The 125,634-nt window shown below is 42.5% G+C and overlaps 4 protein-coding genes across 5 annotated transcripts in view; 1 reads left to right on the top strand and 3 right to left on the bottom strand.

Moving 5' to 3' along the window:
- The window catches only part of LOC139556210 (monocarboxylate transporter 10-like), an 82,185-nt gene extending 61,739 nt beyond the window's left edge, over window positions 1-20,446 (bottom strand). Inside the window, exon 1 of the mRNA XM_071369849.1 lies at window positions 19,814-20,446. Coding sequence (XP_071225950.1) covers window positions 19,814-20,159 — 346 coding nt within the window. The 5' untranslated portion in view covers window positions 20,160-20,446. The remainder of the gene's footprint in view (window positions 1-19,813) is intronic.
- A 2,865-nt stretch (window positions 20,447-23,311) lies between these two features.
- Window positions 23,312-32,830, bottom strand: LOC139556216 (ribosome production factor 2 homolog). Its single transcript, XM_071369855.1, has 10 exons — window positions 32,719-32,830; window positions 32,354-32,486; window positions 32,211-32,248; window positions 28,170-28,209; window positions 27,737-27,818; window positions 27,550-27,626; window positions 25,313-25,412; window positions 24,656-24,758; window positions 24,376-24,520; window positions 23,312-23,807 (listed from the first exon to the last, which is right to left on the bottom strand). Exons 1-10 carry the CDS (start codon window positions 32,739-32,741, stop codon window positions 23,622-23,624), a joined length of 927 nt encoding a protein of 308 aa, XP_071225956.1. The 5' UTR covers window positions 32,742-32,830; the 3' UTR covers window positions 23,312-23,621.
- Window positions 32,831-35,125: 2,295 nt separating this feature from the next.
- LOC139556217 (S-adenosylmethionine decarboxylase proenzyme-like) lies at window positions 35,126-52,440 on the bottom strand. Its single transcript, XM_071369856.1, has 9 exons — window positions 52,117-52,440; window positions 47,156-47,242; window positions 45,381-45,507; window positions 40,925-41,027; window positions 40,696-40,738; window positions 40,152-40,296; window positions 38,781-38,873; window positions 38,420-38,575; window positions 35,126-38,277 (listed from the first exon to the last, which is right to left on the bottom strand). The coding sequence occupies exons 1-9, from the start codon at window positions 52,224-52,226 to the stop codon at window positions 38,143-38,145; spliced, it is 999 nt and encodes a 332-aa protein (XP_071225957.1). The 5' UTR covers window positions 52,227-52,440; the 3' UTR covers window positions 35,126-38,142.
- Window positions 52,441-53,678: 1,238 nt separating this feature from the next.
- LOC139556223 (cyclin-dependent kinase 19-like) lies at window positions 53,679-121,554 on the top strand. Of its 2 annotated transcripts, XR_011671085.1 has the most exons (14): window positions 53,679-53,936; window positions 62,762-62,837; window positions 89,113-89,223; window positions 89,435-89,575; window positions 96,213-96,270; window positions 106,300-106,431; window positions 108,191-108,334; window positions 108,614-108,683; window positions 108,863-108,935; window positions 109,410-109,507; window positions 111,448-111,526; window positions 114,728-114,955; window positions 116,961-118,511; window positions 119,531-121,554. XR_011671085.1 is itself a non-coding variant. In XM_071369871.1 (13 exons), the coding sequence occupies exons 1-13, from the start codon at window positions 53,809-53,811 to the stop codon at window positions 117,075-117,077; spliced, it is 1,455 nt and encodes a 484-aa protein (XP_071225972.1). In that variant the 5' UTR covers window positions 53,679-53,808; the 3' UTR covers window positions 117,078-118,701. The 2 variants fall into 2 exon arrangements, 1 of the variants encoding a protein (XP_071225972.1); XM_071369871.1 differs by lacking the exon at window positions 119,531-121,554 and having other exon boundaries at window positions 116,961-118,701.
- The last annotated feature ends 4,080 nt before the right edge of the window (window positions 121,555-125,634 follow it).

Here is a 125,634-nt window from a genome sequence, read left to right on the forward strand (position 1 = left end):
AACCTGTTCGATCACCATGCACTGCAAAAATCATTCTGGCTATGGGTACTGAGAACATCAACACACCAGAGGATATACTGTACAAAGGTGACTTGGGGCTCTGCTGGGAGTTTACCTCATATTTAGATTTTTTAAATTCTGCGTCGCCACTAAAATCATAAACACTGACAACAAAAATATTGTGTTATTGTTATGGGTATTATTTAAAAAAAAGATTTATACATATATTATATATATTTTTTTAAATATATATATATAATAATAAATAATAAAGGGGGAAGTTCAAAAATTAACCCCAAAAGGTTATTAGAGGATCCATTAAAAGGGGTTCTTTGAAAAACTTATAGGGGTTCCCACACAGTTTCAATTTGATGAACTCCTAAAGGATACTCCAGGAACCTTTTCTTTTTATAGTTTAGCCTAGCTGCCCAAACTGCCCTCTCTTCTCCTCACCACAGCACAGTGGAGAGAGACCCCTCACCATGAATATACAAGTCCTCCTCATGACAACTGGACATGATAGGATCATTTACTGTCAGGGATGCACGCTTCACACACACGCCATGAGTTTAGGCCACCTGATCTTTGATCCCTCCTCTCTCGCAGTCCTCTCACAGCTTTTACCACTACATTAGCTAGTAATCATTTGTTTATCCTTCTCAGCGGGCAAGCTGAATTGGCATCAAGTGGCTTTCATTCTGTTTTCACCAGGAGGGCTAAGCCTAGGGCCAAAGGAAAGGGGTTTACCACTGCCCCCCCCATTTGTGGCGGTACACAGGACCATATTAATTGGATTAAATTATTTTCATATAGATTTTGACAGCTGTGTGGAAATGCCATGACATCTGCCACTGTGTGGCAATTGTTGTCTATGACCCACATTGATGACCAACTAACCTGGCCAAGGGTCAGGCTGATATTGTTAAGCCTTACGACAAATGAGTCACAGTGGCCAAGAGAGGCTGGCATTGTTTTCACAGTCCCTACATCCAGACAAAAAAAGTTTTGAACAAAACTGCTGGTCAATATTTAGGCCAATAGTCAGGTTGAAGTTGAATGCTGAGGTTAAATGATTAGCTGATTTCTCTGGGTTTAAATGCATTTATTCAAGAAGTCACTCATTTGATTCCGCTGACATAGCAGTTGAAGCTCTTTTATATGAGGTGTGCCATAAATAGAAAAGTGAAAGGACAAATCTAGTGCCATCTAGGGCTAAATCTAGACACCCGTCCTTCAACATCAGCATTGCTAGTTGTATTTGCTGCCAAGGCAGCAGCTACTCTTCCTGGGGTACAGCAAAATGAATGCATTGCTACTCAATAGGAGAATAAAAATGCTTGGACATGTGCTTTGGAATTTTCTTTATCCACTTTCAAAGAATTGCATTGGCAATTTCAGGATGAAGCCAGATTTCAACATCAAACCAGTCTGATTCCAACAGGTCCAATTGAAATTAAACAGGCCCCGGTATGCATGCCATAAATTCCTATTTCCCTAATGAACTACATATCATCACTGAGGACTAAGATCATCTAATGACCAAATTCATCACTACTACCACCAAGCCAAATATGCTTTTAGAGAACATGTTCTGCTATGCCCTGGTAGGAGCAGTGGTCAATGTACTCTAAGCTAATATTTGCGTCATTCACACTGGCTTTCCTAATACGGTTCCTAATCCTTTGAGTACACTTGGTTCCAATCCAAACCTCCTTAATTTCAACTGAACAGACTATGATAATTTGAAGAACATGTCATGCATTTTCCACCTCCAAAACTCTTCAGTCGATATGAAAGATTACAGGCTGGCAACTGAAAAATACAGGTCTGCTAGTTTAAACATCAAGGAGGCCTGAATACCAGCAATCATTTATTTTATACTGAATTTCTTGGAGGCCCATAGCTACCTAACTAAGCAGGGCCAGTCCACCAAACGTTATAACCCGATCTGTGGCTCAATATAAAGTTTTAGTCATGCACAGTGCTGTGGAATTAGAGCACATCTTATAATGGCAAGCATCCCAGATATGATCAATACAACATACATGCATGCTGAATCTTCATTCATCCAGAATAAGCCTAGACCTGCTATCGGTATCTACCATATTTTTCATAAAAGGGAGGAGATTTAACTGGGGAGCACTGAGCAGGACAGTTTGAGGCTGCATCGTCGAGCCTTGGAGATGTATGCCAGCATGTCTTGAGTACGATAAACCCCATGTCTGTGGTCTCCAGATACATAGGGTCATGTCCTCATGAAGGGTGGTAGTTACTCAGTTAGTGACGCACTCAGTGCACTCTCACCCTCCCTGCCAGTACCTTCACTACTGCTTCCTGGGCGATGCATCAGATGAGAAATAGACAGGTGAATAAACACTATCAATAGGTTCATTCAGCATGCTTACATGTAGGCTAGCCTTCTGCATTTCTGAAAATTAACTCATAGAAAAATAAATAATAATGTTATTCAATACTATATAACAGCCCAATCAAGATGTGCATATAGGCCTAAGTTGGGTCTGACTGGGAGTGTATTCATACCCCTTGACTTATTTCACATTTAATTGATACAGCCTGAATTAAATCTAAATAAATTCTCACCCATTTTTTTTCATACATACATACAGTGGGGAGAACAAGTATTTGATACACTGCCAATTTTGCAGGTTTTCCTACTTACAAAGCATGTAGATGTCTGTAATTTTTATCATAGGTACACTTCAACTGTGAGAGACGGAATCTAAAACAAAAATCCAGAAAATCACATTGTATGATTTTTAAATAATTAATTTGCATTTTATTGCATGACATAAGTATTTGATCACCTACCAACCAGTAAGAATTCCAGCTCTCACAGACCTGTTAGTTTTTCTTTAAGAAGCCCTCCTGTTCTCCACTCATTACCTGTATTAACTGCACCTGTTTGAACTCGTTACCTGTATAAAAGACACCTGTCCACACACTCAATCAAACAGATTCCAACCTCTCCACAATGGCCAAGACCAGAGAGCTGTGTAAGGACATCAGGGATAAAATTGTAGACCTGCACAAGGCTGGGATGGGCTACAGGACAATAGGCAAGCAGCTTGGTGAGAAGGAAACAACTGTTGGCGCAATTATTAGAAAATGGAAGAAGTTCAAGATGACGGTCAATCACCCTCGGTCTGGGGCTCCATGCAAGATTTCACCTCGTGGGGCATCAATGATCATGAGGAAGGTGAGGGATCAGCCCAGAACTACACGGCAGGACCTGGTCAATGACCTGAAGAGAGCTGGGACCACAGTCTCAAAGAAAACCATTAGTAACACACTACGCCGTCATGGATTAAAATCCTGCAGCGCACGCAAGGTCCCCCTGCTTAAGCCAGTGCATGTCCAGGCCTGTCTGAAGTTTGCCAATGACCATCTGGATGATCCAGAGGAGGAATGGGAGAAGGTCATGTGGTCTGATGAGACAAAAATAGAGCTTTTTGGTCTAACTCCACTCGCCGTGTTTGGAGGAAGAAGAAGTATGAGTACAACCCCAAGAACACCATCCCAACCGTGAAGCATGGAGGTGGAAACATCATTCTTTGGGGATGCTTTTCTGCAAAGGGGACAGGACGACTGCACCGTATTGAGGGGAGGATGGATGGGGCCATGTATCGCGAGATCTTGGCCAACAACCTCCTTCCCTCAGTAAGAGCATTGAAGATGGGTCGTGGCTGGGTCTTCCAGCATGACAACGACACGAAGCACACAGCCATGGCAACTAAGGAGTGGCTCCGTAAGAAGCATCTCAAGGTCCTGGAGTGGCCTAGCCAGTCTCCAGACCTGAACCCAATAGAAAATCTTTGGAGGGAGCTGAAAGTCCGTATTGCCCAGCGACAGCCCCGAAACCTGAAGGATCTGGAGAAGATCTGTAGGGAGGAGTGGGCCAAAATCCCTGCTGCAGTGTGTGCAAACCTAGTCAAGAACTACAGGAAACGTATGATCTCTGTAATTGCAAACAAAGGTTTCTGTACCAAATATTAAGTTCTGCTTTTCTGATGTATCAAATACTTATGTCATGCAATAAAATGCAAATTAATTACTTAAAAATCATACAATGTGATTTTCTGGATTTTTGTTTTAGATTCCGTCTCTCATAGTTGAAGTGTACCTATGATAAAAATTACAGACCTCTACATGCTTTGTAAGTAGGAAAACCTGCAAAATCGGCAGTGTATCAAATACTTGTTCTCCCCACTGTACATACATACATACCAGTGGGGAGAACAAGTATTTGATACACTGCCGATTTTGCAGGTTTTCCTACTTCCAAAGCATGTAAAGGTCTGTAATTTTTATCATAGGTACACTTCAACTGTGAGAGACGGAATCTAAAACAAAAATCCAGAAAATCACATTGTATGATTTTTAAGTAATTAATTTGCATTTTATTGCATGCAAACACATTCGTGGGGAAACAGTTGTTAACTCATTTATTATTGTGTTAAACACACAGAAAGCTAAAAAAAAATATTTCACCTTTATTTAAGCATGTAGGCCAGTTGAGAACAAGTTCTCATTTACAACTGTGACCTGGCCAAGATAAAGCAAAGCAGTGTGACTATCCCATGTGTAACTCTGTGTTTAACAAACTTACAGTCAATAACACAATAAAAAAAATCTATATACAGTGTTTGCAAATGTAGTAAGATTAGGGAGGTAAGGCAATAAATAGGCCATAGTGGCAAAATAATTACAATTTAGCAATTAAACACTGGAGTGATAGATGTGCAGAAGATGAATGTGCAAGTACAGATACTGGGGTGCAAAGGAGCAAAAAAATAAATAACAATATGAGGATGAGGTAGTTGGGTGGGCTATTTACAGAATGGCTGTGTACAGGTGCAATGATCGGTAAGCTGCTCTGACAGCTGATGCTTAAAGGGTCTGAATACTTATGTAAATGTGATATTTCAGTTAAATTTTTTGCCAAAATGTATAAAAACCTGTTTTTGCTTTGTTATTGTGTGTAGACTGAAGAGGAAGAAAAACGATTTAATCAATTTTAGAATAAGGCTGCAACGTAAGTTATTTTGTGGAATTTCTTTCCTTCTTAATGCATTTGAGTCAATCAGTTGTGACAAGGTAGGGCTGGTATACTGAAGATAGCCCTATTTGGTAAAAGACCAAGTCCATATTATGGCAAGAACAGCTCAAATAAGCAAAGAGAAATGACAGTCCATCATTACTTTAAGACATGAAGGTCAGTCAATCCAGAACATTAAGAACTTTGAAGGTTTCTTCAAGTGCAGTTGCAAAAACCATCAAGTGCTATGATGAAACTGGCTCTCATGAGGACCGCCACAGGAAAGGAAGACCCAGAGTTACCTCTGCTGCAGAGGATAAGTTAGAGTTAACTGCACCTCAAATTGCAGCCCAGATATATGCTTCACAGAGTTCAAGTAACAGACACATCTCAACGTCAACTGTTCAGAGGAGACTGCATGAATCAGGCCTTCATGGTTGAATTGCTGCAAAGAAACCACCACTAAAGAACACCAATAAGAGACGTACTTGGGCGAAGAAACATGAGCAATTGACATTAGACCAGTGGAAATCTGTCCTTTGGTCTGATGAGTCCAAATTTGAAATTTTTGGTTCCAACCTACGTGTCTTTGTGAGGCACAGAGTAGGTGAACGGATGATCTCTGCATGTGTGGTTTCCACCATGAAGTATGGAGGAGGAGGTGTGATGGTGTGGGGGTGCTTTGCTGGTGACACTGTTTCAAGGCACACTTATCCAGCATGGCTACAACAGAATTCTGCAGCCATCCCATCTGGCTTGCGCTTAGTGGGTCTAGAATTTGTTTTTCAACATGATACTGAACCAAAACACACCTCCAGGCTGTGTAAGGGTTATTTGACCAAGAAAGAGAGTGATGAATGCTGTATCAGATGACCTGGCCTCCACAATCACCTGACCTCAACCCAATTGTGATGGTTTGGGATGAGTTGGACCGCAGAGTGAAGGAAAAGCAGTCAACAAGTGCTTAGCATATGTGGGAACTCCTTCAAGACTATTTGAAAAGCATTACTCATGAAGCTGGTTGAGAGAATGCCAAGACTGCACAAAGCTGTCATCAAGGCAAAGTAGAGATGGGCGATATGGCCTAAAAGGTTTGGACGATTCACGATATAGATATCTCCATCTCTTGTTTTTGTCTAAACAAATTAAAAAAGGCCAAGACAAAATTCTTAAATTAATTTTCTTTTTTTAAATATATAAAATATACAAGGCCTATTTGTGCAAAACAAATTTACAACACACACCCACACGTCTATTCTATTGTTTCGGAATGTTTGACCACTAGCTGTTTGAATATATAATTTATATAACCATTTTGATTGAAAATGTATTAATTTAGTTAATTTGTTGTTATAATTAAAACAGCTTGTGGTTATTTGCTATTGGATTGGCAGAATGACACAACTACTAACACATTAGCCTACACCTGGCCTGAACATACATTTTTTGAATGCACTTTAAGCCTGTGCTCAAAGCACTGCAGGCGGGTCCAGTTGTTTAAATCGCAATGCTTTTATCATGTTGCTCCTGCTGTCAGTTGTCATGCACACCTGTCGGTCTTCACTCATCTTCCACGATGCCAAAGAGTCTGAGATCCTGGGCTATTACTTCACCCGTATGATCATCGGGGAAGTAAGACGTCTGGATGCAGACATTTTGCAATTTCTAGTCTTCATTTATGTAGTGGACTGTCAAACTTAGGTATGGCTCTGACGTTCTGCTCAACCATAGATCGGCTGTGGTGTAAAAATAAGAAACACTATCCAGCTTCTCTGCGACTCTTTCGCGGGTAGCAGTGTATAATCGCGGCAGGGCTTCTTCCGTGAAATACTTGCGGCTTGGCAGCTGATATTTGTGGTCAACTGTACCTAGCAGCTTTTTAAAACCTGGCTTTTCTACTGTAAAGATTGGAACCATATGTAATAGGTTACTGCATCTGTTATCTCCTTCACCTCAAACTTTTCTTGTCATAAGGGATTACGTTTGAAAAGGATGGTAGTTTGTCTTTTAGCAGACGTTTTTGGAATCGGACGACTGGAATCGGCATTGCGTAGTCTCACGCATGCCTCCCATTCCACCGCATGTTCAAGTTGCAGGTGATGGAAGGGCTCGGTTGTACTGCTGCTTTTCGTAGCAATTGTCTTTCGACACATTTTGCACAGGACATTCGTTTGCTCATCAGACTTCTTAAACCCGAACCACTTCCATATTACTGAAAAAACATTGCTGCCCTTTTTGGGGATGATTTCATCCTCGCGAGAGGCTGAGCTGGATTCCTCACTTTCCATTTTGGTGGAACTCTTACCGCCGGTACACTTCTCCGGCGTGGTAACAATTTGAGAAAGGCTGTCTAGGGTTGCGATTGGTGGATAACCTCTCTGCACATGTTGTCACGCAATTGGGACATGATTCGACATTGGGCTGACAGAAGAGACAGTGAGACGCTGCATTTGTAAAACGTTACAACATTATAACAGCACTTTGATTCTTACGATAAAGGCATTTTCCATATCGCGCTAAAACTCGAATATATCGAAAAAAAACTTGATATATCGCCAAGCCCTAAGGCAAAGGGGGGCTACTTTGAAGAATATAAAATTGATTTTCATTTAACACTTTTTTGGTTACTAAATGATTCCATATGTGTTATTTCATAGTTTTGATGTCTTCACTATTATTCAACAATTTAGAAAATATTAAAAAGAAAAGAAAAACCCTTGAATGAGTAGGGGTTCAAACTTGACTGGTACTACAGTTGAAGTTGGAAGTTTACATACACTTAGGTTGGAGTCATTAAAACTCGTTTTTCAACCTCTACACTTCTTAGAAGTTAAAACTTCTTATGGCTGCAGGGGCAGTATTGAGTAGCTTGGATAAAAAGGTGCCCAGAGGTGCCCAGAGTAAACTGCCTGCTCCTCAGTCCCAGCTGCTAATATATGCATATTATTATTAGTATTGGATAGAAAACACTCTGAAGTTTCTAAAACTGTTGAATGATGTCTATGAGTATAACAGAACTCATATGGCAGGCAAAAACCTGAGAAAAAAATCCAACCAGGAAGTGGGAAATCTGAGGTTTGTAGGTTTTCAACTCATTGCCTATCGAATACACAGTGGGATATGAGTCATTTTGCACTTCCTACGGCTTCCACTAGATGTCAATAGTCTTTAGAACCTTGTCTGATGCTTCTACTGTGAAGTGGGGCCGAAGGTGAGGGGATTGAGTAAGGTCTATCATGAGCTGAACATGCGCTGACCATGCGCGTTCATGTGAGAGCGAGCTCTGTTCTATCGCATTTCTGAAGACAAAGGAATTCTCCGGTTGGAATATTATTGAAGATTTACGTTAAAAACATCCTAAAGATTGATTCAATACATCGTTTGACATGTTTCTACTGACTGTTACGGAACTTTTTGACATTTTGTCTGCTTTTAGTGAACGCGCTTCGTGTCTTTGGATTTATTTACCAAACACGCTAACAAAAGTAGCTATTTGGACATAAATGATGGACATTACCGAACAAAACAAACATTTCTTGTGGGAGTCCTGGGAGTGCATTCCGACGAAGATCAGCAAAGGTAAGTGAAGATTTATAATGCTATTTATGACTTTTGTTTACGGCACAATTTAGCGGGTAACTGTATATATGGCTTGCTTTTGTGGCTGAACGCTGTTCTCAGATTATTGAATATTGTGCTTTTGCCGTAAAGCTTTTTTGAAATCTGACACAGCGGTTGCATTAAGAACAAGTTTATCTTTAATTCTATTTAAAACATGTATCTTTCATCAAAGTTTATGATGAGTATTTCTGTTATTTGATGTGGCTCTCTGCAATTTCTCCGGATATTTTGGAGTCATTTCTGAACATGGCGCCAATGTAAACTGAGGTTTTTGGATATAAATATGAACTTTATCGAACAAAACATATATGTATTGTGTAACATGAAGTCCTATGAGTGTCATCTGATGAAGATCAAAGGTTAGTGATTAATTTTATCTCTATTTCTGTTTTTTTGTGACTCCTGTCTTTGGCTGGGAAAATGGCTGTGTTTTTCTGTGATTTGTCGGTGACCTAACAATCGTTTGTGGTGCTTTCGCTGAAAAGCCTTTTTGAAATCGGACACTGTGGTGGGATTAACAAGAAGTGTATCTTTAAAATGGTGTGAAATACTTGTATGCTTGAGGAATTTTAATTATGAGATTTCTGTTGTTTGAATTTGGCGCCCTGCACTTTCACTGGCTGTTGTCATATCGATCCCGTTGACGGGATTGCAGCCCTAAGAAGTTTTAACAAACTATAGTTTTGGCAAGTCAGTTAGGACATCTACTTTGTGCATGACACAAGTAATTTTTCCAAAAATTGTTTAGACAGATTACTTCACTTATCACAATACTTCACTTGTCACTGTATCACAATTCCAATGAGTCAGAAGTTTACATACACTAAGTTGACTGTGCCTTTAAACAGCTTGGAAAATTCCAGAAAATGATGTCATGGCTTTAGAAGCTTCTGATAGGCTAATTGACATCATTTGAGTCAATTGGAGGTGTACCTGGGGAAGTATTTCAAGGCCTACCTCAAACCTCAAACCTCGTCAAGTCTGATTCATCCTTGGGAGCAATTTCCAAACGCCTGAAGGTACCACGTTCATCTGTACAAACAATAGTACGCAAGTATAAACACCATGGGACCACGCAGCAGACACGTTCTGTCGCCTAGAGATTAACGTACTTTGGTGCGAAAAGTGTGAATCAATCCCAGAACAACAGCAAAGGACCTTGTGAAGATGCTGGAGGAAACAGGTACAAAAGTATCTCTATCCACAGTAAATCGAGTCCTATATCAACAACCTGAAAGGCAGCTCAGCAAGGAAGAAGCCACTGCTCTGCTGCAGGAGGGACTGGTGCACTTCACAAAATAGATGGCATCATGAGGCAAGAAAATTATGTGGATATATTGAAGAAACATCTCAAGACATGTCAGGAAGTTAAAGCTTGGTCGCAAATGTGTCTTCCAAATGGACAATGACCCCAAGCATACTTCCAAAGCCCTGACCTCAATCCTATAGAACATTTGTGGGCAGAACTGAAAAAGTGTGTGCAAGCAAGGAGGCATACAAACCTGACTCAGTTACAGCAGCTCTGTCAGGAGGAATGTGCCAAAATTCACCCAACTTATTGTGGGAAACTTGTGGAAGGCTACCCGAAACGTTTGACCCAAGTTAAACAATTTAAAGGAAATGCTACCAAATACTAATTGAGTGTATGTAAACTTCTGACCCACTGGGAATGTGATGAAAGAAATAAAAGCTTAAATAAATCATTCTCTACTATTATTCTGACATTTCACATTCTTAAAATAAAGTGGTGATCCTAACTGATCTAAAACAGGGAATTTTAACTAGGATTAAATGTCAGGAATTGTGAAAAACTGAGTTTAAATGTATTTGGCTAAGCTGTAGTGCGTTCGGAAAGTATTCAGACCCCTTGACTTTTTCCAAATTTGGTACCTTACCGCCTTATTCTAAAATGTGTAATTAATAAAATTTCAATATTTCTCAGTGTTTTAGAATTTGTTTCTTATTAGGATATATATAAGTGTGCTAGATGCCGCCCCTCATCTCCGATTCTCAGCTGGGCGCACAATATCAAGTGCACCTATAGGCAAAAAAAGATATATATTTTTTTAACCTTTATTTAACTTGGCAAGTCAGTTAAGAACAATTTTTTATGCCTACCGTCATTGTGTGGTCTCAATGAAATGATCCATAGCCTACGAATTGCATGCTCAGAGAAGCACAGAACAAAGTTACATTTCTAAAAAAGCTGCTGGGATTGTGTAAATAAAATTGGCTGCATTACACACCGCAATTAATATTCCAGTGCGGACTAACCTATATGCTGCTCAGTTTGAGAAGGAGAATGCAAAGATGAGAAGGAGAACCGGAGGTAAACTTCGATAGCTTGCTACTACTATAATTCATTTTTATTAAAAACAATATATATCTTATATATTTATCAGAGTTATTGACCAATAAGCCAGATTCGAGTAACTTCCATTGTGGTGCTGAAACTTGAAGCAGCAGCCGGGCACAATCAATCAGAAATTGATAGTTCATGGTAGAGGTCGACTGATATATCGGAATGGCAGATTAATTAGGGCCGATTTCAAGTTTTCATAACAATCGGATACCGGTATTTTTGGACACCGATTTGGACGTTTTTGTTTTGTTTGTTTTTTTACACCTTTATTTAATCTTTATTTAACTAGGCAAGTCAGTTAAGAACACATTCTTATTTTCAATGACGGCCTAGGAACGGTGGGTTAACTGCCTCGTTCAGGGGCAGAACAACAGATTTTTACCTTGTCAGCTCGGGTGATTCAATCTTGCAACCATACAGTTAACTAGTCCAACGCTCTAACCACCTGATTACATTGCACTCCAAGAGGAGCCTGCCTGTTACGCGAATGCAGTAGAAGCCAAGGTAAGTTGCTAGCTAGCATTAAACTTATCTTATAAAAAACAATCAATCAATCATAATCACTAGTTAACTACACATGGTAGATGATATTACTAGTTTATCTAGCGTGTCCTGCGTTGCATATAATCGATGCGGTGCGTATCGTTGCTGCAATGTGTACCTAACCATAAACATCAATGCCTTTCTTAAAATCAATACACATAAGTATATATTTTTAAAACTGCATATTTAGCTAAAAGAAATCCAGGTTAGCAGGCAATATTAACCAGGTGAAATTGTGTCACTTCTCTTGCGTTCATTTGACGCAGAGTCAGTGTATATGCAACAGTTTGTGCAGCCTAATTTGCCAGAATTTGACGTAATTATGACATAACATTGAAGGTTGTGCAATGTAACAGGAATATTTAGACTTATGGATGCCACCCATTAGATAAAATACGGAACGGTTCCGTATTTCACTGAAAGAATAAACGACTTGTTTTCGAGATGATAGTTTCCGGATTCGACCATATTAATGACCTAAGGCTCGTACTTATGTGTGTTATTATGTTATAACTAAGTCTATGATTTGATAGAGCAGTCTGACTGAGCGGTGGTAGGCAGCAGCAGGCTCGTAAGCATTCATTCAAACAGCACTTTCCTGCGTTTTGCCAGAAGCTCTTCGCTGTGCTTCAAGCCTATCAACTCCCGAGATTAGGCTGGTGTAACCGATGTGAAATGGCTAGCTAGTTAGCGGGGTGCGCGCTAATAGCGTTTCAAACGTCACTCGCTCTGAGACTTGTAGTAGTTATTCCCCTTGCTCTGCATGGGTAACGCTGCTTCGAGGTTTGCTGTTGTCGTTGTGTTCCTGGTTCGAGCCCAGGTAGGAGCGAGGAGAGGGATGGAAGCGATACTGTTACACTGGCAATACTAAAGTGCCTATAAGAACATCCAATAGTCAAAGGTTAATGAAATACAAATGGTATAGAGAAATAGTCCTATAATTCCTATAATAACTACAACCTAAAACTTCTTACCTGGGAATATTGAAGACTCATGTTAAAAGGAACCACAAGCTTTCATATGTTCTCATGTTCTGAGCAAGGAACTTAAACGTCAGCTTTCTTACATGGCACATATTGCACTTATACTTTCTTGTCCAACACTTTGTTTTTGCATTATTTAAACCAAATTGAACATGTTTCATTATTTATTTGTGGCTAAATTGATTTTATTGATGTATTATATTAAGTTAAAATAAGTGTTCATTCAGTATTGTTGTAATTGTCATTATTACAAATAAAAAATAAAATTGGCCGATTAATCGGAATTTGTTTTTTTTTGGTACTCCAATAAATCGGTATCGGCGTTGAAAAATCATAAATCGGTCGACCTCTAACTATAACTGATACAATTTCCTGCCCATATGAACAAATGTATTTTAGGTCATAACCTAAAAAACAGCCACAATTGATTTAATGAAAAGCAGCAAACATACACAACATTGTTTCACATTCTTTAACAACAGACTTATAGACACAACCATGCAATAAACTACAGCTAGCTTCACAGCCGTTTCCCGCCCAAAACACAGGGGAACTCGATTTATTGTAGCTTATAGTGTGCGGAGGGCTCTGTAGTCTGTATACAGTGTTGTACCGTCACTGTCGCATCTTGCACGACCAAAAGACACTTAAGCGCATAGAACTATAGAAGACTTCCTGACAGAACAGAGGCAGGTAGCATTTGTGCAAGACAATAATCTCCCCCCTTTGAGCCCCCTCTACCCTGCTTTACTTCACCCTCACTGCAGGAAGCTCAGAGCTTGAGGCTGTAGCTGGAAGAAAGGCCTTTGCTCTCTGCCAATGGGCTACATCCATGTTTCGGAGGGAAAGGACATAAATGAATGTTGAATGACATTAGTCCAACTGTTGAGACAAACTAAATCTAATAGGAAATGTGCTGTTACTATCCAACTGGTGACTGGAGAGCCAACACCTTTAGAATCTGACTGGATAGGAAGGGGTCAAGGGGTGCGTGCGGGTGTATCATGCTTTACAGATAGGCTTAAGATGGGTGTTGACAGTCTAAATTTAAATGTCAACTTTGCTTGAGTGACAGCTAATTTTAGGTCCCAGTTCATCTCGACACCATTGGGACAGGGCTGATCTGTAGCTGTGCTATTCTATAAAAAATAAAATAAAATGTGTTCATGATCCATCTAGCTAGCCCATATTCCAAATTAATCAAACCGATCCAGAAACCCCCCTAGAAGTTAATTATAGGATCTCTGTAGAAACCCCTTATGTGTTCCCCATTATTTCTGCAGCCATACCAAGCCCATGATGTCATGCATAGTAGAGAAATGATCATGTGGCAGGGTCTACAGACAATCACGGATTACAAAGGGAAAACCAGCCACGGCGACGTCTTGCTCCCGGACAAGCTAAACACCTTCTTCGCCCACTTCGAAGATAACACAGTGCCACCGACGTGGCCTGCTCCCAAGGACTGTGGGCTCTCGTGTTCCGTGGCCGATGTGAGTAAGACATTTAAACGTGTTAACCCTCGCAAGGCTGCCGGCCCAGATGGCATCCCTAGCCGAGTCGTCAGAGCATGCGCAGACCAGCTGGCTGGAGTGTTTACGGACATATTCAATCTCTCCCTATCTCTGTTGTCCCCACTTGCTTCAAGATGTCCACCATTGTTTCTGTACCCAAGAAAGTGAAGGTAACTGAACTAAATGACTATCGCCCCGTAGTATTCATTCTGTCATAGCGAAGTGTTTTGAGAGGCTAGTTAAGGATCATATCACCTCCACCTTACACCCTAGACCCACTTCAATTTGCATACCGCCCCAATAGATCCACAGATGATGCAATCGCCTTTGCAGTACACACTGATCTATCCCATCTGGACAAGAGGAATACCTATGTAAGAACGCTGTTCATTGACTACAGGTCAGCCTTCAACAGCATAGTGCCCTCCAAGCTCATCACTAAGCTTGGGGCCCTGGGTCTGAACCCCACCTTGTGCAACTGGGTCCTGGACTTCCTGATGAGCTTGCCCCCAGGTGGTGAAGGTAGGAAACAACACCTCCACTTCACTGATCCTCAACACAGGGGCCACACAAGGGTGCGTGCTCAGCCCCCTCCTGTACTTCCTGTTCACCCATGACTGCGTAGCCACGCATGCCTCCAACTAAATCATCAAGTTTGCAGACGACACAACAGTTGTAGGCCTGATTACCAAAAATGACGAGACAGCCTACAGGGAGGAGGTGAGGGCCCTGGCGGAGTGGTGCCGGGAAAATAACCTCTCCCTCAACAAAATGAAGGAGCTGATCGTGGACTTCAGGACAGCAGAGAAGCACACCCCCATCCACATCGCCGGGACCGCAGTGGAGAAGGTGAAAAGCTTCAAGATCCTTGGCGTACACATCACTGACGATCTGAAATAGTGGTGAAGAAGGCGCAACAAATTCTTTTCAACCTCAGGGCTTGGCCCCTAAGCCCCTAACAAACATTTATAGATGCACAATTGAGAGCATCTTGTTGGGCTGTAATCACTGCCTGGTACGGCAACTGCACTGCCCGCAACCGCAGGGCTCTCCAGAGGGTGGTGAGGTCAGCCCAACGCATCACCGGGGGCTCACTGCCTGCCATCCAGGACACCTACAGCACCCAATGTCACAGGAAGGCCAAAAAGAACATCAAGGACATCAACCACCCGAGCCACTGCCTGTTCACCCCACTACCATCCAGAAGGCGAGGTCAGTACAGGTGCATCAAAGCTGGGACCGAGAGACTGAAAAAAAAGCTACTATCTCAAGGCCAGACGACTGTTAAACAGCCATCACAAGTCTGCTACCGCCCGGTTCCTCAACCCTGCACCATAGAGGCTGCTGCCCTATATACATAGACATGGAATCACTTGTCACTTTAATAATGTTTACATACTGCTTTACTAATTTCATATGTATATACTGCATTCTATTCTACTGTATTTTAGTCAATGCCACTCCGACGTTGGTCGTCCTAATATTGATACATTTCTTAACTCCAATCTTTACCTTTAGATTTTTTATTTTTGTGAATTGTTAGATATAACTGCACTGTTGGAGCTAGGAACACAACATTTTACTACACCGGCAATAACATCTAGTAGTGTAACAGTGACATGAGTATACATCAGTATACTGAGTATACTGTAGGTAAAATATACATGATATGGGTTGCCAAAGGCTCCATGAACTCCCCTCTGTCTGGGACCTTTAGCTACTGGCAGTGTGCCTAGCTAGATAATGTTCCTCTCAGGATATCCCTAGAGGAGACGTCTGACAACTGGAGAGGGACTACGACTGGGTAAAGTGGAAGGCAGGGCAACAGCTGGACATGAAGCATGCTGATGCAATCCTGGCTACTCATTTCAGACTGAGGAAGAAGAAATGGTACTGCAGAAAAACAAGGAAATCCATGGCCAATGAGTGACTACTTTGAGTGATAATTACATTGTAATTACAATGTGCCAATGCTGTGATTAGTAGCTATCAGTTAACAAGATCTGATACATCTATCTATGTAGTGATTCACCTATATCTGGATCATTGTGACGAGAATTTTCAATTCCAATGATAATAACAATCAATCAATAACTCTGACCAATCCCCGAGATCTGTAAGACCACGGGTTTAATAAGAATTAGAAAAAGACTCAGTTTATGCAAAAAGATAGTACCGTTTATTCAGAGAACGTTCTAAAGTCAAGAATACAAAGACATCCATTTTACAGCTGCGCACATACTTCCACACAAACAGTATATATCCTACGCACATACATACACACAAACAGTATGTGAGTTTTATTCTTCTTCATGGTTCTCACCACTGTGTATCCTTACCCAGCCGACAATTCCATTCCCCCCGATATTAGAGAAACCTTGAGAAGTCCTCCCTGTCCTCATAAATTCTCAGTCCCCCCCCCCCCCCCCCCATACAAGTTCTAATTGTGAGCTAAGCCTTGCTCAGACAGTCTGTGTTTTTCCACTATACAGATACAGTGTTTAACCTAATTCTGACTAAAACTACACACTTGATCAGATTATCATTTTTATGATTCTAATCAATTTCATACAGTTATAAGGTTTCAGAGTGGAATTATTTAATCATTATCTTTCACCCATATAAATTATTTTATCAATCCTCTATATCTGCTAATCTTCCTAAGAATCACAGCAACGTCAATATTAGGAAATGGGTGATTCCTGATTGTTTGGTAATCAAATCTATGATGATTAACACTGCATCTTCCCAGCTTTGATCCTATATTTGATGCAGGACCTTCCGTTTGAAAAGGTTATAGGCTACACAAAAGAGTCTCCTTAACACGTAACCTAATCAAAGAGTGGAAAATAGCCTACTCACACTTCTCACCCATTACTGTGGCCAGATGTAAATCACACGTCAACAGAAACCAATTCTCAAAACCCAATAACATCAGCAACAGGTGGCTAAAGACAGTTGAATAACGTGGGATCATTATCCATGTGGTGGAGGTGAACCTTTAGCCATGGAGAGGAAATACACACACTGGGCATGCTCACTCACTGTCTGAACATTTTCCAGAAACGTTTGAACCTTTTAATGGCCCTGAAACTGACAGGGCTGTGGTCATCTGTTTCAAGGCTACCCCGCAAAATGTTATGCCTGTGTTGTACAAAGGAGGTTCTTCTTATCTAATACTGTGGGATGAAATGGCAGTGCAATTTATAGCCAATAACTATGAACAGCCAAATGTATTGAGATATTCTTTCATGGGCTTCTTTTCAAGAGCAGCTGCCAAAGAATACACAATGCACATGGAGACTGGCCAGAGAATCAGTGGGAGTGGAAATAATCCCCTTCCCCTATAGTAGGCTGCATACAGTGCATTCGGAAAGTATTCAGGCCCCTTGACTTTTCCATATTTTGTTACGTTACAGCCTTATTCTAAAATTGATTAAATATTGTTTCTCATCAATCTACACACAATACTCTTTAATGACAAAGCGAAAACGCATAAATTTTTTAAAAACATACCTTATTTACATAAGTATTCAGACCCATTGCTATGAGACTCGAAATTGAGCTCAAGTGCATCCTGTTTCCATTGATCGTCCTTGAGATGTTTTTACAACTTGATTGGAGTACACCTGTGGTAAATTCAATTGATTCGACATGATTTGGAAAGGCACATAGCGGCCTATATAAAAGGTCCCACAGTTGACAGTGCATGTTAGAGCAAAAACCAACCATGAGGTCGAAGGAATTGTCTGTAGCGCTCTGAGACAGGATTGTGTCGAAGCACAGATCTGGGAACGGGTACCAAAACATTTCTGCAGCATTGAAGGTCCCCAAGAACACAGTGGCCTCCATCATTCTTAAATGGAAAACATTTGTAACCACCTAAACTTTTCCTAGAGCTGGCCTTTTCCTATAGCGGGAGAAGGGTCTTGGTCAGGGAGGTGACCAAGAACCCGATGGTCACTCTGACAGAGCTCAAGAGTTCCTCTGTGGAGATGGGAGAACCTTCCAGAAGGACAACCATCTCTGCAGTACGCCACCAATCAGGCCTTTATGGTAAAGTGGCTAGACGGAAGCCACTCCTCAGTAAAAGGCACAGCCCACTTGGAGTTTGCCAAAAGGCACCTAAAGGACTCTAAGACCATGAGAAACAAGATTCGGCCTCAATGCCAAGCGTCACATCTGGAAGAAGCCTGGCACCATCCCTACGGTGAAGCATGGTGGTGGCAGCATCATGCTGTGGGGATGTTCTTCAGCGGCAGGGACTGGGAGACTAGTCATGATCGAGGGAAAGATGAACGGAGCAAAGTACAGAGCGATCCTTGATAAAAACCTGCTCCAGAGTGCTCAGAACCTCAGATTGGGGCAAAGGTTCACCTTCCAACAGGACAACGACCCTAAGCACACAGCCAAGACAACGCAGGAGTGGCTTCGGGACAAGTGTCTGAATGTCCTTGAGTGGCCCAGCCAGAGCCCGGACTTGAACATCTCTGGAGAAACCTGAAAATATCAGTACAGCGACGCTCCCCATCCAACCTGATGGAGCTTGAGAGGATCTGCAGAGAAGAATGGGAGAAACTCCCCAAATACAGGTGTGCCAAGCTTGTAGTGTTATACTGAAAACTTGAGGCTGTAATCACTACCAAATGTTCTTCAACAAAGTACCGAGTAAAGGATCTGAATACTTATGTAAATATGATATCAGTTTTTTTTATTTGATATATTTGCAAAAATGGGTACCCCATATTACATTATGGGGTATTGTGTGTAGATTGATGAGAGAAAAAAATTATTATAGAATAAGGCTGTAACGTAACAAAATGTGGAAAAAGTCAAGGGGTCTGAATACTTTCCAAATGCATTGTAATAGTAGTAGCCATAATTCATAAATGGCACCATGCAGGGTTCTATGTGGATCCAATTACCCTATGAAAAAGGTTCCATCTATGAAGCAAGAGAGAACCCTTTTTGTTTTTTCTAATAGTGTAAACGTCATCTGCACAACAGAAACTTGATAAGCAGGGTTGGATCAAAAGCCTGCACACCCAGTAGCTCTCCAGACGGAGGGTTGACCACATGTGTTTTATACAGTAGCCTAACAGTGCAGTTATTCTACTTTGTGGGGGGTTGAGTGCCTTGATCAAGGGCACAACGACAGGAGATAGTAGGCCTACATGGGATCAGAGACCAGCAGCCTTCTAGTGTCAACACCACATAAATGCTGACTTTTTCATGTAGGCTACATAGAGACGAACCAATTATTGGTCATGGAAAAATCATGAAATTCCATCTGTTAAGATGTGTATGAACCCTTAACAGTGAATAAACAGAGGTCTCTATGTCATAGCGTAATTTGTGAATTTCTGTGAACCGACTTGAAAAAAGACATTTCCTCCACCTCAAGCACTGTCGAGCCATGTGGCACGCTCGACTCGCCGACTGACACCAGATAACGTTAGCAATCTAGACCGTGCTAGCTGGAAAGGTGATTAGATCGGAAACTTAGTTTGATGGTAAATTAATGACATTCTCAAAACGTTGTTGCATTAGTGTGATTTGTATTCCGTTCACTAGTCCCAGTCAACGATAGCATACCAGAAAGAACGAAAATGAATGTCACATGTTGATATGCAGCCAGAAAGTAATACAAATATTTTATGATGCATGCTGACGCTAGCTAATTCGCTAATACAGTATTTAGCTAGATTACTAGCGTTATGCCGACTTTTCTCACCTGTTTTGAACCGGAGGGCCTCATCATCTGCTGAGCCGAATTCTTTCAGAAGGGACATGAACAGGATACCAAAGGCGTTCTGGATTCCGAACACCGCTCCATTGCACCACATGGCAGCCAGCATAACCACCCACCCCCATCCTCCTTCTGGGTGCTCGAACTCAGGCTCCTCCGCAGTGACGGAGACGTGCTCTTGGATGGTTCCTTCGCTACCCACGTTCTCATTCTCCTCAGCTTCGTCCGGGCGCTCAAATGACTTTATTGGTGTCTCTTCCGCAGGTTCCGCAGCAACCATTTCTTTAGTTGTCTCAGACTCATTGTCTGTCATGTTGGTACCTTCTGTCATTTCTTCGCACGACTATGCAAATTTTTAACACTGTCAAATATGATGACAGCAATAATGTGACTATGCCGCTAACTAGTCTAAATGATGTACTCTCAAGCTGCAGTCAAACTCAACTGAAGAGATTCAGATGATGGTATGCCGCAAAATGTCTATCTACAAATATGAAGACTTTGCATCTTCTTTCAGCGAATTGTTATCGAGAAGTTGCATATATTCAGAAGCAGTAGCCGTAATGAACGGTTCTATCAACCGCCCGCACTGTCTTTATTGCGTGTCAAACGCCAGTGTTGCAATATTGTATAAATAGATACCTCAGAGGGGCGGGGCGTGCGTACATTATCCCGGGATTTTGTCGCTGATGGGATTTACCGCCGTACTTTTCAAGTATGACGTAAGAACATTGAAGAATTACTGTAGTGTTTGAAAAAGTGAAGATTTATTTTTTTCAAGAAAGATAAGATCCAGAACACGTTTATTTTTCTCTCTTATCCAGAGGTTCCTCTTGCAAGGAAAAAGTAAACATAGGAGTCTATAATTGGTGCTGTAATGAGTAAGGGATAATCAACTAGGGGCTATGCGTTCTATGGAAAATAATGAACGACGTGGAAGGTGTGTTCCCAACGTTTTCTAAATTATCTGCGTGATAGGCCTGTACATTGTTAAAAACTAAATCAATAACTTTTAAATATGACTTCATTTAAATAAGACTTAATTTGACAATTTTTGCTATTGATTTCAGTATAACACCAGAGCCCAGAGTTTTCAAATGAATAAAGTCCAACAGCTACCTCTTGTGTACAAAGTAAACTATCCACAGAAACATCCAGCGATTTAATACCAATACTTCTGATTTCATATCTGCCAGCAACCTTGTCATACCTGAAAGCTGACTGATATATACCAATGTATCTAACGTCAGGAGATTACAATTGTGATTTGTTCATATGAAGGTAAGTCTATATACCTAAGGGTTTTGTGGCAGCAGAGTGAAAAGTAGAATACTTACAGTCCCTTCTCCACAGTTACATGGTTTAATTGTCCCACCCATATGAAGTTTTCCCTCTACTCTCACTAAACTCTCTACCACCTAGATAAGAGGAATACCTATGTGAGAATGCTGTTCATTGACTATAGCTCAGCGTTCAACACCATAGTCCCTTCCAAGGTCGTCACCGAGCTTTGGACCCTAGGACTCGTTCTGCAACTGGTTCCTGGACCTCCTGATGGTCCGACCCCAGGTAGTGAGGGTAGGCAACATCACCTCAGCCACGCTGACCCTCTATACGGGGGCATGCTTTGTACTTTGCTGTATTCCCCGTTCACCCACGACTGCGTGGCCACGCACGACTGAAGTTTGCTGATGACACGATAGTGGTAGGCCTGATCACCGGGGACGATAAGACAGCCTATAGGAAGGAGGTCAGTGATCTGGCAGTGTGGTGCCAGGACAACCTCTCCCTCAACGTCAGTAAGACCAAAGAGCTGATCGTGAACGACAGGAAACGGGGTGAGCCCACCCCCATCGATGTGGATTTGTGTCCAAACCACTAAGGACTTAAAATGATCCATACACATGCAAACAGTTGTGAGGGCGCAAAAGCACCCCTTCCCCATCAGGAGGCTGAAGATTTGGCATGTGTCCTCAAATCCTCAAAAAGTTATACAGCTGCACCATTGAGAGCATCTTGAATGTCTGCATCACTGCTTGGTATGGCAACAGCACCGCCATTGATCGCATGGCGCTACATGACTGAGGCCGAGCTTCCTGCCATCCAGGACCTCGCTATCAGGTGGTGTGTAAGGAAGGTAAATACTCCAGCCACACAAGCCATAGACTCCTCTCTGCTTCCGCATGGCAAGTGGTACTAGAGAATCAAGTCTGACACCAACAGGCTCCTGAACAGAATATATACTCAAGCCATAAGACTGCTAAATAGCTAACAAAATGGCTACACAGACAATCTGCATTGACTCTTCCATTTTTGCACTGACTATTGTAAGAAATTGTAATAGATACTGGAAACTTGTTTTAACAACTTCTCAACACAAGCTATACTTGACACAACATGCACCCATCCCCCTCTTAACCCCCACACTTCGTACCCTTAATGATAATAACCACAGACCCACACACACTCCCCTCCCCCATGAACAGGCCCCTGCTAAAACAAAACGCACACGCATTCTGCTCAAGGTTGAGACTCTAAGACAAGGAACCATGTTAAGAGCCAACGGAACGTCGACACCAGGCCCGAACAGGACTACCCACGACCCAGAGCGACCAATCAGAAGGCCAGACTACCAGATCAACCTACGTCATTTACTGCATATATAATCTGCACAATATGTTTAGGGCCTCTTTTTCCGACGATTCCATACGAGTCAGACAGAACGGTGCCGTGCTGCACGATTTCTCAGATATCTTTACCTTTGAATAAACTGCCTTATTATACAATATCCACCTCGTCCTATGTCTCAACTTGATCTCCTGTCTCCAGTAAATGTTTTATCAACACTATGCACATGCTACTGTAACGGATGTGAAATGGCTAGCTAGGTAGCGGGTACGCGCTAATAGCGTTTCAATCAGTTACGTCACTTGCTCTGAAACCTAGAAGTAGTGTTGCCCCTTGCTCTGCAAGGGCCGCGGCTTTTTGTGGAGCGATGAGTAACGACGCTTCGTGGGCGACCGTTGTTGATGTGTGCAGAGGGTCCCTGGTTCGCGTCCGTGTCGGGGCGAGGGGACGGTTTAAAGTTATACTGTTACACTACACACTCACACAACATGCAGACACTTTCATACTGACTAAACACACAATCATATATCCTGATGCCCAGTCACCTTACCCCTATACATATCTACCCCTACCACTTCAGTATCTCTGCACATCGTAAATATGGTATTAGAACTGATCCTGTATATAGCTTACTTGTGTTCTTATTTCTTGTGTTTTTCTTCTACTTTTATAGTACTATCAATATTTATTACTGCATTGTTGGGAAAGAGCTTGCAAGAAAGACATTTCACTGTGCATGTGACAATTCAATTGTAAAACCTCTGAAAAGAACAGCACGAGACAGATGTACAAAATACATGTAATCATTGAAACAATGCTTCCGCATTGTACAAGTAGAGATTAAAATACAGAAAATATTTTAGAGTATATTATTTTAGAACAATGACATCTTATTGAACTACCCATTTTTCTTCTTTTCTTAAGGACATACATCTGACAGGCTTGCCTTTCACAACAAGCATTTCCAGATTAAGTAACATGAGCAACAGAATGAAGATGATTTGTACGTCATTAACAAGAGACATTGACAAACATACCTGCAGAAGGTAAACATGCATGTGGGGGTAATTCTTTCATAATTAATGACAATTCTGAAGACATCGGTCAACATCCACAGTTAGCGTGACGTGAGCTTGTGAAATGTCCATTAAAGCCTGGGAAGACTTCACTCCACTTCTACTTTGGCTGTTTTCGAGGACGTCTCTCCCTCCGCAGCGGCTGCCGGGCCCCTCCTCTTCCTCAGACCCTTCATCTTACGTGTCTGGAGCTTGGCCAGATCCTGCTTCTGCATGTGCAACCTGCCAAACTTGGTACCAAAGGTATCGTGGGATATGTTCTTCTTCTTCTTGGGCTGTAAAGAATAGAATTGACAAAGAACATGACTGATTGCCTTGATGTTTCATTTCACTACATAGATACTTCTAAATAATTTGGCCAATGGCACACAATAATACCATTGTGCAATTAAGATACTTTCAAAAAGAATAAACCTTACGTGACATTCAACATATATAGAATAACTATCTTCAAAGTAATGACTCGGGACGTCGGGTTTGATATGAAAGCTTCTTTTAGTAATAATACTTGATCACGTTACATTTAACAACTTTAGATTCTACAGAGCAATGCCATCAAGCTGCTAGCGCAAAGGAGACATCAATAATCACCTGTCAATTGCACTTAATTAACTAGCGTTCGCTTTCTACTTCCTGTCGCAAGGCATTCTGGAACTTGCAGTCAAAAGCGTAATTCAATACTAACCAATACAATTACATATGTAAATAACTGTAAAGAAATATCTTTAGATACAGCTCAATGAATTAACTTAAACATTAACTCTGTAACACATTAAAGTTACAACAACATACGACTCTTGAAAGAGATTGAAAAAGATGACTGCAACTAGAGTTGTTTCATACCTTCAGAGCCTTGGGCTGTCTGTGAGCTGTCTTGTAGAGGTCGTCTGATGCCAGGTGTGTTCTCCGCAAGACAAAGTCAAAAGACGGCCCAATCTCCTCCAGCTCAATCCTTGGTGTACGACATCCAGACTTCTTCAACAGAGATCTGGAGAACCCAAAGAGTTTTGACTAGTGATCATTTCAGGGGTGAAAGATGCAGATCATATGTAATTCAGCCATAATCTGCCATGAATAATAGGTGACATTGGTAGATGGTCTAGCTGCTAGCAGGCAGACATACCTGTAGCTGCGCATGTAGATTTTCCCCTCCAGAGCAGTGAAGTGCAGGACATGCTCCAGACCAGCTAGACGCACTGAAGGCACAACAGGACCCCTGAAGAAGTCTGTACGACAAGACAAAAACAAACAAAAAAACTGGTCAGTAGCACCGCCAATTTTCCATACACACAAAAAGCTTATTTCTCTCTAATTTGATGCACAATGTTTTTTTACATCCCTGTTAGTGAGTATTTCTCCTTTGCTGAGATATTCCATCCATCTGAGAGGTGTGACATTTCAAAAAGGCCACTAAAATGTGCAGTTTTGTCACACAACACAATGCCACAGATGTATAAAGTTTAGGGAGCGTGCAATTGGCATGCTGACTGCAGGAATGTCCAACAGAGCTGTTGCCAGAGAATTTAACGTTAATGTCTCTACCATAAACCGCCTATATCTTTTTTATAGAATTTGGAGGGGATAATGAATTTATTTCAATTGACTGATTTCCCTCTGAACTGTAACTCAGTAAAATATTAGAAATTGTTGCATGTTGCATTTATATTTTTGTTCAGTATAGTTAGAGGAATTTTTTTCTAACTGAAGGGGTAGGACTGAAATAACCCCACGACATCCGATTAACACCAAATTCAAATGTTTAGCTTAGACTAAACTGTACCTGTAAGAAGGCTCTTTAGGCGTTTGTGGTCATCATCATGGTCAAAAGCCTCCCCTGCAAACACCAGCATCGGTTTGGTCCCCTCAGGACATTTGCTGTTCTGCAATGCATTGGAAAAAGAACATAAAATTACAGGAGGAAGATTATGATATAACAGGTAACACTAACTTCAATTGTTTGCAGTCCAGAGTGTATTGGCATGTTTTTATCAGTAAAACAAAAATGAAAAAAATTCAAAGAACAGGGAAACAGTGTGCCTGAAATAGTGTTAAGATCTCTCTTTTGATCTCTCTTGAACATATCAAGACTGTTTCAAGGACAGCTTTTTTCCATCTACGTAACATCGCAACAATCAAACTTTGTCAAAAAAATGAATCCATGCTTTTGTCACTTCTAGGTTAGACTACTGCAATGCTCTACTTTCCGGCTACCTGGATAAAGCAATAAATAAACTTCAGTTAGTGCTAAACACGGCTGCTAGAATCTTCACTAGAACCCCACATTTTAATCATATTACTCCAGCCTCTACACTGGCTTCCTGTTAAGGCAAGGGCTGATCAAGGTTTTACTGCTAACCTGCAAAGAAATACATGGACTTGAGCCTACCTATTTTTCCGATTTGGTCCTGCCGTACATACCTACGCGTACGCTACGGTCACAAGACGCAGGCTTCCTTATTGTCCCTAGAATTTCTAAGCAAACAGCTGGAGGCAGGGCTTTCTCCTATAGAGCTCCATTTTTATGGAATGGTCTGCCTATCCATGTGAGAGACGCAGGCTCGGGTTCAACCTTTAAGTCTTTACTGAAGACTCATCTCTTCAGTAGGGCATATGATTGAGTGTAGTCTGGCCCAGGAGTGTGAAGGTGAACGGGAAAGCACTGGAGCAACGAACCGCCCTTGCTGTCTCTGCCTGGCCGGTTCCCCGCTCTCCACCGGGATTCTCTGCCTCAAACCCTATTACAGGGACTGAGTCACTGGCTTACTGGTGCTCTTCCATGCCATCCCAAGGAGGGGTGCGTCACTTGAGTAGGTTGAGTCACTGACGTGATCTTTCTGTCTGGGTTGTGGGGGAGATCTTCCTGGGCTATACTCAGCCTTGTCTCAGGACGGTAAGTTGGTGGTTGAATATATCCCTCTAGTGGAGTGGGGGCTGTGCTTTGGAAAGTGGGTGGTGTTATATCCTGCCTGTTTGGCCCTGTCCGGGGGTATCGCTGGACGGGGCCACAGTGTCTCCCGACCCCTCCTGTCTGTCTCCAGTATTTATGCTGCAATAGTTTGTGTCGGGGGGCTAGGGCCAGTCTGTTATATCTGGAGTATTTCTCCTGTCTTATCCGGTGTCCTGTGTGAATTTAAGTATGCTTTCACTAATTCTCTCTTTCTTTCTCTCGGAGGACCATGCCTCAGGACTACCTGGCCTTATGACTCCTTGCTGTCCCCAGTCCACCTGGTCATGCTGCTGCTCCAGCTTCAACTGTTCTGCCTGCGGCTATGAAACCCTGACCTGTTCACCGGACGTGCTACCTGTCCCAGACCTGCTGTTTTCAACTTTCTAGAGACAGCAGGAGCGGTAGAGATACTCTGAATGATCGGCTATGAGCAAACCAACTGACATTTACTCCTGAGGTGCTGACCTGTTGCACCCTCTACAACCACTGTGATTATTATTATTTGACCCTGCTGGTCGTGAACATTTGAACATCTTGGTCATGTTCTGTTATAATCTCCACCCGGCACAGCCAGAAGAGGACTGGCCACCCCTCATAGCCTGGTTCCTCTCTAGGTTTCTTCCTAGGTTCTGGCCTTTCTAGGGAGTTTTTCCTAGCCACCGTGCTTCTACACCTGCATTGCTTGCTGTTTGGGGTTTTAGGCTGGGTTTCTGTACAGCACTTTGACATCAGCTGATGTAAGAAGGGCTTTATAAATACATTTGATTGATTGATTGAGAGGAAATTGTTATTTGTAGTTGTTCATTCAGACCACTGAAAGACCAAGGAGGTGTATTCGTTTGGCTTTTTGTAGCAGTGTGAGTGTACAAACATTTGGTGACGACACTTAAAGAACTAAGATTCGTAGGTTTTAAGAACGTACAGAACATCAGGAGGTGCTGAAGGCACTCTGCTTAAAAAAGGGGGGGGAAATAATCTTATTGACAAATCCAGAACTCACATAAGTGGTATCATGCAGCAATGAGAAACAACGCAACTACAAATGACTATAGGAACTGCAGAAACATCACCTTGATCTCACTCAAGGAGTTATACTTCTCAATGCCCAGCTCAATCATATCCAGCACGTGGAAATCAAACAGACGACCTGTAATCAGCAAAAAGGAAAGGAGAAAAACAAGGTCAAACCCTTATCTGCTGTGAAAAGTACTAGACATCTCGTCTAGTCTCCCACTGATATAATACAGAAATGTTTACCAAATATGAGATTGTTTGGCCTTTTCTTGTTGTGTGAGCCAAACAAAAACAGCGAGCTATCCGTTTTCTTCGAGAAGAATTCCTGTAGACAGAAAATATTAGTGATCGGAAATGGCAGTGCAATGAATACATTGTATTTTAATGTGATGCTAACTAGTACACTACTGCAGTGTTTTGTTATCCTGGACCTGTGGACCCAAAGAGGAGCAAATGTTTGTGTTTTCCCTAGCACTACACGCCCGATTCCACAATAATTCCAGTGTTGTGCTAGGGCTACAACAACAATGTCCCTTGAACCAGGACTACTACATTGAAACACTCACTATACTGTATATTTAGGAACTAGAGGAATCAAAAACAATTAGAATTCTCAGGTTAAACAAACCAGTTTTTAGAGGGTACTGAAGACATGTAATATCTCTGGTTAACTGACCAATGATGTAGAATCTTCAAATGGCCTGGTTATATTTTTCCTGGAAGGAAAGACAACACTTAGTTTACATGCAGGATAAAAACACACATTTCTCAAGTACCAACAATAGTACCAACTATTTTTGTTTCGTTATTATTTCAGTATACTCAGTCCTTTATGCCCAAGTTGCTATAAATATCCAATGCTAATGGGGGGAAAATAAAACATGAAGACTAAATACAACAATTTCAGTACTACCACAATACTGGATTTGTTCAAATAATAACAGTTCTCCTACTTGAGTAAAGGCCCAGTGCAGTCAAAAACATGATTTTACTGTGATAGATATACATACATATACAGTCAAAAGATTGGACACACCTACTCATTCAAGGGTTTTTCTTTATTTTTTACCATATTCTACAATGTAGAATAATAGTGAAAACATCAACACAATGAAATAACACATATGGAATCATGTAGTAACCAAAAAGGTCCAATTATATTTTAGATTCTTCAAAGTAGCCACCCTTTGCCTTGATGACAGCTTTGCACACTCTTGGCATTCTCTCAACCAGCTTCATGAGGAATGCTTTTTCAACAGTCTTGAAGGAGTTCCCACATATGCTGAGCACTTGTTGGCTGCTTTTTCTTCACTCAGTGGTCCAACTCATCCCAAACCATCTCAATTGGGTTGAGGTTGGGTGATTGTGGAGGCCAGGTCATCTGATGCAGTACTCAAGATCGGTGGAAAAACTTAACTGTCCTGCACAGAGCCCCGACCTCAACCCCATCGGGATGAACTGGATCACCAACTGCGAGCCAGGCCTAGTTGCCCAACATCAGTTCCTGAACTTACTAATGCTCGTGGCTGAATGGAAGCATGTCCCTGCAGCAATGTTCCAACATCTAGTGAAAAGCCTTTCCAGAAGAGTGGAGGCTGTTATAGGGGGGACCAACTCCATATTAATGCCCATGATTTTGGAATGAGATGTTCGACGAGCAGGTGTCCACATACTTTTGGTCATGTAGTGTACCACAGTTGCCAAAGAAAACAATATGAAAGCACACATTTACCGGTAGAATCGTATTTTTCGTTGATATTTTCATTTTAATAAGAAAATTCTGGTTGCTAGAGACCCAACCCAGTCGTTCGTTCTTTATCTTCTGTTGCCATGCTCAGTGGCAACATTCTTATCCCTTGCTTGCTGCTAGCTAGCCAACTTGCTACGGCTACGCTATCACTACCACTACCACTGTAACCAGAATAACAGCATTTTCATTGCATAACCACATCACGCAAAGGCTATATCCATATCAATAAATTTGACAAAACAAAATATTTATTAAGTCTTGGCTATAACATGTCCTGAGCGAAATAGCCAAGGGGTCTCAAATATCTATAACCAATTCTTATTGCCAGATCTGTTTTCACTAGTCACTGCATGTGCTTCTTCAACACTTTTGTTTACAATGTATTTAGAGGCTATATTTAGAGGCCTGTGAGCTAGGATCTCTTTTTATAGGGAGCCCTATAATAAAAACAATTATAAAACACAAATAGAGTTGATAGCCTAAATTGCAATGCCTACAAGTTGAAGGCCTATTTTTTATTTTGATAGTCTTAAATTAAAACATTGGATTATTAAAGTGATAGGCTAAAGAACTTGAGAATTTAGATAATTTTGAATACATATGGATTTCAATAAACAAATGAATAAGACTTCTATTCTCCTTGATTTGGTTCCTATTGCAACTCAGACAAATGACAGAATGGATGACATACTGACTGACTGAACTGAATGAAGGATGAATTAAATGTTCAAATATGTTGGAATGACGAGTTGCACGCATCATGCATGCTAGGATAAATTAGGATAAAATGACTATGACTGCATGCTGCCAGAAGGGCATCTTCTGAGGCGTGCTTTTCCGAAGGCTGCTGTGGTGCTGCATGGAGATCACAAGCTCTTCAACTGGGCAGCAGCGTCGTGATGGAGGGAATAGCCTACACGGAGACTACCCAAGACCACTGCAACTTTTATTGTAAAGTGTGGGAATATACTAATGCTACACTAAGCCTACCTCTCCCTTGTTCATTTATTAGTCTATATCTTCATGAACCGATTTATATAAATCATATCAAATGATTTTTATTCATATTAAACCCTCCTACAGGATATGCGTTGGCAAGATTTTGAGTGATGAAATAAATATCAAACTATTCTATAAAAAAATATTGCAGAGTGGCAAAACCTCCTGTGGTCATACATAATTTATAGATTCACCAAGCATCTATTATTCCTGGAAGATACTACTGGTTATGATGAATTATTCCTGGTATATACTACTGGTTATGATGAATTATTACTGGTATATACTACTGTTTATGATGAATTATTCCTGGTATATACTACTGGTTATGATGAATTATTCCTGGTATATACTACTGGTTATGATGAATTATTACTGGTATATACTACTGTTTATGATGAATTATTCCTGGTATATACTACTGGTTATGATTAATTATTCCTGGTATATACTACTGGTTATGATGAGTTATTCCTGGTATATACTACTGATTATGATTACCGACAGAGCCCAGAGAATGGGATGGTGCAATATTGAACTAGTCATATTTTGAGGATGTCCACATCACCCTGGGATAAGCTCAGCAAAAAAAGAAACATCCATTTTTCAGGACCCTGTCTTTCAAAGATAATTAGTGAAATTCCAAATAACTTCACAGATCTTCATTGTAAAGGGTTAAAACACTGTTTCCCATGCTTGTTCAATGAACTATAAACAATTAATGAACATGCACCTGTGGAATTGTCGTTAAGACATTAACAGCTTACAGACGGTAGGCAATTAAGGTCACAGTTATGAAAACTTAGGACACTAAAGAGGCCTTTCTGCTGCCTCTGAAAAAGACCAAAAGAAAGATGCCCAGGGTCCCTGCTCATCTGCGTGAACGTGTATTAGGCATGCTGCAAGGAGGCATGAGGACTGCAGATGTGGCCAGGGCAATAAATTGCAATGTCCGTACTGTGAGGCGCTACAGAGAGACAGGAGGGACAGCTGATCATCCTCGCAGAGGCAGACCACATGTAAGAACACCTGCACAGGATTGGTACATCAGAACATCACACCTGCGGGACAGGTACAGGATGGCAACAACAACTGCCCGAGTTACACCAGGAACGCACAATCCCTCCATCAGTGCTCAGACTGTCCGCAATAGGCTAAGAGAGGCTGGACTGAGGGTGCAGTCCATAGGGAGGAGATGCACTGCAGTACTTAATGCAGCTGGTAGCAACACCAGATACTGACTGTTACTTTTGACCCCCCCCCCCCATTTGTTCAGGGACACATTCAATTTCTGTAAGTCACATGTCTGTGGAACTTGTTCCGTTTATGTCTGTTTAATCTTATGTTCATACAAATTAAATGTAGTTTATGTCCATGCTGTGGAGATACAACACTGATGTTTCAATCTGCTAGGTGTAGGCATAATACAGCTAGTGCCATCTAGACAAATACATTACATTAGCTACCTAAAATGTGAAGTAAACTCAAATGAGGACTAATAGAGAATGGAGACAACTTGAAAACATGCAGGATACCTATTTAGAATACCTATAATGTTAGACTGTAATCGTAACATGGTGTTTGTATGTTCAGATTAAATGTTACGTTTACGTTCATGTTTCACACACGGCTTTTCTTATGATCCTAATAATTTACGTATGGATCTTCTCATCATCCTAAAGACACGTACATTCAACATATGGGCAGGTATCTGGCTCCATAACGTCACCAGGTGCTAAATTAGTTAAGACCAATAACACAGCTCCAAACCTCTCTTCCATTAACAACTTGTTTTCAGTTTTCCCACTCACAGATAGTCCTAGCATAAGAGTCCTTTACTAAGAAGCTATTTGTTTCTTTTTTACCATTTTCATTTTAAACAATCACAGTAAGGTAGGTATTTGTTACCTAGAACTTATTTGAGAGATACAAATGGCTGCACTGGTACTTTAAAAATCAATCACTTACTTTTTGTACAATACAGCACTTGGTTTCTTCAAGGCATACTGGAGAGAAAAAAATATTCAGAGTTATCTAGCTATCTGGCACTCAAAACTTGACAATCTTCAATATTCTGGTAGGGGAGGAGGGTCGACAGTCAGAAAACGTACAATGTCCTTCAGTGCTTGAGTGACAGTCATACTGGTGTTGCCTCCTTTCATGATCATGGCATTCTTGACGTTCTCTCTAAGCTTGGGAGCTCTGTTGTCAAGAAAGCGCTTAGCCCTCTTCGTCTTAGGTTTTCTGAGGAAACAGTCATTCAACAGGAAAACACTTCAGCTATAGACACCGTGACACTTGAGTAAAACAACACAGATGCTTTGACATAGTATATTTCGTTTGATGGAAGATCTCAAACTAACACGGTTTAGAAGACTACAGTAGCTACTAGCTATTAACTTCATGGCTAGCAAGTGACGTTAACTATACAATAATAAAATACGTGAGTTAGCAACAACAAAAAAACACAACGTACATTACTCCTTCCTTTTGTTTCATTTTGGTGGCTTCACTCGTGTGCAATACAACTCGTGTGCTTGATGGCGCTTGCTTCAAAATACTCCACGTTAATTCACAACACCGGAAAATGTCGCAGTTACATATACGTCACATCCGTTGTTATGTACAGTATATACACACGTCGTACTCTTATTTGGCCACATGATGGCGGTAGAGAGCTATAAACACCCTACATAACTCAAACCCCAGAACCCAACATCAACCCCAAACTTTTGTGGTTTACCATTTTTTCCCAAAACTATTAATTTTCAAGTATATGTTAACTTGTGTATCTTTACAAAATATCACATTCATGTGTGATATGAAATAATACAGGACTTCTAATATTTCCGAGACCCGATAAGGGCAAATTCTATTAATTGAAAATGCAAAGAAGGGACAAGATAATAGCAAGGTAGGTGCACATCCCTAGCAGGCTTTATTTTCTTGCCACATAATCGCGTTGCTCTTGAATGGCCTGTCCTCATAATTCATCTATTGGCTGAAACATTTTGAAATACATTTTGAAATACACTGAATGTGTTCCTTGGGCCCCCTGTCTTTTGAATAATTATTTATTTTTTCTAACCTACATATTAATGGTTGTGTAATGGATGATATAGTCCTGGGGTAATCAGTACTGTGGAAGGGTTGGTGAGAGTACTGCTTCTGAAGAACAAATTAACACAGTGGTTTCCTACATGGAATGAGATATTGAAATGGAATGTGTACCTTGTAACTTCCACAAATGTTTATCAATGACATTAACTTGTGTGACACTTTGAATCATGACCAGTCATTCTCCCACTTTGGTTGGATTACACCACTTACTATTTATACTGTATTTTCCAATTCAAATGTTTATGGATTTCACAGAAACCTTCCTCTCTGCACAGCTGCAAGACCTGTCAGGGTTCCCCAACTGGCAGATTTTATTTGGCCCCCAACTTTTCTGAGCCCAAAAATATATGATCCCCAAAAAATTATTTGAACTCCCAAGTTTTCTGAACATTTATATACAGTACCAGTCAAAAGTTTGGACACAGCTACTCATTCAAGGGTTTTTCTTTATTTTTTAATATTTTCTACAGTGTAGAATAATAGTGAAGACATCAAAACTATGATATAACACATATGGAATCCTGTAGTAACCCAAAAAGTGTTAAACAAATGAAAATATATTTTATATTTAAGATTCTTCAAAGTAGCCACCCTTTGCCTTGATGACAGCTTCGCATTTCAATTAACAGGTGTGCCTTGTTAAAAGTTAATTTGTAGAATTGATTTTCTTCTTAATGTGTTTGAGACAGTCAGTTGTGTTGTGACAAGGTAGGGATAGAAAAATACCAAGTCCACATTATGGCATGAACAGCTCAAATAAGCAAAGAGAAATGACAGTCCATCATTACTTTAAGACATGAAGGTCAGTCAATCTGGAAAATGTCAAGAATTTTGAAAGTTTCAAGTGCAGTCGCAAAAAACATCATGCACTATGAGGAAACTGGCTATCATGAGGACCGCCACAGGAAAGGAAGACCCAGAGTTACTTCTGCTGTAGAGGATAAGTTCATTAGTTACCATCCTCAGATTGAAGCTCAAATAAATGCTTCAGAGTTCAAGTAACAGACACAGCTCAACATAAACTGTTCAGAGGTGACTGCGTGAATCAGGCCTTCATGGTTAAATTGCAGTCCCGTTCTGAGCTTGTGTGGCTTACAACTTAGCAGTTGTTGCTCCTAGATGTTTCCGTTTCACAACACACAGTTGACCAGGGCAGCTCTAGCAGGGCAGAAACTTGACCAACTGACTTGTTGAAAAGGTGGCATCCTATGACAGTGCCACGTTGAAAGTCACTGAGCTCTTCAGTAAGGACATTCTACTGCCGATGTTTGTCTGAGATTGAACTGCTGTGTGCAATTTTCTACACCTGTCATCGCAGCCTGCTGCTGAAACTACTCATTTGAAGGTGTCGACTTTCTATTGTGTATGTATTTAATGTAAATATTCATTTGTTGGACTTGAGACTAAAAACCGCACCAAGTGATTTTAATTTTGGAAATCAGTTCCCAAGTATTCCCACAGAGATGTGAACTTCTACAAACATAAGCAAGGTTTGAAATTGTTTTAGTCTGTGTTTGAGCTTCTTGAGGTCAAGTTGCAGTCCACACATTTTGAATTGTTCCTGCCCATAAACTCAAGAAAATAAAAATCGTCCTGTGGCAAAATCTAGTTGGTATTCCAGAGGTCGGGATAATCAATTGCTATTAGGTTAAGATACTTCTTCACCATTTACGTAGGGTGAACTTCCTAGTTTTAGTGAAAGACATTGTGAACTGGACTTATTACGTTATCTAAAATATCCGATGCTAACCAACAAACTCACAGAAAGAGCAATATTTTTTTTATTAAAGCATCAAGCTCATAGTACAGAAACATTTAGCACATCTTGACCATCCAAAGAACAGCAAAAGAATTACAACAGCAAACATTTTCCCTTCAGTACATCCTGCAATTGCACCCTCTCACGTCAGGGGAGGAGTTTACCTTTTCCTTGGTAAGGCAAACAAAATACATGATTAAATTAGCTTGTAAAAAAAAGAAAAATCCCCTCAACTTCAGAACAAATGCATTTGGAACACTGGTTTTACAACAAAAGGTAAACAGAGGTAAACAAACAAAAAGTTGGTCTGTAGGCAAAAATGCATTTCTTACAAAAATGTTTGTAAAAATGGTATTGAGAAAGAAAAATAATTTGACTTTAATAAAAAATAAAATAAAAAAACCAACAGGACTACCCAGATCAAGTCTAAATAGGACTTTATCCAAAAGCAATCAAAAGTTACCTTTATTTGTGAACAGTGCTGGTGTCTATTCCCTAAACCTGTCAATACAGCTCTTAGAACAGTGGAGGCCGGTCACTAAACAGACATGAGTCATAACATTTCAGATAAAGACTATTGGCAAAAGTTGGTCCTCAAGAAAAAAAAGCTAACCCATAGATGTACTGGAGGCAAGTTGTTCCAATTGTCAACTTCGCCCAGGTCCTTACATGAACTGAAGTACTCATTCTAGTGGTCCGCTTGTTATGTCCGTCACATTCAGTTTCTTGAAGAAAACCCAACTTTATGTTAACTACAGTATACCATCATGTGATGGTCTCCAATGTTCTAAGGGCCTTCTAAACTAAATGGGCAAAGCAGCACCAGTTATAACCCTCTGGAGTTCTGAAGGTAGGCCCGAAAGTGCAGTCCCCAAAAAATTAATTCCTGTCCACCCCAGCTGTCTGTAAATTAAACTCAATCTGCATTCGCTGGCAGGAGAAGCATCATGAACATTACTGACCAGCCAATGGAGAACAATCCTCAACATCCTATCAAAATCCGCTCTCAAATTACAAACCTTTCAAAGTCTGTATACTAACCAGATAGATGAGGGAAGGCCTTCAGCACTGTAAGGTGGCTGCATGTTATTTATTTTTTTATGTATTAACCCCCATCCCACCTGCTCAATAAATCAGAATGCCCCAGTACATTTGAGCTGATTAAACAAGGTGAAGCACATTGATCTACTTACACAGGAGAAACAGACAGCAGCACACTACACTGTCAAGCAATACAGAACTAGTAGTCACCTGTGCCACAGGATTTTTCCTCACTAAACAAAAGGGCATTGATGGTACGCCAAAAAAACTGCAATGAAGTCACATTTTGGACCAATTCACTGCAAAATGTCTGCCCACAATAACATTTATAAAATGGCAGTTTATGCAACAGTTGTGTGGAATGATCCGGGATCACCCTGGCATGCTCAGATTGGTGGGCCTCTATTGTGTGCTTACCGACTCCTGTATGGGGGGTACATTGTTTAGAAAAAGAAAATGCTTTGCTGGGCCACCACTGTACTAAGCAGAGTGTGATTCGTTATTTCCATTCAGGGCAACACTGTGCAGCCATCAGCACCTCTGTCAAGCATGGTTCTGGGGCCAGATGACAGTGTCTGCTATGGGGGGGGGGGGGGGGGGGTAGTGCTATGCAGGATCCTAGGGATGTCCCTACCCCTTAGTTTCAAATATCAACGGGGTGGGCGGGACGACAGCAGAGGGCAGTTCTGGCCCACACCACAGCTACAAAGGGTCTACTAGGTCTCCTTGCAATTTACATTCAGACAGAAAACACCTCAACTGGCTCCTCTAGTCTAAACACCTTCTACAATCACGGTTGGCACAGCCTTCGTTCTTACGCGACTCATTCTTCCATTTAAGTTTGGATGTTGTTGTTTTTTTTAATCACATTTTCATGAATGCATACATGAGTTTAAAACCACAGGGAATTCTAACCACCAAATCCGTCCTGTTGGTACAGTATACTGTTGAATGAGCCTTGGTATAAAAGTGCATATATATTACACATTCCATACCGTGATGTACCCAACTGGACATCCTAAATGATTTGCTCTAACGCATACTGTCGTCTGGGACAAGTTTAAAGCCTGCCCATTTGAGGACACATTCAACAGCTAAATGATTGTCGAGGTGGAGAGAAGCATGGCAGACTGAACGTGGGCGTTCTGACCCAATTCCTTTGGCTGCAGTGCAGTTTACTGCCAAGAACTAGATAATGTTGACCTAGCGGTCAGCCTCTAGCCAATCCTCTAATAGTGCAACACTAACAAAGTATGGCATTTTGATTTGACAAGGAATTCATTAGACTCCGACGTTACATGACAAATAATGCTATATGGCCCAAAGCTCACATGCTTCTATTCACTCAATAAAAGACCAAAGTCATGAACATTCTAGAAGACAAAAAAAGGGTTGCCGTTTCCTGTTTTGGTATCGAGGAGTCCTGCTCCAATTGGCTGAAAACAATGTGTTCTTAAAGTGCACTCAAAAGTAAAAAAGGATGCAAACTTGCAACAGATCGATGAAGCAGCAAATCAGTTGAGGAAGGAAGAGTTGTGAGGGGAGGCGTGTTTCAACTGTCGGTAAGCACAAAATAGTGGACCCATCTGAGCATGTCAGGGCCCTGGACTAGTGGGAGCGGAAGCCCTGTCTGTGGGGAATGAGGGGGGAGACCTGCAGCAAGGAGGCAAGGCTGGCCAGCAACAAACAGAGAGTGTTTAAATCCTCTACATGCACTTCAAGATCACAGCAAGAGTGAGCTAGAATATCTAAACAGAGAAAAGAGCTTTCATGCAAGAGATCTAAGTTATAGGTACAACAATTCAAACTGGAGGTTACACTAGTAGGGCCTGTGGCCTCGTCGGAACCAATAAATCCTGAATAACAATGGCAGCAAAGGGGACTGTGCCTCTCTGCTCGGGCAGAGAGATGGCCGCCGCGGGGGCATAGCCCTGCTACGCAGCAGTGGTTCTTTTTTCGCTTCTTTTTCATTCTTAATCCTCAACTCTGCTGGTGGCTCTTGGCGTAACTGGTAAAGACAAAATTGTAATCGTTGAATTGGGCCAACTGGCGGTCGAGGCGCTTGTACCCCTCAAGTTTCTGGGCGGAAGAAAAGACACTGCGACATTTGGAGCTCTGTGGGAGAAAACAAAAATTAAGTTAAGTGAAAATGCCAAGTACAGTGAAGACTTAAGATGTGATTTATGAGTGCAATGTTCTGGAAAATAGAGTCAAACATCCACAAGCAACATCAGACCCATTTTGAACGAGGACATACCTGGTTAACAAACAGCGTAGTCACAAATTTCCCTGGCTTAAAGATGTCCACAACTTTCCTGACCAAATCATCGTAGGACGTCTGAGAGAGGTTGGTTTCGAAGCTGACATAGGAGAACTCTGGCTCTGGAGTGATGTGGATCGTCCAGTAAGTTCCCTGTAAGACAGACATTTATTTTAAATGACTTAAGGCGTATTTAATAAAGAGCCAGAAGACAAAAAAAAGGGGGGGATGAAACTGCTGATAAATACTTGAGAAAATTGGACTTCTTCGATTGCGATGTGTTGTCTCACCTAGCCATATTAAGTTGAATGCACTAATTGTAAGTCACTCTGGATAAGAGTCTGCAAGATCCACTTACGTCAGTCTTCATTCCATTCATTGAGTATCCACAAGGGTTGAACATTGTGGCGTCAATCACAGAACCTGGTATCAGGTCACGAATTCCACTCATCTGAAAAAAGATATATATACACAATGTGCACTACAAAACAGCAACTGACTAATGAACAGTCAGCTTTATGATGGTGTTCCTCTATACAGTAAGGGGAATATTACTGTTGGGCACCAATAGCGATAATTCAATACAATATTAATATAGTTTCACATAGATAGGAGCAAGGCAGTGATATTTGGGTCTTCCTCCCATTTACCTAAATGATTATGTAAAAAACAGCATACACTACTGTTCCTGCATGCACAAAACCCCTTTCACAAAACACAGGCTGTCAACTAGGGCCCTAGAAAATCACTGATCATTTTTGCCTGACTCCATTTTGTTTTTCCAGGTAAAGAAAATAGCTTTTTTTTTTATAGAATGGGATATTCCAAGTCCACAACCATGCTTTAACTGCATCAGGAGACCACTTGAGTTCTGAAATTAGAGACATTTAGATTTGTGTAAAGTTACCCTAATGAAAGTGTGCACCAGCAGAATGTTGTTTGGTTTGTAGCACTCATGTGATTGCAGAGTTTGCAAAACAAGTGGCCACTGGATTGATGCAAATAATCATGATGATATTGTGCCAGGTAGTCATAAGCTACTTTGTAGTTTACATTTAATTGAGAAGGCTTTTGGGAAAGCCTTGCCATCTATAACAGAAGGTTAACAGCTACACAAAGTATAGACATATGCAAGCACTGCACAGACGTTCCTGTGTCATTACAGAAAGTTGCCGGAAAATACAAATCGCTGATGCATTTTATTAGTGTCTTATGATTAACTTGGGCAAACTAATGCATTTTCTGATCAACTCTGTTTAACATTTCCTACTAAGTGCAATACATGTTTTTAGATTGAATTCAGATAATGTCTGGATTCCATGATTGCATTAGCAATGCAGATTTTATAGGGAGCTAGTCAATTTATTATACTTAACTGCCTGCTGATGAGCCATCAACAGTTGATAAGTTTCCGATTGTATACAAACTGCTTGGGTAGGTTCCCAGACAAGTCTGGCCCAATGGGCCATCAACAAGCAGTCGTCTCTACTTCAGAGATGTGGAAGTGAACATTTTACACAGTTGCAATGTTATTTTAATAAAACCAATATATCAATATCGTACCGAAAAATGTAACTGATACCATATCGGTGCCCTTACTGGGGAATATCATTACAGAATAGATCAATGTCATAAGGACAGGTCCCCTTGAACAGTGGCCTACTGAGTGAGCCCTCGTGAAATCAAGAATAAATAACGATACCCAACATTGCTAGTTTGCGGGCCTTACACGAGTGACATCATTTGCAGAAACACCATCTTTCATGAAGAACTGATCCATAATTGCTGGATCAAGGTCACTCATCAGAACTTCCAGCGTCTGATCTGCGTGCTTGTTCTCCCAGAACTCTGGCAAATCCAGAGTAAACAGGTACCTGTAGGGAAACGAGGAGGTAAAGGAAAACAAGCCCGTTCAGCAGCACTGGACAGTGTAGTTCAAGCTCAATAGCAATGTCTACTGCATTATTAATATCTCGTTCATTTTGTCATATGCGCCGAATACAACAGGTGTACGTACACCTTAGTGACATGCCTACAATCCCTTAACCAAAAATGCAGTTAAGAAAAAAAATGCCCCAAAACATATTTAAATAAAAGTAACAAGAAGTGCAGCAGTAAAACAATCGCAAGGCTATATACAGGGGATACCGGTACAGAGTCGATGTGCTGGGGCACCAGTTAGTCAAGGTAATATGTACATGTAGGTAGAGTTATTAAAGTGACTATGCATAGATAATGAAACAGTAGCAGCAGTGTAAGCGGGGGGACCTTACCAGCAATCAGAATTCAAACGTCCCATACAGTACGCTGCTCCATCTGTAGAAGGAAGATAATGCCATTTCTTTATCTTATGTGCCCGTGTCTCAAACCCCTCCTGATTAGAGAACAGCCTGTATAGCGTCGCTGACTCACTCCATCCATGCATTAGCACATACTCTTCCTGGACTCCAACAGTGATTAGAGTTGAGGAATTGAATTTGGAGCGTGGGCATTAGTACTTACTTGGGAAAATCTGGCTGAGAAATTCCACTTCCTCCTGGAAGTTCCGATGAGGGAACTCCTGCTGGGTAGGCTTCATGAAGTTCTTGCGAGAATAGAAGAAATTCTGTAGGTTGTGAGGAGATGTTAGAACTAACCCATCCTGTCCACAACATCAACGCAAACAAAGATGGTATAATGTACAAACATAACATGTTGATGCATAACATTGTTTATAAAACGTTTACGAATGTACACATTTTTGGTTTTATTAACATGTACGTAAAATGGTATTCCATTTGGTTTGTATGTATACATGCATGCATAGTGTTCCTTTGACGTCATGGTAGAGTTGATGCTCTGACATGCACCGTCAACTGTGGGACCATATAGACAGGTATATCTTTCTAAATCCTGTCCAAACTATTAAATTGGCCACTGGTGAACTCCAAATCAAGTTCACATCAAGGAAGATCAAAGGACAGATGAACCAGAGCTCAATTTGGAGTGTCATAGCAATGGGGAGTGAATACTTCATTTACATGTCCTTTTTCAATGCATCTGCAAACATTTCTAAAACAATGTTTTCACTATCATTATGGGATATTGTGCGTAGATGGGCGAGACATTTATTTAATCCAGTTTGAATTCAGGCTGTAACAATGTAGAATAAGTCAAAGGGGTATGAACACAGATAAAAATAAATACATTGGCTGCATATGGCCTGTCTGCAAGGAACTTGAAACATTGTATCAACTTGGTCCAGCCCAAAGCTTGTGCTAACAAACTTGCAACATTGTATCAAATATTCTGGACCCTTAGTTTACAGCGCCAGTGAGCCCTGGACAGAGGAGTCATAAAATAGGCCTACTTGATTACATTTCCACCTGATCAGATCATGGCATTTTTTCCACTTTGTGGTAATTGAAAGGGAGAGACCTGGAAAGATTGTTCAAAATAGGCTACATTGAGGAACTATTGTCATTCTCAATGGATGTAAAATCAAACTTTGTTTACTTGCTGTTTGATATGGAAAAAATAATACTTTGAGAACCTCCACAGCTCATTAGCGGTGGTGAGTTTAAGACAATCAGATCCCCAAGTAAGCCTACCTTTGCATGCAGGCCAGGTAGCCTAGGACTACTTCTATGCATAATCAGGTGTATGTCCTTACTCAACATTGATAGGAGCGCACCAAACAAAAACACAATGAACACCGTGACAACACATAAATGGAATAAAACAAAGTGGAGCCTAGGTTGTGTGCTCTGCAAACATATGCACTCAATATAAGAACTGTAAAATACTAATAAAATGAATGCATTAAGAAATGATGGTAACCAAACATTGCGGCCTACGCAATGGATTAGTCCACTGAGACAGAGTCAATCAAGATGTGCCATAAACATTTATATTTCTTTGCAACTGTCCAACTAAACAAATAATTGTATCGCTAGAACAGACAATCCACCAGTCAACTGAAATGGGGTCAGCATTAATGTATGTATACCGTGTCATTTTGAAAAAGCCACATTTCTTTTAATACCATCAATACCTTAAACTATTTCTTTGAAATGTTTCAATAAAATATAACCATTTGTAGCTACTTTAAGTTAATACCTGCAGTCAAATTGTGCAATACATTAGGAGAAAGCAGATTGTGTTCAATTAACCCGTCACATGAAGCTTACCATAGTTTGTAAATAGCACAACCGGAGAAAGCAGGTGCCGGTGAGGCCATAACATTCTATATCTATCCGCGTGTCTCTTGTGCGGCGTACATGAGGTGATTAAGTTAGACTTGTATGCAATTCACTACTAATCGTTTGCCATCAGATATTTTATAATGCTTTCTGACAGAAGTCAGAGCTCTGGATGAGTCATCTGCACAGTTGCCATTTCCCCCCCTGATCTTACTGGTGTCCAACCCCCCCCCCGTTCTTCTCTGCTCAATGTACACATGCATGCTTTTCTGAAGGAAGAGCAGCATCGCAACTTTGTTCATTTGAAAAAATATATATATCTCTTTTTTTACTTCTTCACTTTCGCTTGTAAATGTCCACTCATCGAAATTCGGTAGCTACTAGCTATGCTCGTTTAACTTTGAGCTGGATTTGCCCGTCTTTGAAATTATACTTGAAATATTTTAAAAAGCAACATGCAACTATTTAAAACTTTACTGAGTTGGTTCATAGAAAATCAGTCAATTGAAATACATTAGGCCCTAATCTATGGATTTCAGACTGGGCAGGAGCGCAGCCATGAGTGGGCATAGGCATACCCACTTGGTAGCCAGGTGCACCCAGTTTTACCCCACAAAAGGGCTACACTACAGACAGAAATAATCCTGAACAAGCCCCTCCCACTCAGAGGATCCCACAGGTGAAGAAGCCGGATGTAGAGGTCCTGGGCTGACATGGTTACACGGTCTGCGGTTGAATATGGTACCAAATTCTCTAAAGACATTTGAGGCGGCTTATGGTGGAGAAATTAACATTCAATTCCCTGGCCACAGCTCTGTTGGACATTCCTGCAGTCAGCATGCATACAGTGGTTTTGGAAAGTATTCAGACCTTGACTTTTTCCACGTTTTGTTACAGCCAAACAAAGCAAAAACAGGTTTAATTACATTAACACAAGTATTCAGAACCTACTTTGTTGAAGCACCTATGGCAGCAATTACAGCATCGAGTCTTCTTGGATATGACGGTACAAGCTTGGTACACCTGTATTTGGGGAGTTTCTCCCATTCTTCTCTACAGATCCTCTCAAGCACCGTCAGGTTGGATGTGGAGCGTCGCTGCACAGGTATTTTCAGGTCTCTCCAGAGATGTTCGATCGGGTTCTGGCTGGGCCACTCAATGACATTTACAGACTTGTCCCAAAGGCACTGCTGCGTTGTCTTGGCTGTGTGCTTAGGGTCATTGTCCTGTTGAAAGGTGAACCTTTGCCCCAGTCTGAGGTCCTGAGCACTCTGTAGCAGGTTTTCATCAAGGATCTTTGTACTTTGCGCCATTCATCTTTGCTTCAATCCCGACTAGTCTTCCAGTCCCTGCCGCTGAAAAACATCCCCACAGCATGATGCTGCCACCACCATGCTTCACCGTAGGGATGGTGCCAGGGTCTCTAGTGGCGACACTAGGCATTCAGGCAAAAGAGTTGGTTTCGTCAGACCAGACGAAACCAACGACCATGTTTCTCATGGTCTGAGTCCTTTAGGTGCCTTCTGGCAAGCTGTCAATATGCCTTTTACTGAAGAATGACTTCTGTCTGGCCACTAACATAAAGGTCTGATTGGTGGAGTGTTGCAGAGATGGTGGTTGTTCTGGAAGATTCTTCCATCTCCACAGATGAACTCTGGCGCTCCTTTAGAGTGACCATCGGGTTCTTGGTCACCTCCCTGACCAAGGCCGTTATCTCCGATTGCTCAGTTTGGCCGGGCGGTCAACTCTAGGAAGAGTCTTGGTGGTTCCAAACTTTATCCATTTAATAATGTAGGCCGCTGTGTTGTTGGGGACCTTCAATGTTGTAGAAATGTTTTGGTACCCATACCCAGATCTGTGCCTCAACAATCCTGTCTCGGAGCTCTACGGACAATTCCTTCGACCTCATGGCTTGGTTTTTGCTCTGACATGCACTGTCAACTGTGGGACCTTAAATAGACAGGTATGTGCCTTTCCAAATCATGTCCAATCAATTAAATTTACCACAGGTGGACTCCAAGATGTAGAAACATCAAGGATGATCAATGGAAACAGGATGCACTTGACCTCAATTTTGAGTCTAATTTTTTTTTTTTTATAAATATGCAAAAACTTCTAAAGACCTGTTTTCACTTTGTTTATATGAGGTATTGTGTGTAGATTGCTAAGGGAAAAATATTTCATACATTTTAGAATAAGGCTGTAACGTAACAAAATGTTGAAAGTCAAGGGCTCTGAATACTTCCCAATCATGCCGTTTGATTCTCTTGACATGCCACACCTGTCAGGTAGATGGATCATCTTGGACAAAGGAGAAATGCTCACTGACAGGGACGTAAACAAATTTGTGCACTAAATTTGAGAGAAAGCTTTGTGCGTATGGAACATCTGAGCCCTACACTAAATGTTGCATTTATATTTCACTCAATATAGTTGGTTCTCGCTCGTTAGCATTTAGCTAAGTGTCTAAGTGAATTCGCCATCAGCTGGTGCCAATTTTGCTAATTCCTGCTCTTTTCCTGCAATCCAGCAAACTTACTTGGTGTGTCGTCATAGTGGTCTCTGTCTTGGTCAGACTCAGACAGAACAAACGTAAACATTTGCCTTTTTTCCATGCTGATTTCTACACAAACATGCTTTTTGAATTTAAAAGTAATCTGATTTGCAAAAGTACCTGTAATCTGATTACAATATTTTTTGCCTATAACGTAACAGAATAGTTCGTTTTTGTAATCAGTTACTCCCCAACCCTGTGTGTGCGCACGTGTCACACTGACCTCGATAGCATCAAAGCCACAGTACTCCCTGGCCAGTTCCAGCAGGGGCATCAGTGCTTGCAGTAAGAGGGTGGTTCCACACGTCTTCAAAATGAAACGTCTCTTGGAGACAAACATGCTACTCTCACTGAATGGACAAAGGGACAGAAGGAGAATAGCAATATGAGTTTTATACGCGTTACATACATATCACAAGTTACAGTTATTGGCCAATTATTTATTTTTTTACATGAGCTCAATTTACATCCAACATGCATGTACAACTGTTCAAAAGGGAAAAGTAGAGTTCTTCAGGTTCGATGCCTTCCAGCTAAGTAGCGTGTACTATTTAGACACCTGGAGAGTTTTTTTTTTTTAAGGACACCATGACGTGGCATTACCCTGGTGACTGCTTGCCATTGATTCTATACAGGGTAAACCTAAAGCAGCACATGCTACAAACAGTTTAACAGTCTGCCTTGAGCATGAAGTCAAAACCAACCACAGGGCATTAGTGTATTACTGTTATCATGGGCCTGAAATTTTTTACAGCGGCAAGCCTGTCTAGAATTCAGGCCCACAGACTCCTTGAGGAGGCATTGCTGGGTTATCATTAGTCATCTGCCTCCTAGTTACAGACTAGTCCCAGGGAGGAGCACAAGGAACAGTCAATTGACTGCAGTATAGCTAGTGAGTACTGATGGGGGGGGGGGGGGATATATATTTTGTGCGATATAGCCTATCGTATCTTTGAAAATATCACTACTATTTTTAGCACTAGTTCAACACTCTCTTGTCCCTCTGCAGCAGACATATTCCCTGATTGTTCAAAACATTAAGAACATGTGCTTTCCATGACAGACTGACCAGGTGAAAGCTACGATGCCTTATGGAGGTCAGCTCAATATTTGGAAGGTGGTCCTGATGTTTGGTACACTCCGTGTATAGTGAGCAATATGTTCGGAACATCGAATCAACAAAATTGCAGTATCGAATTGCAATACATATCGTATTGCCAACTAAGTATTGCGATAATATTGTGTCGTCTCTGGTCATTTCCAGCACTACTAGTGAGAAGGAAGAAGTTTGTGGGGCATATGTAGGTTTACAACACCAATGTTGTCTACTTGCAGTCAAGCAGAAAGCTGTCACAGGTAGTCCTCCCCTGAATCAGCACGGTCCCATTCGCATAACAAACCTCAAGAGTGAAGGAGAAGGCTACTCCGTTGTGCTAGCCCCGGCCCGGTCGAGGTCTGTGCAATAGCTACAGATCAACCCTACCCCTCGTTACCAGACGGTTGTAGGTGGGACTTAACCGGCAGAGGGAGCTGAGAGTGGAGACCTCTCACAACAGCCTCCGCAGCCAGACTAACACCCAGGGTCAGGCATGTACTTTTTACTGGCAATGACTTGCCCCAAAGACCAGTCTGAGTACAATGGTGTCACAAAGGGCAGATTTCACCATCAGATATTGATTCATAGGAACCTAAATTGGCAACTTGTGCCTAATATGCTTGTGGGGCTGCCAGGGTGCTCATTTAGCCATCTTTCACCCATCCATCTGGGCTCAGATAAGACCCAGGTCTTTAGGCGCCTCAGAACAGAGCCAGGGAGACCTGAGAGATCTAAAAAAAGCTCTGCTCAGTCAGTCCTTTCACCCTAGGGGAGAGAAGAGTTTCCATGCAGCCATTCCCAACGAGACGATTACAGATGACGCAAGCCCAGCTCTCTATTCTGAAATGGGGACAAGCCAAGGTGACAGTGGTAAACAGAACAGGGATTCGGTCGCTACTCACCTGAGTATATAAGCTTCCTGCTTGTCGGTCTTTGTCACACTTATGATCAAACAGTGCACATTCTCCAGAAGTTTGTCCCACTCAAACCTGAAAGACAAAAAGCATTTGTTCATGTTTTGTTTTTTTAACACTGCAGCACGCTCAATTTAATAGTTCAAGACTTGCTTTTTCAAAATAGAAGCAACTGTCAGAGGCTAGACTGTAGTTCTAGTGCTATCAGACAATTTGAATAAAAATCTTACATCTGAGCTAATCATTTCACAATTCTGGGCATGGCATTTGGGGTGTCTAACTGGTGTGACTGATGACTAAATAGACAGTGAAATGAATCTGCCAACAAACCATAACAATTAATGTCTTGCTTTAGATTTAAAAAAAGGCCTAACCAACTCACTTTACTTACATAAACAAATGTTTGAGCCTCGTAACAGTGAAAAGAAAATGTACAATACTATACTCAGGTTGATTTTGAACCGGGTCCAGAGCCCTGGCATTCCCTGGAACAGTGCAGACAGCAGACAGGTGCACTCTGGCAAAACAGGCTCCCTGCTCTACTATAGGCTACTATTAAGCAACAGCCTGCTCACAGGACAGCAGGTAGAAGATGACAATACAGTTTCTCCACCGCTTCTATGTAATAACTGTAGGAATTAGGCCTCGTGCCGACTATGATCATCCAAAACAGTTAACGATAGGTAGATCAATCAAGAAGGTTGAGATCCTGTTCCTGTAAATAGTGTTTAAAAACAGATGTCAATAGAAGTTAATAATTTAGCTCAGGGATGGGAAACTGGCAGCATGCGTCCCCGTGTAGGCCCACAGATCAATTACCAAAAACAAAATAATTAAATATATTTGAAGAACTCAGACGGGGTCTCAATTTACTGTTGAGTGTTAGAATACGAGGTTAGGGCCGGATCTGACCACACGTGTGGGTATGGATGTGTCTACGCAGACCTACAAGTCACTGCAGCCCCTCAGGAGTTGATTGTGGGCTCCACCCCATCAAAAGTTGCCATCGTTGGTTTAGTGCATAAATCCACCATGTCAAGAAATCAGTTACCATGGTCCTGTTGAGCAAGACTTTGTAGACTGCATGATTGCGAGATCGTTTTACAGAACCAGAACTTATTTCAGGGGGTCATTGAGTTTGAGCATCACACCTTTTCCTAAAAACACCTTGTAACATCTGTCAAGTATCATATTGAGACGAGTCACCGTCAATAGCATTGTCAGCTCAGTGTGACATGAACAATGTAGTTACGAAGTGTCAAGTATCCCCAGACGAGAATGGATTGATGGAAAGTCAGGATTAAACACAGCAAATAAATGCCAATAGGCTGCTACAGGTGTAAGGTACAGATCTGTGAATAAGATGCCCTTGGACTTATTTGGACATTGGCAGGCGTCCAGCATCCCCAATCCACTGCCTCCGATCTGTTAATATTCCTTGGCTGTAAATTAATACCCGCTGTCATTCCTAACCAAATTATGTTAACCATGAAAACCCTGGCTTTCCCTTGGATTGGCAAGAGTAGCCATGAACCTTGCCACAGAGGCAGGTGAAGAACCATTTGTCAGTCCTTCTCATTCATTGAAATCACATGTATTGGAATGCACTTATGGCAATTGCCATTCCACTACTACACTGAACAAAATATTTTAAAAAGCAACATGTAAAGTGTTCGTCCCATGTTTGAGCTGAACTATAAGATGGCAGAAAAGCTTATCGCTCAAATTTGTTCACATCCCTGTTAGTCAGTTTCTCCTTTGCCAAGATAATCCATCCACCTGACAGGTTTGGCATGTCAGGAAGCTGATTCAACAGCATGATCATTACAAAGGTGCACCTTGTGCTGGGCACAATAAAAGGCCACAAAATGTGCAGTTGTCACAACACAATGCCACAGATGTCTCAAGTTGTGGGAGTGTGCAATTGTCATGCTGACTGTAGGAATGTCCACCAGAGCTGTTGCCAGAGAATTTAAATGTTCATTTCCCTACTATAAGCCACCTGCTGTGTTAGAATTTGGCAGTACGTCCAACCGGCCTCAGAACCACGTGTAATCACGCCAGCTCAGGACCTCCACATCTGGCTTCCTCACATGCGGGATTGTGTGAGGCACACTGGAGAAATGTGTTCATCACGGATGAATCCCAATTTCAACTGTACCGGGCAGACAGCGTTGTGTGGGCAAGCGGTTTGCTGATGTCAACGTTGTGAACAGAGTGCCCCGTGGTGGTGGGGTTATGATATGGGCAGGCGTAAGCTACAGACAAACAATTGCATTTTATGCACAGAGATACCATGAGGTCCTGAAGCCCATTGTCGTGCCATTCATCCACCACCACCTCATGTTTCAGCATGATAATACGGCCCCATGACGCAAGGATCTGTACACAATTCCTGGATGCTGAAAATGTAAAGGTTCTTCCATGGCCTCCATACTGTACTCAAGACACATCACTCATTGAGCATGTATGGGATGCTCTGGAGCAACACTTACAACAGCCTGTTCCAGTTCCCGTAAATATCCAGAAAACAGCCAATAAAATGTTCACCCAAATCCAAAATGAACAAAAACTGTCACAGAATTGAGGACTAATACATGCAAACTCTTAGCTGTTTCGACTGGGAAGCATGCAGACGCCTTAAGGACACCTAAAAAAGTGGCCTCTTGTCAACAAGTTATTCACATCAAATATTTGAGGATTGGCAGCAAAGGTTCTCAGGCTACAAGCATACCACTCTGCATCCCACTGCTGGCTAAGAAAGGTTGGTCCTGGTCGGTCACCGGATGGGAGACCAGATGCTGCTGGAAGTGGTGTTGGAGGTCTAAAAAATAACATTCCAAGTGCCCCAGGGCAGTGATTGGGCACAATGCCCTGTGTTGGGAGCAGTCTTTCCGATGGGACGTTAAACAGGTGTCCTGACTCAGTGGTCATTAAAGATTCCATGGCACCTATCGTAAGATTAGGGGTGTTAGCCCACTGTCCTGGTTAAATTCACAATCTGGTCCTGATCATGACTACTTAATCATCCCCAACTTCCAATTGGCTCATTCACCTGCCGTAACTATTACCCAGGTCGTTGCTGTAAATGAGTGTGTTCAGTCAACTTACCTGGTAAAATAAAAGTTAAATAAAAATGAAGACTCCAAATCGTATTAAAAACAAGAGCATTGAAATAAATCAACATGGTTGAAACGTGTTCTTTATTAGATATTAGGGCCAGTGGTGGAAAAAGTACCCAATTGTCATACTTGAGTAAAAGTAAAGATATCTTAATAGAAAATGACTCAAGACACCCAGTAAAATACAGTAAGGGTCCAAAAGTATTTGGCTATAAATATACTTCACTATCAAAAGTATAAATCCCTTATATTAAAGCAAACCAGACTGCACAATTGTTTTATTCATTTACAGAAAGCCAGGGGCACATTCCAACACTGACATAACTGACGAAAGCAGCATGTGTTTAGTGAGTCTGCCAGGTCAGAGGCAGTAGGGATGACCAGGGATGTTGTTTTCGTGATACCATAAGTAAGGTATGGTGTATCCTGGACAATTTTCCTGTCCTGCTAAGCGTTCAAAATGTAACGAGTATTTTTGGTTGTCAGAGAAAATGTATGGAGTAAAAAGTACATTGTTTTCTTTAGGCAGGTAGTGAGCTTAAAGTGGTCAAATATGTAATGTACAGATAACCCAAAAAACTACTTTAGTACTTTGAAGTATTTTTACACCACTGAATAGGGCAATGCAAATAGGACTAGTTTGAAGGGTTTTGTAGATACCCATGCATGGGGCCATCTAAATTATATGTACAAGTAACAGCAACTACAGGCTAAGTTTAATTTACTGTTCATTATTGCATTGATCCCGATTGGGTAAATTACACTTCAGAAGATTGGCTTCTCAGCTAAGTGGTTGGCAATCAACTCAAACTGATCAGGTATAATGTTTGATATCGCTTGCCTATTGAGTCTGTTAATGGCCTTCGTTCATTGTGCATTGCAGATGTTGTAAATCTTCAGCGGCGAGAGACCATGATCGCCAATGCGGCATATCAGAGAAAGGATCGCGGTGGCCACAAGGCGCTACAGTACCACATCGTGACGCAGAGAAGTGATATGGAAAATTACTACAGCTAGCCAGAAGATACACAATGACACCAACAACTTCAGAAGTTGAGTTGTAGACTTAACTAGCTACCTGGTTACATAATCTACAAAATTGCATAAAGATAGAGCTATTTAGCGTGTTTAGTGTCAAATCAAATCCGTGGGCAACATGTTGAGATCATCACCCTAGCATGAATACATCGAAAACCAATGCATGCGCAGTATGCGAAAAACCCGCGCTGTCAAACTCACCCCAATCTGACCACTTTTCTTGCCAAAACAATTTGTTAACTTGCAGATTGGAATGCCTAACATTGCATTAATGGTACATGCACTATTCAAATACGTTTATAAACATGGATAATGAGCATTACTGGAGAGCATTACTGGAGAGCTGCATTACTGGCAGTAGCGAACATTAGTCAGCAGCTGACTGAACCGCATGAATGAATGACTCGGCTACCGCGTTCGTTACCCTAAGCAAATGCCAAGCTAGTGGTGGTCAGTGTGGGGGATGGTAATTCATGAGTGACGATGTTATCTGAATTTAGCTAACCAGCTGGCTAACACTACGTGTTCACATTAGCCACCACATGACATGTCAGTGAAATATTGTGGTTTACGAGATAACTGGGATCGTAATAAAGCAGGTTAAGGTTAACTAGATAAATAAATCCTCGTTACAATGTTTCTTTCTAGCGCGTGTTGCTGGTTGAATCTCCATCCAGTCTTCTTGAGTGGACGGATTGCTGGAGCACAGGGGCTAATGTTAGTAGCTTAGCTAACGTTAACTAGTTAGCCAAAGGCAGAATGTATTAATCACATCTCGACTTCACAAACCTTGGGATGGTACGGAGGTCCCCTGTTCCTTTGATCTCATCTTGTCGGGAGAACCACACCTCCAACAGCTTCTCGGTTCCCTCGAAGAAGTGTGCACCGTTCGCTTCCATCGTGAGTTAACAGACACCAACAGAAATTAAACGTCGGTTACGTTTTCAATTGAATTAGCCCTTGTTTGATCGTTATAATTTATTAAGTACAGTCCTTTAGCAATCCAGGTGTAATTTCTTGGTTTAACCGTCTTCCCTTTTACAGAGAATACTGTAAAGCAAGTGCTAGCTAATATCGCCGGCCATACTGTGTAAAGCGCAGAAAAGGGAACGCGTATTGGTTTTATTCACCCAGCCTAAAACGTCACCCCCACGATAGTCGAATCACGTTGCTGGGTTCTTGCTGATGAAGTGGCGATTGGCAGTGGCAACTGTCAGCATGACAAAATTGTACATTGCCCATCTCCAATCTTCAACGATAATACATTTAATTGGCAGATATGCCATATTTCCCTGATAATAAAAGCTACTCTGCGTTCAGGTAAACTGTTCCCGTCTGCTCTCAAAACATGTTGCACCTTCAAAGCCTTCTCGACTGAGATTTTTTTTTAAATGAAGTCCAATCAGTCATGCACTCATTGATTTTAACTTAAAAGGCCATAGGGCCTACTGACTTGTAATGCAACAGAAGACACATTAGTACATATATAGGTGTAATTTCAATACTGGGCTATGTACAATATTTCGTTTTTTATATTTATTTTGTATAGGTATATTACATGTTCTATCCAATAGCAATGTGATTCTATGGGCATTGTTTTGACTTCTGTGTTGAAACAAGTTTCTATGTCCTGATATCTGTTTTTTTTAACTGTATGATGTATTTCTGTTTTTCTGTTTTGTATATAATGTTTCCATGTCTAGATGTTCACGGATGTCTAGACGTTTTAGGGACTACAGATGGAAATGAGCTATTAACTAAATCTGGTGCGACACATGTTTTCTCAGTGCTCTGGGACATGTTTTTGTTGTTCATTGTCCCTGCCAAATAAACGTAATAAATACAATTAATACATGTATCTAGGCCTACTTCTGTTCTTCATAAACGAGTTATGGTGGATGTCATAATAGTGTAATATGATTGCATATGCATATTTTTTTTACAGATTACAAATTACATGCATATTTGCTACATGTAGCCTACCTCTCTCGTGTAAAAGAAAAAGGCTAAAACTAATAGATGTCACAGGTGGGATTGTATAGTACAACCTATCCCTCCAGTTGAAGCTACTTCAATATACCTATTTTCTATTCAAACACATATTGGAGACCTGCACATGTTCGGTCAAACTTCAAAAGGATTACACATTTCTTGTATACAAAACATGAAATGTTACAACTGATCCACACATTTTCTGAGCGCGTTCATGAGTACGCAAGTGCAGTAACTGCAGCGCGAAATGCGGAGTGTAGTTTCACAGACCTTTTACTTCCACGTTGATAATGCTTTTGTAAACTACGCTCCCCAGAAAACCTTGCGTGTCAATTAGAAACGTCAACGAGCCAGTGAACATTAAGCGGAGCAGACCAAAATCCCAAACAAGGAAATGGTGGGGGAATAAAACGACCATATTATTTAATTAATGCATGTTATAATTAATATTTTATTTTATTGTAAATTAAGAAATATTTATGTGTTAAAATGGATTACGACTTCAAAACAAAGCTCGCAGCCGAACGAGAGAAGGTAGAAGATCTGTTCGAATATGAAGGTTGCAAAGTGGGTCGAGGCACCTACGGGCACGTTTATAAAGCTAAGCGCAAAGACGGGTAAGATTCAGATAACGTTATTGTGTACTCAATAAACTGATTGCAGAATGCCTTATCAAGACTAGGCTATATCTCCTTGCACGTTGAACAAAGCAGAGGATAGATTTTAACTACCCTGAGCGCTGCCCGTGTCTGTGTTTTTGTTTTCATGTACGCACTCACACTCATTCAACGGTCCTCCCCCACAACAACACAGTGATGATGTTTATTATTTGACACACTGTTCATGGAAGCGCAGGCTACTTTCAACATTAGTTATTTGCCTAATATCAACAGTAGGAATATGTAGGCGTAATGATATTCTCTGATCTTGTTCAATTTGGCTTAGTCTAAAATAATCATCCTATTATTGCCAAGCTCTCTCAAGAGCACTTGCATAGTCAAACTCGATGTAATGCTAAACTCCCTTTGGTGCTTAAATGCAAAACAAATAAGTGTGTATATATATATATAGAGAGAGAGAGAATATATTTATTTTTGGCTATTACTGTATTATTACGTTTTTCTAATAACATATGGATAAAATACCCATATCACACGTACACTTCTAATAGTTTTCAAATGTGTGCTGTTGTTCCTAATTGACCATTTACTTTGCAATGTCACCAACATTTATGTGGGATAATTGAAAATACCATTTAAATGTTTATTTTTTTCTCCCTGCAGCAAGCAAGCGATTTTGCTGTGTTTGATTCTCATTTGTGCACCAATCTCATGATATGCCTGGGTCATCTGGTGTCTCCCCAAATTGGAGGGAAAGTGGAAATATAAGCCTATATCGGTTTTAAGGGTAGATCACTATCACGGAAAACACTGCTGCTCATGCTCCCAGGTGATATTTATTTATAATGTTTCGACCCTGAGGTCTTCATCAGGCATCCATATCCCAGGGGGGGTTGGATGGTCCTATATGCCAGCAGCATACCACCCTGCATACCACTGCTGGCTTGCTTCTGAAGCTAAGCAGGGTTGGTCCTGGTCAGTCCCTGGATGGGAGACCAGGTGCTGCTGGAAGTGGTGTTGGAGGGCCAGTAGGAGGCACTCTTTCCTCTGGTCTAAACAAAGATCCCAATGCCCCAGGGCAGTGATTGGGGACACTAGCCACTTTAAGCAATGCCACTTAATACAATGTTTACATACCCTACATTACCCATCTCATATGTATATATACTGTACTCTATATCATCTACTGCATCTTGCCATCTTTATGCAATACATGTACCACTAGCCACTTTAAACTATGCCACTTTATGTTTACATACCCTACAGTACTCATCTCATATGTATATACCGTACTCTATACCATCTACTGCATCTGCCATGCCGTTCTGTACCACCACTCATCCATATATCTTTATGTACATATTCTTTATCCCTTACACTTGTGTGTGTGTAAGGTAGTAGTGTGGAATTGTTAGGTTAGATTACTGTTGGTTATTACTGCATTGTCGGAACTAGAAGCACAAGCATTTCGCTACACTCGCATTAACATCTGCTAACCATGTGTATGTGACTAATAAAATTTGATTTGATTTGATTTGATTTGAAACTATGTTATACATTTTTTACCTCCTGTTTCAGGAAGTGATGTCACTGAGTACTGCCCCTATATATAGGACCTTCCATCCCCACCTGGGATAGGGATACCTGATGAAACATTGTTATAAATAATATCGCTTCGGAGCATGAGCAGCAGTTTGATTGCACAATTTGAATGGCAATCAAACAGTTGAGGGTGATTTTTCTCTTTAGAGCCAACTGGTGATTTGGCATAGGGGCTTCTGGAGTGAAAGGGCCTTCTGGTGTTCCGTTCCTTGCATTTCCTGCGCCTTCGTACAGGTAGCTTCACCTGTCGTTCGAGTAGTCTGACAAAACAGTCGTTTTTTTCACAGTTTGCGTATTCATTCATGTCATTTGTAGGCTACTAGGCTATTGATAACATTGCCCACTCTATTTAGTTAGTAGTAAACATCCTGGATAGTGTCTCTCAGTGGTGTAGTGGAGGGTATATGCAGGAATACGTATTTTTTTGTGGCCATTGCATATACTCACTTCTAATCTCAACAATGCTTATCAAAGTAGTGTAGTGGAGGTATACGCCATAACAATAAAAACATTTTTATTTTTATTTAACCAGGTAGGCCAGTTGAGAACAAGTTCTCATTTACAACTGCGGCCTGGCCAAGATAAAGCAAAGCAGTGCGACAAAAACAACAACACAGAGTTAGTTACACATGGGATATACAAATGTACAGTCAATAACACAAGAAAAATCTATATACAGTGAGTGCAAATGTAGTAAGATTAGGGAGGTAAAGCAATAAATTGGCCATAGTGGCGAAATAATTACAATTTAGCATTAACACTGGGGTGATAGATGTGCAGATGATGATGTGCAAGTAGAGATAATGGGGTGCAAAAAGAGCAAAAATAAATAACAATTTGGGGAATGAGGTAGTTGGGTGGGCTATTTACAGATGGGCTGTGTACAGGTGCAGTAATCGGTAAGCTGTTCTGACAGCGGATGCTTAAAGTTAGTGAGGGAGATATAAGTCTCCAGCTTCAGTGATTTTTGCAATTCGTTCCAGTCATTGGCAGCAGAGAACTGGAAGGAACGGCGGCCAAAGGAGGAGTTGGCTTTGGGGGTGACCAGTGAGATATACCTGCTGGAGCGCGTGCTACGGGTGGGTGTTGCTATGGTGACCAGTGAGCTGAGATAAGGCGGGGCTTTACCTAGCAAAGAATTATAGATGACCTGGAGCCAGTTTGTTTGGCGACGAATATGAAGCGAGGGCCAGCCAACAAGAGCATACAGGTTGCAGTGGTGGTTAGTATATGGGGCTTTTGTGACAAAATGGATGGCACTGTGATAGACTACATCCAATTTGCTGAGTAGAATGTTAGAGGCTATTTTGTAGCTGACATCGCCGATGTCAAGGATCGGTAGGATAGTCAGTTTTACGAGGGTATGTTTAGCAGCATGGGTGAAGGAGGCTTTGTTGCGAAATAGGAAGCCGATTCGAAATTTTATTTTGGATTGGAGATGCTTAATGTGAGTCTGGAAGAAGAGTTTACAGTCTAACCAGACACCTAGGTATTTGTAGTTGTCCACATATTCTAAGTCAGAACCATCCAGACTAGTGATGCTAATCGGGCGGGCGGGTGCAGGAAGCGATCGGTTGAAAAGCATGCATTTAGTTTTACTTGCATTTAAGAGCAGTTGGAGGCCACAGAAGGAGGGTTGTATGGCATTGAAGCTCGTCTGGAGGTTTGTTAACACAGTGTCCAAAGAAGGGCCAGAAGTATACAGAATGGTGTCGTCTGCGTAGAGGTGGATCAGAGAATCACCAGCAGCAAGAGCGACATCATTGATGTATACAGAGAAAAGAGTCGGCCCGAGAATTGAACCCTGTGGCACCCCCATAGAGACTGCCAGAGGTCCGGACAACAGGCCCTACGATTTGACACACTGAACTCTATCTGAGAAGTAGTTGGTGAACCAGGCGAGGCAGTCATTTGAGAAACAAAGGCTGTTGAGTCTGCCGATGAGAATGCGGTGATTGACAGAGTCGAAAGCCTTGGCCAGGTCGATGAAGACGCCTGCACAGTACTGTCTTTTATCGATGGAGGTTATGATATCGTTTAGGACCTTGAGCGTGGCTGAGGTGCACCCATGACCAGCTCTGAAACAAGATTGCATAGCGGAGAAGGTACGGTGGGTTTCGAAATGGTCGGTGATCTGTTTATTAACTTGGCTTTCGAAGACTTTAGAGAGGCAGGACAGGATGGGTATAGGTCTATAACAGTTTGGGTCTAGAGTGTCTCCCCCTTTGAAGAGGGGGATGACTGCGGCAGCTTTCCAATCTTTAGGGATTTCAGACGATACGAAAGAGAGGTTGAATAGGCTAGTAATAGGGATTTCAACAATTGCAGCGGATAATTTTAGAAAGAGAGGGTCCAGATTGTCTAGCACAGCTGATTTGTAGGGATCCAGATTTTGTAGCTCTTTCAGAACATCAGCTATCTGGATTTGGGTGAAGGAGAAGCGGGGGGGGGGGGGGGGCTTGGGCAAGTTGCTGCGGGGGGTGCAGAGCTGTTGGCCGTGGTAGGGGTAGCCAGGTAGAAAGCAAAGCCAGCCGTATAAACAATTAAGGAAGAGGAAAAATATAGCCATGCTAATGATAGGCCTAACTGTCTTCTGGTAGATGGAAAGGCTTTGCCGAAAACCTTCTCAATTAAATGTTTACTAGCTACAAAGTAGTCTATGCCTACCTGGCAGAATTATATGATATCATGATTATTTGCATCAATCCAGTGGCCATTTGTTTTGCAAACTCCATCTCATGTGCTCTACAGAAACAACAGTGCTAGGTGCCTGCATAGTTGAATTAAAGGGTAAATACACTCAAAAATAAAGAAAAAATTATGTGATTTTCCCAGACGTCAAAAGTGGTCTGCTGATGTGGTTTAAGTGTTGTTGTGGACTTAGAACATCCAGTGTTTTTCTATTAAAAAAGTGTGCCTCAGAAATCTATGAATTTCTGACTCAGTTGACAGCCTCTTATCTATTTCAATAGTAGGCCTACTATTAGCCTACTCGCACAGTACAGCTTGGGTTGGCCTGACTGAAATACCAATATGGGATTTATAATTTTAGGTGTGTCACTGTTTGTGATAGAATTTTTCACACAGGGCGCTTTTCCTTCGTCGTTCGGGATGTTTTTGACAAAATTTGAGTATACCCACTTCTCCAGGCACCACTACACGACTGGTGTCTCTGTCAACATGCAGATAGCCTATACAGTGCCTTCGGAAAGTATTCAGAACCCTTGACTTTTTACACATTTTGTTACGTTACAGCCTTATTCAAAAATGTATTAAATAGTTTTTTCCCTTAACAATCTACACACAATACCCCATAATGACAAAGCAAAAATAGTTTTTTAGAATTTTTGATAATTTATTTTTTTTAAAGAAAAAAAGAATGGAAATATCACATTTACTGTATTCAGACCCTTCACTCAGTACTTTGTTGAAGCACCTTTTGCAGCGATTACAGACTTGAGTCTGCTTGGGTATGACGCTACAAGTTTCTCCCATTCTTCTCTGTAGATCCTCTCAAGCTCTGTCATGTTTGATGGGGAGCATGGCTGCACAGCTATTTTCAGGTATCTCCAGAGATGTTCGATTGGGTTCAAGTCCGGGCTCTGGCTGGGCCACTCAAGGACATTCACAGACTTTTCCCAAAGCCGCTCCTGCGTTGTCTTGGCTGTGTGCTTAGGGTTGTTATCCTGTTGGAAGGTGAACCTTACCCCAGTCTGAGGTCCTGAGCGCTCTGGAGCAGGTTTTCATCAAGGATCCCTCTGTACTTTGCTCCGTTCATCTTTGCCTTGATCCTGACTAGTCTCCCAGTCCCTGCCACTGAAAAACACCCCCACAGCATGATGCTGCCACCACCATGTATTCAGGCCAAAGAGTTCAGTCTTGGTTTCATCAGACCAGAGAATCTTGTTTCTCATGGTCTGAGAGTCTTAAGGTGACTTTTGGCAAACTCCAAGTGGTCTGTCATGTGCCTTTTACTGAGGAGTGGCTTCCGTCTCTACCATAAAGGCCTAATTGGTGGAGTGCTGCAGAGATGTTTGTCCTTCTGGAAGGTACTCCCATCTCCATAGAGGAACTCTAGAGCTCTGTCAGAGTGACCATCGGGTTCTTGGTCACCTCCCTGACCAAGGCCCTTCTCCCCCGATTGCTCAGTTTGGCAGGGCGGCCAGCTCTAGGAAGAGTCTTGGTTGTTCCAAACTTCTTCCATTTAAGAATGATGGAGGCCACTGTGTTCTTGGGGACCTTCAATGTTGTCGAAATGTTTTGGTACCCTTCCCCAGATCTGTCCCTCGACACAATCCTGTCTCTGAGATCTACGGACAATTCCTTCGACCTCATAGCTTGGTTTTTGCAGTCAACTGTGGAACCTTATATAGACAGGTGTGTGCCTTTCCAAATCATGTCCAATCAATTGAATTTACCACAGGATGCACCTGAACTCAATTTCGGGTTTGAATACTTATGTAAATTAGGTATTTCTGGTTTATGTATTTAATAAATTTGCTAAAATTCAAAAAACCTGTTTTCACGTTGTCGTTATGGGGTATTGTGTGTAGATTGCTGAGGAAATTGTTTTATTTCATCCTTTTTAGAATAGATCTGTAACGTAATAAAATGTGGGAAAAGTCTGAATACTTTCCGAAGGCACTGTATATAGTCATACTGCTCAACAAGGCCCTACAATATGTATTGTTGACCTAGCCAATGTTCAGAAAAGGGCAATTCCACGATAACAGAATGATTCTGAGACTCATATTTTTTTAAACTTTAAAATGTTTGCAAAACAAAAAACAATTATTTAAAATTAAACAAACCATACAACTCTATACACAATGACTACTTTTAACAATTTCCACTGAACATTTGACAAAAACACATTTACTTGAAGTACAGTGCAGATACAAAGTTTGGAAACAGAATGACAGCAGTTACAGCACAAACCGTCATTCTGTTACCAAACTTTGCATATGCACTGTTCTTCAAGGAAATGTGTTTTTGTCAAATTTTCATTGGAAATTGTTAAAAGTAGTCATTGTGTATAGAATTGTATGGTTTGTTAAACTTAGCATTTATTGGTTTTTGTTTGACATACATTTTAAATGGAAAAATTGGAGTCTTAGCATAATTCCGTTACATGGAATTGCCTAGAAACTGAGACATAGCCCAAGCATCATCGTCGTCATTGTTGTTGCTGATGAGGATTTTTCAGTGATGCATTCTTTCAGGGGTGGTGCAGTAGGCCTAGCCTTTTAGTTGCAAATGCTTGCTCTTCAATCCCTTATAGAGAGTCTAGTTGAACAGCATGTTGAAGAAAACTAATGCGCAGCAGCCAGTCACTGTATTTTGTGATCGCATCTCATGTATTATCATAAAGGCACTGCTAAGGTTTTAATATTAGTTTCATGTGCACCACATAAGACATGAAGAATGATCCATCCTTGCTGGTTAAGAATATAAAACATTCTTCATGCAAAGTTTGGCCAAGTAGATGTAAAAAATGTTGTCGTATAGAACTGTCAGTGGAACATATTGAGACAATTTAGTTTTTGTTGGTTTTTCCGCAAGGTTTTCCCACTGTCTGCAATAAATAGCAGAAGTAGCACTTTGATGAGGTGTGAAGACAAGCTTTCTCTCTGTAAACAGAGAACAGGGAGTGTCTCTATCTTCATATATGTGATTGGGAACATGAATCAGGCTTGTGGCCAGATGAGTGTAGGGGCCATGCAGGCTTGTTGAGAAACCCAATATGCAGCCTTTGGACTGTGCGACAGCTCTACCCACTCTGGACCCCTGCCAGCTCCTCCAGGAATCTCTGCACACTAATCGAATGTGAATGCCCAGAACAGCTGTAATGCACCATCCCCGTTGTGTGGTGGAGCTTATTATGAAAAATATGTTTGGTGTAAATGGTAAAAAAATAAGACAAATAAATGCAATTGTACCCCTCTACCCCTCCAACTCACATTGTGTTCCTGTGTTTGTCTGTGCATTAGCACTTTTTGGACTTTCGGCAGTCCTCTGTGTTGTGTGTTGTTCATGATAATAAAGTGCTATGTTTATAGGGCATGAGAAATTAGAGTGGTTGTTTGTCTGTCTTTTGTGTCCATTGCTTAATTAATCAGAAGGCGGAGATGGCTACAGTAAATTCATATTCATGAGCAATCAAGGCTGTTTTATCACAGACCTAAACATCCATTAAAAGAGTGTTGAAGCTCAGTCAAAATCAGATGTGAGATAGTAGTGTCTGAAACCTCCAGCCTGAAACCACCACTATTGAATGCCCATTACCCATTCTTAAGTAGGCCAGTTGGTGATGTCATGTTTGATGTAGGTACCACACACACACACACACACATACATACAGACACAGATTCTCATTAAACAAATCAGCTTTTGTTGTACATATTTGGTCTTCATTCTTTTTTTTACCTTTTCACAAATCTTCTGCAAGAAGTAAGCTATACAACCGGCCATGTTTGTAATGGCTCAATAATATTTTCTGGAGAGTCAATGTTGGGGTAAGTTCCCTTTCTAGGAGGATACTGCTTATCTCAGATAATCCATAATTCCCTACTTCACAGTGTGCTGCTGTATGTGTGCACACCACAATAGGTCTAACATTTCTTAATTGTCAGCTACATGTCTTCAATGCCTTTTTCCACCACCAACAGATTTTTACAAGGGCACATAAATACCCTCAGAATGTCAAGAAAAAAAGCCCTGGGATTTGTCCTGACACTGCATTTATTAAATAAAATCATATTTAAAATCCATTCTGATTCTGCACTGTGTGTGTTATGAGAAGGAAAAACGACCAGCTCGGTGTGAAGGCTATGATGAAGCCAGAGCATATGTTTGCATTGAGGGGGGTGGCGAAATGCAGGGTGGATAGATAATTATACTTGCTCTGGAGAGAGGCTACACTCAAAAACAGAGCATGCCTGTGGAGAGGGAATAGCTGTCTTTTTCAGCCAGAGGATATTGATAATGGCAGGGATTCTACTGTTGCATAAGAACACGTCAAGCAAGAGCAGTCCATCTCCATCATTTTCATATCCCCTGTTCTATCTTACTGTTGCTCATAAACACGCGACCTTCAATACCTGAAACTCTATTTCACTAATCTATGTTGTTCAAGAACGTGAGTTTACGGTGTTGTTACATACTTGCCAAATAAATAAAGTGATGTGCTGATTTTTCCCCTTATGTCTCTTTCTTTGCAGGGAAGATGAGAAGGAATATGCACTGAAACAAATTGAAGGCACTGGAATATCGATGTCTGCTTGCAGGGAAATCGCTGTAAGTTAAGATACTGCTTAAAGGCGCTGTTTTGTCCTTTATTTTGTCCTTTCTCCTATCAATGCTATTTTCCTTTCTACTGTGCTTTCTGTCTCCTACAATAAGGTCTTATGTGTAGTCGCTGCACCATGCCATCACTTGGCTCTAGCCTCAGCTGATGCTATATAAACGAGTAGAAACCTAAGAACTGTTCTAAGAACTGTTCTACTTTGACTGTAGAGTGTAATCCTGCACTGATGTGCTTCCAGGATTGTAATAGCCCAAGAGTTGTATCTGCATGGTGCAGTGTTCCTAATGGCGGAGGCATAAGCAATAGAGACATCACCATGGCCATGTAAACATGATATATACCAGTACTTGGCAAGATACAGTGCTTGGTAAGATACACACTGTAGGACAACAGTAAAGGTCTGCACATTTTATGGCTCCAACATATCTGCTGTGTAGAGTTCAGGCCTTCAATATGTTAACCAATACGATCTCTCTGCAAATAGATAAACACACACAAACAAGTTCCCTTGTGAATAGGCCATCCACCCAGCTACTCTTTGCTTACACTCAGCTGTCACTTTTAATTTTTCACATGCTCTTTAGGTTATTCCTAACCCAGTGTTAACCCTTTACACTCGTGGGAATTGGCCCATATGGATAGGGCTAAACTGAAATGTTTCTTAAATAAGAAATATGAAAAGCATATGCATAACCATGGTATCAATTTAAAGGGCACAGTTTTGAGATTTTGGGGAAATTATAATACCAAAGTTGAGGACACAACAGTTCACAAGACTGAATCCAAACATTACACTAACATTATTTTATGTGCATTTTACATTTACTGTACTTTTCACCGCATTTGTTGATAACGAAATCTGAAAATACTCTGGATATATATTCAGTAACATGATAAGACTATTCCTGGAAAATGTGGAGTAGGAGCAAGATAAGACAAAAGAAGGACTTGAGTGAAGACGAACTGGTCTCCTTGTGGTCACACACCTCTCCACAGTGTGCACAGTTAAGCACTTTTCATGCACTTTTCAATAATAAGGTGCTTTTTTTTGCTCTCCTAGCTGTGCCATTGAGGAACAAGGACAAGCACACGGGTAGTTATTTTGTTTGGAACAACAACAGCCCATTATAAATCACAATCTGGATCAGGGGGGCATCATTGAAAGCTTGTTCTGTTGCCAACATGACTAGCTAAGTTATAAAATACGATCATACAGTGTTAGGCTTTCACAGGGCAATTCAGAGAAACAGATCATCATTTTGGTGCACATAGAAAGGACTCATGAGTGCATTCAGGTGTGTGCGCTGTGGCAAATCGTCTTCACAATAAACAAACAGGCTCATTCTGTTCAGAACAACCCAGTATGACGACATGTCATCTTGTAACTGTACATCAAACCTAGTGATCATAAACGTTGACACTGTATATGACATTACTTTTATGATTTGGAGATGTGAGGTACACATTTGGATTCAAGGATGTCTGGCTTGCTTGTATGACATCAAAGCGGTATTTATTATAATCCTCAACATCTCATCTATCAAAATACATAGTTTCCTCTTAAATTAAAGCATTTCCCTCACTCAAACAACAAAAAACCTATATAGCGCTGTGAAGTGCAGGGCTTGAGCTCTGGTGTCATGTATAGCATGTTACATGTTACTGTTACTGCCAAATCTGCCATTTTCAACCCGTATATAGGTACGAGTGTAAAGGGTTAAGCAATAAGCAGTCCAAGAACACATACTGCGTTGGTTTACTTTCAGCGCTAGTGTAGCCTTATCTAAAAACAGGAAGGCAGATACTCTTTAAGTGTACATGGGGATTATTGCTAACACATAATACTGTAGGAGAGTGTTATTAGGCTATTTGTGCTGAGAGGTGAGTGTCATCTGAAGCCATATCTGTGTGTCATTCATCTAGTTCTCTGTGAGGAACAGCAGATCGTCAGAATGTGGTCCTTGTGACAGGTGAGCTGACTGGGTTATTTAATGTTACAGTATGTACGTCAGTTTTCCACCTACCAACTTCTCTGGGAATGTGCTATATGATTCACACATTGTCAGAATGTTGTATTGTGGTACACTAGTTGTTGTGGTTACAAACCTGCTGTGTTTCTACCTACAATACAGCCAAACTTACTCAGTGGATGATGATTGACTACCCACTGTGAAAGTAGATAGAATGTGTGTATTATTGTTTGGCTGACTAATCTTAAAGAATAAATGGTTATTGTTATTGGTAGGGCGGGGGGGGGGGGCACATTATTAGTGCTCTATAGACTGTCAACAGAATAGTTAATTTCATCTCCATTTGGAGGTAAGGTAAATAAGGAGTCTAAATTTGAACAGAGGTGCGGGTGTGTGTTGGTTACAAACCGCTGCCTCAGCTCCGACTGCACAGTACTGCAGAAATGGACTGAATGACTGGAATAGGTCCATCTGGCCCTGTCTACAGAAAGTAAATATGGGTGTTTAGTTGGTGATCTGACCCAGTATTGGTCGTCTAGCTTGCGTGTCTAGTCTGTTCTGTTTCCACAACACACCTATCCCTGTCTCTCTTCACAGTGGATCCAATCATCCTGGGCTATGATCATGTGTAACCGACTCGGTTACTGCTCTGCTGTTCTCTCTCTCCTGGCGCTGTCCTCTAGTTTGTGCTACAGCAGACTGAACTGTCAGAGAGCACAGAGTTCTGACCCCACGGACAATTATTCCTTTATGTGATCTCTGATTCTTATTCATTGTACTATAAACTGTTGGATTAGTCAGCCCTGTGTCACCACTGGCTGGCTTCCCCTCATGGAAAGGTGACTCATGACTTTCATAACTTGTAATGCTGTTGATGCTTTTAACACGTTGCTGTAAAATTGCCCACAGGTCAATTCATGAATTTAAATTGCTTACCTTTTCTTTTTGGCATTGCCATGGGATTGACCCAGACCCCGTGGATGCCCTCAGCCAGATGGGAATGGAGGAAAGCAGTGGCTCTGTATCAGAAAACAAGTGTTTTCAGGTAGCTATGGCTCTGTATCAGAAAACAAGTGTTTTCAGGTAGCTATGGCTCTGTATCAGAAAATAAGTGTTTTCAGGTAGCTATGGCTCTGTATCAGAAAATATGTTTTTTCAGGTAGCTATGGCTCTGTATCAGAAAACAAGTGTTTTCAGGTAGCTATGGCTCTGTATCAGAAAACAAGTGTTTTCAGGTAGCTATGGCTCTGTATCAGAAAATACGTTTTTTCAGGTAGCTATGGCTCTGTATCAGAAAATAAGTGTTTTCAGGTAGCTATGGCTCTGTATCAGAAAATACGTTTTTTCAGGTAGCTATGCAAACTCAACTCCGTCAATAGATCTCTACGTAGTTGAGTTGAGACGAGTGTCTAACATAACATGTTCGACACTATTAGCTAGAAAGGTAACTCCAAACACATTTTCACTAAGAGCAGCTGTTTAGCTGGTTAAACAAAGGTTAGCCATGTGTTGGCAAAGATGTATGTCCAAGTCAAGACATCTTATCAGCAGCCAGCGGCACTTGCCACACTGCTAGCCTATTCGCCGGTGCTTTTTCAAAGCCTATGTCAGATATTCCAGTGAGTGTAATTGGCTCCAATGAGTGTAATTTGCTCACAATTAGGAGTTGAGAAATGAAGTTCACATCATTAGAAAGAAGATATCTTCTTTTCTACTGTAGGTATGTAGTTCATAATGTGTTTATTCTGTTGTTGATAGCGATATATATATATATGTTTTTGTTGACATTTTCACCTGAACAAAAGGAATATATATGTAAGAATACTGTTCATGGACTACAGCTCACATTCAATACTATAGTCCCCTCCAAGCTCAGGACCCTTGGACTGAACAACTCTCTCTACAACTGGATCCTGGACTTCCTGACGGGCCGCCCGCAGGCGGTGAGGGTAGGCAACAACACATCTGCCACGCTAACCATCAACACAGGGGCCCCTCAGGGGTGTTTGCTTAGTCCACTCCTGTACTCCCTGTTCACCCATGACTGCGTGGCCGTGCACGACTCCAACACCATCATCAAGTTTGCTGACGATACGACGCTGGTAGGCCGGATCACCAACAACGATGAGACAGCTTATAGGGAGGAGGTCAGAGACCTGGCAGTGTGGTGCCAGGACAACAACCGCTCCCTCAATGTCAGCAAGACAAAGGAACTGATCGTCGACTACAGGAAACAGAGGGGCGAGCACGCCCCCATCCACATCGATGGGGCTGTAGTGGAGTGGGTCGAGAGCTTCAAGTACATTGGTGGAATTACTAAGTAATTAACATGTCTACATAGTTGAGTTGAGAAATGAACATGGTCCACACACACCCGCACAGTTGTGAAGAGGGCACGACAGCACCTCTTCCCCCTTAGGAGGCTGAAAAGATTTGGCATGGACCCTCAGATCCTCAACAAGTTCTACAGCTTCACCATTGAGAGCATCTTGACTGGCTGCATCGCTGCTTGGTACGTCAACTTCAAGGCACCTGACTGCAACGCGCTACAGAGGGTGGTGAATACGGCCCAGTATATCATTGGGGCCGAGCTCCCTGCCATCCAGGACCTATATATCAGGCAGTGTCAGAGAAAGGTCCAAATTCAAAGACTCCAGCCACCCAAGCCATAGACTGCTCTCTCTGCTACCGCACGGGAAGCAAGACCAGTGCACCAAGCCTGGAACCAACAGGACCTTGAATAGCTTCTACCCACAAGCCATAAGACTGCTAGACAAGACTGCTAGATATCAAATGGCTACCCAGACTACCTACATTGACCCTTTTGCACTAACTCTCTTGCATTGACTCTATGCACACACACTGGATTCTACCCCCACACACACAAACTTACACTGACACTCCAACACACACATATACTGTATACACACACACACACACACACACACACACACAAACACTACATACGACCACACACACAACATGCGCACACATGTATACGGAGGACACGCACACACTCTCTCACACACACACTTTCACACTCACTACATACGCTGCAGCTACCGTCTATTATCTATCCTGTTGCCTAGTTACTTTACCCATACCTACAGTGCCTTCAGAAAGGATTCACACCCCTTGACTTTTTTTGGTGTGTAGGCCAGTGACAAGAAATATACATTTAATCAATTTTAAATTCAGGCTGTAACACAATAAAATATGGAAAAAGTCAAGGGGTGTGAATACTTCCTCAAGGCACTGTATATGTGCACTGAACAAAAATATAAACGCAACATGTAAAGTGTTGTTCCCATGTTTCATGAGCTGAAATAATTTTACATATGCAAAAAAAGCTTATTTCTGTCAAATTTTGTGCACAAATTTGTTTACATCCCTGTTAGTGAGCATTTCTTTTTTTTTTTTTTTTTTTTTTTTCTTTAAATTTTATCCCCTTTTCTCCCCAATTTTTCGTGGTATCCAATCGCTAGTAATTACTATCTTGTCTCATCGCTACAACTCCCGTACGGGCTCGGGAGAGACGAAGGTCGAAAGTCATGCGTCCTCCGAAGCACAACCCAACCAAGCCGCACTGCTTCTTAACACAGCGCGCCTCCAACCCGGAAGCCAGCCGCACCAATGTGTCGGAGGAAACACCGTGCACCCGCCCCCCTCAGTTAGCGCGCACTGCGCCCGGCCCGCCACAGGAGTCGCTGGAGCGCGATGAGACAAGGATATCCCTACCGGCCAAACCCTCCCTAACCCGGACGACGCTAAGCCAATTGTGCGTCGCCCCACGGACCTCCCGGTCGCGGCCGGCTGCGACAGAGCCTGGGCGCGAACCCAGACTCTGGTGGCGCAGCATAGCACTGCGATGCAGTGCTCTAGACCACTGCGCCACCCGGGAGGCCTCTAGTGAGCATTTCTCCTTTGCCAAGATAATCCACCTGACAGGTGTGGCATATCAAGAAGCTTATTAAACAGGATGGTCATTACAAAAGTGCACCTTGTGCTGGGGACAATAAAAGGCCACTCTAAAATGTGCAGTTTTGTCACACAACACAATGCCACAGATGTCTCAAGTTTTGAGGGAGCATGCTGACTGCAAGAATGTCCACCAGAGCGGTTGCCAGATAATTGAATGTTCATTTCTACCATAAGCTGTATACAACATCATTTCAGAGAACTTGTCAGTACGTCCAACTGGCCTCACAACCGCAGAGCACATGTAACCTCGCCAGCCCAGGACCTCCACATCCGGCTTCTTCACCTGCGCGATCGCATAACCGAAGAATTTCTGCACAAACTGTCAGAATGTCACAGCCGTCAAAGGAAGTGGACCAAGGTGCAGCGTGGTCAGCGTACATTACTTTTATTTGAATGACGCCAACAAAAACAATAAACAATACAAAACAACCGTGAAGCTTAAGGGCTATGTGCCACAAACAAAGTTAACTTCCCACACTGAAAGGAGGGAAAAGGGATACCTAACTATGGTTCCCAATCAGAGACAACGATAGACAGCTGTCCCTGATTGAGAACCATACCCGGCCAAAACATAGAAATACAAAATCATAGAAAACGTAAACATAGAATGACCACCCCAAATCACACCCTGACCAAATCAAATAGAGACATAAAAAGGCTCTCTAAGGTCAGGGCGTGACAGTACCCCCCCCCCCCAAAGGTGCGGACTCTGGCCGCAAAACCTGAACCTATAGGGGAGGGTCTGGGTGGTTATCTATCCGCGGTGGCGGCTCAGGTGCGGGACGCAGACCCCGCTCCACCACTGGCTCACCCCACTTTGGTGGCATCTCTGGTGCAGGGACCCTCGTCGCCGACCCCGGACTGGGGACCCTCGTTGCGGGCCCCGGACTGGGCACCCTCGTTGCGCCCCCCGGACTGGGCACCCTCGTTGCGGACCCCGGACTGGGGACCGTCACTGGAGGCTCCGGACTGGAGACCGTCGCTGGCGGCTCCGGACTGGGGACCGTCGCTGGAGGCTCCGGACTGGAGACCGTCGCTGGAGGCTCCGGACTGGAGACCGTCGCTGAAGGCTCCGGACTGGAGACCGTCGCTGGAGGCTCCGGACTGGAGACCGTCGCTGAAGGCTCCGGACTGGGGACCGTCGCTGGAGGCTCCGGACTGGAGACCGTCGCTGGAGGCTCCGGACTGGAGACCGTCGCTGAAGGCTCCGGACTGGAGACCGTCGCTGGAATCTCCGGACTGGGGACCGTCGCTGGAGACTCCGGACTGGAGGCCGTCGCTGGAGGCTCCGGACTGGAGACCGTCGCTGGAGGCTCCGGACCTTCTCAGGGAAACTCATCTGCGTGCTCGTCATCCTCACCAGGGTCTTGACCTGACTGCAGCTCAACATCGTAACCGACTTCATTGGGCAAATGCTCACCTTTGATGGCCACTGGCACGCTGGAGAGGTGTGCTCGTCACAGATGAATCCAGGTGTCAACTGTACCGGGCAGATGGCAGACAGTGTATGTGGCGTCGTGTGGGCGAGCGGTTTGCTGATGTCAACGTTGTGGACCGAGTGCCCCATGGTGGCGGTGGGGTTATGGCATGGGCACGCATAAGCTATGGACAACGAACACAATTGCATTTTATCGATGGCAATTGGAATGTACAGAGATACCGTGATGAGATCCTGATGCCCATTGTTGTCCTATTCATACGCCGCCATCACCTCATGTTTCAGCATGATAATGCACAGGCCCATGTCACAAGGATCTGTACACAATTCCTGAAACTGTCCAAGTTCTTCCATGGCCGGCATACTCACCAGACATGTCACCCATTGAGCATGTTTGGGATGCCCTGGATCAACGTGTACGACAGCGTGTTCCAGTTACTGCCAATATCCATCAACTTCGCACAGCTATTGAAGAGGAGTGGGACAACATTCCACAGGCCACAATCAAGAGCCTGATCAACTCTATGGGAAGGAGATGTGTCACGTTGTATGAGCCAAATGGTGGTCACACCAGATACTGACTGGTTTTCTGATCCATGCCCCTACTTTTTTTTAAAGGAATCTGTGACCAACAGATGCATCTCTATATTCCCAGTCGTATGAAATCCATAGATTAGGGCCTAATTAATTAATTTCAAATGACTGATTTCCTTATATGAACTGTAACTCAGTCAAATATTTGAAATTGTGGCATGTTGCATTTATATTTTTGTTCAGTGTACATAGCTACCTTAATCACCTCGTACCCCTGCACATTGACTTGGTACTGGTACTACCTGTGTATAGCCATGTTATTTGTTACTCGTTATTGTTATTTACTGTGTATTTATTCCTCGTGTCACTATTTCTATATATTTTTTTTAACTTTATCTGTAACTCGGCATTGTTGGAAAAGGACCCGTAAGTAAGCATTTTTCACTGTTAGTCTAGACTTGTTTACAAAGCATGTGACAAATTAAATTTGATTTGATAAAAAAAAATATATAATAATAATACACTTTTGATAATATATTTTCGTGGATCCCCTGCTGTACCTCCACGGACCCCTAGGTGGCCACAGACCCATGGTTGAATACCGCTGCTCTATAAAAATCAAGACAAATACAGGTACACAGTAAGCGCTAAATAATTGATATTTATAGAAGTATTGAGTGGTAGTGCAAGTTTGAAGTCGCCAACTTTATGGCGGTACACTCGGCTCAACTCAACTCCGTAGACATATAGCTGGATGGAGTTGAGTTTCCATTATGTTATTCTACTATCTGATCTCACACTATGTCTCCTACCCCTGGAAGCTGATAATAGCACATGATAACATTCATGTTCTCAAAGAATGCATCCAGATGGGTCTAGTCAGGTGAGGGAACCCCAGAAGGTGGACCCTAGCCCCGAAAGGCCAGGGAAGGGAACAGCTGTCAAGGCAAGGCGTCAGTCAGGGGGTCCAGAGCTCAGATGTGGAATACAGGTGAAGTCGGATGTGAGCAGTGCAACAGGAGGCTCTCATCATCAGACCAAAACACCTTGAGGGTCGCCAGCTGAAGCTAAGAGCCACAAGAAATGGATTTTGCTCAAAGTCTCTCAGACCAGCTTCGCTTAAACAGAACAATAGACTCTTTGTGTCACCAACAACCCCCCGGTCCCCCATAAACTCTAACTGTGCTAGAGTTTAACGTTTGGCTTGCCACATTCACGACTGACTTGAGGGAGGATTTGTTGCCATGTGTTATTGGTTTTGTGCATTCAAATGGCTTGAGGATCTTTTTTACTTATTCCGTGTTGGTATGTCCCTTCAGAAGTTGTGGAAAAATCATTACGTGCAAAATAGTTTAAGAACTGAATGTACTGTACCTTTTTGAAATTGATCAATCTTTTGAATTAATTTATTCAGGCTTTTACATAATGTGTTGGGTAATGTTTCCTCACCTGTAGTCGTTTTGGGGTAATGTGTCTGACATGAAACCAGATTACATGCATATTCATTGTATTGAATTAGGCAGGGTCCTGCAAGTCATCTGGATCAAAGGATCCACATGTCACCATTGCACTGTGCACTGCCATTGAGCTGGTTGTTGAATGAGAGCTTAAAGCTGCTGGTTGCGTAATGTATTCTAGACCAGTCAGGGAGGATTCAAGTTCAACCTCGCTCACCCCTTAAACCACTGTGACAAAGCAGACCATGTTTAGATAAAAGTCCTCCGAAAGTATACTGACCTGTGGAGGCATGTACTAAATGAAGGCCTCAGAGTGGCTCACAGCCTTCCTAAAGAACAAATGCTCACTTTCACTCAGGTCAGTCAGTGAGTTTATAATTTTTGCATTTGAGTAATTTATCTTATCCAGAGTGGCTTACAGTAGTGAGTGCATACATTATCCATACTGGTCCCCCGAGGGAATCGAACCCACAACCTTGGCATTGCAAGCGCCATGTTCTACCAATTGAGCCATATGGGACCTTTGTCTATGTAGTTGATGGGGTTTCTCAGTGAGTTCTCAGGCCTTTTTCGCTCACAACTTTTACTAGATACAGTAGTAGCATTATATTAAACATATCTTTAGATGTGTCATTCTCTGTTCTCTCTCAAACTCAGTCAGTGTTGGAAGATTCTCGTTATCAGGAGGGAATAAGCAGGACGTCCGGAATCCTCCAACCAGGATTTCTGGAAAACCAAGGAATTTATCGAAAGTTCGCAGAATTTTGCAACCCTAAGGCCTAGTCAAATCAAATCAAATTCTATTCATCAAATGCTTCGTAAACAACTGGTGTGGACTAACAGTGAAATGCTTAGTTACGTGCCCTTCCCAACAATAAAGAGAGATAGAAAATAGAGAAATATTAGAAAAGTAAAACACGTAATAATAAAAGTAATAATAGAAACACAATGAGTAACTATAACTTGGTTATATACAAGGGGTATCAGTACCGAGTCCATGTGCAGGGGTACGAGGTAACTGAGGTAGATATGTACAGTGCCTTCAGAAAATATTCACACCCCTTGACTTTTTCCCCCAAAAATTGTGATACAAAGTGGGATCAAATGGATTTAATTGTAATTTTTTGTTAACGATTGATACAAAATACACTAATATCAAAGTGGAAGAAAAACATTTGTAAAAGATTTATGAAAAAAAACACTAATATATCTTCATTACATAAACATTCAACGCCCTGTGTCAATACTTGTTAGAATCATTTTTAGCAACGATTACAGCTGTGAGTCTTTCTGCCTTAGTCCCTAAGAGCTTTCCACACCTGGATTGTGCAATGTTTGCCCTGATTATTAAAAAAATTATTCAAGCTCTTTTCAGGTCTTGCCATAGATTTTCAGGTAGATTTAAGTCAAAACTGTAACTCGGCAACTCAGGAACATTCACTGTCTTCTTGGTAACAACTCCAGGGTAGGTTTGCCCTTGTGTTTTAGGTTATTGTCCTGCTGAACGGTGGATTCATCTCCCAGTGTCTGGTGGAAAGCAGACTGAACCAGGTTTTCCTCTAGGATTTTGCCTGTGCTTAGCTCCAATCTGGGGTTTTTTATACTTAAACTCCCCAGTCCTTAACGATTACAAGCATACACACATGCAACCACCACTATACTTGAAAATATGGAGTGGGGTACTCAGTAATGTGTTGTATTGGATTTGCCCCAAACATAACACTTTGTATTCAGGACAAGAAGTGAATTACTTTGCCACATTTTTACAGTATTACTTTAGTGCATTGTTGCAAACAGGATGCATGTTTTGGAATATTTTTATTCTGTACAGGCTTACCATCTTTTCACTCTGTCAATTAGGTTAATATTGTGTAGTAACTACAATGTTGTTGATCCATCCTCAGTTTTCTCCTGTCACAGCCATTAAACTGTTTTAAAGTCACCATTGGCCTCATGATGAAATCTCTGAACGGGTTCCTTCCTCTCTGGCAACTGAGTTAGGAAGGACGCCTGTATCTTTGTAGTGACTGGGTGTAGTGATACACCATCCAAAGCCTAAATAATAACTTTGCCATGCTCAAAGGGATATTCAATGTCTGATTTTTTTCCTTCTTTTTTTACCCATCTACCAATAGGTGCCCTTCTTTGCGAGGCATTGGAAAACCTCTCTGGTCTTTGTGGTTGAATATGTGTTTGAAATTCACGGCTCGACTGAGGGACCTTACAGATAAGTGTATGTGTGGAGTACAGAGATGAGGTAGTCATTCAAAAATCATGTTAAACTCTATTATTGCACACAGAGTGAGTTCATGCAACTTGTTATGTGACTTGTTAAGCAAATGCTATAACAAAGGGGATGAATACTTATTGACTCAAGCCCTTTCAATTTTAACATGGGGTATTGTGTGTAGGCCAGTAACAAAACATCTCAATTTAATCCATTTTAATTTCAGGATGTAACACAACAAAATGTGGAAAAAGTCAAGGGGTGTGAATACTTTCTGGAAGCACTGTACATATAAATAGGAATAAAGTGACAGATAGTAAACCATAGCAGCAGCGTGTGTCAAAAAGGTCAAAAAGGTTAGTGCAAAAAGGGTCAATGCAGATAGTCCAGGTAGCTATTTGGTTAACTATTTAACAAACTATTTAGCAGTCTTATGGCTTGGGGATAGAAGCTATTCAGGGTCCTGTTGGTTCCAGACTTCATGCATCGGTACCGCTTGCCGTGCAGTAGCAGAGACAACAGTCTATGACTTGGGTGGCTGGAGTCTTTGACAATTTTTAGGGCCTTCCTATGACACCTTCTGGTATAGAGGTACTGGATGGCAGGGAGCTCGGCCCCAGTGATGTACTGGGCCGTACCCACTACCCTCTGTAGCCCCTTGCGGTCGGATTCCAAGCAGCTGCCATACCAAGCGGTTATGCAGCCAGTCAAGATGCTCTCAATGGTGCTGCTGTATATCTTTTTGAGGATATGAGGACCCGTGCCAAATCTTTTCAGCCTCCTGAGGGGGAAGAGGTGATGTCGTGCCCGCTACACAACTGTGTGGGTGTGTTTTGGACCATGATACACTATACAGTGCATTTGGAAAGTATTCCGACCCCTTCCCTTTTACCACATGTTGTTACTTTACAGCCTTGTTCTAAAATTTGATACTAATATTTTTGTCCCTCATCAATCTACACACAATACTCATAATGACAAAGCGAAAACATTTTTTTTTACATTTCTGCTAATTTATTAAAAATCCAAAACTTAATGAAATACCTTATTTACATAAGTATTCAGACCCTTTGCTATGAGACTCGAAATTGCGCTCAGGTGCATCCTGTTTCAATTGATCATCCTTAAGATGTTTCTATAACTTTATTGGAGTCCACCTGTGGTACATTCAATTGATTGGACATGATTTGGAAAGGCACAAACCTGTCTACATAAGATCCCACAGTTGACAGTGCATGGTCAGAGCAAAAACCAAGCCATGAGTTCGAAGTAATTGTCCATAGCACACCGAGACAGGATTGTGTCGAGGTACAGATCTGGGGAAGGGTACAAAAAAAATTCTGCAGCATTGAAGGTCCCCAAGAACACAGTGGCCTCCATCATTCTTAAATGGAAGAAGTTTGGAACAACCAAGACTCTTCCTAGAGCTGGCCGCCCAGACCAAACTGAGCAATCGGGGGAGAAGAGCCTTGGTCAGGGAGGTGACCAAGAACTCCGGTGGTCACTCTGACAGAGCTCCAGAGTTCCTCTGTGGAGATGGGAGAACCTTCCAGAAGGACAAACATCTCTGCAGCACTCCACCAATCAGGCTTTTATGGTAGTGGCCAGACGGAAGACACTCCTCAGTAAAAGGCACATGACAGCCCGCTTGGAGTTTGCCAAAAGGCACCTTAAGACTCTCAGACCATGAGAAACAAGATTATCTGGTCTGATGAAATCAAGATTGAACTCTTTGGCCTGAATGCCAAGCGTCACATCTGGAGGAAACCTGGCACCATCCCTACGGTGGAGCATGGTGGTGGCAGCATCATCCTGTGGGGATGTTTTTCAGCGGCAGGGACTGGGAGACAGGATTGAGGGAAAGATGAACGGAGCAAAGTACAGAGAGATCATTGATGAAAACCAGGACCTCAGACTGGGGCGAAGGTTCACCTTCCAACAGGACAACAACCCTAAGCACACAGCCAAGACAACGCAGGAGTGGCTTCGGGACAAGTCTCTGAATGTCCTTGAGTGGCCCAGCCTGAGCTCGAACTTGAACCCGATCAAACATCTCTGGAGAGACCTTAAAATAGCTGTGCAGCGACGCTCCCCATCCAACCTGACAGAGCTTGAGAAGATCTGCAGAGAAGAATGAGAGAAACTCCCCAAATACAGGTGTGCCAAGCTTGTAGTGTTGTTATACCCAATAACACTTGATGCTGTAATCACTGCCAAAGTGCTTCAACAAAGTACTGAGTAAAGGGTCTGAATTGTTATGTACAGTGGGGAGAACAAGTATTTGATACACTGACAATTTTGCAGGTTTTCCTACTTACAAAGCATGTAGAGGTCTGTAATTTTTATCATAGGTACACTTCAACTGTGAGAGAAGGAATCTAAAACAAAAATCCAGAAAATCACATTGTATGATTTTTAATTAATTAATTAGCATTTTATTGCATGACATAAGTATTTGATACATCAGAAAAGCAGAACTGAATATTTGGTACAGAAACCTTAGTTTGCAATTACAGAGATCATACGTTTCCTGTAGTTCTTGACCAGGTTTGCACACACTGCAGCAGGGATTTTGGCCCACTCCTCCATACAGACCTTCTCCAGATCCTTCAGGTTTCGGGGCTGTCGCTGGGCAATACGGACTTTCGGCTCCTTCCAAAGATTTTCTATTGGGTTCAGGTCTGGAGACTGGCTAGGCCACTCCAGGACCTTGAGATGCTTCTTACGGAGCCACTCCTTAGTTGCCCTGGCTGTGTGTTTCGGTCAAGGGGGCGCGGTCAATCTCGCGATACATGGCCCCATCCATCCTCCCTTCAATACGGTGCAGTCGTCCTGTCCCCTTTGCAGAAAAGCATCCCCAAAGAATGATGTTTCCACCTCCATGCTTCACGGTTGGGATGGTGTTCTTGGGGTTGTACTCATCCTTCTATTCCTCCAAACACGGCGAGTGGAGTTTAGAGCAAAAAGCTCTATTTTTGTCTCATCAGACCACATGACCTTCTCCCATTCCTCCTCTGGATCATCCAGATGGTCATTGGCAAACTTCAGACGGGCCTGGACATGCGCTGGCTTGAGCAGGGGGACCTTGCGTGCGCTGCAGGATTTTAATCCATGACGGCGTAGTGTGTTACTAATGGTTTTCTTTGAGACTGTGGTCCCAGCTCTCTTCAGGTCATTGACCAGGTCCTGCCGTGTAGTTCTGGGCTGATCCCTCACATTCCTCATGATCATTGATGCCCCACGAGGTGAGATCTTGCATGGAGCCCCAGACCGAGGGTGATTGACCGTCATCTTGAACTTCTTCCATTTTCTAATAATTGTGCCAACAGTTGTTGCCTTCTCACCAAGCTGCTTGGCTATTGTCCTGTAGCCCATCCCAGCCTTGTACAGGTCTACAATTTATCCCTGATGTCCTTACACAGCTCTCTGGTTTTGGCCATTGTGGAGAGGTTGGAGTCTGTTTGATTGAGTGTGTGGACAGGTGTCTTTTATACAGGTAACGAGTTCAAACAGGTGCAGTTAATACAGGTAATGAGTGGAGAACAGGAGGGCTTCTTAAAGAAAAACTAACAGGTCTGTGAGAGCCGGAATTCTTACTGGTTGGTAGGTGATCAAATACTTATGTCATGCAATAAAATGCAAATTAATTACTTAAAAATCATACAATGTGATTTTCTGGATTTTTGTTTTAGATTCCGTCTCTCACAGTTGAAGTGTACCTATGATAAAAATGACAGACCTCTACATGCTTTGTAAGTAGGAAAACCTGCAAAATCGGCAGTGTATCAAATACTTGTTCTCCCCACTGTATATTGATATTTCAGATTTTTTTTAAATGTGTAAACCTTTCTAAAAAACAGTTTTCGCTTTGCGTTTAGGGTGCATATGGTGTATAGATTGATGAAGGGGGAAAAACAATTTAATCAATTTTAGAATAATGCTGTAACGTAACAAAATGTGGAAAATTTCAAGGGGTCTGAATACTTTCCGAATACGCTGTATATACAAAAGTATGTGGACACCCCTTCAAATTAGTGGATTTCGCTATTTCAGCCACACCCATTGCTGACAGGTGTATAAAACGAGCACACCACCATGCAATCTCCAGAGACAAACATTGGCAGTAGAATGGCCTTCCTGAAGGATGCCACCTTTCCAAAAGTCAGTTCGTAAAATTTCTGCCCTGGTCAACTGTAAGTGCTGTTTTTGTGAAGTGGAAACATCTAGGAGCAACAACGGCTCTGCCGCGAAGTGATAGGCCACACAAGCTCACAGAACGGGACTGCCAAGTGCTTAAGTGCGTAGCCTGCAAAAATCGTCTGTCCTCTGTTGCAACTCTCACTACCAAGTTCCAAACTGCCTCTAGAAGCAACGTCAGCGTAAAAACTGTTCATCGGGAGCTTCATGAAATCGGTTTCCATGGCCGAGCTGCCACACACAAGCCTAAGATCACCATGCACAATGCCAAGCGTCTGCTGGAGTGGTGTAAAGCTCGCTGCCATTGGACTCTGGAGCAGTGGAAACACGTTCTCTGGAGTAAAGAATCACGCTTCACCATCTGGCAGTCCGACGGACGAATCTGGGTTTGGTGGATGCCAGAAGAACGCTACTTGCCCCAATGTATAGTGCCAACTGTAAAGTTTGATGGAGGAGGAATAATGGTCTGGGGCTGTTTTTAATGGTTTGGGCTAGGCCCCTTAGTTCCAGTCAAGGGAAATCCTAATGATACAGCATACAATGACATTCTATAGACGATTCTGTGCCTACAACGTTGTGGCAACAGTTTGGGGAAGGCCCTTTTCCGTGCACAAAGCGAGGTCCATACAGAAATGGTTTTCGTGATCGGTGTGGAAGAACTTGACAGGCCTGCACATAGCCCTGACCTCGACTCCATCAAACAGTTTTGGGATGAATTGGAACGCAGACTGCGAGCGAGGCCTAATCGCCCAACATCAGTCCCTGACATCACTAATGCTCTTGTGGCTGAATGGAAGCAAGTCCCCGGAGCAATGTTTCAACATCTAGTGGAAAGCCTTCCCAAAGAGTGTAGGCTGTTTTACTCACATCAGGTGGTGCTCTCACGCATGGTCCAGTGTTGCTTGCCTCGAAGCGAGCATAGAAGGTATTTAGCTCATCTGGTAGGCTCGTGTCTCTGGGCAGCTCGCGGCTGGGTTTTCCTTTGTAATCTGTGATCCTTTGCAAGCCCTGCCACATCTGACGAGGATTCAATCTTAGTCCTGTATTGATGCTTTGCCTGTTTGATGTTTCATCGGAGGACATAGTGGGATTTCTCATAAGCGTCCGGGTTAGTGTCCAATTCCTTGAAAGCTGCAGCTCTAGCCTTTTTAGCTCAGTGTGGATGTTGCCTGTTATCCATGGCTTCTTGTTGGGATATGTACTGTACATACGGTTGCTGTTGGGATGACGTCGCCGATGCACTTATTAATGAAGCCGTGACTGACTGATGTGGTAAATTCCTCAATGCCATCAATGTCCCGGAACATATTCCAGTCTGTGTTAGTGAAACAGTCTTGTAGCTTAGCACCGCTTCATCAGACCACTTCCGTAATAAGAAGGTCACTGGTACTTCCTGAGTTTTTCCTTGTAAGCAGGAATCAAGAGGATAGAGTTAAGGTCAGATTAGCCAAATGGAGGGCGAGGGAGCACTTTGTATGCGTCTCTGTGTGTGGAGTGAAGCTGATCTAAAGTTTTTTCGCATCTAGTTCCACAGGTGACATGCTGGTAGAAGGTAAAACAAATTCAGTTTTCCTGCATTAAAATCACCGGCAACTAGGAGCGCTGCCTCTGGATGAGCATTTTGTTGTTTGCTTATGGCCCTATACAGATCATTGAGTGCGGTCTTAGTGCCAGCATCGGTTTGTGGTGGTAAATAGATGACTATGGAAAATATAGATGAAACTCTCTTGGTAATAGTATGGTCTGCAGCTTATCATGACGTATTCTAACTCAGGTGAGCAGAACCTTGAGATTTCCTTAATATTAGAGATTGAACACCAGCTGTTGTTGACAAAGAGACACACTCCGCCCCCCTTGAGCGTACCTAACACTGCCATTCTGTCCTGCCGGGGCATAGAAAAAGTAGCTACAGTTGAAGTCGGAGGTTTATATACACCTTAGCCAAATACATTTAAACTCAGTTTTTCACAATTCCTGACATTTAATCCTAGTAAAAATGCCCTGTTTTAGGTCAGTTAGGATCCCCACTTTATTTTAAGAATATGAAACGCTAGAATAATAGTAGAGAGAATGATTTATTTCAGTTTTTATTTCTTTCATCACATTCCCAGTGGGTCAGAAGTTTACATACACTCAATTAGTATTTGGTAGCATTACCTTTAAATTGTTTAACTTGAGTCAAAAGTTTCGGGTTGTCTTCCAGAAGCTTCTCACAATAAGTTGGGTGAATTTTGGCCCTTCCTCCTGACAGAGCTGGTGTAACTGAGTCAGGTTTGTAGGCCTCCTGGCTCGCACACGCTTTTTCAGTTCTGCCCACAAATTGTCTATGGGATTGAGGTCAGGGCTTTGTGATGGCCACTCCAATACCTTGTCTTTGTTGTTCTTAAGCCATTTTGCGACAACTTTGGAAGTATGCTTGGGGTCATTGTGCATTTGGAAGACCCATTTGCGACCAAGCTTTAACTTCCTGACTGATGTCTTGAGATGTTGCTTCAATATATCCACATAATTTTCCGGCCTCATGATGCCATCTATTTTGTGAAGTGCACCCATCCCTCCTGCAGCAAAGCACCCCCACAACATGATGCTGCCACCCCAATGCTTCACGGTTGGGATGGTGTTTTTCGGCTTGCAAGCCTCCCCCTTTTTCCTCCAAAACATAACGATGGTCATTATGGCCAAACAGTTCTGGTTTTGTTTCATCAGACCAGAGGGCATTTTTCCAAAAAGTACAATCTTTGTCCCCATGTGCAGTTACAAACCGTAGTCTGGCATTTTTATGGTGGTTTTGGAGCAGTGGCTTCTTCCTTGCTGAGCTGCCTTTCAAGTTATGTCGATATAGGACTCATTTTACTGTGGATATAGATACTTTTGTACCTGTTTCCTCCAGCATCTTCACAATGTCCTTTGCTGCTGTTCTGGGATTGATTTGCACTGTTCGCACCAAGGTACGTTCATCTCTAGGAGACAGAACGCGTCTCCTTCCTGAGTGGTATGACGGCTGTGTGGTCCCATGGTGTTAATACTTGCGTACTGTTGTTTGTACAGATGAACGTGGTACCGTCAGGCATTTGGAAATGGCTCCCAAGGATGGACCAGACTTGTGGAGGTCTGCAATTGTTTTTCTGAGGTATTGGCTGATTTCTTTTGATTTTCCCATGATGTCAAGCAAAGAGGCACTGAGTTTGAAGGTAGGCCTTGAAGTACATCCACAGGTACACCTCCAATTGACTCAAATGATGTCAATTAGCCTATCAGAAGCTTCTAAAGCCATGACATAATTTTCTGGACTTTTCCAAGCTGTTTAAAAGCACAGTCAACTTAGTGTATGTAAACTTCTGACCCACTGGAATTGTGATACAGTGAATTATTGTCACGTTCGTCGTAACATTGAAGAGAGGAGGACCAAGGCGCAGCGTGATAACAATACATCTTCTATTTATTATAACGAAGATGAAGAACACTTAAACAAACTATACAAAAACAACAAACGAACGTGAAGCTATAATTACAATAAGTGCAGACACAGGAAACTTACATATAGACAATCACCCACGAACTACCTAATGAATATGGCTGCCTAAATATGGTTCCCAATCAGAGACAACGATAGACAGCTGTCTCTAATTGAGAACCAATCTAGGCAACCATAGACATACATACACCTAGACTAGACACTGCCCCATAAACATACAAAACCCCTAGACAATACAAAACACATACATCCCCCATGTCACACCCTGACCTAACTAAAATAATAAAGAAAACAAAGATAACTAAGGCCAGGGCGTGACAATTATAAGTGAAATAATCTGTCTGTAAACAATTGTTGAAAAATTACTTGTGTCATGCACAAAGTAGATGTCCTAACCGACTTGCCAAAACTATAGTTTGTTAACAAGACATTTGTGGAGTGGTTGAAAAACGAGTTTTAATGATTCCAACCTAAGTGTATGTAAACTTCCGACTTCAACTGTAGATGTATATTATCAATGTCCATGTTCAGCCAAGTTTTCGAGAAACAGGATATTACAGTTCTTCAGATCCCGTTGATAAGATAGTCTCGAACAGAGCTTGTCCAGTTTGTTCTCCAGTGTTTGTACATTCGTCAATAGAACAGAGGGTAGAGGCGGTTTATTTACTTGCCGTTTCAGTTTCATCAGGGTGCCCACACTTCAGCCTCTATATTGTCGTCTCTTTATGTTCCAAGTGTCAGGGATTAGGGCCTGGTCCGGGTTGAGCAGTATGTCCTGCGCCACTGACTCGTTGAAGTAGAAATCTTCATCAAAATTCGAGGTTAGTGATCACTGTGCTGATGTCCATAAACGCTTTTCGATCATAGGAACCAATGGCGGAAACATTATGTACAAAAAAGTTAAGATCAGCACAAATCAACACAAAATACCAGAATTGGTTAAATTATTTATTTTTTATTTGGTGTTTGGTGATAGGCCTACTTCCCATAAGTGGGCTATTACCGCTGTGGTGTGGCCTGAGGTTTGCCGGTGCTTATTATTTTGTCTGTGTCTGTGACTTTCATTGCAATGTATTTGCAATGAAACACCAAACAGACTGTTATTGTGCAATTCTGGCATCCATTTCAACCAATCTATTTTGAGAATCTAAACTACCAGGTTTAGATTGTTGTTGGTCTAGTTTAGATTGACCATCAGGGGTTGAAACTATGTTTGAAAATGCAGTTTCCCTTGAAGCAAGTCCTGTTTTTAGTTTATTATCACCAAATGGCTTTTGTTTAAATACAATCAAGGGGACCAGGGTAAATGTCCTCCAGACAAAAACAATGACAACAGTGATTTGCACAACATTTATTTTCTTCCACGAAAACAAGAGGGAGGGTAAAGAAGGAATTGAGTGAGTGATTAATGAAAGATGAAGAGGTTACCCAACCATCTTCTTTATGTTGTAAAATAAAACATGTACTAGGGGACAGGGAAAACGTGTGCCTCGGTACACTGAAACACCTGACACTGAATGTTCTGTGAATCCTATGGTCGTCCAATGAATTAAGTCTGGGACCTGCCTCGGCTCAGTCTACGAGTAGTTCTGCTATTCACTCTGTCAGCCAGCCAATGTCAGCTATTCTTTCCGACCATTCTGATCACTGTGTAAACATTACCATATTTTAGTTGTGTTTGCAGAGGGAGTGTGTTGGCAGGCACTCTCACTTGGTTGCCATGGATGAAATGACAGTCAGAAGCTAGGTTTCCATCCAAATTTTCATGTGAATATTCTAAAATCCGCATAAGAACAATATGCACATTTTCCCACCAGAGATGTGCTACCATTAAATTGACTTGTTGCAGATAAAGGGCTGTGCGCGATGATGTAGTGAACATAAAATACCTTTTGTGTTTAAATACCCATGTATCGAATAAAAAATACAACTTAAATGAGTTTCCATCGCATTTTCAACTCTGCTGATGGTTTTCTCACCAAAAAAATGCATTATATTGCGAGTGTGCACTCTCTGGTATTGGCACGTGCCCTTCAGCCAACAGCGCTGTCTGCCAAGCCAGTTCCCAGACTTAATTCATTTGTTCATTTTTATTTGTCAAACAGCAGCCAAGCATCGATTATCATGTCACCAGAATAAGACCCTCGATATTTATTGGAAAGGAGCATCAAGCTCATCACCATGCACTTTCACCACCCTTTTGAGTTAATTATAATTGATTTAAGCTGTAACCTAATAAACGGCATGCTTTCCCGATTAGTCGTAGTGGGAGGACCACACAACATGTTATCTAGTGACTCAAAGTTTACTTCGATATGATGGTTATTATTTAAACCGACATTTTTTGCATAATTCATTTTACCGTCACAAAAGAGCCCACCTTGTCTAATGTATTTAGTTTTGTCGACATTTGGAAAGTTTACCGAAAAATGTTTTGTTTCCATCAGGCCTGTCATGACATATGCTTTAGGTTAGTGTCCATGCAGGGGAAGATCCTTAGTACTGTAAATAGATAAGGAAGACAGTTGTATAATTAAGCAATAACACCCGGGGAGGTGTGGTATATGGCCAATATACCGCGGATAAGGGCTGTATCCAGGCATTCCGCAACACCACAAACCACAAAGCCCTTATTGCTATTATAAACTGGTTACCAATGTAGTTAGATGTTTTGTCATACCCGTGGTATACGGTCTGATATACCATGTGTGTCAACCAATCAGCATTCAGGGCTCTAACCACCCAGTTTATAAATGGAATTCTGTTTCATAAGAAGTTAATAAAGGAAAAAATTGAGAGAAGCTATTTTAGTGATGATATATAAAAGCAAAGGAGATTCAAATTGAATTGCGTTCTGCTTCAGTATATAGCACACATAAACCACAACATGCATTCTTCAATGGCATTCTAATATGTGCGAAAGAAAACCTGCATGTGGGTATCCATTCTGTCAGAGAATATGCTGCTAGTAGCTACACTAATCTTCCCTGCGCCACAGACCATGGTTACTCAACTACACAGCTTCTAACAGAGTCAGCATGTTCTGGGCAACACAGAATAACAAGAGAAAATGTCTGGCGGCAGCTGAGCACAGAGAGCAGAATGCTTGCCTTGCCTTTGTTCAGTCTCAGGGAAAAGCTTGGCATGCACATTTCCACACACAGAGCCGTAGTGTTTCACTTGGACCTGTAGTGGTTCTCGGTCCAAAACACACAGCAGCAGCCTGCCTGCTCTGGATTTATCGACCCAGTGCGCTGTAGCCGCATGAAGGAAGCCAGCTCGTTAGTCAGTCCCTAGCTGCATCCCAAATGGCCCCCATAGGGCTTTGGTCAAAAATGTGTGCACTACAGGGAACGGTGTGCCATTTTGGAGACACAGCTTTCTCCAGGCCCAACTCAGGGAGACACTGTTTTCTTGTGGTTCCTCTCACTCTCTTATCCCCAGATTTGTGACTTGTTTTGACTCGTGCTCGTTGACTGTAATACAAAACCCACATTGATCTAAAACCCTAAATGTGTATCATGTGGTAATGACTGCCAAGGCTTAAATGCCCATAGAAATAGACTGAATTGCAAGCTATTTAAGTTTCCAAATGTTATGTGGGGTTATATATATGAGCCAGTGGTGGTTAGTGACCTGAAAGCCGAGACCTCATGGATCCAGGTTCATGTGGCCTCTTTAAAGGTGTATTGGCTGTCCTGACAACAGAGGCTGTGCTAACATTTGGCCCACATCCAGCCAGAGCTTTCCCTGTGAAGCTGTTGAAAAACATGACCCATTTTTCCCAGAACAGGCCACGGACAACTGCGCTGTTCTTATATTCTTGCCACACATTCACAATGAGGGTTCTGTGCAATGGTCAAGGCCACATTATTTTTAATGTCTTTTCTTTTGACATATCTTTGGCTGTTTCTGATTTTGACAGACAAACAGGTTTGATAAGTAGATTTGAAACAGGAAACGTATACATTGGGATGTACAGCACTTTCACAAAATATTGATTGCACAATACTTTTATGTTTTATGGATCTAGCAGATTGTGTGTGTAACCTTTATTTAACAAGGCAAGTCACTTAAGAACAAATCATTTTTTACAATGACGGTAGTCCATAAACCGTGACCTTTTGATGGTAATTGCTGCAGTCGTTAATTGACACACTGGGTGTTATGCCGAGCAGAAAACCAGAATCTACATAGATATAATCTCATCTTGATCCCATGAAATGGCTGAGTCAGAGTTTTTATTTACTCAGTCCAGTAAAATGTCCCCTAGGGCAGCTGCAATCTTGCTTCCTGTGGACCAGAGAGAGAGAGTGGATTAAGGGCATCTGATTACGGCAGTGAGGTTTGACTGAGGTGATGCCCCCTGTAAAGGAACATGGGCACTGACAGACAGAGACTGTCCTGATGACATGAAGTCTGTTTCACTACACTGGCTTTGCTCCTCTTCTCTGCTCTCAAATTCACTTGAGAGTGGAGTGATTCTACAAAGGTTCAATCCCCTGTGATGGATTTACTGCAATAAGCTCATTGATTCTGTGTCAATGTGGAAGGAGTATTATACTGAAATGCTAAGCTGAAACAACAACACTGTTATTTTCAGTACTCTACTGTACAGTATAATATAATAGATAATATATGCCATTTAGCAAACACTTTTATCCAAACTACTTACAATCATGCATGCATACATTTTACATATGGGTGGTCCCAGGAATCAAACTCACTACCCTGGTGTTGCAAGCACCATGCTCTACCAACTGAGCTACATAGTCTGGCCCTCCCCCTGGATAAATACAATGTGCATCTTTGCATTTGCCATAACGAAATTACCTCTATACCTTTAGTAGAAGTCATGTGACTACACGGGATCCCTGTTTGTTAGTTTAGCTGATTATAAAGAGCGCATACTGTTGAACGCCGACCGTTGTGGGGTACTACGAGAAAGCAGTTATACCAGAATTGGTCTGGTGGGTGGCTAGTCCTTGTGGCTCTGTGAGTCCAGTCAGTGTGGCCAGCGTCACAGAGGCAGGGGTCTGCCTGTAGTATGCCTGTAAGCCCAGGGCTTATTAGCACAATGCCGTGTCATAGCCCAGGGATTAGCTTGTTATTAAACACTAACCTCAATAACCCCCTCCTCATTTCCCCCATCCAAAGCCCAAATTAAACTTGCGGCATATACAATCACAGCATTATTCCCCCTGCTCTGTCTCTGCCCCTCCAACCTCACTTTTTAAGCTTATTACTACAGTACTAGCCTGCCTTACGGGTAGAACCGAGGGGGGAGACAGGCTGTGTGTGTGCATGGTTGCGTGCGTGTGATATAGTACATTGTCAATGCAGAGAGCCACTCCCCCCTGGCTGTAACCCTGTCTGTCCTTGTCGGCGGACACTCTGAAATTATAGCCAACTGTGCCCTAGCTCGAGCCAACGCCCTGGCTGCATGTTTAGTGTACGGTGTCGTCAAGATCGCAGGGAGGGACACTCACAGAGAGGTATTCTTCCATGGGATTTCAGGTCAGGTGACACTATGGGTGAATAATTCATTACGGCCCGTTTTAGCTCTTTCCCAACAAAGCCACACACACACACACAACCCCCCTATTGAGATTGTAGTCTATCTAAAGGGCTTGATTGATTATGGATTCAGTTGTGCCTCCGCTGACAAAACAAGCTGGGAGAGGATGAACATGAAGAGAAACAGCTGATTGTGTGGGAGTATAATGTCTTTATCTTAGTGCAGTAATACAGAGTCCTTAGTGTGTAGAAATATAATGTATTGATGTTAATACAGTATAGTGAAGGCAGACTGTAGTGTTGTGTCTCTCAGCCTCAGCTGTGCAGGGGCTGTGTGTTGCCTGCCACGGTGATGTTGGAACATCTGCTTTGGGCCCATTAGTAAGACACACAAGGTTTCAGTGGAGAAACTAAAGCATACAGTGCAGGTGGGAGCAGCTCTCTTATGTAATAAATCCATGGACACACAGCTGGGCTGGCTGCATAGCCTGATGGTCCGTCTGTCTGCTGGTGTAGAGGGTTGGAGTGAGATGGAGAGTTCACAACAACTACAACTACAACACGAGTCCCCACTTCATGTGATTAGAGTAGTGTCGAAATCCCTCATGATTTGTGAGGAAACTAGTATGGGCATGGATAATCCAATATCTAGATATCCGAATGGAGGTTAATATTTGATTACTTGAGTGAGTGTTCATTTTTGGAGGCCTTTTTTAACAATGGAAAAGCTTTTTCTAAATGAAATTAAATGATCCTTGTGACATTTTAACCTACAATATTATATCATGACATTTAAAATTCTTGATTTAAAAAAACTTTTTTTTGAATGTACCTGTAGTTCTTATAACGATGCGTTGAGCTACTTCTGCGCATTTAGCCATCAAAGGCTACCTGACATCGGTATGCTATTTCCACCTCTTGAAATGGCAATTACTGGTGCTCACCTAATGGAGTTTCCACAATACCTGACATAGATCAATGCAGAACTCGCACCAGAAAATGTTTTTGTAACAGAATCAGTTCTATCAACAGACTCCTCTGTCGGCTGTCCTGCATGTACATTTGCGTCGTTCTGATTGGTCAAATTAATAGTGGTATTTTAAAACAAAAATGTCATTTAGACTATCCTGATGTTTCATGATATTATTCAAATAGTACAATTATTTCAAATGCCCATCCCTAGAGGACTCTTCCTTTTGGTTTCATTTTCCATATGCTGCCAATCTTTATCTGACATGTTGATGTGAGGATAAGACATGAGAGATGTGAGGCACATAGCCTCCAGTACAGCATGTACAAAATTGTTATATTTAATGCAGTGTAATTTTTTCCAAGTTCGTGTCAGAATTCTGAAAATAAACTGAATGACTCTTGTCCCAGTTCAATAATTCAGAAGGTGTTAATAAATTGCATTGAAAGAGGTGTTTTTTCTGTTGGAGATTTATGGAAGCTCTTGCTGTGTGTTGCAGCTGTTACGAGAACTGAAACACCCCAACGTGATCGCCCTGCAGAAAGTGTTCCTGTCTCACAGTGACAGAAAGGTGTGGCTCCTCTTTGACTATGCTGAGCACGACCTCTGGGTAAGTGTTTCATCACAACTGCCAGTCAGAAGACCGGTTTTAGGTTTTTGTTTGGATGTTTTAGTTGTTTCATCTTTGTTCTTGACGTTTTCCTGTCTGTAAAGGACCGTGTATGGTACATGATGTATTGGTATGTATGTTGTGGAAACTAGCTGTTTGATTCCCTTGCTTGATCAGTTTCTCAATGCCACTCCCTCTGGTCTCCTTTCAGCACATCATCAAGTTCCACCGTGCCTCCAAGGCCAATAAAAAGCCCATTCAGCTGCCGAGAGGCATGGTCAAGTCTCTCCTGTATCAGATTCTGGACGGGATCCATTACCTCCATGCCAACTGGGTGCTTCACAGGGATCTGGTGAGTCGATTGTACTGTAGTTCCAGTGTCCCTTTACAATGTTGCTACACATGCTCACTGACACCTCATCCACTGATCTGTCCTTTTCCTATTGGTCACTGATATGAACTGCTTTTAACCAATAGGGTGCATGCAAATAAGTTACTTGTTTGCATATCTAGAAGCCGCAATGAGTGGTGTTCACTGCAAAAAGGATCATTAAAGCAACCCTCTTGCCAGCTAACTGAATCCTGTGTTGTCTGGCACAAGTGCTGTTATATCCTTGTACTGTTTATTATTATGATTCTAAGGCCCTTGGCTGTGGAGCAAAGTGTCTTGGCTTGGTGAATGTTGTCAATTCTGCCCCCCCTACTCTCACCACCACCACCACCCAGCCTGTACTCTAACACCCCTGTGAGACTTTCTCCCCCATACCTTTCCCACAGTGTTTTCCTGGAAGGTCAGGCTGTTCACCTGACTCTGCTGGGCTCAATGTAGCGGAAGGTCAGCCCTGGGCCCAGCTGGAACGAGGTCACAGGATTGTTCTCTCTCTTATCGGCTGTAGATACCTCCTCTCCTCACGGCCCCTCTCAACACAAGAGCACTCTCTCTCTCTCTCTCTTATCTCTTTCTGCAGTTCCTTTTAGAAATAAGCTTTTATTTTGCTTGAGAAGCTTTTTTTCCCTTCTGATTGTCCCAAACTCAACTGATTATGGTGCAACTTGGACATTCCATGATAAGGACTATATTACACTTATAACACTATATTACACTTTTATAACACTATATTACAGTGACACAACACTTATGGCTGGAAATTGCCAGGGACCTGACGATACGATATTATCACAATACTTAGATGCCAATACGATATGTATTGCGATTCTCACAATTTTATATGTATTGCAATTTGATACTGTGATTCTATTGCCATTCGATGTTCCAAACGTATTGCTCACCATATGTCTGCTACAGAGAAACGAGAGAGCCACGAGAACGAGTTTTGATCAGTCATGGAAATAGAAGTGCTGAAAACAAATTGCCTCCTTATTTAAAAAGAAGATGGAGAACAAGCTGTACCTGCACCAAAATACTGGAGTTTTGGTGCAGGTACAGCCAACTAGCGCAAAAATGATATTGCGACAATATGTCGTAAAAAATAATATCCCGATATGTAACTGTATCGATTTTTCCCCTATCACTAATAATAGTATATAACAGAGGCATAACACATACCAACTAGCTGATGGAAAGACAATTGTTTGTGTCCTGCCAGCCAGTGGGAAGTCAGCTGCTATTAGAGGACACCAGCTGTGTCATTATATTGACATTCTTCAAGCAGTAAACACAGGGGATGATTGCAATGAGTAGAAGACTGTTGTGGATGAACGGGTAGTAGGGAATCTATTCTGTTCTAACGCATTGGTGCCCAGATGTTTGGTGTTTACTACCAGCACACTAATTGAGTCGGCACACTTCAGAACATAAGTCAGTCAGTTGATGTGACTTCTGTCCCGTCACTGGAGACTAATGCAGAGTAGAATGAATCTGCAAGTCCCACAGCTCCAGCATTCTTATCAGGCCTTCATCGGGCCATCCCCTCTCATGTAATCTCTCTCAGCTCTCCCAGATGGCAGCATGGTGCGATGAGGACCAACGCTAACTCCCGTTATATAAATACACAGGGATCTATCAGTCAGTGCCTCAGCCTCACTAACTCGGCCTATACCACAACAGCCAAGGTGGAGTAATACAGTTATGAAGACACACTACTGCACTGTCTGGCCATTGATGGTCCCTTGCTCAATATGTGTCCCTTGTAGGGGTTATTTTGGAGGTGAAATCCGAGTTGATTGATAACTTTGCGAGGATAGTGGATCACGTTGTCATTGATGATGGTGATTGCTGAGCAGTTTATGACATGGTATTACTTGTTGAGAGTGTGTCATCAATAGCGTATTTCTTTAATTCTGCTTAGAAATTCTATAGGATTAAGCAGGTCTTTAATGCCTGGTCAATAGATGTGGTTAATAAATCACCCAGGATACAACAGAAGGGACAATGGTCTTGTGTTTTTGATTTCATGTGTCTGACCTCAACACTAATAACGGCATAGGGTATGTGCTGCCGTAGCTGCCTTCCTGTTGCACAAGCATGCCTGTATCTAAGCAGAGGCCTCTGTCAGTACTACTGTACATGGTCAGCACATAGCTAGCTACTGCTGGAATTAAAACACACTGGCACAGTAGCTAGCGTTGTTTTTCTCTCTTATCTGGACACCAATTCTTCCGGCTCTTAATAACTATTTTCTTTGCCGCAGGGTGAATTTCTCTGTTGTCGCTTTCTCTGTGTCTGATTCCAGATAAAGGTTGATGTTTTGCAGTTTTCTCAAAGCAAGCACTTCCTGCTATTGTGGAAATTCCACTCTCAAGCTGGTGGTGTTCGGAATCGGGATACGTGGGTATGTGTATTCTGTTTTGCACAGGGAGTTTGTTGGCCATTCCATTGTGAAATTGTCCTGAATATGAAAGAGTCAACTCCCTTTGTCTACCACTTTATAGCCGTGTACCTCAGATGTTGCTACTCAATGGAAAATGTCACGTTCCACCCCATCTGGACATTTTTCTCCCGAGTCATGTTGGGGGAGGTGTGTTAGATTTAGGCTAAAGGGTGAGAAATGCAAACAGCATTCCTAATCTCCTCGGGGGCTAGTTACTCCAGCGACTCAGTGCTTTATCAACAGCCACAGGGGTAGGGCAATAGCACGTCTTTCATGGCTCCCTACACCACTCTGTCTATTATGCAACACTCAACCTTGTGCTGCAGCTGGGCACTGCACCGCTGCAAAGAAACCAGCCTCCCCTCACCACTGTACCCATCCTCTGTCTCGAGCGAGACAGGCAGCACCTCCCCATCCTCTGTCTCAAGCGAGACAGGCAGCACCTCCCCATCCTCTGTCTCGAGCGAGACAGGCAGCACCTTCCCATCCTCAGTCTCCAGCGAGACAGGCAGCACCTTCCCATTCTCAGTCTCCAGCGAGACAGGCAGCACCTTCCCATCCTCAGTCTCCAGCGAGACAGGCAGCACCTTCCCATCCTCAGTCTCCAGCGAGACAGGCAGCACCTTCCCATCCTCAGTCTCCAGCGAGACAGGCAGCACCTCCCCATCCTCAGTCTCCAGCGAGACAGGCAGCACCTCCCCATCCTCTGTCTCGAGCGAGACAGGCAGCACCTTCCCATACTCAGTCTCCAGCGAGACAGGCAGCACCTTCCCATCCTCAGTCTCCAGCGAGACAGGCAGCACCTTCCCATCCTCAGTCTCCAGCGAGACAGGCAGCACCTTCCCATCCTCAGTCTCCAGCGAGACAGGCAGCACCTTCCCATCCTCAGTCTCCAGCGAGACAGGCAGCACCTTCCCATCCTCAGTCTCCAGCGAGACAGGCAGCACCTTCCCATCCTCAGTCTCCAGCGAGACAGGCAGCACCTTCCCATCCTCAGTCTCCAGCGAGACAGGCAGCACCTCCCCATCCTCTGTCTCGAGCGAGACAGGCAGCACCTCCCCATCCTCAGTCTCGAGCGAGACAGGCAGCACCTCCCCATCCTCAGTCTCCAGCGAGACAGGCAGCACCTCCCCATCCTCAGTCTCCAGCGAGACAGGCAGCACCTCCCCATCCTCAGTCTCCAGCGAGACAGGCAGCACCTTCCCATCCTCAGTCTCCAGCGAGACAGGCAGCACCTCCCCATCCTCAGTCTCCAGCGAGACAGGCAGCACCTCCCCATCCTCTGTCTCGAGCGAGACAGGCAGGACCTCCCCATCCTCTGTCTCGAGCGAGACAGGCAGCACCTTCCCATCCTCAGTCTCCAGCGAGACAGGCAGCACTTCCCCATTCTCAGTCGCCAGCTAACCAGGCAGCATCTCCCCCTTCTCAGTCGCCAGCTAACCAGGCAGTCCCGCCCCCATCTCCTGCCTAAGTTATATAACCCACACCAGCCACCAGCCACTAGCCAGCAGAGTTAGATCCCAGATCGCCGGTTCCACTCCCCCCTGAAAGTCAATATATCCAGGCTGTCAGATTTCAGCTGCAGCATATAGCTAGGTTGCACTCTCTCACCTGCTGGCCAATGGTGGGTTGTTGTCATGATTGATTACTAAGGACATGCCCTTATCTCTGACGTAATGGAATATTGTTCAAAGCTGGAGTAATCCCTGGCTACCCGCAGTCACATGCCACGTCCGCAACAAGAAAATGTCTAGGAAAATAGCATCCACACCAACTGTCCTTTGTATGAATATGTATGTGCCCTGTGCCCTCTATATCCTGTGTGCAGTGGGCTGTGGCAGGCCTGTACTGCTATAACATGGTTATGACAGTAAAGTGGTTAACGCCTGTGCGCCGAGAAAAGCAGGGTCATTACTTAATCTGAAAAAAGACAACTACAGAGAAAAGCAAGGAGAAAGCCACTGAATTAATAATGGCACTGTTGTATGTTTCCCAGTACATGTAAAGATAGTGTTAGCCTCTGGCCCTTCCTGGCCTGAAAACAGGGCTATTTTTGACTCAACGAGGGGTATGTTTTTTGTGTGAAAGAGAGGCACCTCTTTAGGGATTGCGTTTTCTGTCCATGGAGGATTTACAGCAGTGTTTCCCAAACTCGGCCCTCGGGACCCCCAACTAATCATCAAGCTTTGAATCAGCTGTGTAGTGTTAGGGCAACAAACAAAAAAACTGCAGCCTTGGGGTCCCGGGGACCGAGTTTGGTAAACGCTAACTTAACTGTTTACCACTCCTGACCCACTGCACAAAGACTCCTAACTTTCCTGGGAAGCTAAACACATGTTAGAGTCAATAAAATCCAAACTTTTGCAGAAAAAATATATCAGACAGCAACGTTACAACCTCATTAACATGCTAATTTTACTTTTTAATTGCCCGTTCATCCAGTCTCTGTTTTATGAGAGTATTTTCATAGTTATTGTTTACCTGTATGAAAATATGATCTCTTTGAACATTGGGCCAATGAAAATGAATGTCTTTGGATTGAATCCATTAGCCCAGTTTAGAATTTCAAAGAGGAGCCGGTGCCAGTCATTTGGGCTTGAAAAGAAACCCTCCTCATATGAGTCGTCATAGTGTTTGCTGATAGCAGTGTTTTGTTGTGTGTTTGAATAATAGAGCTCATTATAAGTGGCATCCCTATAGCAAACCCCCTTTGCTATAGGAACCTGTTTGTTGAACAGATTGAATCCTATGAGATTTAAGATTCACACAGATTCAGGGGACTAACAGACAATGGAAGGATTTGGAGTTGAGATCAAGATTATAAATTGCTTGGCTGGGCTGATGAGACAGTGGATTGCGCAGTCAGATGGAACACAGTAAATAGGCATTTTAACATCATAGATTTAGCCGGTGGTAACTTGTGGAATAGACACCGGCTGGAATGCGGTTTTAACCAATCAGCATTCAGGATTAGACACACCCGTTTTATAAGATGAAATAAATAGTGGGTTGCCTACTATTTGAATATAGTCATTGGAAATGTTATTGTGCACTGTATACATCTGGCACTGTGATGTCTTTAATGTGCAGCATGGATAGTGGATGGGTAGGAGATGAAGCAGAACTAGACTATTTTTCTTTGGGCATAAATCTTTGGATAGAGTGAAAGTGAAAACAGTGGTGGTTATGTGCTGGACACACCATGACAAACTGTGTTTTTTGAATGACATATAATGCAAATTTGTTTTCTGCGAGATGAGTTCCTGGAACACAGACTGTCTGGCTGGTTTCTCCATGTGTCCGGGTTTGAATTGGCTAGGTGGTTCTGGTGTCATGCAGGAAACCACAGAACTATACTGGGCATCATAATATAATTCCTCCCCAAAGCCCTAAAACACAGACTAAGTAAGATATTACTGCGTGGTTGGAATCAGTGTCCCAAAGGAACAGGCATGATTCACAACCATGGCAGACCTTGATATCAATGATTAGTACAATCATTGACAGAGCAATCTATCACAGAACTTTTATAGTAGTTTGACCTCTTTTTTTGTATTTGGCAGTATGTAGGTCAATAGCGTAATTCACTTTCCATTTGGCATGCTCTGCCTCTGTTATTTGTATGTTACAATGATATTACCAAAACTTCCCTCCAAAAGACATTGGACATGCATGGCATTTTTGTCTATTTAAGCAATAAGGCCTGAGGAGGTGTGGTATATGGCCAATATACCACGACTAAGAGATGTTCTTAAGCTCGATGCAACACGGAGTGCTTGTATACAGCCCTTAGCCGTGGTATATTAGCCATATACCACAAACCCCCGAGGTGCCTTTTTGCTATGGTTACCAATGTAATTAGAGTAGTAAAAATAAATGTTTTGTGATACCCGTGGTATTGGCTGTCAGCTAATCAGCATTCAGGGCTTGAACCACACAATTTAGAATGTCTGAAATACCACAGCTTTCAGCCAATCAGCATCCAGGAGCAAAACTACCCAGTTTATAATATGTGATACACCTGTGAAGTGAGTGTAACCTCATTTCTATGTTGTGTTGTCTTACTTGGTGTTGGAGCCTCTGAGGCTTCCCTAATGGCTGAAACACACACAGAACAAGATGGTTAACTGTTTGTCTGTTTGTCTCTCTCTCCTCTAGAAACCAGCCAACATTCTGGTTATGGGGGAGGGCTCAGAACGAGGGCGAGTGAAAATCGGTAAGATGGGCTAAATGTACACACTGAAGTCAATAAAGTAGATACAGTTGAAGTCGGAAGTTTACATACACTTTAGCCAAATAAATTAAACTCAGTTTTTCACAATTCCTGACATTTAATCCTAGTAAAAATTCCCTGTCTTAAGTCAGTTAGGATCACCACTTTATTTTAAAAATGTGAAATGTCAGAATAATAGTAGAGAGAATGATTTATTTCAGATTCTATTTCTTTCATCACATTCCTAGTGGGTCAGAAGTTTACATACACTCAATTAGTATTTGGTAGCATTGCCTTTAAATTGTTTAACTTGTGTCAAACGTTTCAGGTAGCCTTCCACAAGTTTCCCACAATAAGTTGGGTGAATTTTGGCACATTCCTCCTGACAGAGCTGGTGTAACTGAGTCAGGTTTGTAGGCCTCCTGGCTTGCACATGCTTTTTCAGTTCTGCCCACAAATGTTCTATGGGATTGAGGTCAGGGCTTTGTGATTGCCACTCCAATACCTTGATTTTGTTGTCCTTAAGCCATTTTGCCACAACTTTTGAAGTATGCTTGGGGTCATTGTCCATTTGGAAGATCCATTTGCGACCAAGCTTTAACTTCCTGACTGATGTTTTGAGATGTTGCTTCAGTATATCCACATAATTTTCCTTCCTCATGATCTATTGATTTATTTTGTGAAGTGCACCAGTCCCTCCTGCAGCAAAGCACTCCCACAACATGATGCTGCCACCCTGTGCTTCACGGTTGGGATGGTGTTCTTCGGCTTGCAAGCCTCCCCTTTTTTCCTCCAAACATAACGATGGTCATTATGGCCAAACAGTTCTATTTTTCTATCATCCGACCAGAGGACATTTCTCCAAAAGGTACGATCTTTGTCCCCATGTGCAGTTGCAAACCGTAGTCTGGCTATTTTATGGTGGTTTTGGAGCAGTGGCTTCTTCCTTGCTGAGCGGCCTTTCAAGTTATGTCGATATGGGACTCGTTTTACTGTGGATATAGATACTTTTGTATCTGTTTCCTCCAGCATCTTCACAAGGTCCTTAGCTGTTGTTCTGGGATTGATCTGCACATTTCGCACCAAAGTACGTTCATCTCTAGGAGACAGAACGCGTCTCCTTCCTGAGCGGTATGACGGCTGCGTGGTCCCATGGTGTTTATACTTGCGTACTATTGTTTGTACAGATGAATGTGGGATGAACATGGTACCTTCAGGCGTTTGGAAATTGCTCCCAAGGATGAACCAGACTTGTGGAGGTCTACAATTTTGTTTCTGAGGTATTGGCTGATTTTCTTTTGATTTTCCCATGATCTCAAGCAAAGAGGCACTGAGTTTGAAGGTAGGCCTTGAAATACATCCACAGGTACACCTCCAATTGACTCAAATGATGTCAATTTGCCTATCAGAAGCTTCTAAAGCCATGACATAATTTTCTGGAATTTTCCAAGCTGTTTAAAGGCACAGTCAACTTAGTGTATGTTAACTTCTTGTCAGGTTTTGGCCAAGACTGTTCGGGTTTTGGTCACTAGATGTCCCCATTGCACCTTTTTTGTACCTTTTGTTTTTTCTTGCTCTAATTATTGTTTGCACCTGTGGGTCGTTCCCTTGTTAGTATTTAAACCCTGTGTGTTCCTCAGTTCCTTGCTCAGTGTTTGTAAGTTAGCACCCAGCCCCAGCCCAAGCCTTGTTTTATACAGATATTTCTCTTGTTGGATTTTCCAGAGGTTCTCTGGTTTAGTTCTTGTGTATTATTTGAGTAGTCTTTTGAGGTTTGTTTTTCCCTGCTGTTTTTTACCACTTTGTGGAGTTTCTTTTGTATTTTGGAGGATTTCCATTTTGTGCCTCTTGGCTTTATTTTTGGACATTGTGGATTTAGTTTCTTTGCCTGAAGATTTTGTTCTTTAATTAAACCACCATCTCTAGTACTGCTGTGTCTGCCTCATCTTCTGGGTTCTGACGATTATTAGTGACTGTTTCTCGCACCGGGTCCTGACACATCATTCAAGGTGGCTTAGCAGTTCAGACGTCTTTTTCTGTTCCGTATTGTCGTGTCCTGTATATATATATATATTTACACCTTTCTTCGCATATCTTTTATTTATTTTATTATCCAAGAACTCAACTACAAAAGCTTTCCTGCAAAAGCTTTCCTGCAACCCGCTTCACCAATTACAAAAAGTATTATTTACCTCAATCTGAAAATCCATCGTGGAAGCTAGCCAGGGGCTAATTCAGAAGCTAGCCTGAAAGCTAACCAGAAGCTACTCCGATAGCTAGCCAGAAGCTAATCTGTAGCTGCCCCGAAATTAGCCGGTTTGCTGGCTAGCGTTGGTGTTTCAGCTGCCCACGTTTAGTGGCCATCAGCTATTCCTTTAGCTCGATAATCTACCGGCACTTTTGTGCAACGCGACTCGGACCGGAGCATTCCGGGACTCTTTTTCTCTCAGTTTCCCCGGATTCCAGCCGCAAGCTCTGGACACTTGCACCTTGATTTCGCAGCTAGCTAGCTGCAAACCGTGTGAATATTGGCTTACGTCGACCCCGGAGCAAACTCAAATCATTCTGGAGCTAGCCAGCTGAGGAGTTCCATCACCATCCGGACCCGTTTCTTTTGTTGCTGCTGCAGATACGGAACCCCACCGGGCCTTTCACGACTGACTGCCGCGACTGACTGCCGACGTTATCTGCCCGAGGGATTTATCCAACTGGCACCTCCGTCCCGACGTTACCTGAACGCTCATCTGAGGCCCGCTAATCGTTAGCTGTCTTATCGGCTGCTATTTGAACAAGTATATCGGACAACTATTATTATTATTATTATTTATTTATTTTATTTTTTCCTTGGGTCACTATATCTATTTTGCCAATTTGGATTGATCCCCTCTACCACACGGAACCCCACTACACGGAACCCCACTAACCTACCGACGGAAACGCACGAGGTATCTACAAACAGACCTCCATCCTATGCTGCTACCGATAGCCATATACCCGGCCAGCTGTCTGGATCGCCACGACCCCAACCAACCTCTACTCACTGGACCCTTATTGATCACTCGATTAGCATGCCTCTCCTTAATGTAAATATGCCTTGTCCATTGCTGTTCTGGTTAGTGTTTATTGGCTTATTTCACTGTAGAGATTCTAGCCCTGCTCTCTATACCATATCCAACCTCTCAGTTCCACCACCCACATATGCGATGACATCACCTGGTTTCAATGATGTTTCTAGAGACAATATCTCTCTCATCATCACTCAATACCTAGGTTTACCTCCACTGTATTCACATCCTACCATACCTTTGTCTGTACATTATTCCTTTAAACTATTTTATCGCCCCCAGAAACCTCCTTTTACTCTCTGCTCTAGTAGCTCTAGGCGACCAATTCTCATAGCTTTTAGCCGTACCCTTATCCTACTCCTCCTCTGTTCCTCTGGTGATGTAGAGGTGAATCCAGGCCCTGCAGTACCTGGCTCCACTCCTATTCCCCAGGCGCTCTCTTTTGATGACTTCTGTAACCGTAATAGCCTTGGCTTCATGCATGTTAACATTAGAAGCCTCCTCCCTAAGTTTGTTTTGTTCACTGCTTTAGCACACTCTGCCAACCCGGATGTTTTAGCCGTGTCTGAATCCTGGCTTAGAAAGACCACCAAAAATTCAGACATTTTCATCCCCAATTACAAGATTTTCAGACAAGATAGAACGGCCAAAGGGGGCGGTGTTGCAATCTACTGCAAAGACTGCCTGCAGAGTTCTGTTATACTATCCAGGTCTGTTCCCAAACAATTTGAACTTCTACTTTTAAAAATCCACCTCTCTAAAAACAAGTCTCTCACCGTTGCCGCCTGCTATAGACCACCCTCTGCCCCCAGCTGTGCTCTGGACACTATATGTGAACTGATTGCCCCCCATCTATCTTCAGAGCTCGTGCTGCTGGGCGACCTAAATTTGAACATGCTCAACACCCCAGCCACCCTACAATCTAAGCTTGATGCCCTCAATCTCACACAAATTATCAATGAACCTACCAGGTACCACCCCAATTCCGTAAACACGGGTACCCTCATAGATATCATCCTAACAAACTTGCCCTCCAAATACACCTCTGCTGTTTTCAACCAAGATCTCAGCGATCACTGCCTCATTGCCTGCATCCGTAATGGGTCAGCGATCAAACGACCTCCACTCATCACTGTCAAACGCTCCCTGAAACACTTCAGCGAGCAGGCCTTTCTAATCGACCTGGCCGGGGTATCCTGGAAGGATATTGATCTCATCCCGTCAGTAGAGGATGCCTGGTCATTTTTTAAAAATGCCTTCCTCACCATCTTGAATAAGCATGCCCCATTCAAGAAATTTAGAACCAGGAACAGATATAGCCCTTGGTTCTCTCCTGACCTGACTGCCCTTAACCAACAGAAAAACATCCTATGGCGTTCTGCATTAGCATCGAACAGCCCCCGTGATATGCAACTTTTCAGGGAAGCCAGAAACCAATATACACAGGCAGTTAGAACAGCCAAGGCTAGCTTTTTCAAGCAGAAATTTGCTTCCTGCAACACAAATTCAAAAAAGTTCTGGGACACCGTAAAGTCCATGGAGAATAAGAACACCTCCTCCCAGCTTCCAACCGCTCTGAAGATAGGAAACACTGTCACCACCGACAAATCCACTATAATTGAGAATTTCAATAAGCATTTTTCTACGGCTGGCCATGCTTTCCACCTGGCTACCCCTACCCCGGACAACAGCACTGCCCTCCCCTCTGCTACTCGCCCAAGCCTTCCCCATTTCTCTTTCTCCCAAATACAGTCAGCTGATGTTCTAAATGAGCTGCAAAATCTGGACCCTTACAAATCAGCCGGGCTAGATAATCTGGACCCTTTCTTTCTAAAATTATCTGCTGAAATTGTTGCCACCCCTATTACTAGCCTCTTCAACCTCTCTTTCGTGTCGTCTGAGATCCCCAAAGATTGGAAAGCAGCTGCGGTTATCCCCCTCTTCAAAGGGGGGGACACCCTTGACCCTAACTGCTACAGACCTATATCTATCCTACCCTGCCTTTCTAAGGTCTTCGAAAGCCAAGTCAACAAACAGATTACCGACCATTTCGAATCCCACCACACCTTCTCCGCTATGCAATCTGGTTTCAGAGCTGGTCATGGGTGCACCTCAGCCACGCTCAAGGTCATAAACGATATCGTAACCGCCATCGATAGGAAACAATACTGTGCAGCCGTATTCATTGACCTGGCCAAGGCCTTTGACTCTGTCAATCACCACATCCTCATTGGCAGACTCGACAGCCTTGGTTTCTCTAATGATTGCCTCGCCTGGTTCACCAACTACTTCTCTGATCGAGTTCAGTGTGTCAAATCGGAGGGTCTGTTGTCCGGGCCTCTGGCAGTCTCTATGGGGGTGCCACAGGGTTCAATTCTTGGACCGACTCTCTTCTCTGTTTACATCAATGATGTCGCTCTTGCTGCTGGTGATTCTCTGATCCACCTCTACGCAGACGACACTATTCTGTATACTTCTGGCCCTTCTTTTGACACTGTGTTAACAACCCTCCAGGCGAGCTTCAATGCCATACAACTCTCCTTCCGTGGCCTCCAACTGCTCTTAAATACAAGTAAAACCAAATGCATGCTCTTCAACCGATCGCTGCCTGCTCCTGCCCGCCTGTCCAACATCACTACTTTGGACGGCTCTGACTTAGAATATGTGGACAACTACAAATACCTAGGTGTCTGGTTAGACTGTAAACTCTCCTTCCAGACTCACATCAAACATCTCCAATCCAAAGTCAAATCTAGAATTGGCTTCCTATTCCGCAACAAAGCATCCTTTACTCATGCTGCCAAACATACCCTTGTAAAACTGACCATCCTACCAATCCTCGACTTCGGTGATGTCATTTACAAAATAGCCTCCAAAACCCTACTCAATAAATTGGATGCAGTCTATCACAGTGCCATCCGTTTTGTCACCAAAGCCCCATATACTACCCACCACTGCGACCTGTACACTCTCGTTGGCTGGCCCTCGCTTCATACTCGTCGCCAAACCCACTGGTTCCAGGTCATCTACAAGACCCTGCTAGGTAAAGTCCCCCCTTATCTCAGCTCGCTGGTCACCATAGCAGCACCTACCTGTAGCACGCGCTCCAGCAGGTATATCTCTCTAGTCACCCCCAAAACCAATTCTTCCTTTGGACGCCTCTCCTTCCAGTTCTCTGCTGCCAATGACTGGAACGAACTACAAAAATCTCTGAAACTGGAAACACCTATCTCCCTCACTAGCTTTAAGCACCAGCTGTCAGAGCAGCTCATAGATTACTGCACCTGTACATAACCCATCTACAATTTAGCCCAAACAACTACCTCTTTACCTACTGTATTTATTTATTAATTTATTTTGCTCCTTTGCACCCCATTATTTCTGTCTCTACTTTGCACTTTCTTCCACTGCAAACCAACCATTCCAGTGTTTTTTTTAGTTTTTATTTTACTTGCTGTGTTGTACTCACTTCGCCTCCATGGCCTTTATATTTTTATTTATTTATACATATATTTGTTTGCCTTCACCTCCCTTATCTCACCTCACTTGCTCACATTGTATATAGACTTATTTTTTTTCACTGTATTATTGACTATATGTTTGTTTTACTCCATGTGTAACTATGTGTTGTTGTATGTGTCGAACTGCTTTGCTTTATCTTGGCCAGGTCGCAATTGTAAATGAGAACGTGTTCTCAATTTGCCTACCTGGTTAAATAAAGGTTAAATAAATAAATAAATAAAAAAATAAAATAAACTTCTGACCCACTGGAATTGTGATACAGTGAATTATAAGTGAAATAATCTGCCTGTAAACAATTGTTGGAAAAATTACTTGTGTCATGCACAAAGTAGATGTCCTAACCGACTTGCCAAAAATATAGTTTGTTAACAGGAAATGTGTGGAGTGGTTGAAAAACAAGTTTTAATGACTGCAACCTAAGTGTATGTAAACTTCTGACTTCAACTGTAGATCGATGAGTTGTTTACTTGACAATGGCTGCTGCTTTAACCTTCAACCAGCCTCTGAGAGGGTCTCTGAACACAGGGACACAGGACCAGGCAGAGAGCCTTAAAATGGCCACATCACACAGATCACACTATTGCATAACCCACTCCCCAGCATGGCACTGTTCTGGGATGATGTCACAGGTCTGCAGTGCCGGCCGGACTCTATTTATACCCTAACCCTGAGAGTCTAGCATTAGTGCTAAGTTATTGTTTTAGAGTCACTGAACCCCCATGATAACTGCTGCTCAGGGATGCATGGGTGTCAATGGCAGTGTGACACCCAACATACCAGACCAGACCACCAAACTTCACTTCAGGTGCTGCACAGACACAGAAGACCTTCCCATAAGAATACAAACAGAATCTCTTCCCATAAGACTACAAACAGAAGCACTTCCCATTAGACTACAAACAGAAGACCTTCCAATAAGACTACAAACAGAATACCTTTCCATAAGACTACAAACAGAAGACCTCCCAATAAGACTACAAACAGAATCTCTTCCCATAAGACTACAAACAGAAGCACTTCCCATAAGACTACAAACAGAAGCACTTCCCATTAGACTACAAACAGAAGACCTTCCAATAAGACTACAAACAGAATCTCTTCCCATAAGACTACAAACAGAAGCACTTCCCATTAGACTACAAACAGAAGACCTTCCAATAAGACTACAAACAGAATACCTTTCCATAAGACTACAAACAGAAGACCTCCCAATAAGACTACAGAGGACCTTCCCATAAGACTACAAACAGAAGACCTTCCCATAAGACTACAAACAGAAGACCTTCCCATGAGACTACAAACAGAAGACCTTCCCATAAGACTACAAACAGAAGACCTTCCCATAAGACTACAAACAGAAGACCTTCCCATTAGACTACAGACAGAAAACCTTCCCATAAGACTACAGACAGAAGACCTTCACATAAGACTACAAAACACACTGGCAGTGTGGTGCTAGGACAACAACCTCTCCCTCAAGGTGAGCAAGACAAAGGTGCTGATTGTGGATTATAGGAAAAGGCGTGTCGAACTGGCCCCCATTAACATCAACGGGGCTGTAGTGGAGCGGGTCGAGAGTTTCAAGTTCCCTGGTGTTCACATCACCAACAATCTATCATGGTACAAACACACCAAGACAGTCATGAAGAGGCCATGACAAAACGTTTTCCCCCTCAGGAGACTGGAAAGATTTGGCATGGGTCCCCAGATCCTCAAAAAGTTCTACAGCTGCACCATCGAGAGCATCCTGACCGGTTGCATTACCGGCTGGTATGGCAACTGCTCGGCATCTGACCATAAGACGCTACAGAGGGTAGTGCATACGGCCCGGTACATAACTGGGGCCAAGCTTCCTGCAATCCAGGACTTATATAATAGGCGGTGTCCGAGGAAAGCCCATAAAATTGTCAGAGACTCCAGTCACCCAAGTCATAGACTGTTTTCTCTGCTACCGCACAGCAAGCGGTACCGGAGCGCCAAGTCTAGGACCAAAAGGCTCCTTAACAGCTTCTACCCCCAAGCCATAAGACTGCTGAACAATTAATCAAATGGCTGCTGGACTATTACATTGAACCCCCTCCCCATTTGTTTAACCTTTACCCCCGGTACCCCCTATATATAGCCTCGTTATTGTTATGTTATTGTGTTACTTTTTATAATTTTTTGCTTTAGTTTATTTGGTAAATATTTTCTTAACTCTTCTTGAACTGCACTGTTGGTTAAGGGCTTGTCAGTAAGCATTTCACGGTAAGGTCGTGAGCGTGAGCTTGGGTCAGTGGAGTCGGCTCTTTGAAAATAGCGTCCTCCATATCCCCAATGTCGTCAGTTTCATCATCTCCAGAAGAGCCCTGAGAGTGCAGAGATAACACCAATTGTTCCCGCCGCATCTTGGAGGATAACAGGATGCAGCTGACGCATTCCGGGGGTCCTGGATGCCATCACTGGCGTGCTTTGGGCCCAAGCAAACGAAACAAGTCGTGTGAGTCCAGACCCGCCGAGAGAGGAACAGCAGCATTGAGCTCTTAAAAGATTTTGGGGGTAACAGGACCGTCTTGAGGCTTATCTTGTCATGCAATTCTTCAGACCAATCTTCAGTCTCGCTGAAGGAAAAGTAATCCACATAATAATTCACATTTCCTGTTGCTGCAGGATTATTTTCCTGCTGTGAGAAACTGGCTCAATTTAAGATCCCACATCTGTATGGCTTGCTCAACAGAGCCTGAGATCCTTCCTAAAACAAAACACTACCTCCCTAACTGAAATCAAATCAAAGTTTATTCATCATGTACACAGTTTACAGCAGGTATAAACGGTGCAGAGAAAGGTTTACATGCCAGCTCCCTCAACAGTGCAGTACAAATATCAATAATAATCTATATCAATAGTAGCCTTGGGTTCAGGCCACCCTGTGTTTCATTGTCATTCATTCACGTTGATACTATGTTGTGTTTCCCCCACTATCTTATACACGTTGATACTATGTTGTGTTTCCCTCACTATCTTATACACGTTGATACTATGTTGTGTTTCCCTCACTATCTTATACACGTTGATACTATGTTGTGTTTCCCCCACTATCTTATACACGTTGATACTATGTTGTGTTTCCCCCACTATCTTATACACGTTGATACTATGTTGTGTTTCCCCCACTATCTTATACACGTTGATACTATGTTGTGTTTCCCCCACTATCTTATACACGTTGATACTATGTTGTGTTTCCCCCACTATCTTATACACGTTGATACTATGTTGTGTTTCCCCCACTATCTTATACACGTTGATACTATGTTGTGTTTCCCCCACTATCTTATACACGTTGATACTATGTTGTGTTTCCCTCACTATCTTATACACGTTGATACTATGTTGTGTTTCCCCCACTATCTTATACACGTTGATACTATGTTGTGTTTCCCCCACTATCTTACTCACGTTTTAGCTGACATGGGCTTCGCCAGACTCTTCAACTCTCCTCTCAAACCCCTGGCAGACCTTGACCCCGTCGTGGTGACATTCTGGTACAGGGCCCCTGAGCTTCTGCTAGGGGCCAGACATTACACCAAAGCAATCGGTGAGTCGTTAGCCTTAAGGCAAGAGGTATATACATCAAAATACCTTCCATAGAAGTTATTATGTAGCCTGAATTATTTTCATACTCAAGGTACATACGTTGAAAGACGTTTCAGATAAGTTATTGTGATTTTCATACTTAACACATGCTTCCTATTTTGTAACCAAAGCTTGGAGATTAGATGGCAATGAATTGAAACCAACCAGCACAGACAGGCCAGTAGAACTTTGCTCCTTGATTGTTTACTTAAACAGTTTTTGCATTTACTCTTGTTACTCTATGCCAGCCTCAGAGCCATGTTTGGTCCTGTGTGGCTCAGTTGGTACAGCATGGCGCTTGCAACGCCGGAGTTGTGGTTTCGATTCCCACGGGGTACCAGTACGAAAAAGGACGAAAAATGTATGCACTCACTATTGTAAGTCGCTCTGGATAAGAGCGTCTGCTAAATGAATCAAATCTAAAATATACAGCTCTGGTCAGACTCAGTATATGTGGACATTCACAGATACCATGTGGGTGTCATTGACAGCAAGGGCCTGACAAGCAGTGTGATACGTGGTCTTTATCTGTATGAAGGGTATGTCTTGTGTATAATTAGCTAGATGACATCCCTAGCAACACGCAGGATCCAACACTCTTACATTCCTATTTATAAGGCCATTTTAGGAATACTGCCATTTAATCTATCCTCTCTTCTAGCTTGAAATGAAAACGCATACAAGCTCAGATCTCAGTCTTCTTTTATGCTAAGAGTTCCGAAAATTAGAACCAAGCATAGAAAAAGGTCCTTTCATTACTCAGCCCCCTGGTCTTGGAATTCCCTCCAAACCAACCTAAAACTCCAGGACCTGTGTCCCTGGGGGAGTTCAAAGGCCAAATAGATGTACAGGTTGTTGAGACGTAGTTGTCACCCGATGTTACTACTTTGCTTTGCCTTATGTAAGGAAGCATGTTGTTTTACTGATTCATTGTATTATTTCACACACATGCCTGCCTACACACACACACGCACACACGCACACACGCACACACGCACACACGCACACACACACACACACACACACACACACACACACACACACACACACACACACACACACACACACACACACACACACACACACACACACACACACACTGTTCTACTGTTTGTTTGCTGTTGTATTTGTACTGTTGCCAGTGTCTTCTGTCTGTGTTGTCCATTTAGTCTTAAATTACATTTGTTCTTAATTGACTTGCCTGGTTAAATAAAGGTTAAATAAAATAAATCCCTGGAATACTTGCCTGGGAATGTCAAGTATAAATTACATATATTACTCAATCGAGCCCTCCAGGCCAAACCCAACAAGCCCTTCAGGTGTCATCACAGATACATACAGTGTAGCAGATCTACACACTTAAAGTACCTAGGCATCCATTACAGCCTGTGACTGTGGAAAGGAGTTATGAGGAGTTTAGTTTGTGTCTCATAATACACAGTGTACCCATTGTTTTCTGTGTCCTGTAGTGGAGAAACATAGGGAAGGATAAAGACATTCTCACTGACAGATATTTGAATCCTTCACTCTGTTTCTCCACAATGGGACATATAATATAATGGGTACAAAAGGCTAGTTTCCAAACAGAGTGAAGGATGAAGACATTGTCACAGACAGATAGCCCTTGATGGCTGATGTCTTTGTGTCCGTCCCTGCTAAGGTCAAAGGTATAGGCCCAGACCACTGAGTCTAATTGCTAACTGCTTGTCGGTCCGATGCAGACATTTGGGCGATTGGCTGCATCTTTGCGGAGCTGCTGACATCGGAGCCCATATTCCACTGTCGCCAGGAGGACATTAAGACCAGTAACCCCTTCCACCACGACCAGCTGGACAGGATATTCAGTGTCATGGGCTTCCCAGCAGGTCTGACCAGCACACACACATGCTCGCACACACACACACACACACACACACATGCATGATAAGACCATGTGAAACACAGTAAAAGTCCAGGTACATTCTCACGGTCATGAAAGTCATGACGTATACTATGTCATCATCAACCTTGACCTTCTCATGTGCTTGTTGTCATAGCTACAATATGTACAGTAGATGACATTATCCTCTGAAGACAGCATGTGCTTAGTCCAAGTATAAGAATTGGGTTAAAGTGACTGAAGCTTTTCTGTTTGAATTGGCCAGATAAAGATTGGGAAGACATCAGGAAGATGCCAGAGTACCCCACCCTTCAGAAAGACTTCAGGAGAACGACGTGAGTGGCTTGACATTCTGACCATACCTGGGCTTTCTCGGCTGTCAAAAGATACCTGAACCTTTTACACACATCTTACATCACGTTTCAACCTTTCTCTCAAGGAGGCAGCATGTTGAGACTATTCCCCTGCTTTAAGATGTCGGTTTTTGTCTTTGCTGTGTTTCACCCATTCTCAGGTATGCAAATAGCAGTCTAATCAAATACATGGAGAAGCATAAAGTCAAACCTGACAGCAAGGTTTTCCTGTTGGTAAGCACACCTTCTAGTAACCATTAGATGCTTGAACATAGGTGCCAGTTGATGGAGGGCATGCTAACGTATCTACTCAACCACACCATAGGGTGATTTATACTTAAGCAATAAGTCACGAGGGGGTGTGGTATATGGCAAACATACCACGGCTCAGGGTTGTTCTTATGCACGACGCAATGCGAAGGTATATTGGCTATATACCACAAACCCCCGAGGAGCCTTATTGCTATTATAAACTGATTACCAATGTAATTAGAGCAGTAAAAAATGTTGTCATACCTGTGGTATACGGTTTGATATACCACGGCTGTCAGCCAATCAGCATTCAGGGCTCGAACCACCCAATTTATAATGGAGATATAAGATAACAAGGCCCAATCTAGATATTAGTGCTGTAAAACCAATAAGCCTGGGCTGGCTGATCGGGTTTGCTTGGCACCACTAACCCAGTGTTCATTAACCACCTTTCAGCTCCAGAAACTCCTTACAATGGACCCCACTAAAAGGATTACGTCTGAACAGGCACTACAGGACCCATATTTCCTGGAGGATCCCTTACCAACCTCAGAGTGAGAGCTACTAAACTTCATTTTCCAAACACATTCTAGATCATAGACATCCTCTCCACACATTAACACAGTTACATCTTCACCATGATACATCTGTCTGATAAACTAACAATGGAGATTGATGATTCAGTGAACTAAAGACAGCCCACTTCCAATTTGATTTCATAGTCATAGTCTGGTATTTGAATTTGATAGTTTCCTGTTTTTATCTTGAGTGGCCTGGTTGTGTTTTGGTTTTTCAACATAGATACAGTGCCTTGCAAAAGTATTCATCCCCCTTGGCGTTTTTCCTATTTTGTTGCATTACAACCTGTAATATACATTCATTTTTATTTGGATTTCATGTAATGGACATACACAAAATAGTCCAAATTGGTGAAGTGAAATGAAAAAAATAACTTGTTTCAAAAAATAAATAAAAAATAAAAATGGAAAAGTGGTGCGTGCATATGTATGAAGCCCCTAAATAAGATCTGGTGCAACCAATTACCTTCAGAAGTCACATAATTAGTTAGATTGCACACAGGTGGACTTTATTTAAGTGTCACATGATCTGTCACATGATCTCAGTATATATTACACCTGTTCTGAAAGGCCCCAGAGTCTGCAACAACACTAAGCAAGTGGCACCATGTAGACCAAGGAGCTCTCCAAACAGGTCAGGGACAAAGTTGTGGAGAAGTACAGATCAGGGTTGGGTTATAAAAAAATATCAGAAACTTTGAACATCCCACGGAGCACCATTCAATCCATTATACATTTTTTTTGAAGAATATGGCACCACAACAACCTGCCAAGAGAGGGCCGCCCACCAGAACTCACGGACCAGGCAAGGAGGGCATTAATCAGAGAGGCAACAAAGAGACCAAAGATAACCCTGAAGAAGCTGCAAAGCTCCACAGCAGAGATTGGAGTATCTGTCCAAAGGACCACTTTAAGCCTTACACTCCAAGGAGCTGGGCTTTACAGAAGAGTGGCCAGAAGAAAGCCATTGCTTAAAGAAAAAAATAAGCAAACACGTTTGGTGTTCGCCAAAAAGCATGTGGGAGACTCCCCAAACATATGGAAGAAGATACTCTGGTCAGATATGACTAAAACTGATATTTTTGGCCATTAAGGAAAATGCTATGTCTGGCGCAAACCCAATACCTCTCATCACCCCGAGAACACCATCCTCACAGTGAAGCATGGTGGTGGCAGCATTGTGCTGTGGGGATGTTTTTCATCGGCAGGGACTGGGACACTGGTCAGAATTGAAGGAATGATGGATGGAGCTAAATACAATGATATTCTTGATGGAAACCTGTTTCAGTCTACCAGAGATTTGAGACTGGGACGGAGGTTCACCTTCCAGCAGGACTATGACCCTAAGCATACTGCTAAAGCAACACTCGAGTGGTTTAAGGGGAAACATTTAAATGTCTTGGAATGGCCTAATCAAAGCCCAGACCTCAATCCAATTGAGAATCTGTGTTATGACTTAAAGATTGCTGTACACCCATCCAACTTGAAGGAGCTGGAGCAGTTTTGCCTTGAAGAATGGGCAAAAATCCCAGTGGCTAGATATGCCAAGCTTATAGAGACATACCCAAGAGACTTGCAGCTGTAATTGCTGCAAAAGGTGGCTCTACAAAGTATTGACTTAGAGGGGGTGAATAGTTATGCACGCTCAAGTTTTTTGTCTTATTTCTTGTTTGTTTCACAATAAAAAATATTTTGCATCTTCAAAGTGGTAGGCATGTTGTGTAAATCTAATTCTACAAACCCTCAAAAAATCGATTTTAATTCCAGGTTGTAAGGCAACAAAATAGGAAAAATGACCAGGGGGGTGAATACTTTCGCAAGCCACTGTATATCAAGAATAATTGGTCTTTGTACGCATAGCACCCAGCTAGTCTGTTTGTGATTATGTGTATCCCTCGTCTCATTCTCTCCTGTAGTGTATTTGCCGGATGTCAGATACCTTACCCAAAACGAGAGTTTCTGAACGAAGATGAGCCAGATGAGAAAACAGAGAAGGTAAATAGAGGTGAAATGCTTTGTGCTATAGACTAAAAGTCTAATACTGGGATATGCATCAAGACCCCCCCACAATTCTGAGCCTTTGTCCTTACGCTTTTATTAACAACTATCATCGTGCTGTCTGAATAGACCCAGAACACCTTACTAAATAGACCCAAAACACCTTAATAAATAGACCCAAAACACCTTAACTATTAGACCCAAAACACCTTAATAAAAAGACGCAAAACAGCTTAATAAATAGACCCCAAATACCTTAATAGAAACAGTAATGTCAGCCCAGCAGTAGGGGTTTCATAAGGTTATTGAAAGTGCAGGGTAAGGGTCCATTGAAAATGAGCAGTCTGTGGCCTAGGGTAATTAAGTGTTCTGAGCCGCTGCCTCCGGACCACATATACCATTGCAGCAGCATGGATTTGATTCCGGCCCCATCTTTACTGTATACCTCTGTCCTATCCAATAAACAGAAAATATGTGAGGAGTGGGACTGCTCCAATCCTTAAAAATTAGGGAAGCGAGAAAGACATACCATGGGATAATAAGGATTAAGGACAAGCTGCACAACAGCAGCAGCTTCAGCCAGCACCACAGGAGAAGGGTTGGTCCAATCACCTCTGGAGGGGAACGTCACTCCAGTTAGCCCGTCCCCTGATAGCACATCGGCTAAACAAAGATGAGAAATCAGAAGGTAAAACTCTGAAGTGTGTCAGGTGGTTGCCTTTAGTTCATGGGATACAGGTGGATGAGTGAGATATGAATCGGGAGGGAACCCCAGGCATTCTCTATCATACACTTTTTCTATGCGTATCTCACTAAGCTCTCTATGCGTATCTCACTAAGCTCTTGACGTGTATTTCACTAAGCTCTCGACGCGTATTTCACTAAGCTCTCGGACGTGCATTTCACTATGCTCTCGGACCCGTATTTCACTAAGCTCTCGGACCCGTATTTCACTAAGCTCTCGACTCGTATTTCACTAAGCTTTTGGACGTGTATCTCACTAAGCTCTCTATGCGTATCTCACTAAGCTCTCTATGCGTATTTCACTAAGCTCTCGACGTGTATTGCACTAAGCTCTCGGACGGTATCTCACTAAGCTCTCGGACGCGTATCTCACTAAGCTCTCGGACGCGTATCTCACTAAACTCTCGACGCGTTTCTCACTAAGCTCTCGATGCGTATCTCACTAAGCTCTCGACGTGTATCTCACTAAGCTCTCGAAAGCGTATCTAACTAAGCTCTCGAAAGCGTATCTCACTAAGCTCTCGGACGCGTATCTCACTAAGCTCTCGGACGCGTATCTCACTAAGCTCTCGAAAGCGTATCTCACTAAGCTCTCGGACGCGTATCTCACTAAGCTCTCGGACGCGTATCTCACTAAGCTCTCGGACGCGTATCTCACTAAGCTCTCGGACGCGTATCTCACTAAGCTCTCGGACGCGTATCTCACTAAGCTCTCGGACGCGTATCTCACTAAGCTCTCGGACGCGTATCTCACTAAGCTCTCGGACGCGTATCTCACTAAGCTCTCGAAAGCGTATCTCACTAAGTTCTCGACCCGTATCTCACTAAGCTCTCGACCCGTATCTCACTAAGCTCTCGAAAGCATATCTCACTAAGCTCTCGACGCGTATTTCACTAAGCTCTCGAAAGCGTATCTCACTAAGCTCTCGACGCGTATCTCACTAAGCTCTCGACGCGTATCTCACTAAGCTCTCGACACGTATCTCACTAAGCTCTCGACGCGTATCTCACTAAGCTCTCGACGCGTATCTCACTAAGCTCTCGACGCGTATCTCACTAAGCTCTCGACGCGTATCTCACTAAGCTCTCGACACGTATTTCACTAAGCTCTCGAAAGCGTATCTCACTAAGCTCTCGAAAGCGTATCTCACTAAGCTCTCGAAAGCGTATCTCACTAAGCTCTCGACGCGTATCTCACTAAGCTCTCGAAAGCGTATTTCACTAAGCTCTCGAAAGCGTATCTCACTAAGCTCTCGAAAGCGTATTTCACTAAGCTCTCGAAAGCGTATCTCACTAAGCTCTCGACGCGTATCTCACTAAGCTCTCGAAAGCGTATTTCACTAAGCTCTCGAAAGCGTATCTCACTAAGCTCTCGAAAGCGTATTTCACTAAGCTCTCGAAAGCGTATCTCACTAAGCTCTCGAAAGCGTATTTCACTAAGCTCTCGAAAGCGTATCTCACTAAGCTCTCGAAAGCGTATCTCACTAAGCTCTCGAAAGCGTATCTCACTAAGCTCTCGAAAGCGTATCTCACTAAGCTCTCAACACTTATCTCACTAAACTCTTGATTCATATCTTACTTGAGGTAAAGGTCACTAACGTGGAGCTGTTCCCCTGATAGCAGATAGGCTACAGGAGGCTTTACTTGGACCATAGTGTTACTGATAATGTACTGTTGGCTGGCTGGTATCAAACACCATGTTGTGAATATACCAAACCTTATAGAAAGCAGGTGCTTGTATGATGCCGAGCCAAATCAGTGTGTTTGAGGTGAAGGGGAGTGTATGCATGTGTTACAGCCAGAGAAATACCAGTCCCCTTCCCACTGAGCGGTTTCTGCGAATCCCCGGCCTTGCATCACATTGGCAGCTGTTCTCAAGTAGGCAACACCTGATACAAGTGTTGCCTCAGAGCAGCCGTCAGGAAGGCTGCAGGGCCTCTGTGCCAACCAGGGCCCAGAGGGTATGAGAGGGACTCATTGTTTTAGCTGACCCAAACTTTCACGTGTCTCAGCCTCGTGGTTGTGGAGCTGTTGAGAAGTGATAAGCTGGACTGAAGGCTCGGAGCGTAGTTCTTGTTAAATCATTTCAGCCCACTGTTTACCAGGCCCAAACAAACACTACAATACTGGGAACATACTTCCCAGTTCCCAAATACTGTGAACAGTTACCATGATTGATCAGTGAGCGATTTGTACATTTGGCTGTTGTTGAACAGTAATGTTGTCTTGATACCATTTCTTGAGTTAGCAGACCTTATTTACAATGTGCATGTATGGAATATGTTTTGTATGGATAGGAAACTGTGAGTGTGTTGGTGCAAAATCGGAGATTACAACAAAGTTGTACACCAAGGAAACTGTTAGTATGTTGGTGCACAATAGAATATTATTGCAGTCTCCATCTGTTAATCTGTATCTGTCCAACTGAACATTAATGTGTTTGTCCTCCATCAGAACCAGGTCCAACAGCACCAGCAGATGACAGCCCAGGCCCAGGCCCAGCAACAGAGTGGCACCCAGCAGGCTTCTAACCAGCAGAGCTCCACCCAGACCAACGGCAATGCAGGGGCCACTGGACCCAACGCCGGGGGAGGCCTCCAGCACGGCCAGGACCAGGGGCCCCCCAACAAGAAATCTCGCACCGGGCCCTCAGGAGCCTCCTCAGGCACTGGGATCCACCAGGTTTGAGTTTTTACAGCCTTACATACATCCATAGTATTACTGTCCGTTTTTTAATTGAAAGGAGATGGAAGGCGATGACAGTCACCAACAGTTTATAACCTACGGCATGTTTGTTATCTAGGGTTGACTTATTCAAATTTGCTTAATCCAAATAGGCCCTTGGAGGACCCAGAACTTGTGCCATCAACAGTGTTCCTTTATTAATGATTCAATTGACTATGGAGTAAAAATGAATGGCTGTGAACTTTTCCCCAAAGAGCCCTCAAGGTTTAAAACACGTACAGACGCGTACAGCAGAGTATGTCAGGGACGTGCAAAACACGTGTTGTGCTCGGTTAGTGAACAGACACAACCCCCTCAACTCAGACCAGAGTGGAGTATTGTGCTAGCTAGTAGGATTGCAGGTCATGTTATATCAGAATGATAATGTCATTCCTCCAGTTCACACTAGCCTGTTGATAAATGTGACAGCAAAAAAAGCTGCCCTCATTGTTGTTCCCCCTCTTGGCGCCTGCTCTATCTTTGACTGAGCCCCTATCATGGTGTGAGAGAGAGAGACAGAGTTGGAGCAAGAGTGAGTGAGTGAGTGAGTAAATGAGAGAGAGAGAGAGAGAAATACTGTAGTTAGAGCAAGAGTGAGTTAGTAAGTGAGAAAGAGAGGGACTATGAGCAAGAGTGGCAGAGTGGAGATCATGGTACAGAGGAAGGGAGAGTGTATTACATATGAGAAAGGTAAGAAAAAGGTGATCTCCCTGTTGTCCGGATCTCAATGGTGTTCTGTTCAGAGGTGTCTCCTCCTGGCTAGGCCCGGACCCTGTGGGGTTCTGGACTGACTGACTGATGAGGTGCTAGGCTATATTTAGCAGGGGGCTGAGGCTGCATGTGGACAGCTGCTTGACTCTTCAAAGTCAAGCCTTAGCAGAACAGATGTATTAATATCCCCTTGCTTTCTGAATGGGCAGACAGAGCTAGCTTGCTGTGGATGTGGCGTCACATTCAATGCCCTACTTTCCCCCTCATTGATCACTTTCCCCAAGGCTATAGTATCCTAATGTGCACAACTCACTCCTCCTTTCTGCCTGTGTGTGTAGATAGATAGACTGCTAGACAGGCGGCGACTGGAATTAGTTTGGCCGATGTCTCCGTACTTCAGGGGTTTCAGCCATGTTCTTCTCCTATTCCCTCAACCCTCCATTCAAGCCCTCTGGGTCCCAGTCCAGCTGTAGCTCCTCAGGGCCTAAGAAATGTTTATCATCTAAAGACCAGGGACTTCTGCCTTTTCTTGCCTTTTTAAGGGGACATTTGGCCTTGGGCCCAGTCTGAGTTGGTTAGCGTGAGTCACGGCCAGTAATTAGTCATTGATTCAGAGCCTGCTTTCTTCATAGCTGTAGTGTAAGGTGTTTAGTTAGCCCTTCTGTTGACGTCTATTGATGTGTGGCTCAGTCCCCTTTTAACCCAGATCAGTAATTCATTCAGACCCCCAGGTCTTCGGCATCAGCCACTTTAGATTTTATTTTACTCCGTTGTGTGATATACATTATACTTTTTAGGATATAGAATTGTAGGTCATGGTACTGTAAATAGCTTGGAATTGGGTCGGTAGTCTCTGGCTAAATATGTTGAGAAATCCATGAGAAGTAGTCCACATCTTTAGATGCCAAGTAAACAAGAGTGGAAAGCTATGGGGGTATGTTGATAAGCACTACAGATCTATGGCTGTGTACATCATGCTTTTCTATTTGACTCGTTCTTGACCTATAACTTATTCAGCCAGCTTTACAATTGCAAACATTGCCAACAAAAGTCATTTCCCTCCAACAAGGTCTCCTAAGGTAAAGTTATGGAATAATTGATGTTGTATAGGTTTTATTTTCAAACCCCATGCAAGGTCAAAATAAACAATGGTATTTTTCCAGTGGTGTTGACCGAAAAATAATTAATGACAAATGTGGTCTCTAGCTGTCAACGGTTTACTATTTCCTCTCCATTCTTTTCTCCACTTCAGCACTCCAGCTCCCGCCTTGGTTACCAAAGCAATGTCCAAGGTTCCACTCAGTCCCAGGGATACTCGTCGTCATCCCAGCAGAGCTCACAGTACTCACACCAGTCACACCGCTACTGAGGCTCTTAGAACAGGCCAGGGGCCTCTCCCAAACCAACCCTCGACCAAAAACAAACCTTAGCATAACCTCTCACCTCCCTCTGGCCAAGGTATTACTGACTCCTCATCCTGATCAGACCTCATTATGTGTCAGATAATTCCAACAACACAACAATCACTCATTATCCGCCTTTATGTCAGCCCTACTACACTGACTAACCCTGGCCTCACGTCCACCCAATGTCCTCACACTTACCCACCCGAGGGTAATATGAAGGCCAACTCAACATAGGAACCAAAAACAAACCCTGCCTCCTTGAGGGGTAGGACAAGATTTTTTATCATCATCAAGTGGCAAAATCGATTGATACTAGATTATAAGAAGGAAACACGTCAGGTGCAACTGACTACACACGCCTACTACACAAAGACTATGAACCATGACACTTACAAAAAACATGTTCTTCAAGAGGAAGAATTGCAGCTCTGTTCATATATAAATATATACTATATACTACCTTTTTTTCTTTGTTTAACAAGAGACTTGTTTTTGCTCGTTTTTTATGTAGAGTTTGTTTACTTTGATTGTGGATGTTTTTGTAAATATTGTTCGATATAGAAGAAGATGGGATGAAACAGGAAAATAGCCCCTTACTGTCATCACTTTTCTTCACTGTACAGTTGTTTACCCTGGATATCTTTTACATCCAGATCGAAGCAAAAGGAAGAAAATGAGCCGATCCTTTCCTGATGACAAAAGATCTTCTTCTGAGATCTTCCCCTTGGCTTGGAAATACATTTGTACAGAAGAAAGTTAGCTCTTAAGCTGATGTGATTGCAGGGAATTACGAAATACACTATTTTATCTTAATCTTGTTATAAAAACGTTTGTTTTCTAATTTTAAGCCTTTTGTTTTTCTAGATTTGTAGTCTGAAAGTCTGCATTGGAAGGAACCGTTTATCAGCCTTTCTTCAGTCTGCAGCAAGTTATGTAAGCATCTCTAGGTACCCCATGTCGCCTGACCGATAACAACTACCAAGCTACTGTTTTACTATGAGTCATGTCCATCAAGGAAACATTTGTTGGTGAATCTGAATGTTCTCCTTTCTGGCCAGAGGTGTTTGAGTGTGTGTGAGATGCTTGTTGTGGACACCTTGGGTTGACAGGTCTTACCATGGACACAGACGTCACTGAAGGTGTGCGTCATCATCATATACTGCAGCTAACAGTGTGTACAGTATGTTCCTGAGACAGTTACTGCCTGATAGTTTTTTATTTTCCATGTATTTTTCTAGTTTTTAATGTTTCGTTATTTCCCTTTACATGTTCAGTTTGTATTTCCTCTTATTCAGTCAAAGGACTGCACTGCTGAACGGCTCTGCAAAGACTTGGAACAAATCTGGGAAGTCTTGCGCCCCAGCCACTTCAACTCCACACCCCTGGTATTAACCCAGGTAGAAAAAATGGTTTCTTATAGTACTTATCCTGTGAACTAGTTGACTGGATCTGCAGTGTGTGTGTGTGTGTGTGTGTGTGTGTGTGTGTGTGTGTGTGTGTGTGTGTGTGTGTGTGTGTGTGTGTGTGTGTGTGTGTGTGTGTGTGTGTGTGTGTGTGTGTGTGTGTGTGTGTGTGTGTGTGTGTGTGTGTGTGTCCAAACACACAGAGAGACTGTAGATGGACATGGGAGAAGACAGCCACTTCAGCTTCTTCTGTGACTAGGGAAGGGATGTGGAAACATTGACATCTAGTGGCTATTGACAGAACGGGACCTCTTGTTGAGTGATTGTGAACATGTATTGTGTTCAGTTTATGTCACAAGGATCAAGGCAATCTTTATCAAGACCGTGCATTACGATTCTTTAAACTGCCTTTTGTGATGTTCAGAAACACAAGTCGTGTTCAACTGGCATATGTTGACGATGATGATAATGATGATCATCAACACTGTCCTTTTGTAGCCAAAGGAGAGAGACTCTTATTTTGTTTTCTATAGTAAGAAAATATTCACAGAAACAATACAAGGTACTAACATGTATTGAACAACTGATAGACTGCTCTCTGTGAAGCTGTTTGCTTCTGACAGTGATACTGCACAGTTCTTCAGCGTTTGATTTGTCTGTCATCTCTGACTCAGTAAAACAGGTGGATTTAAAGAGCCCCTCGTATTGAGAGATCTGCTGTTGATCATCATCTGTCTGTCTATCTGTCTGTCTCCTTCTCTCTTCTCACAGACCAGATTTCTTTCTCAGCACTCCCAGGTTACTGAAGTACAGTATGTCTTATGTGTGTCTAGGTGAATGCCAAAACACTAGATGGACAAAAGGGACTGCTCCCTTCTTGTTCAAGATGAGTTCCTAACAGTCGCCCAGAATGTTTTCCATATCGGACTGGCTCTCTATTTGATGCTGATACATTGTAACTGTATTGGTTTGGGTTTGAGTTTCTCTTTTCTATTTTCCGTATGATCTGGCAGGCACACAGGCCCAGTGGATTAACAACAGCCTTCCCAGAACAGTGGTGTTTACTCGGGAACAAAACCAGCAGCTATTGAAAGTTTTTTCTCTCTTTTATTCTATTGGCGCATATCTGAAGTATAGTTGAAGAGCATTGAGAATACATTAGATACTGTTTCTCAATTTATCTCTACACAAGCGAGGTATCAAAAGTATTATTCATTGTGAGGCTCCAACAAGTGATAGTGGGGCAAATAACTGTTAAACAGTTCCTATGCAAAATCAAAGAGAATGGTGCGATGCTTAAATTTTACTATGAGAGCATGAGAGTTTTCTTAAGGTTTTTAAAATGAGATATCCATTTCCACATCGTAATTCTAATGTTGAACATCGTAATTGAAGAAGGCATTCACTTGTTTCTTACAGCATTGTTAATTGTACTCTACATGAAATATTGTAAAGAAATATAAACTATATGGATGGTATATGGGTCGTTCCACAAGTGCCTTTTGCGTCCCTGTGATATTTTAAGTAGAAATTCTGCACCAATTTTGAATTTTAAAAGCCTGCTATATTAAATGAAGTGCCCTTTAATATAGACCACATGTAGAATTCAATCCAATCTGATTATTATATGAATAAAGGCTTGCTAAAGTGCGAAGATCCTGTATCTTGACATGTCCCTCAGTCAACCCTGTGTCACTTATAGGAAGATTTCAACCCACTTAATCCAAACATTTCTCCAAGTTTCACCATTATTGTAAAGCCCTAGTTATTTTGTTGCTTTGACAAAGTCATTTCTGAAGATTATTATTTATTTCATGTGATTAGTTATTCATTTACATCTCTCCCTCATTTTAAGGTCAACCCTGTTATGTGAACTCAACTCTATTTTTAATATGGTGAAACTATTCCTTCTCAAAACAAACATTGAACATCTAATAGTCAAATCATAGTGTAAAATCAGGTGAGCTGGTTCTACTCTTTTTGGCCATTTTCTGTTGTTTTGTGGTGGAAAACTGAGCTGTCGAGCATAAAAGTCAACCCTGTTACCCGTAGATATACAGACTAGAAATGTTTTAGCAATTTCTTATTTTTTTGTGAAGCTTGCATTTAATTGCCACTCCACATGCACACAACATGATTCCATTCCCCCTGTCACGATGGGATTTATGGTTGATTTAAGATTAAATTGTCAACCATGTTACGGTCAACCGTGTTACTTGATTTGGCACTTAATAGGCACTTGCTATAGTAATTGTTTTTTAAATTTAACCTCTTGAGATGGAAAACATATTTTTTATGAAGTTGGACATGTGCTTTCTATGACAGAATGTTAAAATTAGGTGAAATCCCCCCAAAATTTGGACCAAGTTACACTTCTCAAATGGCACCAAGTTGGTGGAACAACCCATACATTATACAATCATACAGTTGAAGTCGGAAGTTTACATACACTTAGGTTGGAATCATTAAAACTCGTTTTTCAACCACTCCACAAATGTCTTGTTAACAAACTATAGTTTTGGCAAGTCGGTTAGGACATCTACTTTGTGCATGACATAAGTAATTTTTCCAACAATTGTTTACAGACAGATTATTTCACTTATAATCCACTGTATCACAATTCCAGTGGGTCAGAAGTTTACATACACTAAGTTGACTGTGCCTTGAAACAGTTTGGAAAATTCCAGAGAATGATGTCATGGCTTTAGAAGCTTCTGATAGGCTAATTGAAATCATTTGAGTCAATTGGAGGTGTACCTGTGGATGTACTTCAAGGCCTACCTTCAAATTCAGTGCCTCTTTGCTTGACATCATGGGAAAATCAAAAGAAAATCCTCAGAAAAATTGTAGACCTCCACAAGTCTGGTCCATCCTTGGGAACAATGTCCAAACGCCTGAAGGTACCACGTTCATCAGTACAAACAATAGTATGCAAGTATAAACACCATGGGACCACGCAGCCGTCATACCGCTCAGGAAGGAGACGCGTTCTGTCTCCTAGAGATGAACGTACTCTGGTGCGAAAAGTGCAAATGAATCCCAGAACAACAGCAAAGGACCTTGTGAAGATGCTGGAGGAAACAGGTACAAAAGTATCTATATCCACAGTAAAAACGAGTCCTATATCGACATAACCTGAAAGGCCGCTAAGCAAGGAAGAAGCCACTGCTCCAAAACCGCCATAAAAAAGCCAGACTCCTGTTTGTAACTGCACATGGGGACAAAGATTGTACTTTTTGGAGAAATGTCCTCTGGTCTGATGAAACAAAAATAGAACTGTTTGGCCATAATGACCATTGTTATGTTTGGAGGAAAAAGGGGACGCTTGCAAGCCGAAGAACACCATCACAACGGTGAAGCACAGGGGTGGCAGCATCATGTTGTGGGGGTGCTTTGCTGCAGGAGGGACTGGTGCACTTCACAAAATAGATGACATTATGAGGAAGGAAAATGATGTGGATATATTGAAGCAACATCTCAAGACATCAGTCAGGAAGTTAAAGCTGGCTGATTTCTTTTGATGTATGTAAACTTCCGACTTCAACTGTATACAGTACCAGTCAAAAATTTGGACACACCTACTCATTCAAGGGTTTTCTTTATTTTTACTATTTTCTACATTGTAGAATAATAGTGAAGACATAAACTATGAAATAGAACATATGGAATCATGTAGTAACCAAAAAAGTGTTAAACAAATCAAAATATAATTTAGATTTTAGATTCTTCAAAGTAGCCACCCTTTGCCTTGATGACAGCTTTGCACACTCTTGGCATTCTCTCAACCAGCTTCATGATGAATGCTTTTCGCACATTCTTGAAGGAGTTCCTACATATGCTGTGCACTTGTTGGCATTCCAGGTGAAGCTGGTTGAGAGAATGCCAAGAGTGTGCAAAGCTGTCATCAAGGCAAAGGGTGGCTATTTTGAAGAATCTAAAATATATTTGGATTTGTTTAACACTTATTTGGTTACTACAAGATTTCATATGTGTTATTTCATAGTTTTGATGTCTTCACTATTATTCTACAATGTATAAAACAGTAAAAATAAAGAAAAACCATTGAATGAGTAGGTGTGTCCAAACTTTTGAATGGTACTGTGTTTATATATATCTATGTCTATATATATATCTACGCATATATATATATATATATATATATATATATATATATATATATATATATATATATATATACACGACATGAACAAAAGTATGTGGACACATGCTTGTCGATCATCTCATTCCAAAAATGGGTATTAATATGGAATTGGTCCCTCCTTTGCTGCTATAACAGCCTCCACTCTTCTGGGAAGGCTTTCCTCTCGATGTTGGAACATTGCTGCGGGGACCTTCTTCCATTCAGCCACAAGAGCATTAGTGAGGTCGGGCACTGATGTTGGGCGATTAGGCCTGGCTCGCAGTCGGCGTTCCAATTCATCCCTAAGGTCTTTGATGGGGTTGAGGTTGGAAGCACAGAATCGTCTAGAATGTCATTTTATGCTGTAGCATTAAGATTTCCCTTCACTGGAACTAAGGGGCCTAGCCCAAACCATGAAAAACAGCCCCAGACCATTATTCCTCCTGCACCAAACTTTACAGTTGGCACTATGCATTGGGGCAGGTAGCGTTCTCCTGGCATCCACCAAACCCAGATGTGTCCGTCGGACTGCCAGATGGTGAAGCGTAATTCATCACTCCAGAGAACACGTTTCCACTGCTCCAAAGTCCAATGGCAACGAGCTTTACAGCACTCCAGCTGACGCTTGGCATTGCGCATGGTGATCTTAGGCTTGTGTGCGGCTGCTCGGCCATGAAAACCCATTTCATGAAGCTCCCGATGAACAGTTCTTGTGCTGATGTTGTTTCCAGAGGCAGTTTGGAACTCGGTAGTGAGTGTTGCAACCGAGGACAGGCTATTTTTACACGCTACGCGCTTCAGCACTCAGCGGTCCTGTTCTGTGAGCTTGTGTGGCCTACCACTTCAAATCAAATCAAATCTAAGTTTATTTGTCACGTGTGCCGAATACAACAGGTGTAGACCTTACAGTGAAATGCTTACTTACAGGCCCTAACCAACAGTGTGATTTTAAAGTAAAAAATAGGTATTAGGTGAACAATAGATAAGTAAAGAAATAAAAACAACAGTAAAACGACAGTGAAAAATAATAGTAGCGAGGCTATATACAGTAGCGAGGCTATAAACAGGCACCGGTTAGTCGGGCTAATTGAGGTAGTATGTACATGAATGTATAGTTAAAGTGACTATGCATATATGATAAACAAAGAGTAGCAGCAGCGTAAAAGAGGGGTGGGGGGGGAGCGGGACAATGCAAATAGTCTGTGTAGCCATTTGATTACTTGTTCAGGAGTGTTATGGCTTGGGGGTAAAAACTGTTGAGAAGCTTTTTGATCCTAGACTTGGCACTCCGGTACTGCTTGCCATGCGGTAGTAGAAAGAACATTCTATGACTGGGGTGGCTGGGGTCTTTGACAATTTTTAGGGCCTTCCTCTGACACCGCCTGGTGTAGAGGTCCTGGATGGCAGGCAGCTTAGCCCGAGTGATGTACTGGGCCGTACGCACTAACCTCTGTAGTGCCTTGCGGTCGGAGGCCGAGCAGTTGCCGTTCTAGGCAGTGATGCAACCAGTCAGGATACTCTCGATGTTGCAGCTGTAGAACCTTTTGAGGTCTGAGGACCAATGCCAAATCTTTTTAGTTTCCTGAGGGGGAATAGGCTTTGTCGTGCCCTCTTTATGACTGTCTTGGTGTGTTTGGACCATTCTAGTTTGTTGGTGATGTGGACACCAAGGAACTTGAAGCTCTCAACTTCACGGCTGAGCCGTTGTTTCTCCTAGACGTTTCCACTTCTCAATAACTGCAGTTATAGTTGATCGGGGCAGCTCAAGCAGGGCAGAAATTTGACGAACTGACTTGTTGGTAGGTGGCATCCTATGGCGATGCCACGTTGAAAGTCACTGAGCTCTTCAGTAAGGCCATTCTACTGCCAATGTTTGTCTATGGATATTGCATGGCTGTGTGCTTGATTTTATACACCTGTCAGCAGCCGGTGTTGCTGAATTTGCCGAATCCACTAATTTAAAGGGGTGTCCACATAATTTTGTGTGTGTGTATATATATATCTAGACATGGGTATATATATCTAGACATGGGTATATATACAGTTGAAGTCGGAAGTTTACATACACCTTAGCCAAATACATTTAAACTCAGTTTTTCACAATTCCTGACATTTAATCCTATTAAAAATTCCCTGTTTTAGGTCCGTTAGGATCACCACTTTATTTTAAGAATGTGAAATGTCAGAATAATAGTAGAGAGAATGATTTATTTCAGCTTTTATTTCTTTCATCACATTCCCAGTGGGTCAGAAGTTTACATACACTCAGTTAGTATTTGGTAGCATTGCCTTTAAATTGTTTAACTTGCGTTAAACGTTTCGGGTCGCCTTCTACCATCTTCCCACAATAATTTTGGCCCATTCCTCCTGACAGAGCTGGTGTAACTGAGTCAGGTTTGTGGGCCTCCTGGCTCGCACACACTTTTTCAGTTCTGCCCACAAATTGTCTATGGGATTGAGGTCAGGGCTTTGTGATGGCCACTCCAATACCTTGACTTTGTTGTCCTTAAGCCATTTTTCCACAACTTTGGTAGTATGCTTGGGGTCATTGTCCATTTGGAAGATCCATTTGCGACCAAGCTTTAACTTCCTGACTGATGTCTTGAGATGTTGCTTCAATATATCCACATAATTTTCCAGCCTCATGATGCCATCTATTTTGTGAAGTGCACCAGTCCATCCTGCAGCAAAGCACCCCCACAACATGATGCTGCCACCCCATGCTTCACCGTTGGGATGGTGTTCTTCGGCTTGCAAGCCTCCCCCTTTTTCCTCCAAACATAACGATGGTCATTATGGCCAAACAGTTCTATTTTTGTTTCATCAGACCAGAGGACATTTCTCCAAAAAGTACAATCTTTGTCCCCATGTGCAGTTGCAAACAGTAGTCTGGCTTTTTTATGGCGGTTTAGGAGCAGTGGCTTCTTCCTTGCTGAGCGGCCTTTCAGGTTATGTCGATATAGGACTTGTTTTGCT

The sequence above is a fragment of the Salvelinus alpinus genome, chromosome 27 (assembly GCF_045679555.1).
Source record: "Salvelinus alpinus chromosome 27, SLU_Salpinus.1, whole genome shotgun sequence".
Taxonomy (NCBI): Eukaryota; Metazoa; Chordata; class Actinopteri; order Salmoniformes; family Salmonidae; genus Salvelinus; species Salvelinus alpinus.

What these genes read in the sequence shown, in the direction of transcription:
- LOC139556216 (XM_071369855.1), bottom strand. Translation starts at nt 32,741, where the DNA reads ATGAAACAAAAGGAAGGAGTAAT. An exon ending in AAACAAAAGGAAGGAGTAAT is followed by an intron (nt 32,487 to 32,718) that starts GTACGTTGTGTT and finishes CTGTTTCCTCAG; the next exon opens with AAAACCTAAGACGAAGAGGG. An exon ending in CCTAAAGAGCCTTCTTACAG is followed by an intron (nt 24,759 to 25,312) that starts GTACAGTTTAGT and finishes CTTGTCGTACAG; the next exon opens with ACTTCTTCAGGGGTCCTGTT.
- LOC139556223 (XM_071369871.1), top strand. Translation starts at nt 53,809, where the DNA reads ATGGATTACGACTTCAAAACAAAGCTCGCAGCCGAACGAGAGAAGGTA. An exon ending in ACGAGGGCGAGTGAAAATCG is followed by an intron (nt 96,271 to 106,299) that starts GTAAGATGGGCT and finishes CTCACGTTTTAG; the next exon opens with CTGACATGGGCTTCGCCAGA. An exon ending in CAGGCACTGGGATCCACCAG is followed by an intron (nt 114,956 to 116,960) that starts GTTTGAGTTTTT and finishes TCTCCACTTCAG; the next exon opens with CACTCCAGCTCCCGCCTTGG.
- LOC139556217 (XM_071369856.1), bottom strand. Translation starts at nt 52,226, where the DNA reads ATGGAAGCGAACGGTGCACACTTCTTCGAGGGAACCGAGAAGCTGTTG. An exon ending in GTGGCTTTGATGCTATCGAG is followed by an intron (nt 41,028 to 45,380) that starts GTCAGTGTGACA and finishes CACAACCTACAG; the next exon opens with AATTTCTTCTATTCTCGCAA. An exon ending in CTACGCTGTTTGTTAACCAG is followed by an intron (nt 38,278 to 38,419) that starts GTATGTCCTCGT and finishes TTTCTCCCACAG; the next exon opens with AGCTCCAAATGTCGCAGTGT.